General features: G+C 43.2%; 2 protein-coding genes across 2 annotated transcripts; both read left to right on the top strand.

The window, feature by feature from the left end:
- The first annotated feature begins 23,606 nt into the window (after positions 1 to 23,606).
- Positions 23,607 to 79,678, top strand: LOC311149158 (phosphatidylinositol transfer protein beta isoform-like). Its single transcript, XM_084186244.1, has 11 exons — positions 23,607 to 23,649; positions 24,358 to 24,388; positions 30,017 to 30,162; positions 32,146 to 32,237; positions 35,181 to 35,188; positions 35,280 to 35,354; positions 35,669 to 35,752; positions 43,229 to 43,306; positions 43,529 to 43,636; positions 62,555 to 62,677; positions 78,039 to 79,678. The coding sequence occupies exons 1-11, from the start codon at positions 23,630 to 23,632 to the stop codon at positions 78,084 to 78,086; spliced, it is 813 nt and encodes a 270-aa protein (XP_084042370.1). The 5' UTR covers positions 23,607 to 23,629; the 3' UTR covers positions 78,087 to 79,678.
- A 33,608-nt stretch (positions 79,679 to 113,286) lies between these two features.
- LOC311137910 (BMP and activin membrane-bound inhibitor homolog) lies at positions 113,287 to 117,455 on the top strand. Its single transcript, XM_084172519.1, has 3 exons — positions 113,287 to 113,822; positions 115,473 to 115,751; positions 116,457 to 117,455. The coding sequence occupies exons 1-3, from the start codon at positions 113,747 to 113,749 to the stop codon at positions 116,873 to 116,875; spliced, it is 774 nt and encodes a 257-aa protein (XP_084028645.1). The 5' UTR covers positions 113,287 to 113,746; the 3' UTR covers positions 116,876 to 117,455.
- The last annotated feature ends 6,001 nt before the right edge of the window (positions 117,456 to 123,456 follow it).

The following is a 123,456-nucleotide window of genomic DNA, read 5'->3' as shown; positions in this document are numbered from 1 at the left end:
TGCGGAGAGGAGAGAACAGGGATAGACAGAGGCATAGTTGACAGGCTACAGAAAATGGCTACAATAATGCAAAGGAGATTGGAATGAATTGAACTAAACATCTGGGAAAGGAGAGAGCGGGGCCTCCCTCACCACAACACCCAAATATAACTCTCCCAACTTCCACCTCAGAAACTATAATTGTTGTAAACTACAGCGGTTCAGTGTTTTCTAGGAATAGACTAACTTAGTTTATTCAGCTAGCTAACTTGGTACAGTATTCTTCCGTGAAAATCGTCCAGGGCACCTAGTCATAAGACGCCACAGCCAGCTAGCATGCCGGACTCCAACAACACGGTTTAGCACCAATTCTCGGCCACAACAAACCACCAGTGTGTCAACACGCCAAGCAGATCATTCGTGTCCGTGTCTAACGTTGTGGGTTAGTCCCGACAGCTTGAGCGAGTCCGTCGTCAACTTATTCAGCCAGTTAGTTAGCTAGAATAGTTAGCATACTAGCTAGCCATTGCTTTCAGACAAAGAAGAAACCCCTCCTTTCATGGCACGAACACACAGAGAGAGCCAAGCTAACGTTAACTAGTCACCCATGTCCCGAATTCCTTGAACGACTCTGGCTACCAATATGTAAAAACAAAATGTAGGTTATAACTTACCCCTAGCAGCTACTGTAAGCTAGCCAAGTGCAAAGCTAGCCACTGAATTGACTCAGCCAGTTCGCGTCTGTTCGCTAGGTCGTTCCAGCTATTGTTTACTAGTAGCTATCCAGGTAGCAACAAGCTAGCTAAATTTCAAGCACAGTAGCCACTTACTACCTAACGTTAATGGTTCAGACAATGAGGTTAGAAAACAGCTGAATGGTAGGCATTATTGTATGTAATTATTGTAGGCAGCCAGCTGGCATAATTACAGGCACTCTCAGGCGTGAAACAACTATACCGTTGCTAATAGTTGCCAGTAGCTACCCGCCAGCTAGTCCAGGTAGTGGGTTAGCTAGCTAGCTTCGTGCTTCACCGGGCTCAGCCGAATACAATACTAACCTACAATAATTACATACAACAACCACGATAACTACCTACAATACCTAACTACAATCTAAATACATAGTTTAAGCTTTACTCGACAAAGCCCAAACTATGTATAAACTATGTATAAAGCCAAGCCTACCCGACGACCTTACCTGACAACCTCCTCCTCTCCTAGCACACAAGAGAAAATCATGTCCAATCAATTGAATTTACCACAAGTGGACTCCAATGAAGTTGTAGAAACATCTCAAGGATGATCAATGGAAACAGGATGCACCTGAGCTCAATATCGAGTGTCATAGCAAAGGGTCTGAATACTTATGTAAATAAGGTATTTATGTTTTTTATTTTTCATAAATTAGCAAACATTTCTAAAAACCTGTTTTCGCTTTGTCATTATGGGGTATTGTGTGTAGATTGATGAGGCAAAAAAATTATTTAATCAATTTTAGAATAAGGCTGTAACATAACAAAATGTGGAAAAAGTCAAGGGGTCTGAATACTTACCGAATGCACCGTATACAGATCTCTGACTAAAGTAACACCGACGTCATCTTTTAGGGAGCGGTAATGAGGTGACCAAAAATGGTTGCAATTGAGATCAGATGTGCGGATGAATTTAGCAAATATTTATGGTTTAACGAGACATCAGCTGGTGATTAATCTAGTGCCATCGATGGTTGCAATAGGCCCCTTGTTATTTGATTATATTCCAATAGGCTACATTTTGGAGGCTACCCTTTAGCCTATCCATTGTCACATAATGAAAGGTGTGAAACCGATACTAGGCTACTGTTTGTGTTTCCCTGGCTGAGTTGATGAGCTGATTTGGGCATTCAGTTGATTGACAGAAAATTTCCTCCAGTGTGGATGCTCTCCTACATTTTGAGCAGTATCATTTGCAGAGTTGGCTAGAGTACTGAAAGTCTGTACTCAAGTAAAAGTAGCCCTCTTAAGAAACTACTCAAGTAATAACAAAAAAGTGTCCAGTCAGAAAACTACTTAAGTATTAGTTACACATTTTCTTTGGTAATTTTTTACACCTTGTCGTTGAAATTCCAAATGTCGTGGAAATTATTTTACACAGGGACACTCGAAGTCAATCTTAAATGAATCATAGTTTATTTGTCAACGCGCTGGAGAGGTTCCAACCAACTCAATGCACCATAGTACACATGTCTGTCAGAAGCTCTGCTGGGGCTGTCCCAGCAGTTGTCTTATATACGGCTATACACAGACAAGTTATATTTGCATGATTTAGGATAATTAATTAATCATTACCGTTTTGTTTCATCCATGTGACAGACCAATACCTCACGAGGCTTCTTCTCTCTAAGCGGAGACCTTGAAACTGAAATATCTGTCACGATCGTTTACGGATGAGACGGACCAAGGCGCAGCGTGATAAGCGTACATATTTATTTAGTACTGAACACACGACAAAAACAACAAACAAACGATACGTGAAGTCCAAGGTAGACTAATAACATACCTATACGGAACAAGATCCCACACAGACTGGTGCCAAACAGGCTGCCTAAGTATGGTCCCCAATCAGAGACAACGAGCTACAGTTGCCTCTGATTGGGAACCACCCTGGCCAACATAGATCTACACGATCTAGAACCTAAACACAGAAAACTTAACATAGAAACTACACACCTTGGCTCAACATTTAAGAGTCCGCAGAGCCAGGACGTGACAGTACCCCCCCCAAAGGTGCGGACTCCGACCACGCCACATAAACATAACAGGGTAGGGGCCGGGTGGGCATTCCGCCTCGGAGGCGGATCCGGCTCGGGGCTTGACCACCACTCTCTCTCCACCTCCCTGTTGCGCCCCTGGTCTGGTCTGGCACCGCTGACTGGAGCTGGACCCGACGACGGTGGATCGAACTGTACAGGCTCCGGACTGGAGCCGCTCGCCGGAGCTGGACTGGGCACCGGTGGAGCGGATTGCTCTGGCTCCGGAGTGGATCCGCTGACTGGAGTTGGACCGGACCCCGATGGAGCGGATTGCTCTGGCTCCGGAGTGGAGCAGCTGACCGGTGCCGGACCAGGAACCGGTGGAACAGGCATGGGCCGTGCCGGACTGGACAATCGCGAACCTCGAGCGGCACGTACTTCCGACCCTCTGGACACTGTGGAGGAGTAGGATCGGAACGTAGCGCCCGCTCGATTTCCGCATCAACCTCCCACACCACCGGTGCCACCAGACAAGACTCCGGGAGTATGGGAGTGGGCTCAATGGACCTCTCCTCTGTGTCATATAGTCGGGACAGGGCGTCTGCCTTAGCGTTTTGGGACCCTGGTCTATAGGTGAGCTTAAATACAAAGCGGGAGAAAAACATAGCCCACCTTGCCTGGCGAGGATTCAGCCTCCTCGCTGCCCGAATGTACTCCAGGTTACGATGGTCAGTCAGAATGAGAAAAGGGTGTTTAGCCCCCTCAAGCCAATGTCTCCACACCTTCAGGGCTTGAACCACAGCCAACAGCTCCCTGTCCCCCACGTCATAATTGCGCTCCGCCGGACTGAGCTTCTTAGAATAGAAAGCACAGGGGCAGAGTTTAGGTGGTGTACCAGAGTGCTGAGACAGCACAGCGCCGATCCCAGCCTCGGAAGCGTCCACCTCCACCTGGAATGCCAAAGAGGGATCCGAATGCGCCAGCACCGGAGCCGAGGTAAACAGGTCCTTCAGACGTTTAAACGTCCTGTCCGCCTCAGCCGACCACTGCAGGCGCACCGGACCCCCCTTTAGCAGAGAGGTAATGGGAGCTGCTACCTGTCCAAAGCCCCGGATAAACCTCCGGTAGTAATTGGCAAAACCCAAAAAGCGCTGAACCTTCTTTACCGTGGTGGGAGTCTGCCAATTACACACGGCAGAAACGCGGTCAATCTCCATCTCTACACCTGACGCGGACAACCGATGTCCCAGGAAGGAGATGGACTCCTGGAAGAACAGACATTTCTCCGCCTTCGCATACCAGTCATGCTCCAACAGTCTACCAAGCACTCAACGCACCAGGGACACATGCTCGGCTCGTGTAGCGGAGTATATTAGAATGTCATCAATATATATCACGACGCCCTGTCCATGCAAGTCCCGGAAAATCTCATCCACAAATGATTGGAAGACTGAAGGAGCATTCATTAAACCGTATGGCATGACGAGGTACTCATAGTGACCCGAGGTGGTACTGAATGCTGTCTTCCACTCATCTCCCTCCCTAATGCGCACCAGGTTGTACGCGCTCCTGAGATCCAATTTTGAGATTCGGTGATGTAGGTCTCCATAGCGGCCGTCTCCTCCTGAGACAGAGGATACACGTGACTATGTGGAAGCGCAGCACCTACTTGGAGGTCTATCGCACAATCCCCCTGTCGATGAGGTGGTAATTGAGTCGCCTTCTTCTTACTGAAGGCGAGTGCCAAATCGGCATACTCAGGTGGAATGTGCAAGGTGGGAACTTGGTTCGGGCTTTCCACCGTCGTTGCCCCTATGGAAACGCCTACACACCGCCCAGTACACTGACTTGACCATCCCTTGAGAGCTCTCTGCTGCCATGAAATGTTGGGGTCATGAGATGTTAACCAGGAAAGCCCCAACACCACGGGAAACGCAGGAGAATCAATCAAATACAAACATAATATCTCCTCATGGCCCTCCTGCGTTTTCATCCAGAGAGGCGCTGTGACCTCCCTAATCAATCCTGACCCCAAAGGGCGGCTATCTAGGGCATGAATAGGGAAGGGCACATCAACAGGTACGATAGGAATCCCTAACTTATAGGTGAACTGGCGATCGATAAAATTCCCAGCTGCCCCTGAATCTACTAGCGCCTTATGCTGGGAGTGAGGAGAAACCTCGGGAAACACCACTTGAATACACATATGATCAACAGAGAGCTCTGGGTGAGTTGGGTGCCTACTCACCTGGAATGACTCATCAGTGCGTCGCCCACTGCCTCGATTCCTAGGAGACCCTCCCCAGCACTGACCAGCAGTGTGTCCTCTGCGGCCACAGTTGGTGCAGGGGACGGCCTCCCTCCTGGTCTCCCTCCTGGTCTCCCTCCTGGTCTCCCTAGCACCAGCACCCCCGAGCTCCATAGGGGTCGGCTCGGAAGTGCTGGGGGATGGAATGGACGGCCCCGAATCCGGACATCCGCGGGTAACCAACAGGGTATCCAGGCGAATCGACATGTCCACCAGTTGATCAAAGCTGAGGTTGGTGTCCCTGCAGGCCAATTCCCGACGTACGTCCTCCCTCAGGCTACATCTCTAGTGGTCGATGAGGGCCCTCTCATTCCATCCCGCGTTGGCAGCCAGCGTCCGGAATTCCAGCGCGAACTCCTGCGTGCTCCTCCTCCCCTGTCTAAGGTGGAATAGACGCTCAACCGCCGCTTTACCCTCTGGTGGATGATCGAATACTGCCCGGAAGCGGCGGGTGAACTCTGCATAGCTGACCGTAGCGGCGTCTATCCCACCCCACTCGGCGTTGGCCCACTCCAGCGCCTTGCCGGACAGACAGGAGATGAGGGCAGACACGAGGGTATCCCGAGGGCGCCGGGTAAATGGTTACTAGGTAGAGTTCAACCTGGAGTAGGAAACCCTGGCACCCGGCCGCTGTGCCATCATAAGCCCTCGGGAGCGAGAGCCGAATCCCACTGGACCCCGTAGGTGAAACGATGGGCATCGCCGATGGTGGTGGTATCGTTGGAGGGGGTATAGGTAGACCCCCTCTTTCCTACCGCTCAATGGTGTTCACCACCCGTTCCATGGCGGTGCCGAGAGCCTGGATCATGGCCGCTTGGTGTTCGACACGTGCCTCCATACATCCAGCTGGCACCGCCTCTCCTGCTGACTCCATGAGTGGTGTGTGATTCTGTCAAAGTGCGACGTGAATGCGGTAGGCGAAGTCAAACGCAGGACACCGAGCTACTGGAAACGATACTTTACTAACCAAGTAACCAGAAATACAAAAACAACCTCCAAACAGGGAGGGGAATATCCGCACACTAGCAACTGCCGAAAATGACAAGAACAATCACACACAACACACAATGAACGACAGAGGGTTAAATAGGGAATACAATACAACATAATAGGAAACAGGTGTACACAATCAAGACAAAACAAGTCAAACACAGAAACATAGATCGGTGGCAGCTAGTACTCCGGGGACGACGAACGCCGAAGCCTGCCCGAGCAAGGAGGAGGAGCAGCCTCGGCTGATTCCGTGACAGGGGGAGCCAAAGTGAAGGCTGGTGTGACAAATCCCGCCCATCCAGCAGACCTAATCTGGTGAGATTTGTTATTGAAGAAAGACAAAAACAAACAAACAACACAACAACAGCAATAGACTTCGTTAGATAAAACTAGAGGTGGGGAAAACTTCAATCCATTTGTTGTATCTGTCAAACATTACCAACATATCTTTCTTCTTTTATAGGCAGGCATTTGAACAAAAAAACTATTTGCATATTTTCCTCATGCGTAGAAAAACACACAAAAAAAACACTGCCTGTTAAATAAAAAATAAACAAATTAGAATAACAAATCAAATTACAATTACAACTCTTGATAACTCCATAAGGAAATAATTGTATCCCATAAGGTAATGGTAAAATAGACTAGAGGCAAGGGCAGCGCTCTGTCTCTGTCCTTCTCGTGGTCCGAATCACACATGGGACTATTGATAAATGATCAACTTCTTCTATTAATTAGTGTTTACATAGCCCATTTAAATCTCAGCCAATGTCTCCAGTCTTCCTAGTAAGGGTGATCAGGCCTCATGAAGTCAGAACAGAGGTCAGAGGTCAGTCAGCTCTATTAAGTGAATCTTTGTTTTCCTGTACCTCAGACATTATAAAAATATATTTCAAACATTTCAAACATTTTATGTATCAGGTTTACATTGGGTTTTTCAGTACATTTCTTCTAATCAAGAGAACGTACATACAGTATGTGCACCCAATATTCTGACAAAAGAAACTTCTAAACGTTTCATTTGTGTACAGCATCCTTTCTAACCCGTGAAAAACCCACTAAAACAAAAATAAATAAAAAGACCCCACACTTCTAAATCAAACAGTGGCAAATATTTGCTTAATTTGGGAGGCCCCTTAACAGCTCAATCCGGGTACTTTTGACTGCTCTCCTAAGGCACCTGCCTCAGGAAGCCTTTCAGAGGGACAGATACAGAATCATTGATAAACGTTTTTAAAAACTTGGTAGCGGACATTCATCAGTCCTGGAAGAAAGAAAATAAACATAATAGAGTTTACTGCATCTTGGGCAGGGAGTCTTAATAACCCCATGTGTATACAGAATTATACTTCAGACATTTATACTTCAGACACATCAGATGATACGGTGTCCCTTAAAGCTGAATTAGGCACCTTCCAAAGTAAACAATCACAGAGCCCCTCTTAAATCCCTGGTGCTACCCAAACTATAGAATTGAGAAATAGATTATCAAAATCGTGTCTTATTCAATTCTTCACCTCTGTCCCAAATTTCCCACTGTCTCTCTTACAGCCTGTTTAATTTCAGTGTGTACTGGAGGCTATCTATTGTTCCACAGGAATCTCTTATCTCTTAACCCAAACACCAGATGGCTTAAACACGAGAGCAGTGGACCAGGCCTGGAAGAGTGAGCGTCCTCTAATTTAAGTCGCAATGCCAAATCCCTCTGTCTTACTTCAAATTACTAATATATTGCATTATTGAATTGCTATCTAAAAGCCAATTACCATTCGTTGTTACTTTCAGTAGTCTCCATATCAATTTCCTTCAACTAGGACTCCCTTTCCAATAGGAAGAACTCAATCACTACTGCGAATACACATGGGCCACTGTCAAACAATGTTCTGCTTTTCCCCCTATTGCAAGGTTTAAAACAAAACAAAACAAACATGATACCTTTCTCTGTATTGGAAGGCATTGTTTTCATCTTAGTAAACCTTCAAAAAGTTACCTTATATTTTTATTACCAATCTCTGTTGGATATTCACTTTCTGCTTCAATATTTATTAAATGTATATTTTTTTCAGATTCATATGTAATGCTTTGGAGGGATCAATATGTATTAACGGGGTTGCACTGTCTATCTGTCCCCAGTAGATGTTGCGCTCCGTCCATAATAAGTCTGGCACCTGAGACAGCCTAGACAGGAAAAAATATGCAGTCTCCATTTTGCCTACTCACAAATTGGTTTAGAATGTAATCATTTGGGATATCAATGAAAACTCCATCGGGAGTGCAATAAATTCCAGCCTTTTAAGTTTAGTTAACAGAAAATCATGTTCAACCTTCATTGGTTAATTTTATAGGTTTATTGGTTAGGGGAAAGTCAAGTCCCGTACAATGCTTTAACCTTATTATACCTCAAATGATCCATAAAGGGACCACTGAACATTCCTCAGAATGCTTTTTACACCACTTACGTACGTCTACGTGTGGGTGTGCAAGTTGTATATTATTATAATTTTGCTATTGTTACTTCATCAGATTATCATAATAACCCACTATACTCAATATTATGTTACTTTATCTCTAGTAACCCATTATACATTTGTGTTACATCACAAATTCCTCCTGTAGACTAGTTTTCTATTCATACAGGGGTTTAGATATTAACAGCATATTCGGAAATACTACTTTCTCCTTTCATATCTCCATACAGAATCCCTTTATAACGTTATACTGTAAATCTTTAGGTTTTCACCTCCACACCGCAGCAACAATCACAGCACAGCAGCTCGAGAGGTACACATATCTAATCAAATCAAATCAAATGTTATTTGTCATATACACGTGTTTAGCAGATGTTATAGCGGGTGTAGCAAAATGCTTGTGCTTCTAGCTCCAACAGTACAGTAATATCTAACAAGCATTATCTAACAATTTCACAACATATACCCCATACACACAAAACTAGTAAGGAATGGAATTTCAGAATATATACATATATGGACAAGCAATGACAGAGCGGCATGGACTAAGATACAGTACAATATTATAGAATAGAATGCAGTATATACATATGAGATGAGTAGTGTATTGGAAGGCATTGTCGTAGCCGGCCACGACCGGGAGACCCATGGGGAGGCGCACAATTGGCCCAGCGTCGTCCAGGGTAAGGGAGGGAATGGCCGGCAGGGATGTAGCTCAGTTGGTAGAGCATGGCGTTTGCAACGCCAGGGTTGTGGTTTCGATTCCCACGGGGGGCCAGTATGAAAAAAATTATGTATGCACTCACTAACTGTAAGTCGCTCTGGATAAGAGCGTCTGCTAAAATGTAATGTAAATGTAGTGCAAGATATGTAAACATTATTAAAGTGACTAGTGTTCCATTTCTTAAAGTGGCCAGTAATTTTCAATAGACAGCAGCAGCATCTAATGTGCTAGTGATGGCTATTTAACAGTCTGATGGCCTTGAGGTAGAAGCTGTTTTTCATTCTCTCTGTCCCAGCTTTGATGCACCTGTACAAACCTCGCCTTCTGGATGATAGCGGGGTGAACAGGCAGTGGCTCGGGTGGTTGATGTCCTTGATGATCTTTTTGGCCTTCCTGTGACATTGGGTGCTGTATGTGTCTTGGAGGGCAGGTAGTTTGCCCCCGGTAATGTGTTCGGAAGACTGCACCACCCTCTGGAGAGCCCTGCGGTTGCGGGCGGTGCAGTTGCCGTACCAGGCAGTGATACAGCCCGACGGGATGCTCTCAATTGTGCATCTGTAAAAGTTTGTGAGGGTTTTAGGTGCCAAGCCAAATTTCTTCAGCCTCCTGAGTTTGAAGAGTCTCTGTTGCGCCTTCTTCACAACATTGTCTGCGTCGGTGGACCATTTCAGTTTGTCGGTGATGTGTACGCCAAGGAACTTGAAGCTTTCCACCTTCTCCACTGTGGTCCCGACGATGTGGATAGGGGGGTGCACCCTCTGCTGTTTCCTGAAGTCCACTATCATCTCCTTTGTTTTGTTGACGTTGAGTGAGAGGTTATTTTCCTGGCACCACACTCCCAGAGCCCTCACCTCCTACCTGAAGGCGGTCTCGTCATTGTTGGTAATCAAGCCTACTATTGTTGTGTCGTCTGCAAACTTGATTGTGTGCTTGGCCACGCAGTCATGGGTGAACAGGGAGTACAGGAGGGGGCTGAGCACGCACCCTTGTGGGGCCCCAGTGTTGAGGATCAGCGAAGTGGAGATGTTGTTTCCTACCTTCACCACCTGGGGGCGGCCCGTCAGGAAGTCCAGGACCCAGTTGCACAGGGCGGGGTTCAGACCCAGGGCCTCAAGCTTAATGATGAGCTTGGAGGGTACTATGGTGTTGAGTGCTGAACTATATTCAATGAACAGCATTCTTACATAGGTATTCCTCTTGTCCAGATGGGATAGGGCAGTGTGCAGTGTGATGGCGATTGCATCGTCTGTGGATCTATTGGTGCGGTAAGCAAATTGAAGTGGGTCTAGGGTGACAGGTAAGGTAGCGGTGATATGATCCTTGACTAGTCTCTCAAAGCACTTCATGATGACAGAGGTGAGTGCTACAGGGCGATAGTCATTTAGTTCACTTACCTTTGCTTTCTTGGGTACAGGAACAATGGTGGCCGTCTTGAAGCTTGTGGGAACAGCAGACTGGGAAAGGGAGAGATTGAATATGTCCATAAACACACCAGCCAGCTGGTCTGCGCATGCTCTGAGGACGCGGCTAGGGATGCCGTCTGGGCCGGCAGCCTTGCGGAGGTTAACATGCTTAAATGTCTTAATCACGTCGGCCACGGAGAAGGAGAGGCCACAGTCCTTGGTAGTGGGCCTCGTCAGTGGCACTGTGTTAACCTCAAAGCGGGCGAAGAAGGTGTTTAGCTTGTCTGGAAGCGAGACGTGGCTGGTTTTCCTTTTGTAGTCCGTGATTGTCTGTAGACCCTGCCACATACATCTCGTGTCTGAGTCGTTGAATTGTGACTCCACTTTCTCTCTATAATGATGTTTAATTGCCTTGTGGAGTGAGCAACTACACTGTTTGTATTCTGCCATATTCCCAGTCACCTTGCCATGGTTGAATGCGGTGGTTCGCGCTTTCAGATTTGCGCGAATGCTGCCATCTATCCACGGTTTCTGGATAGGGTAGGTTTTAATAGTCAAAGTGGGCCCAACATCACCTATACACTTCCTGATAAACTCAGTCACCGTTTCAGTGTATTCGTCTACATTATTTTCGGAAGCTAACCGGAGCATATCCCAGTCTGTGGATTCTGATTGGTCAGACCAGCGTTGAATAGTCCTTAGCACTGGTATTTCCTGTTTGAGTTTCTGCCAATAGGAAGGGAGGAGCAAAATTGAGTTATGGTCAGATTTGCCGAAAGGAGGGTGGGGGAGGGCCTTATAACCATCCCGGAAGTTCGAATAGCAATGGTAGAGGTTCGAATAGCAAACAGTCGATATGTTGATAGAACCTCGGCAGCCTAGTCCTCAAATTTGCTTTGTTAAAATCCCCGGCTACAATAAATGCAGCCTCAGGATATGTGGTTTCCAGTTTGCATAAAGTCCAGTGAAGTTCTTTGAGGGCCGTCGTGGTATCGGCTTGAGGGGGGGAAAAAAGTATTTGATCCCCTGCTGATTTTGTACGTTTTCCCACTGACAAAGAAATGATCAGTCTATAATTTTAATGGTAGGTTTATTTGAACAGTGAGAGACAGAATAACAACAAAACAATCCAGAAAAACGCATTTAAAAAATGTTATAAATTGATTTGCATTTTAATGAGAGAAATAATTATTTGAACCCTCTGCCAACAAGGGTTTTGCCACCAAGTACTAAGTCATGTTTTGCAATCACAGTGGTCAGACGTTTATTGTAGTTGGCCACCAGGTTTGCACACATCTCAAGAGGGATTTTGTTCCACTCCTCTTTGCAGATCTTCTCCAAGTCATTAAGGTTTCGAGGCTGACGTTTGGCAGCTCCCTCCACAGATTTTCTATGGGATTAAGGTCTGGAGACTGGCTAGGCCACTCCAGGACCTTAATGTGGTTCTTCTTGAGCCACTCCTTTGTTGCCTTGGACGTGTGTTTTGGGTCATTGTCATGCTGGAATACCCATCCACGACCAATTTTCAATGCCCTGGCTGAGGGAAGGAGGTTCTCACCCAAGATTTGACGGTACATGGCCCCGTCCATCGTCCCATTGATGCGGTGAAGTTGTCCTGTCCCCTTAGCAGAAAAACACCCCCAAAGCATAATGTTTCCACCTCCATGTTTGACGGTGGGGATGGTGTTCTTGGGGTCATAGGCAGCATTCCTCCTCCTCCAAACACGGCAAGTTGAGTTGATGCCAAAGAGCTCGATTTTGGTCTCATCTGACCACAACACTTTCACCCAGTTCTCCTCTGAATCATTCAGATGTTCATTGGCAAACTTCAGACGGGCCTGTATATGTGCTTTCTTGAGCAGGGCGACCTTGCGGGTGCTGCAGGATTTCAGTCCTTCACGGCGTAGTGTGTTACCAATTGTTTTCTTGTTGTCTATGGTCCCAGCTGCCTTGAGATCATTGACAAGATCCTCCCGTGTAGTTCTGGGCTGATTCCTCACCGTTCTCATGATCATTGCAACTCCATGAGGTGAGATCTTGCATGGAGCCCCAGGCCGAGGGAGATTTACAGTTATTTTGTGTTTCTTCCATTTGCGAATAATCGCACCAACTGTTGTCACCTTCTCACCAAGCTGCTTGGCGATGGTCTTGTAGCCCATTCCAGCCTTGTGTAGGTCTACAATCTTGTCCCTGACATCCTTTGAGAGCTCTTTGGTCTTGGCCTTGGTGGAGAGTTTGGAATCTGATTGATTGATTGCTTCTGTGGACAGGTGTCTTTTATACAGGTAACAAGCTGAGATTAGGAGCACTCCCTTTAAGAGTGTGCTCCTAATCTCAGCTCGTTACCTGCATAAAAGACACCTTGGAGCCAGAAATCTTTCTGATTGAGAGGGGGTCAAATACTTATTTCTCTCATTAAAATGCAAATCAATTTATGACATTTTTGACATGCGTTTTTCTGGATTCTTTTGTTGTTATTCTGTCTCTCACTGTTCAAATAAACCTACCATTAAAATTATAGACTGATCATTTCTTTGTCAGTGGGAAAACGTACAAAATCAGCAGGGGATCAAATACTTTTTTCCCTCACTGTACATGTCGGTGACTATAAACAAAGAAAATTCTCTTGGGAGATAATACGGTTGGCATTTGATTGTGAGATATTCTAGGTCGGGTGAACAAAAGGACTCGAGTTCCTTTATGTTACTACAATTACACAATGAGTCGTTAATCATGAAACAAACACCTCCGCCCTTCTGCTTCCCGGAGAGATATTTATTCCTGTCTGCGCGATGAACTGAGAACCCATCTGGCTCGACCGATTTCGACAGAATATCCCAAGAGAGCCATGTTTCCGTGAAACAAAGTATGTTACAGGCCTTGATGTCTCTCTGGAAAGAAATCCTTGCCCGGAGTTCGTCGACCTTGTTAACCAGAGACTGAACATTAGCGAGTAGTATACTTGGAAGGGGTGAGTGGTGTGCGCTAAGTCGAACCAGCAGGCCGCTCCAAGTGCCTCTCCTCCGCTGGCGATGTTTTGGGTCAGCCGCTGGAATCAGTTCAGTTGCCCTGGGGAGAGCAAACAAAGGATCTGCTTCGGGAAAGTCGTATTCCTGGTCGTAATGCTGGTGAGTTACCGTCGCTCTGATATCCAATAGTTTTCCCCGGCTGTATGTAATGATACAAAACACTTTCTGAGCTAATAATGTACAAAATAATACATTTTAAAAAAAATACTGCAAAGTTTCCTAAGAGCTAGTTGTGAGGCCGCCTTCTTCGTTGGCGCCAGTACTTGTTCTCAAGGAAATCTCAGTGTCTGGGGGCATCAATGAACTTAATTGTTCAGCCCTTACCCATCTCAGCTGTTATCCTCTGAAACTTTTCAATGGCTTCTCCTGTCAGTGCTCACTACCCGTAGATCGATGGGCGGTGGTGGACAGAACCCATAGATAATGTTATAGATCTAAAAACTCAGCTCACACAGAGCTGGCTGGGGTATCCATTCTTTCACGCACTCAGTAATCTTCTTTCACACCAGAGCTAGTCCCCTGACAGCTCTCATTCATTCATTTATAGTTAAATTTCTCAATAAATCTTATTATCCAAATTCCAATCTTAATAATAATCATTTCAATTCATTTATTATCCAAATTTAAATCAGCCAAATATCAATCTTAATAGTAATAATTTCCACATTTCAATCAATATTTTTATCCAATCAGCTTAATATCCAAATTTCAATCAATCAGCTCTTGTTATCCAAATTTCAATCAGCTTAATATGTCATATCTCACACTCACACAACTTTCACATCCACATTCACTTAGTACTATTTCCAAACACACTCGGTAATCTCCCTCATTACCCCATGTGCATTGTCAACGATTCTCTTGTCATCACTTGCTATGCACCATATGTATCTTCACTATACAGTGGGGAAAAAAAGTATTTAGTCAGCCACCAATTGTGCAAGTTCTCCCACTTAAAAAGATGAGAGTCATGTAATTTTCATCATAGGTACACGTCAACTATGACAGACAAATTGAGAGAAAAAAAATCCAGAAAATCACATTGTAGGATTTTTTATGAATTTATTTGCAAATTATGGTGGAAAATAAGTATTTGGTCACCTACAAACAAGCAAGATTTCTGGCTCTCACAGACCTGTAACTTCTTCTTTAAGAGGCTCCTCTGTCCTCCACTTGTTACCTGTATTAATGGCACCTGTTTGAACTTGTTATCAGTATAAAAGACACCTGTCCACAACCTCAAACAGTCACACTCCAAACTCCACTATGGCCAAGACCAAAGAGCTGTCAAAGGACACCAGAAACAAAATTGTAGACCTGCACCAGGCTGGGAAGACTGAATCTGCAATAGGTAAGCAGCTTGGTTTGAAGAAATCAACTGTGGGAGCAATTTTTAGGAAATGGAAGACATACAAGACCACTGATAATCTCCCTCGATCTGGGGCTCCACGCAAGATCTCACCCCGTGGGGTCAAAATGATCACAAGAACGGTGAGCAAAAATCCCAGAACCACACAGGGGGACCTAGTGAATGACCTGCAGAGAGCTGGGACCAAAGTAAAAAAGCCTACCATCAGTAACACACTACGCCGCCAGGGACTCAAATCCTGCAGTGCCAGACGTGTCCCCCTGCTTAAGCCAGTACATGTCCAGGCCCGTCTGAAGTTTGCTAGAGTGCATTTGGATTATCCAGAAGAGGATTGGGAGAATGTCATATGGTCAGATGAAACCAAAATAGAACTTTTTGGTAAAAACTCAACTCGTCGTGTTTGGAGGACAAAGAATGCAGAGTTGCATCCAAAGAACACCATACCTACTGTGAAGCATGGGGGTGGAAACATCATACTTTGGGGCTGTTTTTCTGCAAAGGGACCAGGACGACTGATCCGTGTAAAGGAAAGAATGAATGGGGCCATGTATCGTGAGATTTTGAGTGAAAACCTCCTTCCATCAGCAAGGGCATTGAAGAGGAAATGTGGCTGGGTCTTTCAGCATGACAATGATCCCAAACACACCGCCCGGGCAACGAAGGAGTGGCTTTGTAAGAAGCATTTCAAGGTCCTGGAGGTGCCTAGCCAGTCTCCAGATCTCAACCCCATAGAAAATCTTTGGAGGGAGTTGAAAGTCCGTGTTGCCCAGCGACAGCCCCAAAACATCACTGCTCTAGAGGAGATCTGCATGGAGGAATGGGCCAAAATACCAGCAACAGTGTGTGAAAACCTTGTGAAGACTTACAGAAAACGTTTGACCTGTGTCATTGCCAACAAAGGGTATATAACAAAGTATTGAGAAACTTTTGTTATTGACCAAATACTTATTTTCCACCATAATTTGCAAATAAATTCATAAAAATCCTACAATGTGATTTTCTGGATTTTTTTTCCTCATTTTGTCTGTCATAGTTGACGTGTACCTATGATGAAAATTACAGGCCTCTCTCATCTTTTTAAGTGGGAGAGCTTGCACAATTGGTGGCTGACTAAATACTTTTTTTCCCCACTGTATTTCTATGGTGTATTCTTTAAAATAAGATCAGAGTTGACATTGAAGGATGTTTAGGGTTGGGTCGTGTAGGCTAAGTCACCAGCTGGCTAAGGTTTAGATCATTACATATATTTTAGATTGTCTGAAGCCTGCATTTCCCTATCATAATTTTGTTGAGGAGGATCAAGATTTGAATTGAAGATTCCCAGTGTCTATGACGCCCGCCGTCTGGTGTGACGCAGACCTGGTGGAGAGCGTGGTGAAACAGAGAAGACACTGTCTGTCTGAGTTTTGATGCTCAGTCTTTACTCAACAAAGTCAAGTTAGGATGTCAGTTATCCGGTGAGAGCTTTTGTCCCAAACCCTTTACGGTGTTTTAGGTACCAAGCTTATTGTCATGTTGCAGCAGTGTGTAGGAGGGAGACTCCTAAATGTGAGAAGTGTGCAGGAGGGCATGATACAACAGAATGTGTAGTATCGGTGGAAAAAGTTAACTGTAAGGGTACCCATGTTGCTGGAGATCAGAAGTGTCCGGTGAGAGAAAGGCAGGTTGAGGTTGCCAGGATCAGAGCAGTACAGAAAGTGTCGTATGCTGAGGCAGTGAAGAGAGTAGTAGAGGAAGATGGGTCAAGTGCGAGGGATCCTAAGAGGCTTCCTGTGAGTAGGCCGAGGCAAGTAGAGAGTGATAGGAACAGGGACGGCTTGTTCAATAGGGCGATATGGGCGACGCACTGCCAAACGGGAAAAGGAAGGGATTTTTTTTCTAATCAATTATATCACGGCAACAGCAGTTATCAGTGTTCACGTCTGATCTGCCAGCCACTAAATGTCAAATCAGGCTAAAGTCGTGCTTCAAATGGCCCCGCCCGTTTTTTGGGCGATTTCAGTCAGGTTGAAAATCGCCCAGAAGTCTCTCATAGCCTGTCATGTAAAATCTATTTTTTTCACATTTCAAAGCTTTCAATACATTCTCTATGGGTGTCTGTGGGCATGCACTTACGCGCTTTCGTCATACGTGACGTAACGTTGAACGTAACTAAGACAATGGCGGCTAGCAGCGTCTATGTTGCGACCTGCAGTGTGGCGTTATTTTATGTTTTTAATTTGTAGACTTAGTTTACAAACATTCTGCAAACATTCTGCTTTGGACTGATCTTCGGTTTTGGACTGATCTTGTTGATCGTGTACATACCCGCTACGAACGGACTAAATAATGAAAACGCTGCTGGCAGCGGAATCCCAATACAGCTGGGAGACTTGGCTGGATGACAGAGTCCCGGACAGAGAGGTGGAGCCGGCCGGCTTCACCCTGGTCAGAGCGGACCGCGATCCTGGTAAGAGAGCGACTCTGTACCCCGACATTGAACTGCTTTCTGTGTCATTGAACCTTACTATTGTTGATAAAACAAGTTTACTGGAGAACGGAGACCAAGTAGAGACTTTTGGACAAGGTGGATAATTGTATAATATAAGGCAGTTTATTCAGAGGTAAAGATATCTGGAATCGCGTGCACGGACCCGTTCGTCAAACTCGTAGGGAGTTTATCAGAAGAGCCCCTAAACATTGTGTGCTGACATTTTATACAATAAAATGAAGTAGGTTGAATCTAGTAGTTCTGATCTTCTGATTGGTCCTGATGAGTTGGGCGAGGTCACCTCCAGGCTAGTGTCACTGTTGCATTGGCTCTGAGTCGGGTTCTCTGTCTTCAGATGTTCAGCCTAAGAGAAGAGGATTTGTGTGTGTGTGTGTGTGTGTTTGTTATCAGTGTGTGTGTGTGTGTGTGTGTGTGTTTGTTATCAGTGATGATGTGTGTGTGTGTGTGTGTGTGTGTTTATCAGTGATGATGTGTGTGTGTGTGTGTGTGTGTGTGTGTGTGTGTGTGTGTGTGTGTGTGTGTGTGTCCTCAGGGCAAGAACTCGTGAGTTGGAAGAACTGAGAGACCTATGGCGTGGGTGTTATCCTTAGCCACCTGCTGACAAGGCTGACAAGATAGGACTCTTGTTCATTGTATTGAATCCAAAGGCCCAACACAAAATGGGTCATGCACAAGATTTTAGTCAGACCAAGCTATAACATTATATATTTACTACGACAGTACATTCAACCAAAAGCTAATATAACAAAGGCATCAGAGATTATTTATAATCTGTCACAGAAACTGGAATCCATCTCCCCAGATCAGTCAATAAATGCTTCTGGTATTGACTTATATGCTGCCCCTGTCTTCATGTTGTTGCTGGACATATCTTTTTTAAAATGTGTGTAGGTCACCTAAATCATCAGAAAAATCGCCCCTCCTGAGAATTTTTTCAGGAGCCGCCACTGGATAGGAATAACATGTGCTGCAGTAAGGTTGGTTTGTTAGCGTCCATAGCCATAGTTATCAACTGTATTGCAGAAATGGAACGTACTGTATATCACAGAAAATAGATGTTGTGGTGGCAGCTGCGGAGAAGTAGTTGGGTGTATGAGATTTTACTGCAGAAGAGTTATAAGGTGTGTTGAACGATAGTGTCCCGTTGTCCCAAGCTGCCGGCCTGGTGTAGAATAAGATAGGGCCAAGTAGTGGAGATAATTTTTAGTTTGTTTACTTTTACCCCTTTTTCTCGATATCCAATTGGTAGTTACAGTCTAGTCACATCGATGCTACTCCACTACGGACTTGGGAGAGGTGAAGGTCAAGAGCCATGCGTCCTCTGAAACACGACCATGCCAAGCCACACTGCTCACTTCACCCGGAAGCCAGCAGCACCAATGTGTCGGAAGAAAAACCATCCAGCTGGCGACCAAAGTCAATTTGCAGGCACCCGGCCCACCACAAGGAGTCCCTAGAGCACAATGGGACAAGGAAATCCCGGCCAGCCAAACTCTCCCTTAACCCGTACGACACTGGGCCAATTGTGCGCTGCCTCATGGGTCTCCCAGTCACAGCCAGCTGTGATACTGCCTGGGTTCGAACCAGGGTCTGTAGTGACACCTTGAACACTGCGGTGCAGTGTCTTAGAACCCTGCGCCACTTGGGAAGCGTATGATGGCTACTTTGATGCTAATTAGTATTTTTTCAATCTGAGAGTAAATACAGACTAATATAATGATAAAAGTCACCTTAATCCGAGAGAGATTTACATGGTTATCAAAACGTCACACCAGGGTAAGCCTACCCCGAAACACAGCCCTTTTTTAAAGTGTTTCTACATAAAATTCCCTATGGGAAAAATGAATGGTGGAAAAATGATTGGAACCATTTCCTTGTTTGATGGTAGGTTTTATAGGTATAATGACACCTCCACAGTGGGGCTCTATTTAAGGTACTAAAGATAGATTTAGCCTTGAGATGCTTTTGGGAAACTGGGACCAGAACAGTATGCGGAAACACAGGGCTAGATAAGAAAAAATTATGAGTAGGGAGGCTGTTCCCTCCAGTGGGTGGAGGACGTATAACCTGTTAGAATGATAGTATGCTGGGCCTCCCGAGTGGCGCAGAGGTCTAAGTCACTGCATAGCAGTGCTTGAGGCGTAACTACAGACCCGGGATAGATCCCAGGCTGTGTCATGACCGGAGTCCCATTGGGCGGCGCACAATTGGCCCAGCATCGTCCAGGTTAGGGGAGGGTTTGGGGGCTTTACTTGGCTCATCGCGCTCTTGTGCCTCCTTGTGGTGGGCTGGTTGCCTGCAGGGTGACTTTGGTCGTCAGTTGAATGATGTTTCCTCCGAGACATTAGTGCAGCGCGGTTTGCCGGGTCATGTTTTGGAGGATGCATGACTTGACCTTTGCCTCACCCGAGTCCTTTGGGGAGTTGCAATTGAGACAAGATTGCAATTGGATATCATGAAAAAGGGGGTAAAAATAATGAATTATAGTATGCTCAGATTCTCTGTCTGTATTGAATAGTTTATCATCTGGTAAATCTAATAGGAGTGACCTACTATTGGAGGTATTAATGTTATTATGGAGAATTGAGAGAATGGGTGTAGTAGTGAGATTCTGCTGGGTCCCAGCACATTCGGGTGTGGAAGGGAATGAAATTGTAGACCAGTTAGCCAAAAGAGCTTTGAAACAATATATAATTGATATTAATGTTCAACTGGGTAGAGGTGAGGCCAATTGTAAGATCAGAGCCATTTTCATAGATGTGTGGCAGAAGGGATGGGACTCTGAGCACAAGAGCCGGCATTTATATGCCCTCCAAAGAAAGGTCAGTGGACCAAGATTCAAAGGTCAGATAAGGAAGGAAGAGGTGGTGTTTGCTTGATTGCGCTTAGGACATTGCACATTGAACTCGTCATTACATCTGGTTGGCAAACATGTGAATGGTTTGTGTCTGGAGGGTATGGTCGATGAAACGGTGAAGTATGTGTTGTTATATTGTTGTATGGAAAGATTGAAGTGTATGGTCAAATCAAATCAAATTGTATTTGTCACATGCACTGAATACAACAGGTGTAGACTTTACAGTGAAATGCTTACTTAGAAGCCCTTAACCAACAATGCAGTTTTAAGAAAGAATACCGAAATAATTCAAGAGCAGCAGTAAAAATAACAAGGCTACATATAGGGGGTACCGAGTCAATGTGCGGGGGCACCGGTTAGTCGAGGCAATTGGGGTAATATGTACATGTAGGTAGAGTTATTAAAGTGACTATGCGTAGATAATAAACAGAAAGTAGCAGCAGCGTAAAAGAGGGGTGGGGGGGCAATGCAAATAGTCTGGGTAGCCATTTGATTAGATGTTCAGGAGTCTTATGGCTTGGGGGTAGAAGCTGTTTAGAAGCCTCTTGGACCTAGACTTGGCGCTCCGGTACCGCTTGCCATGCGGTAACAGAGAGAACAGTTTATGACTAGGTGTTACGCACGCCTCTCGGAAGAGGGAACGCAACACCCTGCTACAACTCAACGTGGTGTGAAAGAGGTATGGGACTGTAGGTGTGAGTAAGGATGACAAAAGGCAGAGAATACCGTTAACAGGGAATTGTATTCCTTCGCACAGTAATTTTGGGGAAAAGGGGCTGGACGGAACCAAAGCAAAGAAAGTAAATATCAAAGCCCCCTCTCCTACCTTACCTGCCTACCCACTACTTACTGAACTAGCACCACCTGGTGCACTAACCAAAATAGAAGGGATGGTCTGCCCAGGTCTTTCCTAGTGTGCATAGACAGTCAACTTCTACGGGTAATGTATGCCCGCGGGCCTCTTGCCTAAGCACTCCCTAGGTGCCTTCCCCTTCCCCCCTTGGGAACAAATGAAACAAAAATAGCACAAACTGGTTCAACAACAAAAACCTGAGAAAAAAACTAACTCAGGACATTAAAGAAACTCTGAGCCACAAACTAACACAAAACATTACAATTGGTTATCAGAGCAACAACAACACAGTACATACCAAACTCTTAGCATACAACCAACATGCTGTAACTCTCAGCAATTCTGGTTCCCCTTTCCCCTTCTGAGCAACAGAACTGGGGCTTATATAGCTTCAGAAGGAGTTGGTAATTGGAGACAGCTGCGTCCTGACGAGGGCGCAGGGTCAGCTCTCCAATCATCAATGTTCATTGACCAATCAGCTGCTTGTTGGGGAATTTCAGGAACCCATTTCCTGAAATACATACATGAAAATACACAACCTACAACACAGAAACTGGGGAACGTAACACTAGGGTGGCTGAAGTCTTTGACCATTTTTAGGGCCTTCTTCTGACACCGCCTGGTATTGAGGTCCTGGATGGCAGGAAGCTTGGCCCCAGTGATGTACTGGGCCGTACGCACTACCCTCTGTAGTGCCTTGCGGTCAGAGGCCGAGCAGTTGCCATACCAGGCAGTGATGCAACCAGTCAGGATGCTCTCGATGGTGCAGCTGTAGAACCTTTTGAGGATCTGAGGACCCATGCCAAATCTTTTCAGTCTCCTTAGGGGGAATAGGTTTTGTCGTGCCCTCTTCACAACTGTCTTGGTGTGCTTGGACCATGTTAGTTTGTTGGTGATGTGGACACCAAGGAACTTGAAGCTCTCAACCTGCTCCACTACAGCCCCGTCGATGAGAATGGGGGCATGCTTGGTCCTCTTCTTTTTCCTGTAGTCCAAAATCATCTCCTTTGTCTTGATCACATTGAGGGAGAGGTTGTTGTCATGGCACCACACGGCCAGGTCTCTGACCTCCTCCCTATAGGCTGTCTCGTCGTTGTCGTTGATCAGGCCTACCACTGTTGTGTCAACTTAAAACTTAATGATGGTGTTGGAGTCGTGCCTGGCCATGCAGTCATGAGTGAACAGGGAGTACAGGAGAGGACTGAGCACGCACCCCTGAGGGGCCCCCGTGTTGAGGATCAGCGTGGCGGATGTGTTGTTACCTACCCTTACCACCTGGGGGCGGCCCGTCAGGAAGTCCAGGATCCAGTTGCAGAGGGAGGTGTTTAGTCCCAGGGTCCTTAGCTTAGTGATGAGCTTTGAGGGTACTATGGTGTTGAACGCTGAGCTGTAGTCAATGAATAGCATTCTCACATAGGTGTTCCTTTTGTCCAGGTGGGAAAGGGCAGCGTGGAGCGCAATAGAGATTGCATCATCTGTGGATCTGTTGGGGCGATATGTGTGGGTCTAGGGTTTCTGGGATAATGGTGTTGATGTGAGCCATGACCAGCCTTTCAAAGCACTTCATGGCTACAGACGTGAGTGCTACGGGTCGGTAGTCATTTAGGCAGGTTACCTTAGTGTTCTTGGGCACAGGGACTATGGTGGTCTGCTTGAAACATGTTGGTATTACAGACTCAGACAGGGAGAGGTTGAAAATGTCAGTGAAGACACTTGCCAGTTGGTCAGCGCATACTCGGAGTACACGTCATGGTAATCCGTCTGGCCCTGCGGCCTTATGAATGTTGACCTGTTTAAAGGTCTTACTCACATCGGCTATGGAGAGCGTGATCACACAGTCATCTGGAACAGCTGATGCTCTCATGCATGTTTCAGTGTTACTTGCCTCGAAGCAAGCATAGAAGTAATTTAGCTCATTTGGTAGGCTCGTGTCACTGGGCAGCTCGCGGCTGTGCTTCCATTTGTAGTCTGTAATAGTTTGCAAGCCCTGCCACATCCAGTGTCGGAGCCATTGAGGTTGGACTGTGTTGTGGGGGTTTGGAAGGGATTTTGGGGATGGGGGAGGGTCTATTAGAAGTTAGTAGGGCTCTTTTTAATTTTCTCAGAAGTACTGAGTTAGGTAGGAGGATTTAGAGATGTTGTAAACCGTGATTGACCACACACTTCAGCACAGTAGGTGGCGGCATGCACCTTTAACGTTAGTTTGCGGACCGCCATTATATCACAGAAGAAGAAGCACAAGAAGAAGCAGATGCAGAAGAAGAAAAAGAAAAAGAAAAAGAAGAAGAAAGAGGAGGAGGAGGAGGAGAAGGAGAGTGGCCGTGACCGGTCTAACGCTCCAGTACAGTAGGGGATAGTGTATGCGCCTCGCCAATACAAATGTGAAGAAGAAGAAGAAGCAGTTCAGTCCAGTCCAGGTTCGGGATGGTACTCATAAAGGAATAGTGAGTATATTATGCACGCGAATTCTATTTATAGCATTGCTTCCATCCCGACTCTTAATCATTACCACAATATATACAAATATGTGTTATTTAATGCATAGAATACATTACATTGCTAATGCAAGGAGGAATGTGAAGCAGTGATTTGGTTAGAGGTAACGTTAGCGGCTGGCTAGCTACTACCGTTAGTAGCTAACGTTAGCCACCCAGCTTCAGCTATAGCTAAGCAATGTCAATTTTTGTGTTCGATAATACTGGCTGTCTATTAGACTAACTAATGTAACTCGCAATTTTGGGACATAAATAGCTAGTTATATCACTACAATATAGCACTCCTTGAGCCGATGACAGGTTTCAGAAATGTTGAATGGTATGTGATAGCTAGCTAACGTTACTTAGTGTAGAGATATAGCAAACGTTAGCTAGCCACTGTCTCTAGCTAGCTAACGATAGCGGCTCTGCCGATTGCCAATTTCGAACCTCTCCTTGGTTGAGTTAGCTGGCTTGTTCGTAGCTAGCGGCATGCTAACGTGTGGGGTGTTTAATCTACCATAGCACGAGCTGATGTTACCATACTGCGGTCCATAGCCGAGTTTACTCAACATATCGTGGAGTTGAGTAAACTCTGCTAATGTTACCACAATAACTGCTTAGCCAATTGTATTGACATGTATGTCCCCTTTTTCTTTATCCTCCATCTTTTGGTAGCCAAGTGCTGTTGCCCTGTTCCGTTGAAGAGGTAAGAGCATGGTTTCAATATTTCGTTTAGCCATACACTGAACAAAAATATAAACGCAACTTGTGAAGTGTTGGGCCCATGTTTCATGAGCTGAAATAAAATATCCCAAAATGTTTCCATAGGCACAAAAAGTTTTTTCTCTCGCACATTTTGTGCACACATTTGTTTACATCCCTGTTAGTGAGCATTTCCACTTTGCCAAGATAATCCACCCACCTGACAGGTGTGGCATATCAATATAATATAATATAATAATAATATGCCATTTAGCAGACGCTTTTATCCAAAGCGACTTACAGTCATGCGTGCATACATTTTTTTTTTTTGTGTATGGGTGGTCCCGGGGATCGAACCCACTACCTTGGCGTTACAAGCGCCGTGCTCTACCAGCTGAGCTACAGAGGACCACATCAAGAAGCTGATTAAACAGTGTGATCATTACACAGGTGCACCTTGTGCTGGGGACAATAAAAAGCCACTAAAATATGCAGTTTTGTCATACAACACAATGCCACAGATGTCTCAAGTTTTGATGGAGCATGCATTTGGCATGCTCTACCATAAGCCGCCTCCTATGTCATTTTAGAGAATTTGGCAGTGCATCCAACCGGCCTTACAACCACAGACCACGTGTAACCACGCCAGCCCAGGTCATTTTACATTTTAGTCATTTAGCAGACACTCTTATCCAGAGCGAGTTACAGTTAAGTGAGTGCATACATTTTCATATTGGCCCCTTGTGGGAATCGAACCCACAACCCTGGCGTTGCAAACGCCATGCTCTACCAACTGAGCTACACAGGACCTCCACATCCGGCTTCTTCACCTGCGGGATTGTCTGAGACCAGCCACCCGGATAGCTGATGAAACTGTGGGTTTGCACAACCAAAGAATGTATGCACAAACTGTCAGAAACTGTCTCAGTTTGCAAGCTCATTTGCATGCTCGTCGTCCTAGCCAGGGTCTTGACCTGACTGCAGTTTGGGTTTGTAACAGACTTCAGTGGGCAAATGCTCACATTCGATGGCCACTGGTACGCTGGAGAAGTGTGCTCTTCATGGATGAATCCTGGTTTCAACTGTACCGGGCAGATGGCATTGTGTGGACGAGTGGTTTACTAATGTCAACGTTGTGAACAGAGTGCCCCGTGGTGGTGGGGTTATGGTTACACAATTGCATTTTATTGATGGCAATTTGAATGCACAGATACCGTGAGGAGATCCTGAGGCCCATTGTCATGCCATTCATCCACCGCCATCACCTAATGTTTCAGCATGATAATGCACGGCCCAATGTCGCAAGGATCTATACACAATTCCTGGAAGCTGAAAATGTTCCAGTTCTTCAATGGCCTGCATACTCACCAGACATGTCACCCTTTGAGCATGTTTGGGATGCTCTGGATCGACGTGTACGACAGCGTGTTCCAGTTCCCGCCAATATCCAGTAACTTCGCACAGCCATTGAAGAGGAGTGGGACAACATTCCACAGGCCACAAACAGCCTGAAACTCTATGGGCTTTATTTTAACAAACCTAATGCAATGGTAAATCTAAGCGCTGGCGGTAGAGCTATAGGTTTGGGGGGGTGTGTCAGAAATATTTTTGCTATTTTCACCACCACAGTTATAGGCACAGTTGCTGGCAGTGGCGCGAAATGGCTGGGTTTTGATGACTAAACCAGTTTTGGGTGTGTTGAGGCTTGCCCCTCACTCGCCAATCAGAACGTGCTTCATTGCTAAATATGTGGTTGTTTCAAGTTGTATGTTTACGGTCTTTTATGTATTGCGTTGTCATCAACTCCAATTCGAATGTTAGTTTGTTGTAGCCTAGTTTGTTAAATAGCCTGCCCCATATTTGCAAAATATGTTGAACATGTTTGCAGTCCACATTGTTCTAATTGCATTGCTTTAATATGGACATACATTGTTAAGGCTATAGCATTTGCACTGATATAGGGGCTAGGCCTACTGTGAATTGCAGTCTGGACATGGACATGCCAAATGTAGTCAATAAGCAAGATTAAATTCACTAGGCTATTGATAAGGCCTAAAAATACTGTGTAATTCGAATCAAATTCGAATAAACTAAACGACAACGTGTTTTAAATAGGATATGTCTAAATAAATTTACAGGCACCGTAATTGCTCCCTGTGGGGGTATAATTCAGACAAGGCATCTTAGACTATGGAGGATTTTATGCACATCCAAACTTTTCACAGTAGCAGGATAAAGATCCAATATAAAGAGAAAGGGGAAATGTCCACTCACCGTTGTACTACTCGCAAATGTAATGTTTTATAAACATAATGGAATCATCTTACAGATCATATTTGCACTTTTCCACAAATAGCAGACGAAATTGCATCGCATTCAAGCCATGTAGCAGCCTACTTTATCAACAGAAACCCATGAATGGTGAATATTCGTAATACGTTTGATTGGTTTTTGTTTAATTTGATAAAAAAACAATCTGCTTTTTAAACGCAACAACAATATCAGAAGCATGATATCATAAATCACTTATCTTATTCCATGGCATGTGTGCACACGTTGGCCTAAATGTCTTTATGCATTACATTCTCACGTCTATATACAAACTAGGCTCCTTTCAATTGTATCATTGCCTATGGGCGAGGCAGATTCTCAAAAAATCAGCTGTTGATATGGCCTTATAGGAGGTTTGAATAGTTCGGAGGAGCGCGCATGTCTTTGGTAATCGGACGAGGGGCCCTCTTTGAAAATGGGGATGGGATAGCCTACTCAAACAAGCGAAATGAAGTATGCATGTATGTGAATTTTCAATAATGAAAAAGCATGAGGGCAAAAAACTCATATTTTAAAGCACGCTCAGTAAAACTAATTTATTCATAGGCTAGTTGGCTAATGGCCAGGATAAAAAGACATCTATATGATGCTGCTAAACCAGCCTTGATTAAGGGGAGGTTAGGCTATGCTTGGTTCTTAATCAAATTAAACGAAATGGGGGGGGAAACCAATAGTTTGTTTCTAAATACGACATTCACAAGCATAAAATCCACTTTAATAATGGAACACTAGTCACTTTAATAATGTTTACATACTTCTTTACTCATCTCATATGTGTATATAATGTATTCTATTGTATTTAGTCAATGCCACTCCGACATTGCTCGTCCTAATATTTATATATTTCTTAATTCCATTCTTTTATTCTTGTGTATTGTTGTGAATTGTTAGATACTACTGCACTGTTGGAGCTAGGAACACAAGCATTTCGCTACACCCGCAATAACATCTGCTAAATATGTGTATGTGACCAATACATTTGATTTGATTCTGATCTCTCTTCAATGGGCACTCACTGTGCGTCATGGCTGGATAGGCTGAGCTTCTGCTCTCAAAATCCATGCCATCATCAACTGCATTACTGCTAAGACCGGCTTTCTGTGAGTCTTAAAACTTCCCATTAGCGCTGCATGAAATTGTCACTTGCTTGTGTTTAAGGACACACCTCAAATATTGCCACCCCTCGCATGACAGCGCAAGTGAGTTGATGTTAGACAGGTAAATGCCAGTGGTGCATTTAGGGCTGAAAAATGCTTGTGTGCCAGTTTTTTTACATGACGAAATTGCTAACTAATGTGCATTTGGCAGCCAAAAATAGAGCCCTAAGCGAAGGAGATGTGTCATGTGCGCTGCATGAGGCAAATGGTGGATATCAACAGATGCATATCTGGATTCCCAGTCATGTGAAATCCATAGATTAGGGCCTAATTAATTTATTTCAGTTAACTGATCTCCTTATATGAACTGTAACTCAGTAAAATCTTTGAAATTGTTGCATTTTATATTTTTGTTCAGTGTATTTCAGCATCTTCCATTGCTTTTTATAATGGAATTGTAAAGGCAACATCTACCACATCGAATACCAACTTCCATGCCGGGTCTTTTATTTCTTATGCTGTGAACTGATTAAGCTGGTGGGAGGCTGGCTACATTAGCTACACATACATACAGTGGGGAAAAAAAGTATTTAGTCAGTCACCAATTGTGCAAGTTCTCCCACTTAAAAAGATGAGAGAGGCCTGTAATTTTCATCATAGGTACACGTCAACTATGACAGACAAAATGAGGTAAAAAAATCCAGAAAATCACATTGTAGGATTTTTAATGAATTTATTTGCAAATTATGGTGGAAAATAAGTATTTGGTCAATAATAGAAGTTTCTCAATACTTTGTTATATACCCTTTGTTGGCAATGACACAGGTCAAACGTTTTCTGTAAGTCTTCACAAGGTTTTCACACACTGTTGCTGGTATTTTGGCCCATTCCTCCATGCAGATCTCCTCTAGAGCAGTGATGTTTTAGGGCTGTCGCTGGGCAACACGGACTTTCAACTCCCTCCAAAGATTTTCTATGGGGTTGAGATCTGGAGACTGGCTAGGCCACTCCAGGACCTTGAAATGCTTCTTACGAAGCCACTCCTTCGTTGCCCGGGTGGTGTGTTTGGGATCATTGTCATGCTGAAAGACCCAGCCACGTTTCATCTTCAATGCCCTTGCTGATGGAAGGAGGTTTTCACTCAAAATCTCACGATACATGGCCCCATTCATTCTTTCCTTTACACAAATCAGTTGTCCTGGTCCCTTTGCAGAAAAACAGCCCCAAAGCATGATGTTTCCACCCCCATGCTTCACAGTAGGTATGGTGTTCTTTGGATGCAACTCAGCATTCTTTGTCCTCCAAACACGACGAGTTGAGTTTTTACCAAAAAGTTATATTTTGGTTTCATCTGACCATATGACATTCTCCCAATCCTCTTCTGGATCATCCAAATGCACTCTAGCAAACTTCAGACGGGCCTGGACATGTACTGGCTTAAGCAGGGGGACACGTCTTGCACTGCAGGATTTGAGTCCCTGGCGGCGTAGTGTGTTACTGATGGTAGGCTTTGTAACTTTGGTCCCAGCTCTCTGCAGATCATTCACTAGGTCCCCCCGTGTGGTTCTGGGATTTTTGCTCACCGTTCTTGTGATCATTTTGACCCCACGGGGTGAGATCTTGCGTGGAGCCCCAGATCAAGGGAGATTATCAGTGGTCTTGTATGTCTTCCATTTCCTAATAATTGCTCCCACAGTTGATTTCTTCAAACCAAGCTGCTTACCTATTGCAGATTCAGTCTTCCCAGCCTGGTGCAGGTCTACAATTTTGTTTCTGGTGTCCTTTGACAGCTCTTTGGTCTTGGCCATAGTGGAGTTTGGAGTGTGACTGTTTGAGGTTGTGGACAGGTGTCTTTTATACTGATAACAAGTTCAAACAGGTGCCATTAATACAGGTAACGAGTGGAGGACAGAGGAGCCTCTTAAAGAAGAAGTTACAGGTCTGTGAGAGACAGAAATCTTGCTTGTTTGTAGGTGACCAAATACTTATTTTCCACCATAATTTGCAAATAAATTCATTAAAAATCCTACAATGTGATTTTCTGGGAAAAAAATTCTCAATTTGTCTGTCATAGTTGACGTGTACCTATGATGAAAATGACAGGCCTCTCTCATCTTTTTAAGTGGGAGAACTTGCACAATTGGTGGCTGACTAAATACTTTTTTTCCCCACTGTACATATGTTATATCTTCACTCATTTATAGTACCAGGTCGGCCAGCTGTTCTCTGTTGCTGAGGCTAGCAAGAATAACACTGGAGGAGGAGAGGGTATTGAAGTGCTTCGAAATGAACCATATGAAAAGGATGGAGAGAAAGGCCAGTACACGCACAAGATCTACCACATACACAGGTGAGTACATCTGGAAAAATACATCTGGTGGATCTGGCCTACACATTTGTCGTCCTTTTTTTATTTTACATGCTATGAGCCTACTTCACTATTAGCCTACATCAAAGTGTAAATAATGCTGCGAGATGCGTTCTGCTAGGGAGGTAAATACTACTCAACAGGTAGGGATTTAACACTTTTTTTTGGAAGTGTAGCAATCTGTATTAACATTTTCCTATTAGGTAAGCAAGAAAACATTAGGCTAACCTATGCATTTTTACAATCAGAGCAACAAAAATGGAGTGAAACAGTTCAGTTTTGGCATTGTACAACGATCATTTTGGATAATCTAAGCTAGCAGCGTCATTTACAAAATACATTTGTTTAGAAGTAGTTGACGTTATAGACTAGTGAATAGGGTTATTAGATACGTCTTGGAATTGGAAATGTAACATTTCAAGATGAATTAGGTTTCAATACACTTGTTGAATGGTTGTAAAGCGTACATGTGAACGTTTTCGAATAAATGGTTAAACTTGCCCACTCCCATCTCTAGCCAACATTTCACATATTGGAAGTGGAAAGTGCACATGATGAGAGTATAGTTAAGGGATATATCATTTTAAAGTGGTAACCACCTCAAACAAACTCTTAGACAGAGCCCCACCGACACTATTTATTGGAAATGACCAAGCTCTGCGATCATGGGGCACCTTCACCACTACGTGAATTCACTGTAATTTATTCAGCTTTTCTTCGCTATCGTGGTAGGCCAACACAACAAAGCACCACATGACTCTAAATGTACTTTGCCAATTCCATTTAAAATATATAGATCACAATTTCCACTGCATCATGCACATTATATACAGGTAACTGCCCAAATAAGGGAAACGCCAACATAGAGTCTTTATAGGGCATTTTGCCACCACCAGCCACCAAAGCAGATTCAATGCCCCTTGGCATAGATTCTACAAGTGTCTGGAACTCGATTGGAGGGATGCAACACCATTCCTCCAGGAGAAATTCCATCATTTTGTGTTTTGTTGGTGGTGGAAAACTGTCGCAGGCTAAGTGTTCAATTGGGTTAGGATCTGGTGACTGAGACACACACACAGCCTTTAAACCCCCTATGCTCCTTTGAGACCCCTCTTTCAAAGTCACGGAGATCTCTTCTAGCCATGGTTGCCAAAATAATGGGCAACTGGGCATTTTTATACGTGACCCTAATCATGATGGGATGTTAATTGCTTAATTGACTCAGGAACCACACTGTGTGGAAGCACCTGCTTTCAATATACTTTTGTATCCCTCATTTACTCAAGTGTTTCCTTTATTTTGGCAGTTACCTTTATATCAATTGGCTTAACAATTCTATCCAACCACGTCAAGTGCCGGGCATTTGTTTACATTTTATTTAAAAAACGGTGGTCTCTACCAAGCGCCGGGTTAAAAAAGTGTAATTACACATTCACACATTTTGCCTGTCTGCCGATGGAATTTTACAGCACCTCTACCTCACACTGAATGATTGATCTCTGAATGTCAAAATGCAAATCTGTAATCAGAGAGAACTGATCAGTTCCCCCCTTTTGTAACATTTGCAGTGTATTGGACACAACCTATTATGAGTAGCTGTTTTTGTCAACTTGTAGACCTAGAAAACCACATCATAAAAGTGTGAGCTGGACTTTCCACACCTCAAACGGTGATAAACGCTGGTCCCCAATACATGCTTCGCAGTTCAAGTAAATGTTTATCCCAATACAGAACAAACAATCGTCACTGGAAAATGGCTTCAGTCAGATCAGAGGGTAGTTGAGTATGTAGAACTTTACTTTTACTATTAGCTACCATTCTTTTTTTTTTGATTTCCTGATTGTTGATTCCTTCCACCTGTGTTGAAAGTATAAGAACCCTACTGGGAGGAAATGTTATGTTGAAACAATAACTCATAACTTTATGTTGTATGAATGAATCCATTCCATCCTCTCTCCCTTACAGCAAGGTACCCAGTTTCATCCAGATGTTTGCTCCAGAGGGAGCCCTGGTCTTCCACGAGAAAGCTTGGAATGCCTACCCCTATTGTCGCACCAGTGAGTGTTCAGGACTGTGTGTCTGTGAGGGGTTTGATTGAGTTTCCAGCTCAAGTTATCGCTTGAATAATATTTATAGCATCTAGTTTTCCGTGATTCTGTGGTCACCATTTTTTCTTGAAAAATTGCAGTCATCTGTAGGGTTGGGCAATGTCAACCTTTGTCCTGTCGTGATTATGTACCCATAAAACATTGTGACATAGGATGGTATCGTAACCCAAAGAATTTGTGAAAAACTATTAAAAACTGCTGTAAAAAAGTTGGGCTATAGCGTGAAATCGTATGCTACAACTGGACGAATCATGACTAAACATAATGTTTTTGAAAGCCTGGGCAGAGGCTAAGTGCAGGCAGATATGTTCTAATATTCCTTATGGTGGAGGAGCTTCAGCATGGAACATGTGTTGGAGTCCTGCACTGGTCAGTGTTTTGGAGCCGCACCTGTTCCATGCCTGCCGGCCATATCAATTCCGAGCTCCGCCCGATACCAGACATCAGGACAGATGTTTCTTCGCAACCTGACCCATAGAATTGTTCCGAGAGCTGATCTGTTACCCACCATATAACATAAATTTGTTTAATTGTTTTTATGACTCCAGAGTAATAGGCATTATTATAATAATAATTATTAGGCTATTACTATTCTTCTTTCTTGCATTAATTAACTTCTCTGCCTGTCTATTCAACATTTGGATAAAAGGAAACCATGCCATGAATTTAAGAACGATATCTTTTCACAGTGTGATGCATCACTCAAATTGCTTTGAGAAAAATTGCCTTCTAATTAGCCGCCTTACCTAATGAAAGCCTATAACCGACATAACAAAACAAAATGCCTACCCTTACATTCAATATTGTTTAGATAATCAAATAGTTTAGGCTTAATTAAAACTTGAATAAACTATTCCCTGACTCAAATATAGTCTGCGAAAATAGGCTACATTTATTTAGTAGGCTACTCAAACTTTTAACAACTGAACTGGTTTACACGTTATATGGTCTGCATATGGTCTATTGAACGAAAGCCTGAATTAATGTAATAATTTAACTTAATTATCGAAAGCAAACCTACCTGCTTGCACTTTGTGCAGGCGGTGTCCATCTACCGCGTTGTTGTGCTTCCAAACTGGGGATTTCACTCGCGCAGCACCTGTTTCCACAATGGTGTTGTAGCCTATATTCCCTTATCATAACCTTTCTTTTTATTTCTCTGATTAGGCCTATGTTAGGAATTTTCACATGAGCTAGTCTATCCAGGGAAAGTTAACTTGGCAGCGTGTCGTATTCTCACGTGGGGAGAGGGACCATTAGCTCTCCACGTGGACAAAATAGAAAGTTTTGGCACCACATAAATAAGGGACAGTTCCCAGCTCCATACACACTCAATGCGTGCGTGGCTGGTAGCCTAATGTCTGCCTTGCCGCTCACAGAAAGGAATTCGAAACACAACAAGCTCCTGGGTTTTTAAAAAGTGCATTAGAATAAGGCTGTAACGTAACATAGTGAAGGGTTCTGAATACTTTCCAAATGCACTTGTTTTTCAATCAATGAATAGGCTAAAATGCATTATTTCGCAATTGAATTTCTTTAATTTTGGGGGAGAATTGGCTGGTGCCAATTTTATTTATCGCCTTTGAAAATGTACCGGCTTACGGAAACCCTTGTAGCTATAGATGGTTGGCTACATAATTAAACAATCCATAGTAAGCTAGTGTTTTGAGGGTGGACTGACTGTATTATTTGGCCTTAAAATACTGGTTTCATGCGCAACTTTTTATCCAAGCTGGGAGAGAGCGCTAGTACGGCTCATGTCATGCAGGTTCAGGTAGGCTAGAAAGGACAGTTGTATATTAAAAACAATATATATTGGTTAGTATGCTGTTGTATCGCAAATGTAGTTTACAATCTGCAATGTTTGAATTTCCAACTTTAATTATTGATCAATTAATGACATTATTGCCAGCAGTCTAAATGGCAGCCTTGCGACACTGTATAGCTTTGTGAAATGTTAGGCTAAATAAACATGAGAAAGTGACGACCAAATAGGGTCTAGCAATAAACATTTGTCCACTTGCTAAAGCAAAACTATAGGCTACATGCCCTGGCACCACAAAAACCCTATCATCGATTCGATAGGCAGCCGCATAGACATGTTGCAATTTCAGCACCATGCCCGGAGATCGGTAGCCTATACTTTGTGAGTGGCTGTCTAGTTGACACATTCAATTTTTTATATTTATGGGGGAGGGGAGAACTCCGACCTTGCGGGGGCTCCAGAGAAACTGGGTTCCGCCACTGCATTTTAGGACAAAATGTTAAGGGATTGGGGACTTGCAGAAAACTGCGGAATTTGGAAAGTGCATCACAGTTTTTTACTCTGTGGAAAACCAAACATTCTAAATATTATAGGAAATACATTATTGAGTCAGAAAAGCACCCCAAAATGTGTCAAATCCACAAGATGGTGAGGCACATAATGAAGGGGTAGATGTTTTTAACAACATGATGATACTTCAAGTAAGCTACATGTTAATGTTTATTTACAATTATCTTGTCCTGCATTTTCACATCTTGTCAGACATTGTCTGACAAAGTTGTATTATGTCTTGGACATGTTTCAGGACATCTGTTATGTAGATCCCGTTATATACCTCAATCCCAAATAAATGGGAGAGATGGGCACCATCCAATCTAACTTAATTTGTTAGAAGTACAGCAATATAGTCAGAATATGTGCACCAACTTTGGTGTATCTAGCTTTAAAAAATAACTTGTAATTGATTTATAGCTTGGACGTTTAAGTGTGGCTAATTATACTGTAGTGGTAAAGTTTTATGAGTAACTTCCTTAATGTTCTATTATCACGTACCTTCCTATTTATTTTCTCTCTTTTTTCCCCCGTATCTACCTTGTTCATCTTGCTCTAAATCTGGGATCATGCAGTTGTGACCGTAAGTGTTATTCATTTATAATACCTTATTTCTGTTTACAGTGTGCATGTACACATTATGCAGACATTTTTACTTACTTTTCTTTTCGCAGAATGAATACATGAAGGATGACTTTTTCATTAAGATTGAGACCTGGCACAAACCAGACATGGGGACCACAGAAAATGTGAGAATTTCTCAACATATTTTTTTCAAGTAATTATTACCTTAATGCAGACTTAACACAGTATTGGGATTGGGCAATACCAAAACTAAAGATAATTCTGCCATTCAGAATTTTCTCTATATACAATGCCTTCACCAAGATATTCTACATGAATTTATGCAGAGATAATAAGACAAACTCTCTGGCATTGGCCATCTATAGCTGTGGCATTTATCAAGGTATATGTAATGTATTTCTGTCACTTTCGTTCTAATCTGTATTACACCAGTGGAATCGTATTAACAGTATAAATCCCCCTCACTTTCTCTTTGAAGCCCCATGGTCTTTCCCCAGAGGAATGGGAGGAGACTGAGGTTGTGCCAATTGACATTGCTGACCGATCACAAGTTGATGATGTGGTAAGTACCTATTAGAGACCCCCTCTTGAGAAAATGAAATATTTATATTGAAAATGTATTTTTAAATCCATAAAATGTCCTGTTGCTGATTTGTGACTTAAAACAAATTGAATCATTCCTTAATTGTTGAAAAATGACATAGTGAGGCTAGGACCACAGTCTTACCTCATCTTACCCCAAAAACGTCAAACCTATTGTTCTGTTTGTTTTTGTTGTCATGATTTTGTAAATTAACAATGTATAGCTGCAGGGATCTTCAACCTGGGATCTGCTGTCAAATTTATAAAATATTTATATTTAATATAAGTCGATCTTGTTATGAAAACCTGTCAACCCATCCACATTCAAAGCCCTTGTTCTTGTACCTGTAAATCAATCAACAGTAAAGATGAGACAAACTTAAAAGATTAGGTATCATTTAAAAATGTATGTAATTTCATTCAGGCTAAAGTGAGATGAAGAAAATCACCCAACATTCAAGAGGTGATTCCGAACTTAACAGTAAACTGTTGTTTTACATGCCTAGTTGATGGAAATGGAAACAGTGTGAGTTTGGGCAGCAAAATTAAACTGAAAAATGTCTAAATTGAACTCCAGCAGACCTGAAAAGGTGCAATATTCATGTGTCAAGGGCAATTTTTTCTTACCATTCGAGTGCATAGTGGCCAACTTGGCTGTAACCGTTGCTGTTTTTCAGTGTTATCACGACTAACCTAGAGGGCCGTCTGCTCCTCTGAAATTCCTGTCCTGGAGCTTTGTTTCAGACCTTGCTGTTGAAAGTCAAGATAGTTACACCATGGCAGCCATTGTGGTCAGGGAGAAATCCAAACCAGTCTAATTGGAATGAATGGCAGTAGAGGCATAGGTGATGCATTTCCTGATTTTAATTGTGGAGGAAAATAAAAGGAAGGCATGTGATGTATCAGAAATGGTGTAATAGAATTATAGTCAACCTAAAATATTGTCATATAATCATAAATACAGGTTTTAAACAAATGTTCTGTATAAATAGCCTCTAAAATATATGTAAACAGACCATACAGGTCAAAAAAAAAAATATTATTGGAAAGCTGTGAGTTCTATTATATGATACAATAGACCAAATCAGAATGTTTGTAAACAAAGCCGTTCCGGGTTGCGAACGTAGGAAAGCTGAACTCAAGAACGCATAGGAAACCATACGGCATATTGAATTGTTTTAAGATGTTCATACCTAGGGCTATGGCGGTCATGAAATTCTGTCAGACAGTGATTGTCAAGCAAATAACTCACGGTAATTGACTTAGTTAACATAAACACATTTAGCATCTACTGGCTTCCACGCATAGCCTACAAGCCACTGATGCAGACCTTTTGGAACATCTACGTTTTAAAAAGTCTAATAAATCCATGTAATGTAGCCTACACCATCACAATAAATCCATTATATTAGACAGGTCTAAAGAAACATGATATGAAGAAAATGTAGTCTATTTCAGAAAAGTCTATACAATTGAACATAGCTGAATAAAATGGAAAGGATGTTTTTAAGCAATGAGGCTGACGCAACAGATCAGAACGTTTTGCTTAAACTGTTGAAAAACTATTAGGCTATTTCTTCAAATTATAAGCGCAGCAATGCGTGCACGGCAATAGGCTATAAGCGCGAATGTTCCAAAAAGCGGTCAATTAGTGTAAAAACACCATTCTCAAAAGTGACTGCAAATGCGATTTTGCATGTAATGCTTTTATTATGAAGGTGCATTTTTATGGTGAAAAGTATCTTCCCCAAACTTGAAACTCACGTGCTGCGTATGTATGCAACTTAGGCTGTACACCCGTTGTAAAGCGGATTAATGTGCTAAATTTTAAGAAGTTATTTGGCCACTTTAGTTGTGACGCAAACCTTATCAAAACATACAGTGCCTTCGGAAGGTATTCAGACCCCTTGACCTTTTCCATGTTTTGTTACGTTACAGCCTTTACTCAGTACTTTGTTGAAGCACCTTTGGCAGCGATTACAGCCTTGAGTCTTGGGTATGACGCTACAAGATTGGCACACCTGTATTTGGGGAGTTTTTTCCATTCTTCTCTGCAGATCCCGAGTGGCGCAGCGGTCTAAGGCACTGCATCTCAGTGCTTGAGGCGTCACTACAGACCCCCTGGATTCCAGGCTGTATCACAACCAGCCGTGATTGGGAGTCCCATAGGGTGGCGCACAATTGGCCCAGCGTCGTCCGGGTTTGGCCGGTGTAGGCCGTCATTGTAAATAAGAATTTGTTCTTAACTGACTTGCCTATTTAAATAAAGGTAAAATAAAAAAATTAAAATAAAGATCCTCTCAAGATCTGTCAGGTTGGATGGGGAGCGTCACTGCACAGCTATTTTCAGGTCTCTCCAGAGATGTTCGATCAGGTTCAATTCCTGGCTCTGGCTGAGCCACTCAAGGACATTCAGAGACTTGTCCCAAAGCCACTCCTGCGTTGTCTTGGCTGTGCTTAGGGTCGTTGTCCTGTTGGAAGGTGAACCTTCGCCCCAGTCTGAGGTCCTGAGCACTCTGGAGCAGGTTTTCATCAAGGATCTCTCTGTACTTTGCTCCGTTCATTTTTCCCTCGATCCTGACTAGTCTCCCAGTCGCTGAAAAACATTGCCACAGCATGATGTTGCCACCACCATGGTTCACCGTAGGGATGGTACCAGATTTCCTCCAGACGTGACACTTGGCATTCAGGCCAAAGAGTTAAATCTTGGTTTCACCAGACCAGGGAATCTTCTTTCTCATGGTCGGAGAGTCCTTAAGGTACCTTTTGGCAAACTCCAAGCGGTCTGTCATGCCTTTTTACTGAGGAGTGGCTTCCATCTGGCCACTCTACCATAAAGGCCTGGAGTGCTGCAGAGATGGTTGTCCTTCTGGAAGGTTCTCCCATCTCCACAGAGGAACTCTAGAGCTCTGTCAGTGACCATCGGGTTCTTGGTCACCTCCCTGACCAAGGCCCGTCTCCCCCGATTGCTCAGTTTAGCCGGGCGGCCAGCTCTAGGAAGAGTCTTGGTGGTTCCAAACTTCTTCCATTTAAGAATGATGGAGGCCACTGTGTTCTTGGGAACCTTTAATGCTGCAGAACTTTTTTGGTACCCTTCCCCAGATCTGTGCCTCGACACAATCATGTTTTGGAGCTCTACGGACAATTCCTTCGACCTCATGGCTTGGTTTTTGCTCTGACATGCACTGTCAACTGTGGGACCTTATATAGACAGCTGTGTGCCTTTCCAAATCATGTCCAAGTAATTGAATTTACCACAGGTGGACTCCAATCAAGTTGTAGAAAGATCTCAAGGATGATCAATGGAAACCGGATGCACCTGAGCTCAATTTCGAGTCTCATAGCAAAGGGTCTGAATACTAACGTATTTCTGTTTTTTATTTTTAATACATTTGCAAACACCTGTTTTCGCTTGTTTATTTTGGGGTATTGTGTGTAGATTGATGAGAAACATTTTTAATTAAATCAATTTTACAATAAGGCTTTAACGTAACAAAATGTGGAAAAAGGGAAAGAGTGAATACTTTCCGAATGCACTCTTTAGGCCTATGGCAGGGTTCTTCAATTCCGGTCCTGGAGGGCCGAAACACTTCTGTTTTTTATTTCTACCTGGTAGTTAATTGCACTCACCTCATGTCCCAGGTCTGAATTAGCCCCTGATTAGAAGGAGAGGATGAAAAACAGAGGTGTTTCGGCCCTCCAGGACCGGAATTGAAGAACCCTGGCCTATGGGCTAGGCTACATGAGGTGTGTGACTATGATTTGATAAAGTTGCAAAAAATAGGCATGCACTTTTTCTTCCCTTACTGTACACAAGCTGGGAATCATTCACAAGTGATAATATATCATTCACAAGTGATAGGGTAATATTGTCACCCATCAGACTGTTCTTGATTTAATCTTGTCTTTACATATACTATATAATATGTGAAATTTGTTTTGATTTAGAATGGACCGTTATCATGCACCTGTCTCAACAGGGGCAGGGTGAAAAAATACTTGTCATCTATGCACTTAAATAGCGAATGGAGGACGCTTTTCCCGTGGTTCATTTTCATGCCAGTCAGGTAGGCTATACTCCTGTTGTAAAGAGAAGCAATGTGCGTAATATTAGGAAAGTTGAGAAATAAATATAGTAGGCCTAGCCTATAGAAAGGTGATGGCATTCTCACGCAATTGCATAGCCTATAAAAATGTTTTGCAACATGAGCTCATGGGCTCTCATTAAGTGTTTGATTAGATTTTCGAACAAATGTTCTATTGATTTCATAGTGATTAGAGGGACAATAGTGCTGAGTACCAGGCAGTTAGCAAGTTTGGTAGGCTACTAATGACTATCAGCAGCATCAGAGCTTGGAAAAGCCTAATTTCCATGACTAAATGGTCATGTGGAATTTGACTGCCATCATGACTCGTGAACGCCAGTGTGGCGGTAATACTGTCACCGTAACAGCCCTATTCATACCATGAATCATTTAGCTATTTGGTCTTAAATTTTAGGACGCTTTTAGGTGTCAAAAAATATGAACAAATTATTTGGGGAAAAATGAATTTGGCTCTATAGTCCATAGAAACTTTGAATAACACATTCATAAATGGCAAAAAATACAGTGAAAAAAATAATCATAAGGTTTTGAAGAGTCTGTCCTATATCTAGGATATATATAAGAAAGCTCAGGAAATATTATATATTGTTTCGACACATATTTAACTCCTTATTGTTGTTTGCACTAAACTACCTCCATACTTCCATTTATTTGTATGGGTCACCTTCAGACGAGTTCCATGGGGCTTGTGGGGGCCATAGAGCAAAACGGAGAACACACGCTTCTGTCTATTTGAGCTGGTCAGTATGTGTAGGTAATCCTGTCTAACGCGGCTTTAAAAAAAATCTATTGCGTAGTAGAACTGCATAAGTGTTGCTCTCCACTTTCTGGAGGACCGAGTTTTGAAATCAGTGGAATTAGAGTATGATAGCTCAGGAGATGGAGAACACCTGTCTCCGGATTACATCTTCAAACTACAGTGGGGGAAAAAAAGTATTTAGTCAGCCACCAATTGTGCAAGCTCTCCCACTTAAAAAGATGAGAGAGGCCTGTAATTTTCATCATAGGTACACGTCAACTATGACAGACAAAATGAGAATTTTTTTTCAAGAAAATGACATTGTAGGATTTTTAATGAATTTATTTGCAAATTATGGTGGAAAATAAGTATTTGGTCAATAACAAAAGTTTCTCAATACTTTGTTATATACCCTTTCTTGGCAATGACACAGGTCAAATGTTTTCTGTAAGGCTTCACAAGGTTTTCACACACTGTTGCTGGTATTTTGGCCCATTCCTCCATGCAGATCTCCTCTAGAGTAGTGATGTTTTGGGGCTGTCGCTGGGCAACAGACTTTCAACTCCCTCCAAAGATTTTCTATGGGGTTGAGATCTGGAGACTGGCTAGGCCACTCCAGGACCTTGAAATGCTTCTTACGAAGCCACTCCTTCGTTGCCCAGGCGGTGTGTTTGGGATCATTGTCATGCTGAAAGACCCAGCCACGTTTCATCTTCAATGCCCTTGCTGATGGAAGGAGGTTTTCACTCAAAATCTCACGATACATGGCCCCATTCATTCTTTCCTTTACACGGATCAGTCGTCCTGGTCCCTTTGCAGAAAAACAGCCCCAAAGCATGATGTTTCCACCCCCATGCTTCACAGTAGGTATGGTGTTCTTTGGATGCAACTCAGCATTCTTTGTCCTCCAAACACGACGAGTTGAGTTTTTACCAAAAAGTTATATATATATATTTTTTTGCAGATTCAGTCTTCCCAGCCTGGTGCAGGTCTACAATTTTGTTTCTGGTGTCCTTTGACAGCTCTTTGGTCTTGGCCATAGTGGAGTTTGGAGTGTGACTGTTTGAGGTTGTGGACAGGTGTCTTTTATACTGATAACAAGTTCAAACAGGTGCCATTAATACAGGTAATGAGTGGAGGACAGAGGAGCATCTTAAAGAAGAAGTTACAGGTCTGTGAGAGCCAGAAATCTTGCTTGTTTGTAGGTGACCAAATACTTATTTTCCACCATAATTTGCAAATACATTCATTAAAACTCCTACAATGTGATTTTCTGGATTTTTTTCCTTCAATTTGTCTGTCATAGTTGACGTGTACCTATGATGAAAATTACAGGCCTCTCTCATCTTTTTAAGTGGGAGAACTTGCACAATTGGTGGCTGACTAAATACTTTTTTCCCCACTGTAAGTGCAACCATGGCATCCGTGACAGAGAGGGAGAAGCGTCCAGCCATGTATACGGGTAAGATAGTCTAGCTAGCTACATTTTCAGATATTACACATTTCTAATTTAGTCAAAGTCGTTTTCATTTCAAGTTAAAGTGTACTGTTAGCTAGCTAGCTAACATTACGCGTATGATCTGTGGAGTAATAATATTTGTATCTCAGAGCCATTTGCTTTGCTAGTTATAGCCTAATGTTAGCTAGCTAACATTGAACCTGCTTGGTTAGCTACCTGCAGATTCATGCAGGGTAGTAGCGTCATGAGTTGGGATTATGGTTCAGTGTTTAGCTAGCTAGCTAGCTACATATCTTAACAAAAGACTCCACTATGCAAGTATCCATTTCAATAGAATGTTCATGATGTCACTGCGACACGACAGCTGTTGATAGCCAGAGCGAATTTACCAGCTTTGTCTATCTACTCCTATTTAGAGCACTCTCGTCTGAGTGTGCCAGAGCGCAGAATAACCGACAAATTTACAAACGCTCAACACCCATTGAATATGGCCGGTGTCAGTAAACGTTGGCAAAAAAGTGTAATTAAATTGTTGCCAGCAGCACAGTTGCAGTCACCAACGCTCTGGATAACATAAAAACAGCCTAACCAGCTCTGCTAGGGCGAGTAAAATGGTCAGAGTTCTCTCATTTGTGTCTGGAAGTAGCTAGCCAACGTTAGCCAGTTAGCTTGGGTGCTTGACTGCTGCTGTTAGGACAGAACGCTCAGATCAACCCTTAAAGAGATGGGTGGGGCTAAAGCTTAAGAGGGTGTGAACGATGCTGAATGGGTGTAGACAAAGAGGAGCTCTCCGGTAGGTACCAAAACATTCAAAGTTTATAAACTTTCAAAGCAGAATTACTTTCCCATTGTTCCTCAACTGTAGTGTATGATATACCATTTTCTAGCTCTGAGTCTGTACTTTTATCCCAAAATAATAATAGTTAAATTTTTGCTACATAAGACCGAATCAAGACGGTCGGTCACAAATATCTTATCACAGCACTGGCAAACCATGGTTGACTAACTCCCTGACCAAAATTGTTGACTTTTTATAACATTTAAGAAGGTTCATGTCCATTCTAGTAGTCTTAATTCCTAATTCAATGAATACTGTAGTCTGTATGTAAAATGTATACATATTAAATACATTTTCTCTGTTCTCATATGTAGGACTATAAGCCAGAGGAAGACCCAGCCATCTTCCAGTCCGAGAAAACTGGAAGAGGACCCCTGGGACCAGGATGGAAGGCATGTCTGAAATCACACTTGTTCTGTTAAAATCTATGGTCCAATATGGTAAATTATATGTATCATAAAGGCAGCGTGACATTTTCAAAGGAAAATAAGCATATTTGTTTCCCCAATCTAGCTTTGAATAGAAAAGTGATTCACATGTTAAACCTGGGTATCCTTTGCCCCTCTCATTCCTCCCCATGTTTGTGTCTATTCACTCTCTCTTTTACTGTGTAGAAGGAGCTCCACAACAGTAACTGTCCCTATATGACTGCCTATAAGCTTGTAACGGTGCATTTCCGCTGGTGGGGGCTGCAGGGACGAGTGGAGAACTTTATTCACAAGGTAAGAGCTCAGAAGAGCTAAGATCATCATTACATTCACTAGACTTGTTGCTGCGCCGTCTTCACAGGTCCCCAGATTTTTAACTTTTCTATTGACATTACAACCTTTTCTTACCTTTGGATGTGGCTTGGCAACGCGAGATTCTTGCTGCACAGCTCAAATTTAGCATGCATTAAACAAACTATTCAACTTTGCCAACAACTGTTAATGTAGAACATTTTACACTGTTGAATAATGCAACTAAGCCATATTTCACTCGTCAATAATGCAACAATTCACAAGTAGGTGCAGACAACTAAAGGGTTTATTTTCTCATCCGTAAACTCAATTACAAAACAATAGCACATATCAGCTACTGCTAGCTAGCTAACAATATGTCGTGACAATACTTACTTTAATGTATGACTGTTATTTATCGAATCACCTAACTGTTTAATTGTCACTCGATTAAATTAATCATGTAACAATTAACTCATTAGGAATTTGGGGCACCGGAAGTTGTTTAACGAGTTACCATCTCCCAAATTAAACTCTTAGAAGATATGTTATATATCGATAACAGTCACTTAGCAAATAATTACCTCTTATCAGTCTCATTCTGAACGTTGCATAATCCTTGAACCTGCAAGAACCCTAACCTTATTGATGAATAAGCAATACACAAATTGGCTTAATTATTTATTTACTAACTAACTAAATAATAACACAATACAAACACACAGGTTATTGATTACTAACGTAATACAATGAAAACAGGTCCCTAGTCGACTGGACTAACAATTGCATGACTGCTTTGGTAGAAGGAGGGTCAGAGTGGAAGGGAGAGACAGAGATTCAAACTATCGTGGTTCCTTTGGAGACTATGCTCACAGTAATCATAATACTTATGCACCCTAATAACGCTAATTCAGATTAGAAATGCAACATATATTTACGTGTAGCTGTCCTCGATAGTTGAGTTGATGATGTAGGACTCTGGTTTGCCCACCAGAGATCCCAATGTCCTTGGTAGAGTTTCTGGTCGTAGTGCTGGTTAGATGGATACTTCAGATGTACCAGCGATTTTCTGAGAGGGATTGTCCTGAATGTTCTCTAGAGGACTATACATGCCAGCTGCAGACTGAAATGATAAGGTCTAGTGCATTGTCTTCTTCACTTCGTGTAGAGGTTGAGAGTTTCAGAGTTTCTCCATTTCAACCGTGTGGACTAACGTCTCACGTTTTCTGGTCTTTCTGGTCTTGTAGATATTCAACCATTTGCAACGTTTGGCTCACACTTCACGTCTGTTGGTCTTCCTTTGGTAATGGAGTTGTAGTTTTAAACCATTTTGTAACGTGTAGTTCATGCGTCTTGGTCTGTAGAGTTTCAACCATTTACAACGTTTAGCTCACGCTTCACGTCTGCTGGTCTAACGGTTGATTTGTTTTTCAAGGCTTTTTATGCACTCTGGGTAGAAGGGGCATTCCATCATGTTTACACAATCTCTAATGTCACTCGGGGCGTGGCTAGTCACTGTGCATAGTTTATATGAAAAACTATTATCTAATTAGAAGACTAAAATGACATTCCTATCTTCACCAAAATACTATAATACTTAATCATATATTTTATACAACATTTAGATGTAAACTTGATAGAATATGTACACTTTCCGAGTTACAGTTATTACTTGATACCATCCTTAATGACATCACAAAATAATAAACAATATGACATGATTATTCTTCATTATCCACTTTTGGATGTTGGAGTCTTGGCGGGAAGATTTCCTTTGTCTCACAGGGAAATTATTTCTTCCCATACTAGAGACCAAAAAGAGTCATTTTCTGCAAACTATTTATGACCGGCTGAAGTCATAAAACTGGCCCCCAGGAAAGGGGGTGTTCAAACCTTTGCATAGCAGGAATGTTTGATCCTCAACCCATGAGGGCAAGTCATGACAAACATATGCTTCATTAAGTAGGATTAGCCTAGTACAGTAACGTTATCATAGTTTTAGTTTTATTACACATTACTAGGTAGCAAGCTAAAGAAAATAATTTCTGCATCCTCCTCACATCATAGATTATTAGCTAACCACAGTCTCTTTTGAAGATGAGGGGGGGGGGGGGGGGGGGTGAAATATACTTCTCCCATGGGCAAAGAAACTCAAAAGGGTTGATGATATTTATTACCAGTAATTTTGATCCGAATGTGCAAATTGTCCAAACATCCGCAAGGTAGATGGATAATTTTAAACATGTTATTGGACCATAAACAGATATGGCTCATTAACCTTTACGGACCAAATAATGATGATCCACGCTTCTTTGAAAATATATGATATTGATAATAAATTATCAACCCTGCAAGCAATACAATACTATTTTATTTGGTGGGAGATTATAATACTGTTTTAAATAGCTCAGTGACCGTAAAGGAAATCACACTACAAACTATCACCCTCATGCGCTTAAGGAAATAATGAATGTCATGGATACATTAGAACTAGTGGATATATAGGGGCTTAAATATCCTGATCAAGTGAGATATACAGTTGAAGTCGGAAGTTTACATATGCCTTAGCCAAATACATTTAAACTCAGTTTTTCACAATTCCTGACATTTTAATACTAAAAAAAATTATCTGTCTTAGGTCAGTTAGCATCACCACTTTATTTTAAGAATGTGAAATGTCAAAATAATAGTAGAGTGATTTTATTTCAGCTTTTATTTATTTAATCACATTACCAGTGGGTCAGACGTTTACATATTCAATTAGTATTTGCTAGCATTGCCTTTAAATTGTTTAACTTGGGTCAAACATTTCGGGTAGCCTTCCACAAGCTTCCAACAATAAAGTTGGGTGAATTGTGGCCCATTCCTCCTGACAGAGCTGGTGTAACTGAGTCAGATTTGTAGACCTTCTTGCTCTCACACGCTTTTTCAGTTCTGCCTACACATTTTCAATAGGATTGAGGTCAGGGCTTTGTGATGGCCACTCCAATACCTTGACATTGTTGGCTTTAAGCCATTTTGCCACAACTTTGGAAGTATGCTTGGGGTCATTGTCCATATGGAAGACGCATTTGCGACCAAGCTTTAACTTCCTGACTGATGTCTTGAGATGATGCTTCAATATATCCACATCATTTTCCTTCCTCATGATGCCATCTATTTTGTGAAGTGCACCAGTCCCTCCTGCAGCAAAGCACCCCCACAGCATGATGCTGCCACCCCCGTGCTTCACGGTCGGTATGGTGTTCTTTGACTTGCAAGACTCCACTTTTTCCTCCAAACATAACGATGGTCATTATGGCCAAACAGTTCTATTTTTGTTTCATCAGACCAGAGGACAGTTCTCCAAAAAGTACGATCTTTGTCCCCATGTGCAGTTGCAAAAATGTAGTCTGGCTTTTTTATGGCGGTTTTGGAGCAGTGGCTTCTTCCTTGCTGAGCGGCCTTTCAGGTTATGTCGATATAGGACTCGTTTTACTGTGGATATACAGTGGGGAGAACAAGTATTTGATACACTGCCGATTTTGCAGGTTTTCCTACTTACAAAGCATGTAGAGGTCTGTAATTTTTATCATAGGTACACTTCTACTGTGAGAGACGGAATCTAAAACAAAAATCCAGAAAATCACATTGTATGATTTTTAAGTAATTAATTTGCATTTTATTGCATGACATAAGTATTTGATCACCTACCAACCAGTAAGAATTCCGGCTCTCACAGACCTGTTAGTTTTTCTTTAAGAAGCCCTCCTGTTCTCCACTCATTACCTGTATTAACTGCACCTGTTTGAACTCATTACCTGCATAAAAGACACATTGTCTCCACACACTCAATCAAACAGACTCCAACCTCTCCACAATGGCCAAGACCAGAGAGCTGTGTAAGGACATCAGGGATAAAACTGTAGACCTGCACAAGGCTGGGATGGGCTACAGGACAATAGGCAAGCAGCTTGGTGAGAAGGCAAAAACTGTTGGCGCAATTATTAGAATATGGAAGAAGTTCAAGATGACGGTCAATCACCCTCGGTCTGGGGCTCCATGCAAGATCTCACCTCGTGGGGCATCAATGATCATGAGGAAGGTGAGGGATCAGCCCAGAACTACACGGCAGGACCTGGTCAATGACCTGAAGAGAGCTGGGACCACAGTCTCAAAGAAAACCATTAGTAACACACTACGCCATCATGGATTAAAATCCTGCAGCGCACGCAATGTCCCCCTGCTCAAGCCAGCGCATGTCCAGGCCTGTCTGAAGTTTGCCAATGACCATCTGGATGATCCAGAGGAGGAATGGGAGAAGTTCATGTGGTCTGATGAGACAAAAATATAGCTTTTTGGTCTAAACTCCACTCGCCGTGTTAGGAAGAAAAAGAAGGATGAGTACAACCCCAAGAACACCATCCCAACCATGAAGCATAGAGGTGGAAACATAATTCTTTGGGGATGCTTTTCTGCAAAGGGGACAGGACAACTGCACCGTATTGAGGGGAGGATGGATGGGGCCATGTATCGTGAGATCTTGGCCAACAACCTCCTTCCCTCAGTAAGAGCATTGAAGATGGGTCGTGGCTGGGTCTTCCAGCATGACAACGACCCGAAACACACAGCCAGGGCAACTAAGGAGTGGCTCCGTAAGAAGCATCTCAAGGTACTGGAGTGGCCTAGCCAGTCTCCAGACCTGAACCCAATAGAACATCTTTGGAGGGAGCTGAAAGTCTGTCTTGCCCAGCGACAGCCCCCAAACCTGAAGGATCTGGAGAAGGTCTGTATGGAGGAGTGGGCCAAAATCCCTGCTGCAGTGTGTGCAAACCTGGTCAAGACCTACAGGAAACGTATGATCTCTGTAATTGCAAACAAAGGTTTCTGTACCAAATATTAAGTTCTGCTTTTCTGATGTATCAAATACTTATGTCATGCAATAAAATGCAAATTAATTACTTAAAAATCATACAATGTGATTTTCTGGATTTTTGTTTTAGATTCCGTCTCTCACAGTTGAAGTGTACCTATGATAAAAATTACAGACCTCTACATGCTTTGTAAGTAGGAAAACCTGCAAAATCGGCATTGTATCAAATACTTGTTCTCCTCCATACAGACCTTGCACACACTCCTCCATACAGACCTTCTCCAGATCCTTCAGGTTTCTGGGCTGTCGCTGGGCAATATGGACTTTCAGCTCCCTCCAAAGATTTTCTATTGGGTTCAGGTCTGGAGACTGGCTAGGCCACTCCAGGATCTTGAGATGCTTCTTACGGAGCCACTCCTTAGTTGCCCTGGCTGTGTGTTTCGGGTCGTTGTCATGCTGGAAGACCCAGCCACGACCCATCTTCAATGCTCTTACTGAGGGAAGGAGGTTGTTGGCCAAGATCTCACGATACATGGCCCCATCCATCCTCCCCTCAATACGGTGCAGTTGTCCTGTCCCCTTTGCAGAAAAGCATCCCCAAAGAATTATGTTTCCACCTCTATGCTTCATGGTTGGGATGGTGTTCTTGGGGTTGTACTCATCCTTCTTTTTCTTCCTAACACGACGAGTGGAGTTTAGACCAAAAAGCTCTATTTTTGTCTCATCAGATCACATGACCTTCTCCCATTCCTCCTCTGGATCATCCAGATGGTCATTGGCAAACTTCAGACGGGCCTGGACATGCGCTGGCTTGAGCCGGAGGACCTTGAGTGCGCTGCAGGATTTTAATCCATAACGGCGTAGTGTGTTACTAATGGTTTCATTTGAGACTGTGGTCCCAGCTCTCTTCAGGTCATTGACCAGGTCCTGCCGTGTAGTTCTGGGCTGATCCCTCACCTTCCTCATGATCATTGATGCCCCATGAGGTGAGATCTTGCATGGAGCCCCAGACCGAGGGTGATTGACCGTCATCTTGAACTTCTTCCATTTTCTAATAATTGCGCCAACAGTTGTTGCCTTCTCACCAAGCTGCTTGCCTATTGTCCGGTAGCCCATCCCAGCCTTGTGGAGGTCTACAATTTTATCCCTGATGTCCTTACACAGCTCTCTGGTCTTGGCCATTGTGGAGAGGTTGGAGTCTGTTTGATTGAGTGTGTGGACAGGTGTCTTTTATACAGGTAACAAGTTCAAACAGATGCAGTTAATACAGGTAAGGAGTGGAGAACAGGAGGGCTTCTTAAAGAAAAACTAACAGGTCTGTGAGAGCCGGAATTCTTACTGGTTGGTAGGTGATCAAATACTTACAGTGGGGGGAAAAAGTATTTAGTCAGCCTCCAATTGTGCAAGTTCTCCCTCTTAAAAAGATGAGAGAGGCCTGTAATTTTCATCATAGGTACACATCAACTATGACAGACAAATTGAGGAAAAACAATCCAGAAAATCACATTGTAGGATTTTTTTATGAAATTATTTGCCAATTATGGTGGAAAATAAGTATTTGGTCACCTACAAACAAGCAAGATTTCTTGCTCTCACAGACCTGTAACTTCTTCTTTAAGAGGCTCCTCTGTCCTCCACTCGTTACCTGTATTAATGGCACCTGTTTGAACTTGTTATCAGTATAAAAGACACCTGTCCACAACCTCAAACAGTCACACTCCAAACTCCACTATGGCCAAGACCAAAGAGCTGTCAAAGGACACTAGAAACAAAATTGTAGACCTGCACCAGGCTGGGAAGACTGAATCTGCAATAGGTAAGCAGCCTGGTTTGAAGAAATCAACTGTGGGAGCAATTATTAGGAAATGGAAGACATACAAGACCACTGATAATCTCCCTCGATCTGGGGCTCCACGCAAGAACACCATACCTACTGTGAAGCATGGGGGTGGAAACATCATGCTTTGGGGCTGTTTTTCTGCAAAGGGACCAGGACGACTGATCCGTGTAAAGGAAAGAATGAATGGGGCCATGTATCGTGAGATTTTGAGTGAAAACCTCCTTCCATCAGCAAGGGCATTGAAGATGAAACGTGGCTGGGTCTTCAGCATGACAATGATCCCAAACACACCGCCCGGGCAACGAAGGAGTGGCTTCGTAAGAAGCATTTCAAGGTCCTGGAGTGGCCTAGCCAGTCTCCAGATCTCAACCCCATAGAAAATCTTTGGAGGGAGTTGAAAGTCCGTGTTGCCCAGCGACAGCCCAGAAACCTGAAGGATCTGGAGAAGGTCTGTATGGAGGAGTGTGTTCAAACCTGGTCAAGACCTACAGGAAACGTATGATCTCTGTAATTGCAAACAAAGGTTTCTGTACCAAATATTAAGTTCTGCTTTTCTGATGTATCAAATACTTATGTCATGCAATAAAATGAAAATGAATTACTTAAAAATCATACAATGTGATTTTCTGGATTTTTGTTTTAGATTCCGTCTCTCACAGTTGAAGTGTACCTATGATAAAAATGACAGACCTCTACATGCTTTGTAAGTAGGAAAACCTGCAAAATCGGCAGTGTATCAAATACTTGTTCTCCCCACTGTATGTATATATGTATGTATGTATGTATGTATGTTTGTATTTATATACTTGCGGGGAAAAAAGCACATTTACCTTACTTGATGGAGGTAAGGTTTCCAGGTTTAGCCATCCCTGAATCCTGGTCTGGTAACTTATACGTCTGAAGGTTAAGAATGAGTTAAGGTATGGCGGAGGTTTATGGAAGAGGGCTTTATAGACAAAAAGAGTGCAATACATAGATCTATGAGACTTTAAAGAGAGCCAGCCTACTTTCTGATACAAAATGCAATGATGGGTACTGAACCTATCGACCGTAATAATGCGCTATGATAAACTGCGTCCAATGGCTTCAATACAGTGTCAGCTGCATTTATATATAGACGATATCGCCATAGCCAATAACCGGAATGAGTGTTGACTGAATGATTTGTTTTCTGCTATTTAACGAAGGACCGGACCTGTTCTTATAGGACAGTGATCACTGAGATAATTAGCAAAGACACCACTGGACAATTCTGTTAGAATTAGGTCAATCAGTGAGGCGTTTGCTGGATTTTTTTACATTAATCTGTGTGGGTTTTGCAATCAGTTGAGTCAGGTTAAAATCAAGACAAATATTCTTAATGGTCTGAGGCCGGGGTAAGCCAATCTAAGTTAAAATGACTAATTCAGATAACAGAAAAGGTTTTAAATACTCAAAAGTACCAACACCATCCGCCAGTATATTTTGGCTTATGGACACATCTATAACCAAGAGCTTTACGGCAGTCGTCTGAACTCTCTGTCGTGGACGTCCTAATTTCTAAGAGGTCTTCTCACAAAACCATCTGTCACCAATATCATAAAGGTAACCCAGTACCAGGCTGTAAAAATGGCACAATGTGGGGTAAAAAGTGTCACGAATAACGTGACCAAACATGGGTCTGAAAAACAAAAAATGTCCCCCTGAGTTTTCTTATATATACACACAGGACAGACACTTCAAAATCGGATTCCTTCTGATTTATTTTTGGACTGTCTGTTTTGCAATGTACAAATGTGTTATTCAATGTGTTTCTATGTGCTATAGCAGTAAAGACCAAATTCAATGTTTCATCTAATATACCTCAAATATACATCCTAAAATTCTAAATCAAATGGCTAAATTATACATTTTATCACCATCTTAAAACAGTTCCATATGTTAGCTTAGTAGATATTGCGATCTAAGGGCTTAGCCATGCAATCTCCATAGACAAACATTGGCAGTAGAATGTCCCTACTGAAGAGCTCAGTGACTTTCAACGTGGCACCGTCATAGGATGCCACCTTTCCAACAAGTCAGTTCGTCAAATTTCTGCCCTGTTAGAGCTGCCCCAGTCAACTGTAAGTGCTGTTATTGTGAAATGTTAAACATCTAGGAGCAACAACGGCTCAGCTGCGAAGTGGTAGGCCACACAAGCTCACAGAATGGGACCGGCGAGTGCTGAAGCGCGTAAAAATCGTCTGTCTTCGGTTGCCAAACTCACTACCGAGTTCCAAACTGCCTCTGGAAGCAACGTCAGCACAAGAACTGTTCGAACTGAAATGGGTTTCCATGGCCGAGCAGCCAAACGTCGGCTGGAGTGTAAAGCTTGCCGCCATTGGACTCTGGAGCAGTGGAAATGCTTTCTCTGGGGTGATTAATCACGCTTCACCATCTGGCAGTCCAATGGACAAACTGGGTTTGGCTGATGCCAGGAGAACCCTACCTGCCACCCCTTCCTTCAGAGTACTCATCCCTATCAGGACCTGGACCAGTCAGGGTCTTAATCAGCAGACTATTCTGTAACCCAGCCAGTTGGAGCGGGCCAAAGGGGGTGAGTAGTGTAACTGTAAAGTTTGGAGGAGGAATAATGGTCTGGGCCATTTTTCATGGTTCGGGCAAGGCCCCTTAGTTCCAGTTAAGGGAACTTTTAATGTTACAGCATACAATGACATTCTAGACGATTTTGCGCATCCAACTTTGCGGCAACAGTTTGGGGAAGGCCCTTTCCTGTTTCAGCATTACAATGCCCCCGTGCACAAAGGGAGGTCCATACAGAAAAGGTTTGTTGAGATCGGTGTGGAAGAACTTGACTGGCCTGCACAGACCCCTTTACTCAACCCCATCGAACACCTCTGGGATGAATTGGAATGCCAACTGCGAGTGGAGGCTGTTATAGCAGTAAAGGGCGGACCAACTCCATATTAATGCCCATGATTTTGGAATGAGATGTTTGACGAGTAGGTGTCCACAAACTTTTGGTCATGTAGTACAGTGTTTCCCAACCCTGGTCATCGAGTATCCCCAACAGTACACAGTTTCGTTGAAGCCCTTGACAAACACACCTCATTCAACTCATTGAGGGCTTAATGATTAGTTGACAAGTTGAATCGGGTGTGCTTGTCCATAGTTACAATAAAAATGAGTACTGTTGGGGGTACTCGAGGACCAGGGTTGGGAAACACTGATGTAATGTATGTGTATACGCATGTACAGTGAGGGGGAAAAAAGTATTTGATCCCCTGCTGATTTTGTACGTTTGCCCACTGACAAAGACATGATCAGTCTATAATTTTAATGGTAGGTTTATTTGAACAGTGAGAGACAAAATAACAACAAAATAATCCAGAAAGACGCATGTCAAAAATGTTTAAAATGTATTTGCATTGTAATGAGGGAAATAAGTATTTGACCCCTCTGCAAAACATGATTTAGTACCTGGTGGCAAAACCCTTGTTGGCAATCACAGAGGTCAGACGTTTCTTGTAGTTGGCCACCAGGTTTACACACATCTCAGGAGGGATTTTGTTCCACTCCTCTTTGCAGATCTTCTCCAAGTCATTAAGGTTTTGAGGCTGATGTTTGGCAACTCTAACCTTCAGCTCCCTCCACAGAATTTCTATGGGATTAAGGTCTGGAGACTGGCTAGGCCACTCCAGGACCTGAATGTGCTTCTTCTTGAGCCACTCCTTTGTTGCCTCGGCTGTGTGTTTTGGGTCATTGTCATGCTGGAATAACCAACCACAACCCATTTTCAGTTCCCTGGCTGAGGGAATGAGGTTCTCACCCAAGATTTGACGGTACATTGCCCCGTCCATCGTCCCTTTGATGCGGTGAAGTTGTCCTGTCCCCTTAGCAGAAAATCACCCCCAAAGCATAATGTTTCCACCTCCATGTTTGACGGTGGGGATGGTGTTCTTGGGGTCATAGGCAGCATTCCTCCTCCTCCAAACACGGCGAGTTGAGTTGATGCCAAAGAGCTCGATTTTGGTCTCAACTCACCAGAACACTTTCACCCAGTTCTCCTCTGAATCATTTAGATGTTCATTGGCAAACTTCAGACGGCCCTGTATATGTGCTTTCTTGAGCAGGGGGACCTTGCGGGAGCTGCAGGATTTCAGTCATTCACGGCGTAGTGTGTTACCAATTGTTTTCTTGGTGACTATGGTCCCAGCTGCCTTGAGATCATTGACAAGATCCTCCCGTGTAGTTCTGGGCTGATTTCTCACCGTTCTCATGATCATTGCAACTCCACAAGGTGAGATCTTGCATGGAGCCCCAGGCCGAGGGAGTTTGACAGTTATTTTGTGTTTCTTCCATTTGCGAATAATCGCACCAACTGTTGTCACCTTCTCACCAAGCTGCTTGGCGATGGCCCATTACAGCCTTGTGTAGGTCTATAATCTTGTCCCTGACATCCTTGGAGAGCGCTTTGGTCTTTGCCATGGTGGAGAGTTTGTAATCTGATTGATTGCTTCTGTGGACAGGTGTCTTTTATACAGGTAACAAGCTGAGATTAGGAGCACTCCCTTTAAGAGTGTGCTCCTAATCTCAGCTCGTTATCTGTATAAAAGACACCTGAGAGCCAGAAATCTTTCTGATTGAGATGGGGTCAAATACTTATTTCCCTCATTAAAATGCAAATCAATTTATAACATTTTTGACATGCGTTTTTCTGGATTTTTTTGTTGTTATTCTGTCTCACTGTTCAAATAAACCTACCATTAAAATGATAGACTGATCATGTCTTTGTCAGTGGGCAAACGTACAAAATCAGCAGTGGATCAAATACTTTCTTCCCTTACTGTATTTATTGTTAAATGTATTGTTTAATTCTGATGATCCTGTGTATTGTAGTCTACCTGATAGCAGTAACCCAAACCTCCTTTCTGTGATTTTTATTTGACCATGTCACTGCCTAAATACCACAAATAAGTCACAGGTTTAAGAAAAGAGTCAATATCACTATGAGGTGCCTTTGGTGTCCTCATCAGACTCACTCAGTCATCATGAAAATGTAGCAGAATAATGAAAGTCTGAGGTCTTATTATAAGTGGCCAAACATTTGCACACATATCAGTAGAATGATAAGTCTCTAAAAAAGTGTTTCCTTCATTTTATTAAAAAAAAATTCATTGGATGTACGTGATTTTTGGCATGTCCCACACACTGCTCTGCTAACTACAGTGTGTGTAATAAGTGGTTAAATGATACTAAATCCAATTTTTTTTTTTACATGGTTTTACTGTCCACAATAAGTTATTTGATAAAACAAGTAATTTTGATCATGTATATTATATTTTCATAATCATATTGAACATTTTGCATGTGTCCCTGAAATTGCTGTCCACCCTGTCATTATGGGGTAACTGCCCCTTTAAGAAACCCACTGATGTTTTCAGTGACATCACTACGAGCATTTTGTCTTTCTTCAATGAAGGCTGAAGCAGTGTCTAGTTGCAGAGTAAGTATTTACACTTATGTTTCATAATTTTCATCATATTATGTGTGTAGTTGGATGTTGTCAAGCTTAACATGTCCACTCTGTCATAGGTTTTTCTATCAATTGATATTTCACTATCAGAACTTTGAAATATATTTGTAAAACAGTACACAGTCAGCTTGCTAACTGTAGTATGTTGCTAAGTGAAGGTCCACCATGTGCTCATTAAATGCTAACATTAGCCAAAAATGTCCACCCTGTCATTGTCCACCCTGTCAGCAAGCCTTCCATGACAGGGTGGACATGGTTCATGACAGGAAGGACATGTGCATAGTTTAGGCCACATACTGATAATGTTACACATATTACAACAGCTATTACACACATTTTATAACAGTACATGCTATACATAGTAAGAATGGACAATATGGATATTTTTTTTGCCGATATCGGTATCAGCAAACCTAGTTTACCGGGACTGCCAATTAAAGTGTGTAAGGGAACATTTTGAATCGTCTTTTTCAAGGAATGAGATCAAAAGGAGCTGAGATAGCAAGGAGATATCGGGAACGTCGTGATGCTGACCCAGACAGAAGAAGAAAGTACCTTGAGAAAGAAAGGGTCAAATGGAAAAAAGACAGAGAGACTGGAAAGAAGAAGGGTGTCAATGAGCTCAGTGAGAGAGAGAAGAGGGCAAAAAGAAAGAAATGGAGAGAGGCAAAAAGTCAAGCCAGAGCCAGAAACAGAGCCAGTGCTTTGCTACAGTCAGAGACACCACCCAACTCCCCTGCTGAAACTCCTGAAAATCAGCATGAGCCAGGGCCCTCCAGGTTAGATCATTGGAAGTTTAGCTGATGAGACTTATTAGAAAGTTTAGATTTATTTGAAGGACAATTATCAACTGTTTATGTCCCCATAAAATGACATATTGATAACTAACTTGCAAAAAAAAATCCTTACGAATATTTTGTGTTTCAGGCAACGGCGTCAAGGGGAAAGCATTCGAAGGAGTTCGAAGAGAAAACTGAAAAAACAGATCGAAATATTAGAGGCACAGCTCACAAAAGAGAAAAGTAAAACTGAGAAATATAAGAAGAGGTACTATCGGGCCAAGAAAGAAAGTGCGTCCAAATCACCACGTACAGTGAGGGAAAAAAGTATTTGATCCCCTGCTGATTTTGTACGTTTGCCCACTGACAAAGAAATGATCTGTCTTTAATTTTAATGGTAGGTTTATTTGAACAGTGAGAGACAGAAGAACAACAAAAAAATCCAGAAAAACGCATGTCAAAAATGTTATAAATTGATTTGCATTTTAATGAGGGAAATAAGTATTTGACCCCTCTGCAAAACATGACTTAGTATTTGGTGGCAAAACCCTTGTTGGCAATCACAGAGGTCAGACATTTCTTGTAGATGGCCACCAGGTTTGCACACATCTCAGGAGGGCTTTTGTCCCACTCCTCTTTGCAGATCTTCTCCAAGACATTAAGGTTTTCGAGGCTGACGTTTGGCAACTCGAACCTTCAGCTCCCTCCACAGATTTTCTATGGGATTAAGGTCTGGAGACTGGCTAGGCCACTCCAGGACCTTAATGTGCTTCTTCTTGAGCCACTCCCTTGTTGCCTTGGCCATGTGTTTTGGGTCATTGTCATTCTGGAATACCCATTCATGACCCATTTTCAATGCCCTGGCTGAGGGAAGGAGGTTCTCACCCAAGATTTGACGGTACATGGCCCCATCCATCGTCCCTTTGATGCAGTGAAGTTGTCCTGTCCCCTTAGCAGAAAAACACACCCAAACCATAATGTTTCCACCTCCATGTTTGACGGTGGGGATGGTGTTCTTGAGGTCATAGGCAGCATTCCTCCTCCTCCAAACACGGCGAGTTGAGTTGATGCCAAATAACTCGATTTTGGTCTCATCTGACCACAACACTTTCACCCAGTTCCCCTCTGAATCATTCAGATGTTCATTGGCAAACTTCAGATGGCCCTGTATATGTGCTTTCTTGAGCAGGGGGACCTTGCGAGCGCTGCAGAATTCCAGTCCTTCACGGCATAGTGTGTTACCAATTGTTTTCTTGGTGACTATGGTCCAGCTGCCTTGAGATCATTGACAAGATCCTCCCGTGTAGTTCTGGGCTGATTCCTCACCGTTCTCATGATCATTGCAACTCCACAAGGTGAGATCTTGGATGGAGCCCCAGGCTGAGGGAGATTGACAGGTCTTTTGTGTTTCTTCCATTTGCGAATAATCGCACCAACTGTTGTCACCTTCTCACCAAGCTCCTTGGCGATGGTCTTGTAGCCCATTCCAGCCTTGTCTAGGTCTACAATCTTGTCCCTGACATCCTTGGAGAGCTCTTTGGTCTTGGCCATGGTGGAGAGTTTGGAATCTGATTGATTGATTGCTTCTGTGGACAGGTGTCTTTTATACAGGTAACAAGCTGAGATTAGGAGCACTCCCTTTAAGAGTGTGCTCCTAATCTCAGCTCATTACCTGTATAAAAGACGCCTGGGAGCCAGAAATCTTTCTGATTGAGAGGGGGTCAAATAATTATTTCCCTCATTAAAATGCAAATGAATTCATAACATATTTGACATGCACTTTTCTGGATTTTTTTGTTGTTATTCTGTCTCTCACTGTTCAAATAAACCTACCATTAAAATTATAGACCGATCATTTCTTTGTCAGTGGGCAAATGTACAAAATCAGCAGGGGATCAAATACTTTTTTCCCTCACTGTACAAAAGTCAATGCTTTGTTGGCACATCAAAAAGTGAATTCACCCATCAAAAGAGCTCTTCTTTTCCATACATCCCTGATTGAAGATATTAGAAGAAAATATGAACATGCAAAAACAAACCGAGAGAAGCAGCTGATAGCAAAAGTGGTCAGTGGAAACATTCTTAAGAAGTATAAGCTCCAAAAGCATGCCCAGACTGCTTTTGGCTACTCTAAGAAGAGAGCAAAGTATCCTGTGGATCTGACCTACCGTGGGAGGAGATGCTTCAGTCGAAATGAGATTAGGAAGAACGTTACATCATTTTTTCTTCGAGATGATGTTAGTCGAATGACAACTGGCCGCAAACAAACAGTCACACGGCTGAAGAAAAAAATGCAAAAGAGGTTGCTTACTGATACAATGAAGAACTTGCATAGGAGGTTTCTCTCTGAGCACATTGGCCAAATGTCATACACCTCCTTTTGCCGTCTCAGACCCTTTTGGGTGGTAACCCCTTCTTCCTCTGACCGTGACACATGTCTCTGCAAAAAACATGAGAACTTGCAATTCATTGCCAATGCCTTGCAGAGCCAAGAATGCCTTGCTGTCCTCAAGAAATATTGAGGAAATGTCTGAAGCAACCATGTGTGACCCGAAAGCCAAGGTCTGTGCTTATGGTGAGTGCAGTGAATGCCTCCTAACTTGTCACCCGATGCTGAAAACCCCTGGGGAAGAGAACATTCGTTTATCTCAGTGGATGACAGAGAAGATCAAGAAGGATGAGAAGGTGTCAACAATAACAGTGAAAAGGGAGATAACAACAACAACAGAGCATGAGCTTAACACAGATTTCCAGGAGAGGCTTCTCCATTTTAGGAGCCATGTCTTCAACATTAAATGGCAGTTTGATGCCTACAGGGAGCTCAGGAGGAGTCTGAAGCACAATGAGTCCCTCTTGCATATAGATTTTAGCGAAAATTACTCATGTAAGTACAGCGAAGAAATACAATCTGTGCATTTTGGAGGCTCACACACGCAGGCCAGTCTGCACACTGGAGTGCTCTACACTACTGGTGAACAAGCGCCACACACCTTCTGCTCCATATCACCCTCCAGAAGACACGACCCTGTGGCCATCTGGGCCCACCTTGATCCAGTTCTGAAGGTAGTGAGAGAACGACACCCTCAAGTCAGCACACTTCATTTTTTCAGCGATGGGCCTGCAACGCAGTATCGACAAAAGGGAAATTTCTTCTACCTCTCAACGGAACCCTACAAGTATGGCTTCAAAGAAATAACGTGGAATTTCTTTGAGGCTAATCATGGGAAGGGGGCTCCAGACGGTGTGGGTGGGGCCCTCAAGAGGTCAGCAGACCGGATTGTAGCCCATGGAGGAGACATTCCTGATGCCCAGAGCTTGTATAACAAGCTGAAAAGCCTGGACACATCTGTCGAGCTGTTCTTCATCCCAGAGAGGGATATTGAATCAAAGCCTGAGGTACCTGCAATAGCTGCCATAAAAGGCACTATGAGAATCCACCAAGCTATCAGTCTGACACCCGGCCAAATGAAATACAGAGACATTTCATGTCTGTGTAAAAGGGAGGAAGGTGTTTTGGACTGCCCCTGCGTTAACCTTCAAGAGGTCACTCTAGCTAATGTTCCTGTTTCATCTGACAAGTCCCCAGCATGTGGAAAGACACCAGATAATCCTAGGAGACCAGAAATGATTGAGGTAAAGCACATTGGAGAGTGGTGCGTCATTAATTATGACAATGAAGCATACCCAGGTATCATCATGGATGCAGAAGGGCACAGTGTGAAAGTTAAGTGTATGCAACGCCATGGCATAAACAAGTTCAAATGGCCAAGTCTTCGGGACGACATCTGTTGGTACCATGACTGGCAGGTACTTTGCCTAATACCAGAACCACAGGCTCTGAACAAGCGCTCTGTACAGATTGAAGTGACTGCATGGAAGTATGTGGAACAGCAACTGCAGAACTGAGCCATGTCTCTGCAGAAAGGGAGAGACTGTTTGGAGATGCGTCCAAGTGATCTTTCTGTAATATTCTGTTTTTTCAAATCAACTGTTCTCCACTTAAAAAACATTGTTCTTCTTGTTCTACAGTTGAATGTTTGACTTTCACAGTGCAGAATGATGTACAGAGTTTAACGCTAGAAGGCCACATTAATGTCTCATTTTGGGCATCTTTATTCAGTGGCTGCATGCAGGTAGAGTGGATCAAAAACAGTCTGTTCAACTTGTAATTTCCCCCTACATGGGAAAAGGCATTTTTTACATCATTTTCTTGAATTGATTATTATTATTATTATTATTATTATTATTATTATAATTGTTCCTTGCATTTATGAGGCCATTCAATGACATTTCACAACGTGTCCACCCTGTCATGCCCAGGGTCCACCCTGTCATGTCACTGTCCACCCTGTTATTTTCATGTTCTATAAAAATAAACAAATTATTTTCACAAGTTAGCAAAATCTTTTGTGTGATTCCTTTATAAACAAATGAGGGCCAAATAGTATTGTTTGAAAGTTTGACCAGATATCATTTTTGTTAGATTTTATTTAGAAAAGAAAGTGCAACTCTCGCAGATTTTATAGAGAAACAAATAGTTTGCCATAATTTCATTATTATCCAAATACTTTTCCCATAAACTAAAATATATTGTTGAGAAAGTGACTAAATAGTTTTCTGAAAATGTACGTTTTATAATCACTATGTAATTACAATGTATTTATTCTGCTTTGAAATTGTCCATGACAGGGTGGACATATTTAGCTGTTTGCATGTAAATTGTCTGCTTGCAGTTAATTTATAAAAAGTGTGGGAGCTTGACCAATATGCATTTCTAACAGCATAACATATACTTAATACAATGAATATGAAGTTCAATGGAAAATCTCAGCTTTTGGGGGGGGAAATGGGGAAGTCTCAAAGGCACCTTATGGTGATATTGACCCAAAAAGTATCCACATTTACACCTCTCTGCGCTACTCTCTGCAGTAGTCGTGTTTGATTGATTTTCAACAGTGGGAGGAGGGTTGTAATTGTATACTGCTGTACAATACAAACATTTCCCAAATTTGTTAATTGGTTAAATTGTTCAAATTGACACAATTTATGTGATATAACTGAATTTCAACAGTATTTCACTCAACATTCCAAACGGCACATACATCGGTGCTGGTATAACATGGAGCAAGATAAATGCAGGTGAATGTCTGAGAATTGGAACAAGAGCAAACGTCTGGCTGGGTTTGGGCATAACACCCCAATGATAATAAAGATACAGTATTAGAACTGTTGAGGTGAACACAGAGCCGTTTCACATTTGTAGTAACTGTCAAAAAGTAATGAAAAACACATGTTCACAATAGAAAGACATTTTCAGAATAACTGCTCCAGTCTATTTACCCACCATTTAGTCAGGGAGCGAGATTTTTACTTGAATAATTCAGTTTTCCTTCAAGAACAACATATATTTAAATGTGTGATTCTATATTAGGTATAAGAACTGTTTCAATTTCACTAACTTTTTCTGAGCTGCTGTAAAATGCAGTTCCCTCCCACAGAGAGAATGCCCTCAAAGATCCCCTCTAAAAATATATTGTCCTGCATGATCTCTTTGTGGGACTGCATTCCCATTATTGGAAAATATATATATATTTGTAACATGCACTACTAGATTTAGGATTGGTCAATAAGAAAATTCAAATGTGGGGCCTTACTTGTGTAAGCAAGGTCGAGAACCCCTGCTCTATGCTCTCTCGATTGCTTAAAAACACATCCTCTCATTGTCTCCTCCCTTTCATCTGCAGTGATTGGAAAGAACTTGATAGGTGAAGACAATAGGGTGAAGGCATTTAGGCTGGATTTTACCTAGTCACTTCTTTCATATCAGTGCAATGACAATTAGAAAAAGAGCTCCATAAGAATATATCCCTCTCGCTCTCTCACCACACTCTCATATCCCCTCTTCTGCTGTCCATCCCTCCCCCTCCTGGAGCAGCAAGAGAAGCGCCTCTTCACGAACTTCCATCGGCAGCTCTTCTGCTGGCTAGACCGTTGGGTGAACCTGACCATGGATGACATCCGCCGGATGGAGGAGGAGACATGGAGAGAGCTGGACCAGGTACGCATTCACAAACCCTGATATTCAATGAATATTGGGCAACTTTTTATGCCTGCTAAACGGTCCTCACTATTACCTGTACAGTCTCCACACAATACCCCATAATGACAAAGCAAAAACAGGTTTTTAGACATTTTTGCAAGTTTATAAAAAATAAAAAAAATGATATAACATTTACATACGTATTCAGACCCTTTACTCAGTACTTTTGTTGAATCACCTTTTGACAGTGATTACAGCCTTGAGTCTTCTTGGGTATGACGCTACAAGCTTGGCACACCTGTATTTAGGGAGTTTCTCCCATTCTTCTCTGCAGATCCTCTCAAGGTCTGTCAGGTTGGATGGGGAGCGTCGGTGCACAGCTATTTTCAGGGCTCTCCAGAGATGTTCGATCTGATTAAAGTCTGGGCTCTGGCTGGGCCACTCAAGGACATTCAGAGACTTGTGCCGAAGCCACTCCTGCGTTGTCTTGGCTGTGTGCTTAAGGTCGTTGTCCTGTTGGAAGGTGAACTTTCGCCCCAGTCTGAGGTCCTAAGCAGGTTTTCATCAAGGATCTCTCTGTACTTTGCTCCTTTCGTCTTTGCCTCAATCCCAGTCCCTGCCGCTGAAAAACATCCCCACAGCATTATGCTGCCACTATCATGCTTCACCGTAGGGATGGATGGGGCCAGGTTTCCTCCAGACGTGACGGTTGGCATTCAGTCCAAAGAGTTCAATCTTGGTTTCATCACACAAGAGAATCTAGTTTCTCATGGTCTGAGAGTCTTTAGGTGCCTTTTGGCAAACTCCAAGCGGGCTGTCATGTGTCTTTTACTGAAGAGTGGCTTCCGTCTGGCCACTCTACCATAAAGGCCTGAGTGGTGGAGTGCTGCAGAGATGGTTGTCCTTCTGGAAGGTTCTCCCATTTCCACAGATGAACTCTAGAGCTCTGTCAGAGTGACCATCGGGTTCTTAGTCACCTCCCTGACCAAGGCCCTTCTCCCTCGATTGCTCAGTTTGGCCGGGTGGCCAGCTCTAGGAAGAGTCTTGGTGGTTCCAAACTTCTTCAATTTAAGGAAGATGGAGGCCACTGTGTTCTTGGGGACCTTCAATACTGCAGACATTTTTTGGTACCCTTCCCCTGATCTGTGCGTCGACACAATCCTGTCTCGGAGCTCTAAGGACAATTCCTTCGACCTCATGGCTTGGTTTTTGCTCTGACATGCACTGTCAACGTTGGGACCTTATATAGACAGGTGTGTGCCTTTCCAAATAATGTCCAATCAATTGAATTTACCACAGGTGGACTCCAATGAAGTTGTAGAAAGATCTCAAGGATGATCAATGAAAACATGATGCACCTGAGCTCAATTTCGAGACTCATAGCAAAGGGTCTGAATACTTATGTAAATAAGGTATTTCTGGTTTTTATTTTTTATACATTTGCTAAAATGTCTAAAAACCTGTTTTTACTTTGTAATAATGGGGTGTTGTGTGTAGATTGCTTAAGATTTTTATTTATTTAATACTTTTTAGAATAAGGCTGTAACGTAACAAAATGTGGAAAAAGTCAATGGGTCTGAATACTTTCTGAAAGCACTGTATATGACTGCGCTTTCGACTTGTTTATTTAGAAGACATCACTTGCTGCTTATATTTAGTCAATACATAAACTCAGCAAAAAAAGAATGTCCCTTTTTCAGGACCCTGTCTTTCAAAGATAATTTGTAAAAATCCAAATAACTTCACAGATCTTCATAAAGGGTTTAAACACTGTTTCCCATGCTTGTTCAATGAACCATAAACAATTAATGAACATGCACCTGTGGAACGGTCACTAAGACACTAACACCTTACAGACGGTAGGCAATTAAGGTCACAGCTATGAAAACTTAGGACACTAAAGAGGCCTATCTACTGACTCTGAAAAACACCAAAAGAAAGATGCCCAGGGTCCCTGCTCATCTGCGTGAACATGCCTTAGGCATGCTGCAAGGAGGCATGAGGACTGCAGATGTGGCCAGGACAATAAATTGCAATGTCCGTACTGTGAGACGCCTAAGACAGCGCTACAGGGAGACAGGACGGATAGCTGATCATCCTCGCAGTGGTAGACCACGTGTAACAACACCTGCACAGGATCGGTACGTCCGAACATCACACCTGCGGGACAGGTACAGGATGGCAACAACAACTGCCCGAGTTACACGAGGAACGCACAATCCCTCCATCAGTGCTCAGACTGTCCGCAATAGGCTGAGAGAGGCTGGACTGAGGGCTTGTAGGCCTGTTGTAAGGCAGGTCCTCACCAGACATCACCGGCAACAACGTCGCCTATGGGCACAAACCCACCGTCACTGGACCAGACAGGACTGGCAAAAAGTGCTCTTCACTGACGAGTCGCGGTTTTGTCTCACCAGGGGTGATGGTCGGATTCGCGTTTATCGTCGAAGGAATGAGCGTTACACCGAGGCCTGTACTCTGGAGCGGGATCGATTTGGAGGTGGAGGGTCCGTCATGGTCTGGAGCGGTGTGTCACAGCATCATAGGACTGAGCTTGTTGTCATTGCAGGCAATCTCAACGCTGTGCGTTACAGGGAAGACATCCTCCTCCCTCATGTGGTACCCTTCCTGCAGGCTCATCCTAACATGACCCTCCAGCATGACAATGCCACCAGCCATACTGCTTGTTCTGTGCGTGATTTCCTGCAAGACAGGAATGTCAGTGTTCTGCCATGGCCAGCGAAGTGCCCGGATCTCAATCCCATTGAGCACATCTGAGAGCTTTTGGATCGGAAGATGAGGGCTAGGGCCATTCCCCCCCAGAAACATCCAGGATGTTTGCAGGTGCCTTGGTGGAAGAGTGGGGTAACATCTCACAGCAAGAACTGGCAAATTTGGTGCAGTCCATGAGGAGGAGATGTACTGCAGTACTTAATGCAGCTGGTGGCCACACCAGATACTGACTGTTACTTTTGATTTTGACCCCCCCCTTTGTTCAGGGACACATTTCAATTTCTGTTAGTCACTTGTCTGTGGAACTTGTTCAGTTTATGTCTCAATTGTTGTTATGTTCATACAAATATTTACACATGTTAAGTTTGCTGAAAATAAACGTAGTTGACATTGAGGACGTTTCTTTTTTTGCTGAGTTTATATTTTAAGAATATCATGGAATATAACTGAACATTTTAGTTTCACTTAGAATAAAAACCTTAGTGTAACATCCATTTTAGTAAGTAATATGCTACAGTCCGGTTACAGCTTCTGACGAAGTAGAAACAAATAAGTGTATTTTTTCGGGTGTCCATACAGGACAGAGGTTTAGCCATTCTTACACTATTGTTCTAAATTCAATCACCCTATAATTCATCCTCATCATTCATTCAATTCAAATTCAATTTTGAAGTCGTGCACAATTATCAGTTTCTATTTGGTTTATATCGCCCATTCATTGACAGCATTCATTCAGGTAGAGACGCATTAGCGCCTTGGGACCCAAAAGCATTATCAGCGCTCTAACTCCCCCTTGCGGTGTTCTGGAGCAATATTTTATTTTTTTACCTTGATTTAACTAGGCAAGTTAGTTAAGAACAAATTCTTATTTACATTGACGGCCTACCCCGGCCAAACCCGGACGACGCTGGGCCAATTGTGCGCAGCCCTATGGGACTCCCAATCACGTCCGGATTGTGATACAGCCTGGAATCTAATCAGGGTCTGTAGTGACGCCTCTAACACTGAGATGCAGTGCCTTAGACCGCTGCACCACTGCAATGAAGCACTGACGCAGGGTACCGTACTAACCCACAAATTACTTCTAAATCCTGCGACATAATCTCAAAACTTTTAATTGAGGAACCACTGTAGTTGGAAAAACAACATGAATTTCACGCGAACACGTTATCACGTAATTGTATGTGATGTTAATGTGATAACGTGAAGCAACGTGAAAACATGAAACTTCACATGAAAACGTGTTTTTGGAACACTTCACATGGGAAATAATTTGCAAACACTTCACATGAGATCATGTTGTCACGTGTAGTTTCATATTTGCATCCCCATGTGACGCATTAATTTCACATAAGATCATGTTTTCACATGTGCTCACATGTGCGTATGGAACATTTATTTTATATCAGCTCATGAAACATGGGGCCAACACTTTACATGTTGCGTTTATATGTTTATTCATTTATATCAGCTAAACATCACATTTACAAAGTACTGAAAAATAACTACCTGAAACCACAACTCCCATAATGTAACAACTGACCGTAGCACATGTGAGCTGCCAGCTGTTACAGCGACAGTGATGAGAGAAATGGAACTAACTCAATGAAGTAGGTTCTGTAGTCTACTTACTTGAAGTTAATTACTTCATTTGTCACTTGATGATCGTTATACAATCAACATTTTAAGTGGTTTACAGAGTAATTAAATCTGCAGTTCAAACAATAAAGCGGTCACTCGCCACTGTTTTGGCTAGAGAAATGTAACCACTCTCAAATTAGCTATGGATGCAAGGACTGACCATCCATGATATAAAAATTATAGTTTCAACCATGTTTTGAGGCTGTACCAGGGGTGGGCAAGCTCTCTGGCTCGATGGCCACATTGGGATTTCGAAATACAACGGAGGACCGCACAGATTTTTTGGGGTTGCAGGCCAGAAAAGGGGCAGTTATTTTGAAATATATATAGGCCCATTACCACTTCTACATACACTACCAGTCAAAAGTTTTGTACACACCTACTCATTCAATGGTTTTTCTTTAAATGAAATGCCAAGAGTGTGCAAAGCTGTCATCAAGGCAAAGATGACTATTTGAAGAATCTGAAATATAAAATATAATTTGATTTAACACTTTTTTGGTTACTACATGATTCCATATGTGTTATTTCATAGTTTTGATATCTGCACTATTATTCTACAATGTAGAAATAAAGAAAAACCCTTGAATGAGTAGGTGTGTCCAAACTTTTGACTGGTACTGTATGTGGTTTTAGAAGTTCAAGTTCGGGATGCACCTACAGTATTTGATACACTGCCGATTTTGCAGGTTTTCCTACTTACAAAGCATGTAGAGGTCTGTAATTTTTATCATGGGTACACTTCAATTGTGAGAGACGGAATCTAAAACAAAAATCCAGAAAATCACATTGTATGATTTTTAAGTAATTAATTTGCATTTAATTGCTTGACATAAGTATTTGATACATCAGAAAAGCAGAACTTAATATTTGGTACAGAAACCTTTGTTTGCAATTACAGAGATCATACGTTTCCTGTAGGTCTTGACCAGGTTTGCATACACTGCAGCAGGGATTTTGGCCCACTCCTCCATACAGACCTTCTCCAGATCCTTCAGGTTTCGGGGCTGTGGCTGGGCAATACGGACTTTCAGCTCCCTCCAAAGATTTTCTATTGGGTTCAGGTCTGGAGACTGGCTAGGCCACTCCAGGACCTTGAGATGCTTCTTACGGAGCCACTCCTTAGTTGCCCTGGCTGTGTGTTTCGGGTCATTGTCATGCTGGAAGACCCAGCCACGACCCATCTTCAATGCTCTTACTGAGGGAAGGAGGTTGTTGGCCAAGATCTCGCAATACATCCATCCTCCTCTCAATACGGTGCAGTCGTCCTGTCCCCTTTGCAGAAAAGCATCCCCAAAGAATGATGTTTCCACCTCCATGCTTCACGGTTGGGATGGTGTTCTTGGGGTTGTACTCATCCTTCTTCTTCCTCCAAACACGGCGAGTGGAGTTTAGATCAAAAAGCTCTATTTTTGTCTCATCAGACCACATGACCTTCTCCCATTCCTACTCTGGATCATCCAGATGGTTATTGGCACACTTCAGACGGGCCTGGACATGCGCTGGCTTGAGCAGGGGGACCTTGCGTGCGCTGCAGGATTTTAATCCATGACGGCGTAGTGTGTTACTAATGGTTTTCTTTGAGACTGTGGTCCCAGCTCTCTTCAGGTCATTGACCAGGTCCTGCCGTGTAGTTCTGGGCTGATCCCTCACCTTCCTCATGATCATTGATGCCCCACGAGGTGAGATCTTGCATGGAGCCCCAGACTGAGGGTGATTGACCGTCATCTTGAACTTCTTCCATTTTCTAATAATTGCGCCAACAGTTGTTGCCTTCTCACCAAGCTGCTTGCCTATTGTCCTGTAGCCCATCCCAGCCTTGTGCAGGTCTACAATTGTATCCCTGATGTCCTTACACAGCTCTCTGGTCTTGGCCATTGTGGTGAGGTTGGAGTCTGTTTGGTTGAGTGTGTGGACAGGTGTCTTTTATACAGGTAACGAGTTCAAACAGGTGCAGTTAATACAGGTAATGAGTGGAGAACAGGAGGGCTTCTTAAAGAAAAACTAACAGGTCTGTGAGAGCCGGAATTCTTACTAGTTGGTAGGTGATCAAATACTTATGTCATGCAATAAAATGCAAATTAATTACTTAAAATCATACAATGTGATTTTCTGGATTTTTGTTTTAGATTCCGTCTCTCACAGTTGAAGTGTACATATGGAAAAAAATTACAGACCTCTACATGCTTTGTAAGTAGGAAAACCTGCAAAATCGGCAGTATGTGGAAATTCTGGGCCATACCGCTATCTAATACTTTTTCCCCACGTTTATGTCCTTTTTTAAACCATTCTAGCACAGATAGAAACTGTAACCAAGTTTCTGTTTATAAAGGCTAATACGAAAATATCTCGAAGGACTGGGAAATGTAAAAGGTAACCATTTTTATTTGATTCACAGAGTGACTGAAATGCATTGGAAAGTTCAGGGAAGATAATTGGGTAATAATTGTGTGTGTAGAAAAGATCTGCATTGCTTTCTATTGTGGTTTTGTCACATTCCCTTCTATCGTATCCTGTACGTGTTCCTGAGAGTCTTAGCTTTCAGGAATAGTGTCATAATAGCTGATGCCACCAACCGTTCAAAAGCTAGCCAAATTTGTAGGAAGAAAACAGAAATCGCTCCAATTCTCCCAAACGCTTATAGTAGTTATTGGAGGTTACACACGTAACCGTGGTTCTATTACACACGTAACCGTGGACTACTTTTAATTGTCTGGTCCGCAGGCCTTAGTTTGCCCGTCTGCGCTACACAGTGTATGTTTACTATTATATCGTTTACAAACAATGGAACAAAGCAGACTTATATTTTGGGCTCTGATGGAGTGCAACCTATGTATTTAGAAACCCTGGGTTGTTGATGCATGTATTGGCCAATTAGATGCTTTGAAGCCACTTTCCGCCATATTGCCACTCCTCAGAAGGAGCCATAGGAATGAATTAAATACTACAGTATTTCAATAACATGTTTCAATGACAAAATTACTTATATTTTAGTATTTATTTGTAACATTAGTACAAAAAAAGTATATATACTTTAAAGAATGTTTTTATATTTGTATTTTCAGTAAAAGTATGCATTAAGGTTTCTGTAATAGAATATACTTGTCACGGGCCTCCCGAGTGGCGCAGGGGTCTAAGGCACTGCATCGCAGTGCTAGCTGTGCTGCTAAAGATCCTGGTTTGAGTCCAGGCTCTGTCGCAGCCGGCCGCGCTAGCTAATTAGCATAGAGAATATACATTTCGTGACATTTTTTGACATGGTCTGTTTTGGGATTCAAACAGGATTCCCTAGAACATGTTTTCTAGCCAACCCAATTCATTTGAATGTCAATCATAGTGTAAGTTCACTTTTAAAGCCTCAGATAAGAAGATCCAACTTTCAGAATGAGTCATTGGCTAGCTAACTTCGTCCCCAGGCTATTGCGCACACAGCGCATATAAGCCTGGGATATCAACCATTAAAAGTTAGCTTTAGTAGGAGTGACCATAAAATTCTACATTTACATTTTAGTCATTTAGCAGACACTCTTATCCAGGACCAGTTAGGGTTAAGTGCCTTGCTCAAGGGCACATCGACAGATTTTTCACCTAGTCGGCTCAGGGATTAGAACCAGCGACCTTTCGGTTACTGTCACAACACTCTTAACCACTAAGCTACCTGCCACCCCATTCTATTGGCCTTAGTGGGAGTGACCTTACTGAGTAAAATATTTTAATCATCATTTAATTTTAGCGAATCACACGACTGTGAAGGATTTGACTCCAAATGGAGGCAGGACCCGGGCAGGAACTTGTGGTGTGCTAGCAAAAACATTCCCCCAGGCCTCAAAGGGAGAAAAAAACACTGATGTTGGGCGATTAGGCTTGGCTCGCAGTGGGCATTCCAATTCATCCCAAAGGTGTTCGATGGGGTTGCGATCAGGGCTCTGTGCAGGCCAGTCAATTTCTTCCACACTGATCTCAACAAACTATTTCTGTATGGACCTCGCTTTGTGTATGGGGGCATTGTCATGCTGAAACAGGAAAGGGCCTTCCCCAAACTGTTTCCACCAAGTTGGAAGCACAGAATCGTCTAGAATGTCATTGTATGCTGTAGCGTTAAGATTTCCCTTCACTGGAACTAAGGGGTCTAGCCCGAACCATGAAAAACAGCCCAAGGCCATTATTCCTCCTCCACCAAACTTTACAGTTGGCACTATGCAAGTAGTGTTCTTCTGGCATCTGCCAAACCCAGATTCGTCCGTCGGACTGCCAGGTGGGGAAGCGTGATTCATCACTCCAGAGAACGCGTTTCCGCTGCTCCAGAGTCCAATGGTGGCACGCTTTACACCACTCCAGCCAACACTTGGCATTGCGCATGGTGATTTTAGGCTTGTTTGCTTCTGCTCGGCAATGGAAACCCATTTTAATGGAAACAGTTCTGGTGCTGATGTTGCTTCCAGAGGCAGCTTGGAACTTGGTAGTGAGTGTTGCAAGCGAGGACAGACGATTTTTACGCGCTTCAGCACTCAGCGGTCCTGTTCTGTGAGCTTTTGTGGCCTACCACTTTGCGGCTGAGCCGTTGTTGTTCCTAGTTGCGGCTGAGCCTTTGTTGCTCCTAGACGTTTCCACTTCAGGATAACAGCACTTGCAGTTGACTGGGGCAGCTTTAGCAGGGCAGAAATTTTACGAACTGACTTGTTGGAAAGGTGGCATCCTAGGACGGTGCCACGTTGAATGTCACTGAGCTCTTCAGTGAGAACATTCTACTGCCAATGTTTGTCTATGGCGACTTGCATGGCTGTGTGCACGATTTTATTCACTAGTCAGCAACTGGTGTGGCTGAAATAGCCGAATCCACTAATTTGAAGGGGTGTCCACATACTTTTGTATATATATATATATATATAGTTGTTATGACGAGTTTCTCTGGTATGTCGTACTTCAGGATGTAAGAGAATAGTTAAACACTTAAATGGAGAGTTGATTCATAGTTATTTAATAGTTACAGTACTGGATTCGTATGACAAGCGGTACGGGCGTAGCCTATTGTCATCCGAATGACTTAGATAGAAAACCTCTCAGTTTATATAATGCTTTCCGAGCTACTTCCATCCAACAGTTGCCAACCATTATTGAGTGTCACTCATCTCCTACAATAGGATCCCCCTAAATGGTATCGTGTGGCACCCTAGCCAGGCTATTCCATCACATACTCCTTCTAAGATTAGCACCAGTGGCCCCCAATCTATCTTGGCACGCCGACCTTCTGTCACCCCCCAATGACATAAATAACACATGGCGTGGCCTTACCCTCTCTCCCACATACAGCTCATGAGTTTAAAGATATTAACAAATACTGTATAATAATACATTATATCAATAGTGTAGCTAACTAGCAGTTTAGCTAGCCAGCTCACCCAGAAACACATTAACCAGCTCGCTAGTATGTTATCTTGTCAACCTTTTTAAATGAGTAGCAAGCAAGCTACAAGTTATGCCAAATAACAGACATAATGTCTTCTACAGTAGCACATGCGTTGCGACATGCAGAATGCAAATGGCGCCGCACTGAAAACAAACAAACTGATTTGCTCTAAACAGCTGATCAGGGATATCTCTGTTGTAACTATCTATACTGCGCTCAAATTTGTTGATACACAAGTTATAGCTTAGAATCTCCTCTTTTCAACCAGATATAAAGCTCAATGTTTGTTGGGGTCAATCCAAGTGATAATGAATTTAAAAGTTTCAAAAAATGGATGTACCAATCACAGTGCCCCATTTTTTTACTTGTTAGAATGGCTACAGTTAACTTAAAATGGGAAATGTTCCTAACTAGGCAAACTACTGAGCTGATTTAATTAAGCAGTTCTTAGACACGACACGAAACGGATTGCCTGGATAGAGCCCTTAGCCGTGGTACTATTGATCATATACCACAAACCCAGAGGTACCTTATTGCTTTTATAAACCGGTTACCAACATATTAAACCAATGAGTGACATTTTCATTAAAAAATATATATTTTGATAAGTAAAGTCATAGTAATTTAATCTTTCCACCAGAGGAAATAGACTGACAAAAATCTGGTTGCTAATTATTTATTGTTGCTATGCAATCAAAGAATGGTTGCAATGAAGGTTGGCTAACATTCTTGTCGCTAGCTAGCTGTCGACAGCAAACAATCATGTAAAACTCTGCAGCTGAAATGACGACAAACTATCTGCATTTGTTTGTTTTACCTTTTTTACATAAGTACTCATCCTTTGCAATGAGACTCGAAATTGAGCTCAGGTGCATCCTGTTTCCATTGATCATCTTTGAGATGTTTCTACAACTTGATTAGAGTCCGCCTGTGGTGAATTCAATTGATTGGACATGATTTGGAAAGGCACACACCTGTGCCTTCAGAAAGTATTCAGACCCCTTGACTTTTTCCACATTTTGTTACGTTACAGCCTTATTCTAAAATGGATTAAAAAATTTAAAAAATCAGCAATCTACACACAATACCCTATAATGACAGTGAAAACAGGTTTTTAGAAATGTTTCACATTTATTAAAAATAAAAAACAGATACCTTATTTATTGTTTTGGAAAGGCACACACCTGTCTATATAAGATCCCACAGTTGACAGTGCATGTCAGAGCAAAAACCTAGCCATGAGGTTGAAGGATTTGTCCTTAGAGCCAGGATTGTGTCAAGGCACAGATCTGGGGAAGGGTAGGAAAACATTTCTGTACCATTGAAGGTCCCCAAGAACACAGTGGCCTCATCATGGAAATGTCAAAACACCAAGACTCTTCCTAGAGCTGGCCGCCTGGCCAAACTGAGCAATCGGGGAAGAAGGGCATTGGTCAGGGAGCTGTCACTCTGACAGAGCTCCAGAGTTCCTCTGTGGAGATGGGAGAACCTTCCAGAAGGATAACCATCTCTGCAGCACTCCTCCAATCAGGCCTTTATGGTAGAGTGGCCAGACACAAGCCACTCCTCAGTAAAAGGCACATAACAGCCCGCTTGGAGTTTGCCAAAGGGCACCTACAGTGAGGGGAAAAAAGTATTTGATCCCCTGCTGATTTTGTACGTTTGCCCACTGACAAAGAAATGATCAGTCTATAATTTTAATGGTAGGTTTATTTGAACAGTGAGAGACAGAATAACAACAAACAAATCCTGAAAAACGCATTTCAAAAATGTTATAAATTGATTTGCATTTTAATGAGGGAAATAAGTATTTGACCCCCTAGTATTTGACCCCCTCTCAATCAGAAAGATTTCTGGCTCCCAGGTGTCTTTTATACAGGTAACAAGCTAAGATTAGGAGCACACTCTTAAAGGGAGTGCTCCTAATCTCAGCTTGTTACCTGTATAAAAGACACCTATCCACAGAAGCAATCAATCAATCAGATTCCAAACTCTCCACCAAAGAGCTCTCCAAGGATGTCAGGGACAAGATTGTAGACCTACACAAGGCTGGAATGGGCTACAAGACCATCGCCAAGCAGCTTGGTGAGAAGGTGACAACAGTTGGTGTGATTATTTGCAAATGGAAGAAACACAAAATAACTGTCAATCTCCCTCGGCCTGGGGCTCCATGCAAGATCTCACCTCGTGGAGTTGCAATGATCATGAGAACGGTGAGGAATCAGCCCAGAACTACACGGGAGGATCTTGTCAATGATCTCAAGGCAGCTGGGACCATAGTCACCAAGAAAACAATTGGTAACACACTATGCCGTGAAGGACTGAAATCCTGCAGCGCCCGCAAGGTCCCCCTGCTCAAGAAAGCACATATACAGGGCCGTCTGAAGTTTGCCAATGAACATCTGAATGATTCAGAGGAGAACTGGGTGAAAGTGTTGTGGTCAGATGAGACCAAAATCGAGCTCTTTGGCATCAACTCAACTCGCCGTGTTTGGAGGAGGAGGAATGCTGCCTATGACCCCAAGAACACCATCCCCACCGTCAAACATGGAGGTGGAAACATTATGCTTTGGGGGTGTTTTTCTGCTAATGCACAGGACAACTTCACCGCATCAAAGGGACGATGGACGGGGGGGCCATGTACCGTCAAATCTTGGGTGAGAACCTCCTTCCCTCAGCCAGGGGTCGTGGATGGGTATTCCAGCATGACAATGACCCAAAACACACGGCCAAGGCAACAAAGGAGTGGCTCAAGAAGAAGCACATTAAGGTCCTGGAGTGGCCTAGCCAGTCTCCAGACCTTAATCCCATAGAAAATCTGTGGTGGGAGCTGAAGGTTCGAGTTGCCAAACGTCAGCCTCAAAACCTTAATGACTTGGAGAAGATCTGCAAAGAGGAGTGGGACAAAATCCCTGCTGAGATGTGTACAAACCTGGTGGCCAACTACAAGAAACGTCTGACCTCTGTGATTGCCAACAAGGGTTTTGCCACCAAGTACTAAGTCATGTTTTGCAGAGGGGTCAAATACTTATTTCCCTCATTAAAATGCAAATCAATTTATAACATTTTTGACATGCGTTTTTCTGGATTTTTTTGTTGTTATTCTGTCTCTCACTGTTCAAATAAACCTACCATTAAAATTATAGACTGATCATGTCTTTGTCAGTAGGCAAACGTACAAAATCAGCAGGGGATCAAATACCTTTTTCCCTCACTGTATATGTCTACCACAGTGGCGGTCAGTGCCGTTTAAGATGAGGGAGGTCGATTTTTTTGACCATGGCCTTATTTCTATTACAGCATATTGGATGACTCTCATTCAAATTCCATTCACCCAGTTCAATGTAACAGTGATAGGTTTAGGCTACTACATGATACTCAAATGTTCCCTATACCCATCATGAGGTTGCTACAACCTAGCCTATGAATGATAGTTTACAATGTAGGTGCACACAGGTCGAGAGACAAATTTGAGGTGACAGACAGTGACATTCAATACGGCCTTGCACACTCTTGCCTGCGTCTAGCTGATATAGGGTGTAATTATTAGTCCAACAGTTGCAAACGAGAGTTTCTATTGGACAAATTCAGGTATGTTTATCCCCGTTTTGTTCCATTTTTAAGAAACGTTTTTCAACAAAATCGGCGGAAATGAATACACCCCTGATCACCTGTAAACCGAGTTCACACTCATAACGGCCACGTTGTATTCCTTCTCTTCCCTTCACTTGTGGACTTCAATGCACAACACATCAGCTGTATGTGACCAGGCGAAAAAACCTTTCCAAGGCTACCATACGTGCATGTTGACCCTAGCCCCTCGGCACATACTGTATAAGCTATTGCAGCAGTTGTCATATAAGAATATACACTAAATGTGTTTTGCTATGGCTTAAAATCATATACAGTGGGTTGAAAAAAGTATTTAGTCAGCCACCAATTGTGCAAGTTCTCCCACTTAAAAAGATGAGAGAGGCCTGTAATTTTCATCATAGGTACACGTCAACTATGACAGACAAATTGAGGAAAAAAATATCCAGAAAATCACATTGTAGGATTTTTTATGAATTTATTTGCAAATTATGGTGGAAAATAAGTATTTGGTCACCTACAAACAAGCATGATTTCTGGCTCTCACAGACCTGTAACTTCTTCTTCTTTAAGAGGCTCCTCTGTCCTCCACTCGTTACCTGTATTAATGGCACCTGTTTGAACGTGTTATCAGTATAAAAGACACCTGTCCACAACCTCAAACAGTCACACTCCAAACTCCACTATGGCCAAGACCAAAGAGCTGTCAAAGGACACCAGAAACAAAATTGTAGACCTGCACCAGGCTGGGAAGACTGAATCTGCAATAGGTAAGCAGCTTGGTTTGAAGAAATCAACTGTGGGAGCAATTAGTAGGAAATGGAAGACATACAAGACCACTGATAATCTCCCTCGATCTGGGGCTCCACGCAAGATCTCACCCCGTGGGGTCAAAATGATCACAAGAACGCTGAGCAAAAATCCCAGAACCACACGGGGGGACCTAGTGAATGACCTGCAGAGAGCTGGGACCAAAGTAACAAAGCCTACCATCAGTAACACACTACGCCGCCAGGGACTCAAATCCTGCCAGTACATGTCCAGGCCCATCTGAAGTTTGCTAGAGTGCATTTGGATGATCCAGAAGACGATTGGGAGAATGTCATATGGTCAGATGAAACCAAAATATAACTTTTTGGTAAAAACTCAACTCGTCGTGTTTGGAGGACAAAGAATGCTGAGTTGCATCCAAAGAACACCATACCTACTGTGAAGCATGGGGGTGGAAACATAATGCTTTGGGGCTGTTTTTCTGCAAAGGGACCAGGACGACTGATCCGTGTAAAGGAAAGAATGAATGGGGCCATGTATCGTGAGATTTTGAGTGAAAACCTCCTTCCATCAGCAAGGGCATTGAAGATGAAACGTGGCTGGGTCTTTCAGCATGACAATGATCCCAAACACACCGCCCGGGCAACGAAGGAGTGGCTTCGTAAGAAGCATTTCAAGGTCCTGGAGTGGGCTAGCCAGTCTCCAGATCTCAACCCCATAGAAAATCTTTGGAGGGAGTTGAAAGTCTGTGTTGCCCAGCGACAGCCCCAAAACATCACTGTTCTAGAGGAGATCTGCATGGAGGAATGGGCCAAAATACCAGCAACAGTGTGTGAAAACCTTGTGAAGACTTACAGAAAACGTTTGACCTGTGTCATTGCCAAGAAAGGGTATATATCAAAGTATTGAGAAACTTTTGTTATTGACCAAATACTTATTTTCCACCATAATTTGCAAATAAATTCATAAAAAATCCTACAATATGATTTTCTGGATTAATATTTCTCATTTTGTCTGTCATAGTTGACGTGTACCTATGATGAAAATTAAAGGCCTCTCATATTTTTAAGTGGGAGAACTTGCACAATTGGTGGCTGACTAAATACTTTTTTTTCCCCACTGTATATATTTTTTAATATATGTTGCTCTCGTGGAATGTCTGGAAAATGTGTGATTTGGATGCATTTTTACATGTTGCAGGGATATAATGTATGGTTTTTCCTCTGTTTTTTTCAGATGCGGAATGAGGGATCTGTCAGAGGAATGAAAGCAGGAGAAGACTAGACAGAGGGAGGGAGAAGGAGATGGATGGACGAGAGGGATATGGGGCTATGTTCAATCAACCATTATTTTACCTTCATTCCCCCCACGGCCAATCACAGCGTGCCACATCACAGAGTCCTTCCACACAGGAAACTGTCATCCTTCATCCAGGAAGTGTCTATATGTGTACGTGAGTGTATGGTTTCTATGTGAGAATGTGTATGAGTGTGTATCTTTGTCATAGTTTTTGTCCTTGCTTTTCCGTTGGCTCTTAACCTCAATATTTGCTGCCAAATTCGTTGGTTTTTACTGAAAAATACTATGCGATATCAACATTTCTTTTTATATTAAGTATTATTACTTTTTTTATTCATTTTGCAACCATTAGCTCATTACTATGTCAGTGAATCCCATAAAACCACTCCCACTATTAAAGTCTGTGGTGCATTTCTCCCATTTACACATGTATCTCAATTTTGATGATAACCAATTAATCACTTATTTTAATCAATTTATGCTACTTCAACTCTCAGCGGTAGCTTCACCTTGAAGAGAACCTGTGAGATGGTCACCATTTTTAATGTAGACCTAGGAAAGTTCTCTTTGAGATGATTGAGTGGATGACTGTGTCTTTTTAACTTGAGTGTAACAAGTGGAACCCCTCCCGCCTCTGCCCAGGCCACGCTTCCAAAGAGTTGGGTTGGCCAGAGAACTTTTGGAGAGTAAAGTCTGATTTACAATAATAATAAAGACCAATATTAACTATCATGAAGCATGGGGGTACTGTAGATATGTTGGTAATCCCATATTTTTCAGAGTCTGTTTTTCACCATTCTTGGGTGTCAGCTTGACATTTTGGTTTCACTTCTGGTCTCCTTCAATTGAAGTTTGTTTTTCTTGCCAAAATATTGCCTGGCTCCTGGGATTAAGCAATTGATGCTTTGCAGCTAATGATACGGACATTGACAAGATTTTATGCCTTCTAGTTCTATTTCATCGATTGGATACAGCAAACTTATATTCAATCGTACTGATGTGTTGTTATTCTAGATAAAGAATGTGATACCACTGTATTTGTGTAGAACTGATAGCTAAGAAAAAAGTGTTTGAGGAATTAATACAGTATGTCAGGTGTCAACATAGGTCAAATGGGACAACGTTCATGTTTTACAGACACTGTACTTCTGTAGAGCATGACACTGATATCTAATCACAGCTAAGAAAGCTGCCTTAACTTGAACAAAGCGCTGTGTGTTAAATTACAATTGTTTCCATTAATAATACATTCAATGCATTTAAATGCCAAGCATGCCCCAGCAATCTGTGGAAAACTTTGCTGTGTTGGCCCTTTCATAGGCACAATAGGGGCAATGCCACACTTAGGGCTAGATTAAATTCAGACGACAGAAGATCCACGTTATAGTGCGATAATTATATAATATATAATTATAATTTATGATTGAGCCGACATATGCAACGTTTGCCGTGAATGCAGTCTCTGCAAACGTGGCCTTTAAATTTAAATTATGCCGTCTGAATTGAATCTAGGCCTCGATTAATCTATAAAATGGACTGACAAATGTAAAGCCTTTTAATAAAGGATTTCGACTGTGGATTTAACATATTATTGTATTGTAACTACATTGTGAAAAGGTAGGTCATCTCTTGGTACAGGTTTCCCTACCAAATTGTGAGAAATTGGTGTTTTTGGGTTCTTCATTTTATTTTTTATTTTTTTTGTTATTTAGCAGACGCTCTTATCCAGAGCGACTTACAGGAGCAATTAGGGTTAAGTGCCTTGCTCAAGGGCACATCGACAGATTTTTCACCTAGTCGGCTCGGGGATTAGAACCAGCGACCTTTCGGTTACTGGCACAACGCTCTTAATCACTAAGCTACCTGCCGCCCCATCTTGATTCGAAAAAAAAGTATACACTACAGATTACATGGGGGAGTGCGTCAACATTTTAAACATTGTTCAGGTTGTAACCCAGCTGAAGTGGTCTAAGGCAGGGTTTCACAAACTCTGTCCTGGGGCCTCCCTCCTGGGTGCACATTTTGGTTTTTGCCCAAGCACTACATAGCTGATTCAAATAACTAACTCATCATCAAGCTTTGGTTATTTGAATAAACTGTGTAGTACTAGGACAAAAACCAAAACATGCACCCATGGGGGGCCCCAGGACCGAGTTTGGAAAACCCTTGTTTAAGGGACCAGTCAACATTTTACAGAGATTGTTACCTGGAGGGAAATGGGGGAGGGTCATGCTTTTTCAATTTCAGTCAGAGGGAGGGCTTAGTATTTTTTTATTTAGTACAGGGAAGGGCCATTCAATTTGTAGTTGATTAAATGTCAGCATTTGTCAGCATTTTGGAATTTACTTATTGAATTAGACTGTGTAACTTTGGTGTACAACCTTGCTCTTTTTCTCCTTGCTGCCTGGCTGGGTGGGCATTTCGCTTTTACCTTTCCATTGGCTGTGTGCTTGGCGTATCCAGAATGTGGGTGTGTAGAGTATCTGGCGAATCAAATAGCGCTTGTAGTGACATATGGAGCGCAACAAGAACAGTGGTAGAAATGCAGCAATTCAAAACAACTGGGAACTCGGAAATCTCCGACTTCCGTGAATTCAAAACAAGTGGGAACTCGTGGAAAAGATTTGCGCCTACTGGGAAAATCACTTTGAACGGTCATCCAACTCGGAATTCAAAGTCGGAAACTGGCATCTTTCTTGAGCTCCGACTTTCCGACCTGAAGTTCACTAACATCATGATGCTGACCTGAAAGCACACAAAAACGGTGGTTTATCACAACAAGCATTGCATTAAACAATTACACAAGGACCACAGCTCCTGAAAAAAGTTCAATGGAATTTTGTAGTCGAAAGCAGATGGTTCCTCAATGTGGAAAAAAGTGAATGTATTAAATTGGGTGTTGGAGGAGTTGTTACCGAATGAGGAGGACAACAGTCCATGTGGATGGCTGGACTATCTGTAGGCTATGCCTACGAGTTGTTCTCCTCTGTTTTTGAGCGATATGTTTATCCTAGGCTGCATTTCATATCAATCAGATTAAAAAATATATATATTTCACTGTGTAAATTCATTGGGTAGGCTTATAAGCTATTTACTGCAGTATTATTCCTCTTTAGCTCTTGGAGATAGAATAGGCCTACGATAGCTTGTTGTAAACTTTTCGAGCATTGTATTTACTACTACAGCCTGCTCTATACTCTAGACTGGAGTATAAAATACGGAAACCTAAATAAATGGGGCGTAGCCTATTCATTATGCCGATTCTGTTTCAAAATGTTTCTTAAACGGAAGCAAATAAAACTGGAGGTGACCTAACTGAATTTGTCTTCTTCGATGAGGATTAACGGCGGTTGACATCCAAAAAATGTTGCATTACCGCCACCAACTAGACTGGAGTATAACTCCCTTATACTTTACTTGAAAAAAGGAAAATAAATAAACAAATAGCCTACCATCTAACCCTATCTAGTCCTACCTCAGGCCAGCAGCCTGAAAGGATGGGACACCACCACTCAACACACCCTGTAACAATTCTGACGTCAAATCTCGTACACCCAAATACTTCTCTGCAGCTGCCACCACAACCTCTATTTTGTGCAACTTAATTTTTTCCATCCCTGCAGTACAGTTGATAACCATTACTATGAACGTTAAAAAGCCAATCTTACTGAATCATGTCTCTCGTTGGCCTATCCCTCTGTACTGATACAGAACTACTACTCACATGAATCCTCTCAGGATCCCTCCCCCTTGACCCATCTTCCTCAACGTTCTTCACTGCCTTAGCATATGACACCCTCTGTTCTACTCTAACCCTGGTAACCTCAACCTGCCTCTCTTGCACAGGACATTTCTGATCCCCAGCCCCATGGGCACCCCTAGAATTAACACATTTAATTCTGAATGCTACACATTCCTTTGTCTCATGCCCTTCTGCACACTTCTCACACCTAGGAACCTCCCTTCTACACACTGCTGCCACATGCCCATAAGATTGACACCTGTAACAACGTAATGTTTTCGGCACATAAGTTCGTACAGGATAACTGAAATATCCTAACATCACTTTGTCGGGCAGACTCAACATCAAAACTCAAAAGAACAGACAACGACTCTTCTGTTTCAACACTCACGCCAGACTGTCTGTGTCGCACCAAATGACGAGCATCACAAACTCTGGGAATCTTTCCCTTCAGTTGGTCCACTTTCACATTTACCGCTACCCCAGTAATCACTCCTTTCAATTCCAACCTTTTCTTGAGAGCAAAACAAGTCACATCTCTTGTCCCAATTCACCTGAATTTGTCCAATAGAAACTCTTGTTTTGCTCTGTTTGCTTCAGTTTGGTTATACACGGTAAACGGTTACTGTAATGAGTAGGCCTATGCCCGCGTGAGAAAGAGATCAAAATACACCATATGAGTAGCCTGCTAATGTAGGTCTACTTTTCTGGACCTTGTAAACTGTCGAGAATAGACCCATAACTGATCCAAATCATTGCATAATCAGGCCTAGGCTGTATGGTACTCACTGTAAATAACTCCATTCTTGTGTAGGCTATTTCATCTTATTCCTCGTTACTTTTTTATTATTATTTGTAAACTGCATCGTTGGGAAGGGCTCATAAGCAAGTCTACACCAGTTGTATTCGGTGCATGTGACAAATACAATTTGATTTGATTTTATGCAGTTATTTCGGCATGAAGTATTCAAAACAGGACGCTTAGCGTTCTTGCTCTCTACTGTAATCGGAGGGCTAATATCAATACTATGCATTCCAGTCTCTCTTGGCTAAAAGTAAAGGAGAGACTGACTGCATCACTTTTAGTTTAAATTCCAAATTGTTTGCATAGTCAACTTACACACAGCACTGACGCACACACTCGGCTATGTGTGACGTTTAAAATGTACTGTACAGTGGGGGGAAAAAGTATTTAGTCAGCCACCAATTGTGCATGTTCTCCCACTTAAAAAGATGAGAGAGGCCTGTCATTTTCATCATAGGTACACGTCAACTATGACAGACAAATTGAGGAAAAAAATCCAGAAAATCACATTGTAGGATTTTTAATGAATTTATTTGCAAATTATGGTGGAAAATAAGTATTTGGTCACCTACAAACAAGCAAGATTTCTGGCTCTCACAGACCTGTAACAACTTCTTTAAGAGGCTCCTCTGTCCTCCACTCATTACCTGTAATAATGGCACCTGTTTGACCTTGTTATCAGTATAAAAGACACCTGTCCACAACCTCAAACAGTCACACTCCAAACTCCACTATGGCCAAGACCAAAGAGCTGTCAAAGGACACCAGAAACAAAATTGTAGACCTGCACCAGGCTGGGAAGACTGAATCTGCAATAGGTAAGCAGCTTGGTTTGAAGAAATCAACTGTGGAAGCAATTAGTAGGAAATGGAAGACATACAAGACCACTGATAATCTCCCTCGATCTGGGGCTCCACGCAAGATCTCACCCCGTGGGGTCAAAATGATCACAAGAACGGTGAGAAAAAATCCCAGAACCACACGGGGGGACCTAGTGAATGACCTGCAGAGAGCTGGGACCAAAGTAACAAAGCCTACCATCAGTAACACACTACGCCGCCAGGGACTCAAATCCTGCAGTGCCAGATGTGTCCCCCTGCTTAAGCCAGTACATGTCCAGGCCCGTCTGAAGTTTGCTAGAGTGCATTTGGATGATCCAGAAGAGGATTGGGAGAATGTCATATGGTCAGATGAAACCAAAATAGAACTTTTTGGTAAAAACTCAACTCGTCGTGTTTGGAGGACAAAGAATGCTGAGTTGCATCCAAAGAACACCATACCTACTGTGAAGCATGGGGGTGGAAACATCATGCTTTGGGGCTGTTTTTCTGCAAAGGGACCAGGACGACTGATCCGTGTAAAGGAAAGAATGAATGGGGCCATGTATCGTGAGATTTTGAGTGAAAACCTCCTTCCATCAGCAAGGGCATTGAAGATGAAACGTGGCTGGGTCTTTCAGCATGACAATGATCCCAAACACACCGCCCGGGCAACGAAGGAGTGTCTTCGTAAGAAGCATTTCAAGGTCCTGGAGTGGCCTAGCCAGTCTCCAGATCTCAACCCCATAGAAAATCTTTGGAGGGAGTTGAAAGTCCGTGTTGCCCAGCGACAGCCCCAAAACATCACTGCTCTAGAGGAGATCTGCATGGAGGAATGGGCCAAAATACCAGCAACAGTGTGTGAAAACCTTGTGAAGACTTACAGAAAACGTTTGACCTGTGTCATTGCCAACAAAGGGTATATAACAAAGTATTGAGAAACTTTTGTTACTGACCAAATACTTATTTTCCACCATAATTTGCAAATAAATTCATTAAAAATCCTACAATATGATTTTCTGGATTTTCTTTTCTCATTTTGTCTGTCATAGTTGACATGTACCTATGATGAAAATTACAGGCCTCTCTCATCTTTTTAAGTGGGAGAACTTGCACAATTGGTGGCTGACTAAATACTTTTTTCCCCCACTGTATGTAGTTGGAGGAGATTGTCGGGTGAGGTCGTCGGGTAAGCTTGGCTTTATACATAGTTTGGGCTTTGTCGAGTAAGGCTTAAACTATGTATTTAGATTGTAGTTAGGTATTGTAGGTAGTTATCGTGGGTTGTTGTATGTAATTATTGTAGGTTAGTATTGTATTCAGCTGAGCCCGGTGAAGCACGAAGCTAGCTAGCTAACCCACTACCTAGACTAGCTGGCGGGTAGCTACTGGCAACTATTAGCAACGGTATAGTTGTTTCACGCCTGAGAGTGCCTTTAATTACACCAGCTGGCTGCCTACAATAATTACATACAATAATTGCCTACCATTCAGCTGTTTTCTAACCTCATTGTCTGAACCGTTAACGTTAGGTAGTAAGTGGCTACTGTGCTTGAAATTTAGCTAGCTTGTTGCTACCTGGATAGCAACTAGTACACAATAGCTGGAACGACCTAGCGAACAGACGCGAACTGGCTGAGTCAATTCAGTGGCTAGCTTTGCACTTGGCTAGCTAACAGTAGCTGCTAGGGGTAAGTCATAACCTACATTTGTGTTTTGTTATTACATATTGGTAGCCAGAGTCATTCAAGGAATTCGGGACATGGGTGACTAGTTAACGTTAGCTTGGCTCTCTCTGTGTGTTCGTGCCGTGAAAGGAGGGGTTTCTTCTTTGTCTGAAAGCAATGGCTAGCTAGTATGCTAACTATTCTAGCTAACTAACTGGCTGAATAAGTTGACGACGGACTCGCTCAAGCTGTCGGGACTAACCCACAACGTTAGACACGGACAAGAACGATCTGCTTGGCGTGTTGACACACTGGTGGTTTGTTGTGGCCGAGTATTGGTGCTAAACGTGTTGTTGGAGTCCGGCATGCTAGCTGGCTGTGGCGTCTTATGACTAGGTGCCCTGGACGATTTTCACGGAAGAATACTGTACCTAGTTAGCTAGCTGAATAAACTAAGTTAGTCTATTCCTAGAAAACATTGAACCGCTGTAGTTTACAACAATTATAGTTTCTGAGGTGGAAGTTGGGAGAGTTATATTTGGGTGTTGTGGTGAGGGAGGCCCCGCTCTCTCCTTTCCCAGATGTTTAGTTCATTTCATTCCGATCTCCTTTGCATTATTGTAGCCATTTTCTGCAGCCTGTCAACTATGCCTCTGTCTATCCCTGTTCTCTCCTCTCTGCACAGGCTATACAAACGCCTTACACCGCGTGGCTGCTGCCTCTCTAACCTGGTGGTCCCTGCACGCACCACCCACGTGGAGTTCCAGGTCTCAGGCAGCCTCTGAAACTGCCATTCTGCTGCCAACAAGGCAGAGTTCATCTCAGCCTATGCTACCCTCCAGTCCCTCGACTTCTTGGCGCTGACGGAAACATGGATTACCACTGAAAACACTGCTACTCCTACTGCTCTCTCCTCGTCTGACCATGTGTTCTCGCATACCCCGAGAGCATCTGGTCAGCGGGGTGGTGGCACAGGAATCCTCATCTCTCCCAAGTGGACATTCTCTATTTTCCCCCTGACCCATCTGTCTATCTCCTCATTTGAATTCCATGCTGTCACAGTCACTAGCCCATTTAAGCTTAATATCCTTGTCATCTATCGCCCTCCAGGTTCCCTCGGAGAGTTCATCAATGAGCTTGACGCCTTGATAAGTTCCTTTCCTGAGGATGGCTCACCCCTCACAGTTCTGGGGGACTTCAACCTCCCTACGTCTACCTTTGACTCATTTCTCTCTGCCTCCTTCTTTCCACTCCTCTCCTCTTTTGACCTCACCCTCTCACCGTCCCCCCCTACTCACAAGACAGGCAGTACGCTTGACCTCATCTTTACTAGATGCTGTTCTTCTACTAATCTCACTGCAACCCCTCCATGTCTCCGACCACTACTTTGTATTTCTCTCTCTCTCGCTCTCCTCCAACACTACTCACTCTGCCCCTACTCAGATGGTAATGCGCCGTCGCAACCTTCGCTCTCTCTCCCGCTACTCTCTCCTCTTCTATCCTATCTCTTCCCTCTGCTCAATCCTTCTCCCTCCAATCTCCTGATTCTGCCTCCTCAACCCTCCTCTCTTCCCTTTCTGCATCCTTTGACTCTCTATGTCCCCTATCCTCCCGGCCGGCTCGGTCCTCCCCTCCAGCTCCGTGGCTTGATGACTCATTGCGAGCTCACAGAACAGGGCTCCGGGCAGCCGAGCGGAAATGGAGGAAAACTAGACTCCCTGCGGACCTGGCATCTTTTCACTCCCTCCTCTCTACATTTTCTTCATCTGCTGCTAAGGCCACCTTCTACCACTCTAAATTCCAAGCATCTGCCTCTAACCCTAGGAAGCTCTTTGTCACCTTCTCCTCCCTGCTGAATCCTCCTCCCTCTCTGTGGATGACTTCGTCAAACATTTTGAAAAGAAGGTTGACGACATCCGATCCTCGTTTGTTAAGTCAAATGACACTGCTGGTCCTGCTCACACTGCCCTACCCTATGCTTTGACTTCTTTCTCCCCTCTCTCTCCAGATAAAATCTTGAGACTTGTGACGGCCGGCCGCCCAACAACCTGCCCGCTTGACCCTATCCCCTCCTCTCTTCTCCAGACCATCTCCGGTGACCTTCTCCCTTACCTCACCTCGCTGATCAACTCATCCTTGACCGCTGGCTATGTCCCTTCCATCTTCAAGAGAGCGACAGTTGCACCCCTTCTCAAAAAACCAACACTCGATCCCTCTGATGTCAACAACTACAAACCAGTATCCCTTCTTTCTTTTCTCTCCAAAACTATTGAGCGTGCCGTCTTTAGCCAACTCTCTTGCTATCTCTCTCAGAATGACCTTCTTGATCCAAACCAGTCAGGTTTCAAGACTGGTCATTCAACTGAGACTGCTCTTCTCTGTGTCACGGAGGCTCTCCGCACTGCTAAAGCTAGCTAACTCTCCTCTGCTCTTGTCCTTCTAGACCTGTCTGCTGCCTTTGATACTGTGAACCATCAGATCCTCCTCTCCACCCTCTCCGAGCTGGGCATCTCCGGCACGGCTCACTCTTGGATTGCGTCCTACCTGACCGGTCGCTCCTACCAAGTGGCGTGGCGAGAAGCTGTCACCGCACCACGTGCTCTCACCACTGGTGTCCCCCAGGGCTCAGTTCTAGGCCCTCTCCTATTCTCGCTATACACCAAGTCACTTGGCTCTGTTATATCCTCACATGGCCTCTCCTATCATTGCTACGCAGACGACACACAACTAATCTTCTCCTTTCCCCCTTCTGATAACCAGGTGGCGAATCGCATCTCTGCATGTCTGGCAGACATATCAGTATGGATGACGGATCACCACCTCAAGCTGAACCTTGGCAAAACGGAGCTGCTCTTCCTCCCGGGGAAGGACTGCCCGTTCCATGATCTCGCCATCACGGTTGACAACTCCGTTGTGTCCTCCTCCCAGAGTGCGAAGAGCCTTGGCGTGACCCTGGACAACACCCTGTCGTTCTCCGCTAACATCAAGGCGGTGACCCGATCCTGTAGGTTCATGCTCTACAACATTCGGAGAGTACGACCCTGCCTTACACAGGAAGCGGCACAGGTCCTAATCCAGGCACTCGTCATCTACCGTCTGGATTACTGCAACTCGCTGTTGGCTGGGCTCCCTGCCTGTGCCATTAAACCCCTACAACTCATCCAGAATGCCGCAGCCCGTCTGGTGTTCAACCTTCCCAAGTTCTCTCACGTCACCCCGCTCCTCCGCACACTCCACTGGCTTCCAGTTGAAGCTCGCATCTGCTACAAGACCATGGTGCTTGCCTACGGAGCTGTGAGGGGAACGGCACCTCCGTACCTTCAGGCTCTGATCAGTCCCTACACCCAAACGAGAGCATTGCGTTCATTCACCTCTGGCCTGCTGGCTCCCCTACCTCTGCGGAAGCACAGTTCCCGCTCAGCCCAGTCAAAACTGTTCGCTGCTCTGGCACCCCAATGGTGGAACAAGCTCCCTCACGACGCCAGGACAGCGGAGTCACTCACCACCTTCCGGAGACATTTGAAACCCCACCTCTTTAAGGAATACCTGGGATAGGATAAAGTAATCCTTCTACCCCCCCCCCAAAAAAAAAAAAACTTGTAAAGTGGTTATCCCACTGGCTATAAGGTGAATGCACCAATTTGTAAGTCACTCTGGATAAGAGCGTCTGCTAAATGACATAAATGTAAATGTAAATGTAGTTCTGTCCATAAGCTGTTGTCTATTAATGTTCTGTATTATGTCAGGTTTCATGATGTGTGGACCCCAGGAAGAGTAGCAGTGGTAATTGCAACAGCTAATGGGGATCCTAATATAATACAACAACAAAAAATACAAAAATTCAAATTAGCCTTCTCCCTTGCAGTTTACAGCCCTGGCCAATAATTGTGTACTCACTTGATAACAATAATACATTCCTCATTGCACTGTGTTGTAGGCTAGGTAGAATAATGTTATTGTGTAAAGACGTAGGTCTAATCAACAGTGAAGCTTTGCGTGCCCAACTGCTGCAGAGCTCAGCCTGGATGAAAGCACATCTGCCATTTCATGATTTGTAACGTTTAGTTTTTTTATGCACTTTGACAGGTAAATATTTATAGCCCTAATATTTAGTTAATGAGTGGCCTAATATCTAGCTTCTTGGGCTACACAATTCTAGCCTTTCTCTTCCAGCTATTCCTGTGCCCAATAGGCTAGCCTAGGCTACGGAAGCAAGCCTCCCGCTATTCCTCTTCTCGTGAAATCCCAGGAAAAGCTGTAAAGCTGTATTTTTTAGTGTTTTTTTATACTAGGCCTAATAGGCTTTTCATGGAGAGAAGCAGGCTTGTTCTTGCTAATTGCTGAAAGTAAAATAGGCCTAGGTCACTGAACTGTCTGGGAAAGTTGCAGAGAGAGATGCATCACTGCCCAGTGATGATAACATTGTTGCACTGAGGTAGCCTATTAAATGGTTGCACAGGACAGACAGTGATGAGCACAGTGAAAATGAAGATCCAAACGAATTGACATTCATTCGAAAAATGGAAATCACTTGCAAACCACTTGAGCAACAATGCAAGCAATGGACATGATGTAAAAGATGCACAGGCTAAACAGCATTTGTTGTTGACTTTCTACATTTACAGTGCATTCGGAAAGTATTCAGACCCCTTGACTTTTTCCACCATTTTGTTACGTTACAGACATTCTAAAATGGATTAAAAAAACGTTTTCCTTCATCAATCTACACACAATACCCCATAATGACAAAGCAAAAACAGGTTTTAAAAATCTTAGCAAATGTATAATTTTTTAAAAACTTAAATATCACATTACCTAAGTATTCAGACCCTTTACTCAGTACTTTGTTGAAGCACCTTTGGCAGCGATTACAGCCTCGAGTCTTCTTGGGTATGACGCTACAAGCTTGGCACACCTGTATTTGGGGAGTTTCTCCCATTCTTCTCTGCAGATCCTCTCAAGATCTGTCATGTTGGATGGGGAGCATCGCTGCACAGCTACTTTCAGCTGGGCCACTCAAGGACATTCAGAGACTTGTCCCGAAGCCACTCCTGCGTTGTCTTGGCTGTCATTGTCCTGTTGGAAGGTGAACCTTCACCCAAGTCTGAGGTCCTGAGCGCTCTGGAGCAGGTTTTCATCAAGGGTCTCTCTGTACTTCGCTCCATTCATCTATCCCTCGATCCTGACTAGTCTCCCTGCCGCTACGAAAAACATCCGCACAGCATGATGCTGCCACCACCATGCTTCACCGTAGGGATGGTGCCAGGTTTCCTCCAGACGTGACGCTTGGAATTCAGGCAAAATAGTTCAATCTTGGTTTCATCAGACCAGAGAATCTTGTTTCTCATGGTCTGAGTGTGGCTGAAATAGTAGAATCCACAAATTTTAAGGGGTGTCCACATACTTTTGTATATACAGTCCATTCGGAAAGTATTCAGACCTCTTGACTTTTCCACATTTTATTACGTTACAGCCTTATTCTAAAATTGATTTAATTGTTTTTTTCCCTCATCAATCTACACACTGTGATGTACATTTTTATGTTCATGCTTTTCTAATAACCAATTTCTGTGTTCATGCAAGTGACGGATTGAACGAATCCTCACTATGAGTATCTGCAATTTGGCAGTACGCCCAGAACATTGCTTTGAGAAAGGGATAACTCTGTTTCAAGGTCTCCGCTTAGAGAGAAGAAGCCTTGTGAGGTGTCGGTCACATGAAGGAAGCAAAACGTTAATGATTAATTCATTATGAATAATGAATAAGGTAAATCATGCAAATATAACTTGTCTGTATATAAGAGAACTAACGGGACTGCCCCGTTTAGAGCTCCTGATTGCCATGTGTACTTGGTGCATTGAGTTGGTTGGAACCTCTCCAGCGCGCTGATAATAAACAATGATTCATTTAAGATTGACTTCGAGTGTGTCTGTGTAAGAATTTCCATGACAACACAATACCCCATAATGACAAAGCAAAAATAGGTTTTTAGAAAACAAATTGTTCAGTATACATGTACAGTTGTGGTCAAAAGTTTTGAGAATGACACAAGTATTGGTCTTCACAAAGTTTGCTGCTTCAGTGGTTTTAGATATTTTTGTCAGATGTTGCTATGGTATACTGAAGTATAATTACAAGCATTCCGTAAGTGTCAAAGGCTTTTATTGACAATTACATTAAGTTTATGCAAAGAGTCAATATTTCCTGACTGATGGCAGCCCATTCTTGCATAATCAATGCTTGGAGTTTGTCAGAATTTGTGGGTTTTTGTTTGTCCAACCGCCTCTTCAGGATTGACCACAAGTTCTCAATGGGACTAAGGTCTGGGGAGTTTCCTGGCCATGGACCCAAAATGTCTATGTTTTGTTCCCCGATCCACTAAGTTATCACTTTTGCCTTATGGCAAGGTGCTCCATCATGCTGGAACAGGCATTGTTCGTCACCAAACTGTTCTTGGATGGTTGGAAGAAGTTGCTCTCGGAGGATGTGTTGGTACCATTCTTTATTCATGGCTGTGTTCTTATGCAAAATTGTGGGTGAGACCACTCCCTTGGCTGAGAAGCAACCCCACACATGAATGGTCTCAGGATGCTTTACTGTTGGCATGACACAGGACTGATGGTAGCGCTCACCTTGTTTTCTCCGGACAAGCTTTTTTCCGGATGCCCCAAACAATTAGAAAGGGGATTCATCAGAGAAAATGACTTTACCCCAGTCCTCAGCAGTCCAATCCCTGTACCTTTTTGCAGAATATCAGTCTTTCCCTGATGTTTTTCCTGGAGAGAAGTGGCTTCCTCGCTGCCCTTCTTGACACCAGGCCATCCTCCAAAAGTCTTCGCCTCACTGTGCGTGCAGATGCACTCACACCTGCCTGCTGCCATTCCTGAGCAAGCTCTGCACTGGTGGTGCCCCGATCCCGCAGCTGAATCAACTTTAGGAAACGGTCCTGGCGCTTGCTGGACTTTCTTGGGCGCCCTGAAGCCATCTTCACAACAATTGAACCTCTCTCCTTGATGTTCTTGATGATCCGATAAATGGTTGATTTAGGCGCAATCTTACTAGCAGCAATATCCTTGCCTGTGAAGCCTTTTTTGTGCAAAGCAATGATGACGGCACGCGTTTCCTTCCATGGTTAACAGAGGAAGAACAATGATTTCAAGCACCACCCTCCTTTTAAAGCTTCCAGTATGTTATTCTAACTCAATCAGCATGACCAAGTGATCTCCAGCCTTGTCCTCGTCAACACTCTCACCTTAACGAGAGAATCACTGACATGATGTCAGCTGGTCCTTTTGTGGCAGGGCTGAAATGCACTGGAAATGTTTTTTGGAGATTAAGTCAATTTTCATGGCAAAGAGGGACTTTGCAATTAATTGCAATTCATCTGATCACTCTTCATAACATTCTGGAGTATATGCAAATTGCCATCATAAAAACTGAGGCAGCAGACTTTGTGAAAATGTAATATTTGTGTCATTCTCAACTTTTGACCACGACTGTAGGTAGGGGTAAAGTGACTAGGCAACAGGACAGATAATACAATGAGCAGTAGCAGCAGCATATGTGGTGCGTGTTAAAGTGTGTGTGGCGTCAGTTTGCATGTGTGTATGTGTGGGTTGGCCAGTCAAATCAAATCGAATCAAATTTTATTTGCCACATGCGCCGAATACAACAGGTGTAGACATTACCGTGAAATGCTTACTTACAGCCCTTAACCAACAATGCATTTATTTCTTAATAAAAAAGTAAAATAAAACGACAACAAAAAAGTGTTGAGAAAAAAAGACCAGAAGTAAAATAAAATAACAGTAGGGGGGCTATCTACAGGGGGGTACCGGTGCAGATTCAATGTGCAGGGGCACCGGCTAGTTGAGGTAGTTCAGGTAATATGTACATATGGGTAGAGTTAAAGTGACTATGCATAAATAATTAACAGAGTAGCAGCAGCATAAAAAGATGGGGTGGGGGTGCAAATAGTCCGGGTAGCCATGATTAGCTGTTCAGGAGTCTTATGGCTTGGGGGTAGAAGCTGTTGAGAAGCCTTTTGGACCTAGACTTGGCGCTCCCGTACCGCTTGCCGTGCGGTAGCAGAGAGAACTGTCTATGACTAGGGTGGCTGGAGTCTTTGACAATTTTGAAGGCCTTCCTCTGACACCGTCTGGTATAGAGGTCCTGGATGGCAGGAAGCTTTGCCCCAGTGATGTACTGGGCCGTACGCACTACCCTCTATAGTGCCTTGCGGTCGGACGCCAGGCGGTGATGCAACCAGTCAGGATGCTCTCGATGGTGCAGCTGTATAACTTTTTGAGGATCTGAGGACCCATGCCAAATCTTTTCAGTCTCCTGAGGGGGAATAGGCTTTGTCGTGCCCTCTTCACAACTGTCTTGGTGTGTTTGGACCATGATAGTTCATTGGTGATGTGGACACCAAGGAACTTGAAGCTCTCAACCTGTTCCACTACAGCCCCGTCGATGAGAATGGGGGCGTTCTCAGTCCTCTTTTTTTCCCCCTGTAGTCCACAATTATCTCCTTTGTCTTGGTCACGTTGAGGGAGAGGTTGTTATCCTGGCACCACACGGCCAGGTCTCTGACCTCCTCCCTATAGGTTGTCTCATCGTTGTCGGTGATCAGGACTACCACTGTTGTGTCGTCGGCAAACTTAATAATGGTGTTGGAGTCGTGCCTGGCCATGCAGTCATGGATGAACAGGGAGTACAGGAGGGGACTGAGCACGCCCCCGTGTTGAGGATCAGTGTGGCAGATGTGTTGTTACCTACCCTTACCACCTGGGGGCGGCCCGTCAGGAAGTCCAGTATCCAGTTGCAGAGGGAGTTGTTTAGTCCCAGGATCCTTAGCTTAGTGATGAGCTTTGAGGGCACTATGGTGTTGAACGCTGAGCTGTAGTCAATGAATAGCATTCTCACGTACAGTGGGGAGAACAAGTATTTGATACACTGCCAATTTTGCAGGTTTTCCTACTTACAAAGCATGTAGAGGTCTGTAATTTGTATCATGGGTACACTTCAACTGTGAGAGACGGAATCTAAAACAAAAATCCAGAAAATCACATTGTATGATTTTTAAGTAATTAATTTGCATTTTATTGCATGACATAAGTATTTGATCACCAACCAACCAGTAAGAATTCCGGCTCTCACAGACCTGATGGTTTTTCTTTAAAAAGCCCTCCTGTTCTCCACTCATTACCTGTATTAACTGCACCTGTTTAAACTCGTTAACTGTATAAAAGACACCTGTACACACACTCAATCAAACAGACTCCAACCTCTCCACAATGGTCAAGACCAGAGAGCTGTGTAAGGACATCAGGGATACAATTGTAGACCTGCACAAGGCTGGGATGGGCTACAGGACAATAGGCAAGCAGCTTGGTGAGAAGGCAACAACTGTTGGCGCAATTATTAGAAAATGGAAGAAGTTCAAGATGACGGTCAATCACCCTCGGTCTGGGGCTCCATGCAAGATTTCACCTCGTGGGGCATCAATGATCATGAGGAAGGTGAGGGATCAGCCCAGAACTACACGGCAGGACCTGGTCAATGACCTGAAGAGAGCTGGGACCACAGTCTCAAAGAAAACCATTAGTAACACACTACGCTGTCATGGATTAAAATCCTGCAGCGCACGCAAGGTCCCCCTGCTCAAGCCAGCGCATGTCCAGGCCTGTCTGAAGTTTGCCAATGACCATCTGGATGATCCAGAGGAGGAATGGGAGAAGGTCATATGGTCTGATGAGACAAAAATAGAGCTTTTTGGTCTAAACTCCACTCGCCGTGTTTGGAGGAAGAAGAAGGATGAGTACAACCCCAAGAACACCATCCCAACTGTGAAGCATGGAGGTGGAAACATCATTCTTTGGGGATGCTTTTCTGCAAAGGGGACAGGACGACTGCACCGTATTGAGGGGAGGATGGATGGGGCCATATATCACGAGATCTTGGCCAACAACCTCCTTCCCTCAGTAAGAGCATTGAAGATGGGTCGTGGCTGGGTCTTCCAGCATGACAACGACCCGAAACACACAGCCAGGGCAACGAAGGAGTGGCTCCGTAAGAAGCATCTTAAGGTCCTGGAGTGGCCTAGCCAGTCTCCAGACCTGAACCCAATAGAAAATCTTTGGAGAGAGCTGAAAGTCCGTATTGCCCAGCGACAGCTCCGAAACCTGAAGGATCTGGAGAAGGCCAAAATCCCTGCTGCAGTGTGTGCAAACCTGGTCAAGACCTACAGGAAACGTATGATCTCTGTAATTGCAAAGGTTTCTGTACCAAATATTAAGTTCTGCTTTTCTGATGTATCAAATACTTATGTCATGCAATAAAATTCAAATTAATTACTTAAAAATCATACAATGTGATTTTCTGGATTTTTGTTTTAGATTCCGTCTCTCACAGTTGAAGTGTACCTATGATAAAAATTACAGACCTCTACATGCTTTGTAAGTAGGAAAACCTGCAAAATCGGCAGTGTATCAAATACTTGTGCAGGTCTACAATTGTATCCCTGATGTCCTTTCACAGCTCTCTGGTCTTGGCCATTGTGGAGAGGTTGGAGTCTGTTTGATTGAGTGTGTGGACAGGTGTCTTTTATACAGTTAATGAGTTCAAACAGGTGCAGTTAATACAGGTAATGAGTGGAGAACAGGAGGGCTTCTTAAAGAAAAACGAACAGGTCTGTGAGAGCCGGAATTCTTACTGGTTGGTTGGTGATCAAATACTTATGTCATGCAATAAAATGCAAATTAATTACTTAAAATTCATACAATGTGATTTTCTGGATTTTTGTTTTAGATTCCGTCTCTCACAGTTGAAGTGTAACTATGATACAAATTACAGACCTCTACATGCTTTGTAAGTAGGAAAACCTGCAAAATTGGCAGTGTATCAAATACTTGTTCTCCCCACTGTAGGTGTTCCTCTTGTAGGTTCATGCTCTACAACATTCAGAAAGTACGACCCTGCCTTGCACAGGTTCTAATCCAGGCACTTGTCATCTCCCGTCTGGATTACTGCAACTCGCTGTTGGCTGGGCTCCCTGCTTGCCATTAAACCCCTACAACTCATCCAGAATGCCGCAGCCCGTCTGGTGTTCAACCTTCCCAAGTTCTCTCATGTTACCCCGCTCCTCCGCACACTCCACTGGCTTCCAGTTGAAGCTCGCATCTGCTACAAGACCATAATGCTTGCCTACGGAGCTGTGAGGGGAACGGCACCTCCGGACCTTCAGGCTCTGATCAGTCCCTACACCCAAACAAGGGCATTGCGTTCATCCACCTCTGGCCTGCTGGCCCCCCTACCTCTGCGGAAGCACAGTTCCCGCTCAGCCCAGTCAAAACTGTTCGCTGCTCTGGCACCCCAATGGTGGAACAAGCTCCCTCACGACGCCAGGACAGCGGAGTCACTCACCACCTTCTGGAGACACTTGAAACCCCACCTATTTAAGGAATACCTGGGATAGGATAAAGTAATCCTTCTACCCCCCCCCCCCCACTGGCTATAAGGTGAATGCACCAATTTGTAAGTCGCGCTGGATAAGAGCATCTGCTAAATGACGTAAATGTAAAATGTGTGGAGTGCAATAGAGTGCATCATCTGTGGATCTGTTGGGGCTGTATGCAAATTGGAGTGGTTCTAGGGTTTCTGGGATAATGGTGTTGATGTGAGCAATGACCAGCCTTTCAAAGCACTTCATGGCTACAGACGTCAGTGCTACGGGTCGGTAGTCATTTAGGCAGGTTAGCTTAATGTCCTTGGGCACGGGGACTATGGTGGTTTGCTTGAAACATGTTGGTATTACAGACTCAGTCAGGGACATGTTGAAAATGTCAGTGAAGACACTTGCCAGTTGGTCAGCACATGCTCAGAGTACACGTCCTGGTAATCCGTCTGGCCCTGCGGCCTTTTGAATGTTGACCTGCTTAAAAGTCTTGCTCTCCGTAGCCGATGTGAGTGTGATCACATAGTCATACGGAACAGCTGGTGCTCTCATGCATGCTTCAGTGTTGCTTGCCTCGAAGCGAGCATTGAAGTGGTTTAGCTCGTCTGGTAGGCTTGTGTCATTGGGCAGCTCGCGGCTGAGCTTCCCTTTGTAGTCTGTAATAGTTTTCAAGCCCTGCCACATCCGACGAGCATCAGAGCCGGTGTAGTATGATTCAATCTTAGTCCTGTATTGACTCTTTGCCTGTTTGATGGTTCGTCGGAGGGCATAGCGGGATTTCTTATAAGCGTCCGGGTTAGAGTCCCGCTCCTTGAAAGCGGCAGCTCTACCCTTTAGCTCAGTGCGGATGTTGGCTGTAATCCATGGCTTCTGGTTGGGGTATGTACGTACGGTCACTGTGGGGACGACGTCATCGATGCACTTATTGATGAAGCCAGTGACTTATGTAGTGTACTCCTCAATGCTGTCTGCAGAATCCCGGAACATGTTCCAGTCTGTGCTAGCAAAACAGTCCTGTAGCTTAGCATCTGCGTCATCTGACCACTTTTTTATTAACCGAGTCACTGGTGTGCTTCCTGCTTTAGTTTTTGCTTATAAGCAGTAATCAGGAGGATAGAGTTATGTTCAGATTTGCCAAATGGAGGGCGAGGGAGAGCTTTGTATGCGTCTCTGTGTGTGGAGTAAAGGTGGTCTAGAGTTTGTTTTTCCTTTGGTTGCACATTTAACATACTGGTAGAAATGAGGTAGAACGGATTTAAGTTTCCCTGCATTAAAGTCCCCGGCCACTAGGAGCGCTGCCTCTGGATGAGCGTTTTCCTGTTTAGTTATGGCCTTATACAGCTAATTGAGCAATCTTAATGCCAGCATTGGTTTGTGGTGGTAAATAGACAGCTATGAAAAATATAGATGAAAACTCTCTTGGCAAATAGTGTGGTCTACAGCTTATCATAAGATACTCGAGACTTCCTTAGTATTTGATTTTGTGCACCAGCTGTTGTTTACAAATATACACAGGCTGCCACCCCTTCTTTTACCGGAGTCAGCCGATCTATTCTGCCGATGTAGCGTATAGCCCGCTAGCTGTATGTTGTCCATGTCGTCGTTCAGCCACGACTCGGTGAGACATAAGATATTACAGTTTTTAATGTCCCATTGGTAGGATAAGCGTAATCGTAGGTCATCTAATTTATTTTCCAATGATTGAAGATTGGCTAATAGGATTGATGGAAGAGGCAGTTTACTCGCTCACTGTCGGATCCTTACGAGGCACCCCGACCTATGTCCACGATATCTCCGTCTCTTTCTCCTGCGAATGACAGGGATTTGGGCCTTGTCTGGTGTCTGTAGGATATCCTTCACGTCCGACTCGTTGAAGAAAAAATCTTCGTCCAATACGAGGTGAGTAATCGCTGTCCTGATATCCAGAAGCTCTTTTGGGTTTTAAGAGACGATGGCAGAGACATTATGTACAGAATAAATTACAAATAACGCGAAAAACACACATAATAGTACAATTGGTTAGAGGGCTGTAAAACGGCAGCCATCTTCTCCGGCGCCACTCATAGTCAGTGTAAGTATGTGCGACTGTGAGGGTAGGGTCCATGCAAGAGAGTTAGTAAAAAAAAAAGGGTCAGTGTAGGTAGACCGGGTAGCCATTTGATTAGCTATTTGGCAGCCTTGTTTTGCTGTCTTATGGCTTGGGGGTAGTAGCTATTCAGGGTCCTGTTGGTTTCAGACTTGGTGCACTGGTACCGCTTGCTGTGCGGTAGCAAAGAGAACATTCTATGGCTTGGGCCCTCTGACACTGCCTTTTATAGACACAATCCTGTCTCTGAGCTTTACGGACAATTCCTTCGACCTCATGGCTTGGTTTTTGCTCTGACATGCACTGTCAAATGTGGGACCTTATATACAGTGGGGGAAAAAAGTATTTAGTCAGCAACCAATTGTGCAAGTTCTCCCACTTAAAAAGATCAGACAGGCCTGTAATTTTCATCATAGGTACACGTCAACTATGACAGACAAAATGAGGAAAAAAATTCCAGAAAATAACATTGTAGGATTTTTTAATGAATTTATTTGCAAATTATGGTGGAAAATAAGTATTTGGTCACCTACAAACAAGCAAGATTTCTTGCTCTCACAGACCTGTAACTTCTTCTTTAAGAGGCTCCTCTGTCCTCCACTCGTTACCTGCATTAATGGCACCTGTTTGAACTTGTTATCAGTATAAAAGACACCTGTCCACAACCTCAAACAGTCACACTCCAAACTCCACTATGGCCAAGACCAAAGAGCTGTCAAAGGACACCAGAAACAAAATTGTAGACCTGCACCAGGCTGGGAAGACTGAATCTGCAATAGGTAAGCAGCCTGGTTTGAAGAAATCAACTATGGGAGCAATTATTAGGAAATGGAAGACATACAAGACCACTGATAATCTCCCTCGATCTGGGGCTCCACGCAAGATCTCACCCCGTGGGGTCAAAATGATCACAAGAACGGTGAGCAAAAATCCCAGAACCACACGGGGGGACCTAGTGAATGGCCTGCAGAGAGCTGGGACCAAAGTAACACACTACGCCGCCAGGGACTCAAATCCTGCAGTGCCAGACGTGTCCCCCTGCTTAAGCCAGTACATGTCCAGGCCCGTCTGAAGTTTGCTAGAGTGCATTTGGATGATCCAGAAGAGGATTGGGAGAATGTCATATGGTCAGATGAAACCAAAATTAAACTTTTTGGTAAAAACTCAACTTGTCATGTTTAGAGGACAAAGAATGCTGAGTTGCATCCAAAGAACACCATACCTACTGTGAAGCATGGGGGTGAAAACATCATGCTTTGGGGCTGTTATTCTGCAAAGGGACCAGGACGACTGATCCGTGTAAAGGAAAGAATGAATGGGGCCATGTATCGTGAGATTTTGAGTGAAAACCTCCTTCCATCAGCAAGGGCATTGAAGATGAAACGTGGCTGGGTCTTTCAGCTTGACAATGATCCCATTCACACCGCCCGGGCAACGAAGGAGTGGCTTCATAAGAAGCATTTCAAGGTCCTGGAGTGGCCTAGCCAGTCTCCAGATCTCAACCCCATAGAACATCTTTGGAGGGAGTTGAAAGTCTGTGTTGCCCAGCGACAGCCCCAAAACATCACTGCTCTAGAGGAGATCTGCATGGAGGAATGGGCCAAAATACCAGCAACAGTGTGTGAAAACCTTGTGAAGACTTACAGAAAACGTTTGACCTGTGTCATTGCCAACAAAGGGTATATAATAAAGTATTGAGAAACTTTTGTTATTGACCAAATACTTATTTTCCACCATAATTTGCAAATAAATTCATTAAAAATCCTACAATGTGATTTTCTGGATTTTTTTTCCTCATTTTGTCTGTCATAGTTGACGTGTACCTATGATGAAAATTACAGGCCTCTCTGATCTTTTTAAGTGGGAGAACTTGCACAATTGGTGGCTGACTAAATACTTTTTTTCCCAGCCACGTTTCATCTTCAATGCCCTTGCTGATGGAAGGAGGTTTTCACTCAAAATCTCACGATACATGGCCCCATTCATTCTTTCCTTTACACGGATCAGTCGTCCTGGTCCCTTTGCAGAAAGACAGCCCCAAAGCAATGTTTCCACCCCCATGCTTCACAGTAGATATGGTGTTCTTTGGATTCAACTCAGCATTTTTTGTCCTCCAAACACGACGAGTTGAGTTTTTACCAAAAAGTTCTATTTTGGTTTCATCTGACCATATGACATTCTCCCAATCCTCTTCTGGATCTCCCAAATGCACTCTAGCAAACTTCAGACGGGCCTGGACATGTACTGGCTTAAGCAGGGGGACACATCTGCACTGCAGGATTTGAGTCCCTGGCGGCGTAGTGTGTTACTGATGGTAGGCTTTGTTACTTTGGTCCCAGCTCTCTGCAGGTCATTCACTAGGTCCCCCCGTGTGGTTCTGGGATTTTTGCTCACCGTTCTTGTGATCATTTTGACCCCACGGGGTGAGATCTTGCGTGGAGCCCCAGATCGAGGGAGATTATCAGTGGTCTTGTATGTCTTCCATTTCCTAATAATTGCTCCCACAGTTGATTTCTTCAAACCAAGCTGCTTACCTATTGCAGATTCAGTCTTCCCAGCCTGGTGCAGGTCTACAATTTTGTTTCTGGTGTCCTTTGACAGCTCTTTGGTCTTGGCCATAGTGGAGTTTGGAGTGTGACTGTTTGAGGTTGTGGACAGGTGTCTTTTATACTGATAACAAGTTCAAACAGGTGCCATTAATACAGGGAACGAGTGGAGGACAGAGGAGCCTCTTAAAGAAGAAGTTACAGGTCTGTGAGAGCCAGAAATCTTGCTTGTTTGTAGGTGACCAAATACTTATTGTCCACCATCATTTGCAAATAAATTCATTAAAAATCCTACAATGTGATTTTCTGGATTAATATTTCTCAATTTGTCTGTCATAGTTGACGTGTACCTATGATGAAAATTACAGGCCTCTCATCTTTTTAAGTGGGAGAACTTGCACAATTGGTGGCTGACTAAATACTTTTTTCCCCACTGTATGTCAGTCTGTGGAGTCAATGTCATCGGCGATAGAGAATAGAGTGCCTTCAGAAAGTATTCACACCCCTTGACTTTTTCCACATTTTAGAGACGGAATTTAAAATGGATTAAATTGTGGGATTTTTACAGATTAATAAAAAATTAAAAGCTGAAATGTCTTGAATCAATAAGTATTCAACCCCTTTGTTATGGCAAGCCTAAATCAGTTCAGGAGTAACTATTTGCTTAACAAGTCAGATAATAATTTTCATGGACTCACTCTGTGTGCAATAATAATTGTAACATTATTTTTTAACGACTACCTCATCTCTGTACACTACACATACAATTATCTGTAAGGTACCTCAGTCAAGCACTGAATTTCAAACAGAGATTCAACCATAATGCCCCGCAAAGAAGGGCACCTACTGATAGATGGGTAAAAATAAAAAAGCAGACATTGAATATCCCTTTGAGCATGGTGAAGTTTTTAATTATACCTTGGATAGTGTATCTCTACACCCAGTCACTACTTAGATACAGGCGTAATTCCTAACTCAGTTGCCGGAGAGGAATGAAACCGCTCAGGGATTTCACCACGAGACCAATGGGGACTTTAAAACAGTTGCAGAGTTTAATGGCTGTGATAGGAGAAAACTGAGGATGGGTCAACAACATAGTAGTTACTCCACAATACTAACCTAATTGACAGAGTAAAAGGAAGGAAGAAATATACATCCTTAGTTGTATGAGTTTTGTCATAATTAAGCAGCCAGGTTATGTATATGTGGGTATAGTTGTGGAGCCAGATGCTGTATTATTTGAGTAACTGCATCCCCGTGCGCATGATCACGCAGTATCCGGTCAAAGGGTTGTTAAACCTTGATGGAGGTTTGTATTGTGATTCATGCAGCACCCAGTGTTTTTACTTTTAAAATTATATCTAATGCATGTTATTCTGAAAACCATATTGTTTTATAATCATTATCGATGTTGACATGTTATGTGATAGTGTTACAGAGTTGTGTCATGTATTTATAATTTTATGGACATTTACTGAGTTTGCATGTTGCGTTATGCTAAAGGATGGCTAATGTTCGCCTTGTACTTTCTTTGCTAATGAGGCTAGTCACCTCGAAGTGTAAAGGTATTTTTATTTTATGTTATTTCATGTCACTCAGATTGCATGGTGGGTTTGCAGTTGTTCTGAAGTTTACACCGTGTTGTGTATGTATTTGCAGGTACATGCTCCCAAATTATATTGAATAATGTTATGTAGTCGTGGTCAAAAGTTTTGAGAATGACACAAGTATTGGTCTTCACAAAGTTCACTGCTTCAGTGTTATGAGATATGTTTGTCAGATGTTACTATGGTATACTGAAGTATAATTACAAGCATTCCATAAGTGTCAAAGGCTTTTATTGACAATTACAACAAGTTTATGCAAAGAGTCAATATTTGACCCTTCTTTTTCAAGACCTCTGCAATCCGCCCTGGCATGCTGTCAATTAACTTCTGGGCCACATCCTGACTGATGGCAGCCCATTCTTGCATAATCAATGCTTGGAGTTTGTCAGAATTTGTGGGTTTTTGTTTGTCCACCCGCCTCTTGAGGATCGACCACAAGTTCTCAATGGGATTAAGGTCTGGGGAGTTTCCTGGCGATGGACCCAACATTTCGATGTTTTGTTACCCGATCCACTAAGTTATCACTTTTGTCTTATGGCAAGGTGCTCCATCATGCTGGAAAAGGCATTGGTCGTCACCAAACTGTTCTTGGATGGTTGGGAGAAGTTGCTCTCGGAGGATGTGTTGGTACCATTCTTTATTCATGGCTGTGTTCTTAGGCAAAATTGTGAGTGAGCCCACTCCCTTGGCTGAGAAGCAACCCCACACATGAATGGTCTCAGGATGCTTTACTGTTGGCATGACACAGGACTGATGGTAGCGCTCACCTTGTCTTCTCCGGACAAGGTGTTTTCCGGATGCCCCAAACAATCAGACTTTACCCCAGTCCTCAGCAGTCCAATCCCTGTACCTTTTGCATGATATCAGTCTTTCCCTGATGTTTTTCCTGGAGAGAAGTGGCTTCTTTGCTGCCCTTCTTGACACCAGGCCATCCTCCAAAAGTCTTCGCCTCACTGTGTGTGCAGATGCACTCACACCTGCCTGCTGCCATTCCTGAGCAAGCTCTGCACTGGTGGTGCCCCGATCCCGCAGCTGAATCAACTTTAGGAGACGGACCTGGCGCTTGCTGGACTTTCTTGGGCGCCCTGAAGCCATCTTCACAACAATTGAACCTCTCTCCTTGAAGTTCTTGATGATCCGATAAATGGTTGATTTAGGTGCAATCTTACTAGCAGCAACATCCTTGCCTGTGAAGCCCTTTTTTGCAAAGCAATGATGACTGCACGTGTTTCCTTGCAGGTAACCATGGTTTTCATGGCAAAGAGGGACTTTGCAATTAATCTGATCACTCTTCATGACATTTCTGGAGTATATGCAAATTGCCATCATCAAAAGCAGCAGACTGTGAAAATTAGTATTTGTGTCATTTTCAAAACTTTTGACCATGACTGTACACGTGTAGCCCATGTGCTGTGGTGATTTTTACATTTTAGTCATTTAGCAGACGCTCTTATCCAGAGCGACTTACTGTTAGTGTTATGGCCGTCAGACTGAGTTATTATAAGTTAATAGTTGAGTGCTCCTCAGTAGCCATGTTGTTATAAATCTAATAATGTATAACATGTGTATTATAAATATACATTTAACTTTTCTAAAATTATTACAGATCCGGTCAAAGGGTTGTTAAACTTTGATGGAGATTGCATAGTGGGTTTGCAGTTGTTCTGAAGTGTACACAGTGTTGTTTATGTATTTGCAGAATAAACCGTGAACGAGAACAGCACTGTGTCCTTTGTCGATGAGCCATATGAGAGCCGTTACACTGGTGACGTGACCCGTCGGATCCTCAAGATCAGCCTGAAGCAGATCACCGGGGGAGGTGAAGATCAAGTGTGCTCTTTTGGTCAGATTTTTGGTTTCATGGCCATAGGACTGCTGTTTTGTAATTTCAGTGTTGAGGGTTTTTCCAGTTTTTTTTTTTTCTCTGTCGATTTTTCTCTACATTTTTATTCTAAAATTAATTTGTTTCATCTAAAGGTGGTGTCATGGCTCACAAATGTACAATTGATAGTGAAATAGTTGACGATTCTACTACTCCTACTATTGCCAAGGGGTGTTTGGTTTGGCGACCATACAGGTAGCAATGCGATGTCCAGTGGGTTTCATGGTCGGGGAGTGGGGATATATCAGTCATTAGCTGATAGTCTTAGAAGAGCGGGGCAAGGTCAGAGCCCAGGTTGTTCTCCTATGGGTCTGTTTTCGAGGGGAGGTTCACACACATCCACACCCAGTAGCGATACAGATGCCATACTATACCTTACTGACATGGTAGGCCAGTTAGGAGTGCAGATAGGTGACTCCATAGTAGCCAGATTGATGTCAGCAGGAGCCATAGATGCGTGTAGTGAGCTCCACAGTACACCACGAAGAGAAACGTCAGCTACTGATTCAGTAAGACATGAAGTTCCACATGACCGTCCACGTCAAGTCCGAGAGAGAACGCAGTGTTCAGAGGTGACCGCTCTGACAAGTACACAGTTCAAGAGTGGGTTGATATTACAAGACTATTTGAATACTATATGGGTATTGATCATATTCCGGCCTCTATTAGAAAAGGGGACCGTCTGAAACAGTTAAACCAGGGGTGTCAAACGTCCGGCCCGCGGGCCGGATCAGGCCCGCAAACGGGTTTAATCCGGCCCGCGAGATGATTTTGTAAAGTATACAAATATAATTTTAACATTATGTGCTTTGGCACCCTCATTGCCCCAATATGTCTCTGTCAAAAAAGAGAAAAGTGGACGCAGAGGGTTCCAAGAAAAATTGTCATCCTTCTATGTATTCACGGAATTGAATGGGAAAGCTGTATGTTTGGTGTGTTCACAGCATGTTGCAGTGCTGAAAGAATATAACCTTCGTCGCTACTATGTGAGTCTTCATGCCGACAAATATGACAACTTTCAAGGACAGCGGAGAAGAGAGAAGGTGAATGAACTGTTGGCGGGTCTGAAGAAACAGCAGTCTGTGTTTACTCACAGCCGAGACATCAGTGGCGCTGCAGGGAAAGCTAGCTACCTCATTGCTAATGAAATCGCAGTGGCTTCAAAACCATTTAGTGAGGGTGAATTTGTAAAAACATGCATGATGAAGGCAGCGGAGATTGTGTGCCCTGAAAAGCACCAGGCTTTTGCAAATATCAGCCTGACAAGAAACACAGTTGCAGACAGGATTTCCGATCTTTCAGTGGATTTGGACAGCCAGTTGAAGCAAAAAGTAAAGTCATTTATTGCGTTTTCGGTTGCAATTGATGAAAGCACGGACATTACAGATGTTGCACAACTGGCCATTTTCATCCGCAGAGTTGATGACACATTGACCGTCACCGAGGAGTTCGTGGAGTTGGTGCCGATGACAGATACAACGACAGCAGCTGATATTTTCACTGCACTCGTCAGCGCGCTGGACAGGTTCGGAGTGGACTGGTCCCGCGCTGTCAGCCTGGCTACAGATGGTGCGCCCTCAATGATCGGGAAAAAAGCAGGCGTTGTGACAAAGTTCAGAGAGAAAGTGCAATCTGCAAATGGAGGACGTGATTTTTGGACTTTTCACTGTATTTTGCACCAGGAGGCTTTGTGTTGCAAGTCATTAAAGATGGATAACGTCATGAAGGTGGTCATCCAAACTGTTAATTTCATACGATCCAGAAGCCTGAATCAACGTCAGTTTGACAGCCTTCTCAGAGAGAAAGACCACATCTATGGCCTGCCATACCACACTGAGGTAAGATGGTTAAGCCGAGGTGCTGTGCTGAGGCGTTTCTTTGATTTATGAGAAGAAATTTAACAGTTCATGGAAGAAAAGGGCAAACCAGTGTTAGAATTTCATTCCGCAGAATGGATGCAGGACCTTGCATTTATGGTGGATGTTACAGAGCACCTGAATAACTTGTACAAACAGCTGAATCACTTAAAGGTCCAGTGATTCAGCAGAAAAACTGATATGTTCTGGGTCGATAACGCGCTTTGCAGACTGGCCGAATAATAGTCCAGACTAGAGCTGGCTGGTGAGTGGTGCAGGCCACGGACAATGGTGAAAAACCGCTAACGGTAGCTGATAGCAAGTAGCTAGTTAGCTGGCTACTCCCGTCCGGTAGACCTAGAGGTAGATATGAGCCTGGATCTAGGCTAGCTCGAGGCTAACTGGTGCTTGCATCGGGGGCAGTGGTGATTAGCCAGACAGCAACATCCATTCGGTTGCGGCTAGCTAGTTGCGATCCGGTGATTAATGTCCAGTGATTAAATTAATCCCGCAGAAAAAAAGATCCAATGTTCTGGGTGAAATACCGCTAACTGTGGCTAATAGCAAGTAGCTAGTTAGCTGGCTAGCTAGTTTCAACTGGAGATTCTAGATAAAAGGTAAGTCAATAATAGAATCCGTTCCACATTGAGTGAGGCGGGTTGCAGGAAAGTATATTTTGTAGAAGGATGAAAAGTCTGATAGGGAAATATGTACGAAAAAAACAAACAAAAAACAGGGTATTTACAGACACACGACAAAAACAGAACTGCACTACTACGCCATCTTGGATGTTATCATTGAACTACTGTATTTGTGGAGTTTCTCCCATTCTTCTCTGCAGATCCTTTCAAGCTCTGTCAGGTTGGATAGTGAGCATCGCTGCACAGCTATTTTCAGGTCTCTTCAGAGATGTTCGATCTGGTTCAAGTCCAGGCTCTGGCTGGGCCACTCAAGGACATTCAGAGACTTGTCCCGAAGCCACTCCTGCATTGTCTTGGCTGTGTGCTTAGGGTCGTTGTCCTGTTTGAATGTGAACCTTCGCCCCAGTCTGAGGTCCTGAGCGCTCTGAAGCAGGTTTTCATCAAGGATCTCTCTGTACTTTGCTAATTTCATCTTTCCCTCGATCCTGACAAGTCTCCCTGCTGCTGAAAAACATCCCCACAGCATGATGCTGCCCCCACCACGCTTCACCCTAGGGATGGTGCCAGGTTTCCTCCAGACGTGACGCTTGGCATTCAGGCCGAAGAGTTCAATCTTGGTTTCTTCAGACCAGAGAATCTTGTTTCTCATGTTCTGAAAGTCCTTTAGGTGCCTTTTGGCAAACTCCAAGCGAGCTGTCATGTGCATTTTACTGAGGAGTGGCTTCCGTCTGCCCATTCTACTATAAAGGCCTGATTGGTGGAGTGCTGTAGAGATGGTTGTCTTTTTGGAACTCTGGAGCTCTGTCAGAGTGACCATCGTGTTCTTGGTCACCTCCCTGACCAAGGCCCTTCTCCCCCGATTGCTCAGTTTGGCCGGGTGGCCAGCTCTAGGAAGAGTGTTGGTGGTTCCAAACTTCTTCCATTTAAGAATGATGGAGGCGACTGTGTTCTTGGGGTCCTTCAATGCTGCAGAAATGTTTTGTTACCCTTCCCCAGATCTGTGCCTCGACACAATTGTGTCTCGGAGCTCTACAGACAAATCTGTCTATCTCATGGCTTGATGTTTGCTCTGACATGCACTGTCAACTGTGGGACCTTATATAGACTGGTGTGTGCCTTTCTAAATCATGTCCAATCAATTGAATTGACCACAGGTGGACTCCAATCAAGTTGTAGAAAGATCTCAAGGATGATCAATGGAAACAGGTGTACCTGAACTCAATTTCAAGTCTCATAGCAAACAGTCTGAATACTTAGGTAAATAAGGTATTTCTGTTTTAAATTTGCAGACATTTCTAAAAACCTGTTTTCGCTTTGTCATTATGGGGTAATGTGTGTAGATTTATTAAGATAATAAATCATTTAATCAGTTTTAGAATAAGGCTGTAACGTAACAAAATGTGGAAAAAGGGAAGTGGTCTGAATACTTTCCGAATGCACTCTATGCACATAGAGCAGCCGTCTCTAAGGTGCATGGTAGAGTACCGGGTGGTAGCTGGCTAGTAACAGTGACTAAGGTTCAGGGCAGGGTACTGGGCAGAGGCCGGGTTGAGGGGACTGTTTAACAGTCTGATGGCCTGGAGATAGTACAGTGGCTTGTGAAAGTATTCACCCTCCTTGGCATTTTTCCTATTTTGTTGCCTTACAACCTGGAATTAAAATGTATTTTGGGGGGGTTTGTATCATTTGATTTACTCAACATGCCTACAATTTTGAAGATGCAAAATATTTTTTCTTGTGAAACAAACAAGAAAAAAGACAAAAAAACAGAGCTTGAGCGTGCATAACTATTCACCCCTCCAAAATCAATACTTTGTAGAGCCACTTTTTGCAGCAATTACAGCTGCAAGTCTCTTGGGGTATGTATCTATAAGCTTGGCACATCTAGCCACTGGGATTTTTGCCCATTCTTCAAGGCAAAACTGCTCCAGCTCCTTCAAGTTGGATGGGTTCCGCTGGTGTACAGCAATCTTTCAGTCATACCACAGATTCTCAATTGGAATGAGGTCTGGGCTTTGACTAGGCCATTCCAAGACATTGAAATGTTTCCCCTTAAACCACTCAAGTGTTGCTTTAGCAGTATGCTTAGGGTCATTGTCCTGCTGGAAGGTGAACCTCCGTCCCAGTCTCAAATCTCTGGAAGACTGAAACAGGTTTCCCTCAATAATTTCCCTGTATTTAGCGCCATCCATCATTCCTTCAATTCTGACCAGTTTCCCAGTCCCTGCCGATGAAAAACATCCCCACAGCATGATGCTGCCACCACCATGCTTCACTGTGGGGATGGTGTTCTTGGGGTGATGAGAGGTGTTGGGTTTGCACCAGACATAGCGTTTTCCTTGATGGCCAAAAAGCTCAATTTTAGTCTCATCTGACCAGAGTACCTTCTTCCATATGTTTGGGGAGTCTCCCACATGGCTTTTGGTGAACACCAAACGTGTTTGCTTATTTTTTTCTTAAAGCGATGGCTTTTTTCTGGCCACTCTTCTGTAAGTCCCAGCTCTGTGGAGTGTACGGCTTAAAGTGGTCCTATGGACAGATACTCCAATCTCCGCTGTGGAGCTTTGCAGCTCCTTCAGGGGTATCTTTGGTATCTTTGTTGCCTCTCTGATTAATGCCCTCCTTGCCTGGTCCGTGAGTTTTTGTGGATGGCCCTCTCTTGGCAGGTTTGTTGTAGTGCCGTATTCTTTCTATTTTTTAATAATGGATTTAATGGTGCTCCGTGGGATGTTCAAAGTTTCGGATATTTTTTTATAACCCAACCCTGATCTGTACTTCTCCACAACATTGTCCCTGACCTGTTTGGAGAGCTCCTTGGTCTTCATGGTGCCGCTTGCTTGGTGGTGCCCCTTGCTTAGTGGTGTTGCAGACTCTGGGGCCTTTCAGAACAGATGTGTATATATACTGAGATCATGTGACAGATTATGTGACACTTAGATTGCACACAGGTGGACTTTATTTAACCAATTATCTGACTTCTGAAGGTAATTGGTTGCACCAGATCTTATTTAGGGGCTTCATAGCAAAGGGGGTGAATACATATGCAAACACCACTTTTCTGTTATTTATTTTTTATAATTTTCTGAAACAAGTTATTTTTTTCATTTCACTTCACCAATTTGGACTATTTTGTATATGTCCATTACATGAAATCCAAATAAAAATCCATTTAAATTACAGGTTGTAATGCAACAAAATAGGACAAACGCCAAGGGGGATGAATACTTTTGCAAGGCACTGTAGCTGCTTATCAGTCTGCTCCTGTACTGTCTCCGCCTTCTAGATGGTAGCGGGGTGAACAGGCTCGCACACAAAAAACACACATTGTTTTGTTTTCTTACCCATTTGACTTTTGCATAATCTATCTACTAGTTTCAACCCCATTATGTGGAAATGACTGACCATCATAGGCCAGATATATAGTTTGTCTTGTCCATCCTCAATGTCCTACCTTGCACCAACTGCTTGAAACTAAACAGCCTCTCATATTATTCAGGCATATTAAAATTACTGAACAGTGATTTGAGTTAATTTGGGTTAATTGATTGGTTTGAGATCATTTGAGTTAATCTGATTGCTTGATTAATTGATTCATTCGTTCAACAAGCAATGTTTCATGCAAGAGAGAACAAAAAAGTATGTAAACCAATGTCTATCCGTGTCTACAATCCACAGTTTGTTGGGGACATTTCACTCTGAGCCAGTAGATGGCATTATTCAACCATACACCTGAGGTCAACCCAGTATCACAGATGATTGTGAAATAGACACGCATTGCTTATTGGAAATTTGTGGTAGGCACATGAAAAAGTATATTTTTTCGTGTGCAGTCCACGATTTTGTATACAGTGCATTTCAATCACAGATAAAGACAGTAGGTTACATAAGACAGAAATGATAGGAGGGAGGTTGGTCGGGCATATAACAGGAACATCTAGCAACCCAACGATTGTGTTCGAATCGCATCATGGCTAACTTTAGCATTTTCTCTAATTGGCTACTTTGCAACTACTTACTACTTTTGAGCTACTTTACAACTACTTAGCATGTTAGCTAACCCTTCCCATAACCCTAACCTTAACCCTTTAACCTAACTCCTAAACCTAACCCTTTAACTACTTAGCTAGCATGTTAACTAGCCCTAACCCTAACCCCTAAACTTAACCCTGACCTTAACCCCTAACCCTAACCCATAGCCTAGCTAACGTTAGCCACAACAAATTGGAATTCGTGTAATGTACACGAATGCGTTAAGAAAGAAAATCATGTAATACACACAAAATGCGTTGTGATGAAAATCAACCTTTAAAAACATTTGTATTTAATTATTTTTTCTTTTTTTCACCAAACTTCAAACGGTCTTGGGCTACAGCCTACAAAGTAATCAGCATCAACGGATAGGCTAGTGGCGCTTTGAGTTGGGCTGGTTGGTTTTGATATCGATCTGAGACTAGTGTTGCTATGTGTTTTGCATGGGATTGTTTCGAGGGTAATTGAGTGTCAGTGTCTGTCTGTGTTGTCTCAGTGGCGCCAAGTGTCTTTTTGGATTGCTAATTTCTCTAACTGCCTATTAACCGGCAATAACATCTATTCTCACAGGCAGCAGCAATATCACAAATATAAACGCATCATGCAACAATTTCAATGATTTGACTGAGTTACAGTTCATACAGTTCGAGTGGCGCAGCGGTCTAAGGCACTGCATCTCAGTGCTTGAGGCGTCACTACAGACCCCCTGGTTCGATTCCAGGCTGTATCACAACCGGCCGTGATTGGGAGTCCCATAGGGCGGCGCACAATTGGCCCAACGTTGTCCGGGTTTGGCCAGTGTAGGCTGTCATTGTAAATAAGAATTTGTTCTTAACTGACTTGCCTAGTTAAATAAAGGTAAAATAAGGAAATCAGCCAATTGAAATAAATAAATGAGGCTCTAATCTATGGATTTCACATGACTGGGCAGGGGCGCAGCCATGGGTGGTCCTGGGAGGGCATTGGCCCAGCCAATCAAAATGAGTTTTTCCCCACAAAAGGGCTTTATTACAGACAGAAATACTCCTCAGTTTCATCAGCTGTCCGTGTGGCTGATCCTGCAGGTGAAGAAGTCGGATGTGGAGGTCCTGGGCTGGCGTGGTTTGCGGTTGTGAAGCCGGTTGGACGTACTGCCAAATTCTCTAAAATGACGGTACAGAAATTAACATTAAATTATCTGGCAACAGCTCTGGTGGACATTCCTGCAGTCAGCATGCCAATTGCAAGCTCCCTCAAAACTTGATACATCTGTGGCATTGTGTTGTGTGACAAAACTGCACATTTTAGAGTGTCCTTTTATTGTCCCCAGCACAAGGTGCACCTGTGTAATGATCATGCTGTTTAATCAGCTGCTTGATATGCCACATCTGTCAGGTGGATGGATTATCTTGGCAAATGAGAAATGCTCACTAACAGGGATGTAAACTTATTTGTGCACACAATTTGAGAGAAATAAGCTTCTTGTGCGTATGGAACATTTCTGGGATCTTTTATTTCAGCTCATGAAACATGGGACCAACACTTTACATGTTGCGCTTATATTTTTGTTCAGTAATAGATCTCTCTGGCTGTCATAGGCTGGGGAACCTGCTCACGGTGGCGTGGGCCTAACGAGGCAATTTGGATAGGCTACATACAGACAGGCAGGTAAAGATGAGCTCATAGTCTAGTCTATTTAGAAGTTAGGCTATGTTTTCATTATTAGGCTATTCAGGTAGAATATAAACTATGGTTATGGTTTATACATGGTTTATAAGGCATGTATAGGCCTATTTTATGCTGCTTTTTATTAAAACAATGTAGCCAACACTCACAGCTACATTGAGTGACCCAAACTGTAACAATGTTACACTGCATTGACTAGTCAGTATAAGAGAGTGTATGGCACTTTCTGTAGGAGGAATGATAAATTGTGTGATTGCAATGGAAATGAAAAGTTAATGAGGTATGCAAATTGAGCGAGGGATGACCCAATGAGTACTCAGGGGGCGTATTTATGTTACGTATCGAAGTCTGGCTCAGATATTTCTTCAACTCAAGAGCCTCTACCCGAAGTCGACTAGTGAAGTGTTCATGCGATAGTAAGCAACCTGTTATTCACGTTTCGTTGGTTTCGGATTATAAATGTTATGCTCAACCATTATCGCGGATGTTTGTGAAGTCGGAGTGGACAAGTAGTCACAAGATTTATCCGTTTTTCTACTCAAGGAATGTATTTTCTTTTCTTATTTTTAGCAACTATAAGCTTTCCGTTTTTTCCTGCAGCGCTATCCAAGTAGGCTAAACAAGCCGGCTTTTAGGCTATTTCTCATGTAACCTAGTTTTCTCGATGCAGGAACAAGCCAATCTTTTTTTTTGTTATTTTCTTACGTCTTCCAGAGGATTGTGATTGTGGCAACATTGTTCGCAATGCAACGCTTTCTTCTGTAGCGTTCATGTAACCGTGTCTTCGAGCTCAGCCCTACGGGTTTTGCTACTAGGATAAGGGGACTAAAAAGTTACTTGTCATAAATGGATCGCCATTCCAGTTTCATTTCCATTTGGCTACAACTGGAACTGTGTGCCATGGCTGTTCTTCTTACTAAAGGTAAACCTTGATCCCTAAAAAAAACTTGCCTTTATGTTTCCTTTTCTGACCAATGGAAAAAGTTATAGAAGTGGTGAATGCGAGAAAACGGGGTCAGACCCCCCCGAAGGCCTTATCACTGCTTTCTTATCCGTTTCCAATTGTTCAACGTAAAAGAAGACACGTTATTGAACAACGCAGTTTTCTCAACAAAAGTATGATATATTCTATTTTTCCTTTACTTTCCGAACTTTTATCTTTCTTATAATAAAGAATAAAGGAAAGCATATAGTAAATGATCCGCGCATCACAGTGCCATAATGTTTTGGATAGCTGTTTTTAAATGTCTCTCAATCAACAATACGTTTTATAATTCTACTAGATATTCCAACACAAGAGAGGTGTCATAACATTGTTATAACTAAGATAAACCAACTTTCTATACAGTAGGTGTTCTGTGTGTGTCCCATGAGTTCATATAGCAAGACCTTTCCATTATGGTAAAATTGGCAGTAAACAGACTGAATGACTCAAATGGTTCTCATAGTTCTCGCGTTAGTGCACACACAATATCTGATACGTGTAATTTTATGTAGCCTATAGGCTATAGCTATAGGCTGTAGCGTTAATGTAAAGAAATAAACATGAGTCTCCAAATAACTTAAAATCAAAGCTCAGTAGCTAGGGCTAGGCTACTATAGTCTACTGGTGATTGTCTGGTATATACAGCATTTGGCAATTATGCGACAGTAATATGTTAGTTTGTTCAGTGCCATAATGCTTTTATAAGGTGTTGTTTAGGGCCCAATGTAGTGCAGGTCACTGTCAATTGTCAGCTCATGAAGTTTTAATAACATTTACATTTTACATTTTAGTCATTTAGCAGACGCTCTTATCCAGAGCGACTTACAGTTAGTGAGTGCATATATTTTCAAAATGACAGCATGTAACTGAGACTCTGAAAGTAGCTACACACAAACAGCTTGTAACAATATACAAAGGCCCCTATTTACTTGTGTGCATCTCTGTGATTTTCTGTTTGTTGCTGTCTCGTAACACAATGCTAATAAAGCTAAGGATTTCTATTGAAAAGTATAACAAGTCGATACAAATAGCCTGTGCCATATTTAACTTTTTAAACAGTTTTAAAACCATAGCCTAAGAGTATCCTAAAACATATGACTATAAGTGAAACGCTACTCATAACATTTGCAATGCATTTTTATCACTCTTTTTTTATTAATACAATTTTTCTATAAAGAAAAGGTGCAAAAAGGAATAATGATAAGGTTGTTTGGTAGAAGCTTTTGAGATGAGAAGCCGGGGGAACTCAGTGCACCCAGCCCATCCTAACCACACTAAAGCTTGCGTGCAAGCTGAAAAAGGAGTCTCCTGCACCACTCTCACCCCCCTTTACAAGTTTCCATTTGGGTTGAAAAAAATGGACTTTGGCAAACAACCCACTAATTATAAGCTACACGGTTCCTGTTTTATAATACGGACTAAAAGGACCATTTTGCACGGAAAGCTCTTAAACTCGGTTTATTTGCTGTATTTCATTTAAACACAAATAAATACTTTTTAAAGTCTTTCAGGGTTTACCTTGTCATTTACATTTACATAATCAAATAGACCTAAGACTAACATGCATTTCCTTATTTTTTCTTTTAGGAGAAATACGGTGTTACTGTGATGCCCCCCACTGCGTGGCCACAGGCTACATGTGCAAATCGGAACTAAACGCCTGTTTCACCAAGGTGTTGGACCCTATGATCACGAACTCACCTCTCACGCACGGGTGTCTAGATCCCATAGCAAACGCTGCCGATGTGTGCAGCACTAAGAACACAGATGCCCTGAGTGGGGGCTTGTCCACGCTAGAGTGTTGTCATGATGACATGTGTAACTACCGAGGACTGAACGACCTAGCGCACAGCAGAGAATCTACAGGTAAGGAAGGAGAGAGAATGGAAACTTTCAATTGCTCTACTGTAGCTCTGTAAACCATATGGATACTGAAGTTATTATATTATTTTATATTCTACTCTTTCGATAAGGTTGATAATGTGCGACAGACAGAGCAACCAAACAGACGATTTGTAGTGTAGCCTACTGTTTACATGTGCCATAGCCCTATGCTGTAACTCTGTCGACAACAGCAGTTCTTAAATGGTATACTGGAAGGACCTGCTATCCATACACTTTAAAAAGAACAATTTCCTCCTTTACACAACTTCAGTTTGACTTTTAATGGGTAGCAGCACATTAAGCACTTGGATGCAGATCAGATATGTTTTATTGCATGTGCACCATGTAATTTTCCCACTGAGTCCTACTACTGAGTTCCTAGAATGTGCCTTGTAGAATATCCCTTCACAGGCTGCATGTAGCGGTGCCTAAATACTAGCCTCATTGAGCTATGAAAAGGTGCATACAGCCTTACAGAGAGGAAGGGAGAGCTCTCAAGTAGGGATTTCTGTTATGACTCAGTCCAAGGGAGTTTAGCTAGTTTATTAGCTGAAATAACTTTCTGTTGGCTCTTATTTGAGAAAAGGCAACTCATTGCATTCCTCTTCTGAAAGCAGAAGACAAGTTTCCATTGGACATCAGTGTACATTGCACAATAAAATAATCATATTTTCCCTCCACCTCCAGACCACGGCAGGTACCAGCCTGAGCGCAACAACCATAACCTGGTCACACGGGTACAGGAGCTGGCCTCAGCCAAAGAGGTGTGGTTCAGGGCGGCGGTGATCGCGGTGCCCATTGCGGGAGGCCTCATCCTGGTCCTTCTCATCATGCTGGCGTTACGGATGCTCCGCAGCGAGAACAAGCGGCTGCAGGACCAGAGGCAGCAGATGCTGTCACGGCTCCACTACAGCTTCCATGGCCACCACACTAAGAAGGGCCAAGTGGCAAAGCTAGACCTGGAGTGTATGGTGCCTGTGACGGGCCACGAGAACTGCTGCCTCACCTGTGACAAGATGAGACAGGCAGACCTGGGGAATGACAAGATACTGTCTCTGGTACACTGGGGGATGTACAGTGGGCACGGGAAGCTGGAGTTCGTATGACTTACTTTTCTAAAATCGTTTGACTTGACTTTATGTCCCACCACACCCTACCCCACCCGCCCCAGAAAACAGCCAAGACTGCCTCCCCTACTCGTTGGGGTTTCTCTTTTAACTTAAAAAATGAATCCACATTTTTGTCCATTGTACTTATCTGTTTTTTTCAATGGAAGAAAAAAAGAGGACTGAATTGAACGCAAGCCTTGTGGTTTTTGCTAAAGGAGCACTTTACTTGAAAATGAAAGGCAAACCAACGAGGAGCTGTATTTAAACTTGAGAGGGCAGGACTGACCTGACGGACTGAGAGAGCTCTGTCAAGACCCTGTCTGCCTGTGCATCCTGGACTTTACACTGACCGCTGAAGGATTCCAAATCTGTCTTATTTGCACATTTGTAAAAAAAAAATAAAAAAAAAATGGTTTTGCTTAAAAAGAAACTAAATAGAAGAAGAATTTTACACTGACACCAGGGTACAAAAAAAATCTTTTTGAGGAGTATAGGTGACTGTAGGTGTGCACACTCCTCTGTATGTTTCTTGATCCAAGCTTATTGTAAAGATTTAAAATATATATATTTTTGTCTGAAAGAAAGACCCTGTCCTGTGTGTTCTTCCTTGCTGTGTGTGTGTGTGTGTGTGTGTGTGAGAGAGTGAGAGAGAGAGGAGAGCTGTGGCTCATGTCAGAGAGGGCTTTTTTCTAGCTGTTTCTTTCTGGGTGTGTGTGTACAGTAGTGTGTGTGTGAGGATGTGTGGCGAGTGAGAGGCACGGCCTACACACGCTGCCTCGGTGGTGTGTATTGGACCAGGCAGAGTGTGTAGGCCATGCCGTGTGTCTGTGTGTGTGTATAGGACTGACTTCATAGTGAGGCCTTGTTTCACAGTAGTGCTCCACATCTGACTCAGTCATTCTTGAACTTCCTCCAAAGGTTAAGATCTCAGCTTCAAACACATTTTGTTTCTTTCATTGCACATGCTGGATTTCTCCTGGAAGTAGTGAGGATATTTATTTTATACTCAGTCTAAGGCCAGTATACGCCCTCCCCATTCAGCTTCTCTGGATGTGTTTCAGCCAACACACTAACCCTCCTGTATCCCACCTGGTGTTGATGAAGAGGGCTCTTTTCCCTGCCAAGCGACTAGGCTAGCGATTATGCCACATTTACCACTCTTATTACACCCCTTAGAAATAGATCTCAAGTCTGACGGTGGGGTTTGCTTTATTAAGAGAGTTATTGATGAGCTATTAAGATAGTTAATATGGAACCTACATAGTTATGGGTTTAATCATGTGAAGCCTATATTTCTTATTGTTGTTGTGTTGAAAACCCCATCACTTATTTTCCCAGTATGTGTTCCTCTCCCGTCTATTTGGTCAGCCTTCTACTTTATTACATAGGAATACTTCTCTGATGACACTTCACATTCCATGTGTCTAATTGTATTGCATAGCCTGGTCACAGTGATACACATAAAAAGATATTGCACGATGAACTTTAACAAGCTACTTTTCATTTTTGAGGTAAAAAAAAAACATTTTGAAATGGTCAAAGATTTCTGTGAGAATTGTGAGAATTCATGTAACAGCTGGTGGACTGACCGCGATAAATAATGTGGAAGAATCAATAATGGCAGTGCAGCATTCTGTGTCCTTATACTGACATTTATTTTTGTCGACACTTGGCCATGATAGTTAACATAGCAGCCTAAAAGTTAGGCTTACAAAGGAACATAAGTTTTGGGAACCAAGGTTCAAAAGTTCAAATGGAACTGTTTCCCCCTCTCCTTGGTAACCATGACAGAGAGAGAGGGACAGTAAGTAGTTACTTTTAGGTCCACCTGCCTGAATGTGTGTGTGTGGGTCAGTTCCAGACTGACCTCTTGTTTTTCTCCATTAGGCCTTAAGGAAAACACTATTACCAGGCTATCCACTAAACAGCAGTCTGCATTAGCCTGGCCTCAGCCCACGCAGGCATTTAGCCTCCCCCAGGACTATTACCCTGGAATAATAACAAGAACCTCTGCTTTGGAGAGCTAATGTAACCCATGTTTTCTTTACATGTGCTGTCGTTCTGCTCGCTCCCATCACCTGCTGATACCAGACGGACAGGGATGTCTGAGGGCGGAGGGAGGGATGAACACGTAGGAGCATATGAACACACACTCACGCAAGCTCACACACACACTCAGGGAGACTAGTAGGGCCTCTTCATGCCACATACAGACCGGATGCACTGACACAGTGGCTCTACAATAAAAGTATTCTCAGCCCCATAAGGATAGGCTGCCATTTTGCTGTGCGGCAAGTGGTCAGGCTGTTTGTATTGACATGCAAATGTGATGAGGTGGTCGACGGGCTTCCTTCAAAAGCCCAGTTTGTTTTGAAGTGACTTCAAACTGCCCCCTTTCTAACTTGCCAGTTAATTGTTATTGATGTATGTTCTGGTTGCGTCGGGCCCTGGTCAAAAGTAGTGCACTATGTAGGGAATAGGGTGACATTTGGGGGACACACTCTCTCTCGCGTAGACTTGTCAAGAATCATAGGCTCATCTACTCTATGTTTTAGCACTAGCAGCTATGAGGGTCAGATATACAGCTTTTATTGGTATGTGACATTTTTCAAACCTCATAGCGGGGAAGGTTAACTACCGTGATTTAAATCAGAGGTGGTTTTTATTTTTTTCTCCCCACCTGACTGACAATAAAACATTCATGCAGTCGGTGCTGTGTCTGTGTGTATGTAAAGGGCTCTCATGGACTATGCTAGGCCGAGTTAAACAATATACTGTATGAAGTGTAAACACACATGGAACCTGTTAACACCTGCACATAGTAATGGATGCACACACAACCTGGGCTGCTACACAGCTTTTTATAACCTTCTATGTTATTCTTGTTTTCTCCTCCTCTTCACCAGGCTCTATAGCAGGGATCATCAACTAGATTCAGCTGTGGGACGATTTTTTTCTTGAGCGGATGGTCAGGGGGCCAGAACATAATTTCAAATAATTAATAGACTACAAATTGACCGCAACAAGCCCAAACAGATATACAATTTGACTAAAACATAATAATTTCAATCCTTGCTTACATTTGTATACGATCACATACACTACATGGCCAAAGGTATGTGGACACCTGCTCGTCGAACGTCTCCAAAATCATGGCCATTAATACGAAGTTGGTCCCCCTTTTGCTGCTATTACAGCCTCCACTCTTCTGGGAAGGCTTTCCACTAGATGTTGGAACATTGCTGCAGGGACTTGCTTCTATTCAGCCACAAGCATTAGTGAGGACGGACACTGATCTTGGGTGATTAGGCCTGGCTCGCAGTCGGCGTTCCAATTCATCCCAAAGGTGTTCGATGGGGTTGAGGTCAGGGCTCTGTGCAGGCCAGTCAAGTTCTTCCACACCGATCTTGACAAACCATTTCTGTATGGACCTCGCTTTGTGCACGGTGGCATTGTCATGCTGAAACAGGAAAGGGCCTTTCCCAAACTGTTGCCACAAAGTTGGAAGCACAGAATCGTCTAGGATGTCATTGTATGCTGCAGCGTTGAGATTTCCCTTCACTGGAACTAAGAGGCCTAGCCTTAACTATGAAAAAACAGCCCCAGACCATTATTCCTCCATCAAATTTTACAGTTGGCATTATGCATTGGGGCAGGTAGCATTTTCCTGGCATCCGCCAAACCCAGATTTGTCAGTCGGACTGCCAGAGGGTGAAGCGTGAGTCATCACTCCAGAGAACGCCTTTCCACTGCTCCAGAGTCCAATGGCGTCAAGTATTACACCACTCCAGCCGACGCTTGGCATTGCGCATGGTGATCTTAGGCTTGTGTGCGGCTGCTCGGCCATGGAAACCCATTTCATGAAGCTCCCGACGAACAGTTCTTGTGCTGACGTTGCTTCCAGAGGCAGTTTGGAACTCGGTAGTGAGTGTTGCAACCGAGGACAGACGATTTTTACGTGCTTCGGCGGTCCCGTTCTGTGAGCTTGTGAGGCCTACCACTTTGCGGCACAGCCGTTGTTGCTCCTAGACATTTCCACTTCACAATAACAGCACTTAGAGTTGACCGGGGCAGCTCTAGCAGGGCCAGAAATTTGACGAACTGACTTGTTGGAAAGGTGGCATCCTATGACGGTGCCACGTTGAAAGTCACTGAGCTCTTCAGTAAGGCCATTCTACTGCCAATGTTTGTCTATGGAGATTGCATGGCTGTTTGTTCAATTTTCTACACCTGTCAGCAAAGGGTGTGGTTGAAATAGCCGAATCCACTACTTGTAAGGGGTGTCCACATACTTTTGTATATATATTGTATACCTCTCTATTATGCGTGGGAATACTTTGCAACAGATTTCCTAAATTAAAATCACTTGATTTGTCTTTTATTTATTTACAACAACAAAAAATGTGCTCAGGAAACTGGTCTGCCAGTTGGGGAACCCTGCTCTATAGAGATGTAAGGTTATTGTGATGAGTGTGATGGAAAGGTGTCAGGCGCAGGAGGGTAATCACCGAATACAGAGTTTATTCCTCGTAGAAACACAAATAGGCTCAAATAGCGATCAACGAAACAGGCACAGGGGAAACTATCATCCCTGGCAAATACACTTTAACGGATATCCAAATATACATAGGCACAGGGGGAAAATCTACCCTGGCAACAATATGTTACGAGTAGCTCCACCGAGCTCCACTACTCTCACAAATAACAATCACTCACAAGGACAAGGGGGCAGAGGGAACACTTATACACAGACTAATTAGGGGATAGGAACCAGGTGTGTGTGATTGACAAGACAAGACAAATGTGATGATAATTGGGGCGGCAGTGGTTAGTAAGCCGTTGACGACGAACGCCGAAGCCTGCCTGAACAAGGAGGGGAGGCAGCCTCGGCCGAAGTCGTGACAGTTATCCATGGTAACTATTGATCATGAGTAGTTTATTACTCAGGATTTATCCTTAGTGAAGGTTACAGGTTATTATTTATTTTCTCACAGTATTGACTACATAGGTACATTACTCCTAATGCACATAAATGAATACCTACACAAACATATTCGAACACTATAAAAGGTTTCACAAATGAACTCTTGAACCTTTTACTGTCTCTGAGAGAGTTCTTGTCACTCCCCAGGCCTTTATTGAAAACATACCGTATAAATGACCCACTGAAGATTATTTACTTGTTATCCATTAAAATAAAACAAAAATAAAAACATACATTCCAAAAAAACTAACAATTCATCATTTTAGAAAACAATTTACAAGTCAAGGAAAGGAGGATGTACTTATATATTAGTGTCATTCTGCCCTATGACAAATGGACATTCATTAAAATAAGACATGGAATAAATATTTACCTTCAGCCTATCTAAACATTTATCCCTGCATGTTGTTAACATTTAGATATAAATCTGCCTCAAGAGAAAAATAATTAGGTTGGGAATGTTTACGAGATCCGACTGGAGCTCTTGAAGCTTAATGTCACCGTCAGTAAATAGATGTTTTGTTATGTTTTAAAAAGAGTGCTTTTCAGTTGCATTTCAACCACGGTTAAATCAACACAATATGTCTCCAAATGAAAGATAATTAATTAAAAGAAGGAGAAAGAGATAATGATGATTAAATTACATTTCAGGATTACAAAAACTCCCTGAAGTCCCAAATAGATGTTCCAATGTCTGACTTTGTATATCGGTGTAGCTAACAACCCGTGCTGCTAGTCAAGAGTCCTGCCGGTTTGGTTTGCGTCACTGAGGCGCGGCTGAGAGAAGTCGAGCTGCAGAGTGAGGTGGAGGAGGAAGTGGAGGAGGAGAGGAGGAGGAAGAAGACAAGGGGAAGGAAGAGGGATCTGGAAGCGGCCAGGCCATTCCTCATTAGATGTGATGAGACTCTGGGTATTAGCATACTGACATCCAGAGAGCCGCCCTAAGGATCCAGACTATGCCCAGTAATGACCTGTCCTCACCAGGCCTTAACTGAACTGAGATGAGCCCAGCCCTGGGTCTCTGGGTCTGGGCCCCTCAGACCCTTTTCTCCATTCAGCACTCTGTGGACGTGACACCCTCATCATCCGTGCTGCTATAAGGGCACTTATGGGCCCCTCTCTGTCAGCTGGATATCAGGTCCTAAAGACATACGGTAGAACAATGTGTAACTCTCCTGAGAGACTGACATTTCTTACCCTCTGAGTTCCACCTCCTACAACCACTCATCTCTCCAGTCATGGATGACAGAGATAGGCTCATATAGCATAGCAAGGACGGGACTTTTTTGTGGTTAAAAAGCCTCTTTTGTAGTTACGATGTTATTCAAGTCAGATGGGCCTAGTCATAGATGTAGGCATATGGAAGGGACATGTTTATAGTAAGACTGCACACTGTGCACCAGTTTGGTTGCTTTTCATCTTGCTAGAGGACCACCTCCCACCTTTATGCCACATCCTGCTGTTAACGTAATCCCCATACATCCAAACAGACTTCTGTAGTAGAGGAGAGATTAAGTACATTATCAGGTGCCAACCGTGAGCACATTTAATGAACACAGAGAGCGACAATGGAGGCAGAACCTGAACAGAACTG

This window comes from Coregonus lavaretus (genome assembly GCF_964263955.1).
Source record: "Coregonus lavaretus genome assembly, chromosome: 2".
NCBI classification, from domain to species: Eukaryota; Metazoa; Chordata; class Actinopteri; order Salmoniformes; family Salmonidae; genus Coregonus; species Coregonus lavaretus.
The sequence above is the reverse complement of the archived record's forward strand: the minus strand, read 5'-3'. Positions and strand labels throughout refer to the sequence as shown.

Coding starts and splice junctions, on each gene's coding strand:
- LOC311137910 (XM_084172519.1), top strand. CDS start 113,747: ATGGATCGCCATTCCAGTTTCATTTCCATTTGGCTACAACTGGAACTG. Junction 113,823..115,472: donor GGCTGTTCTTCTTACTAAAG/GTAAACCTTGAT, acceptor TTTTTCTTTTAG/GAGAAATACGGTGTTACTGT. Junction 115,752..116,456: donor GCACAGCAGAGAATCTACAG/GTAAGGAAGGAG, acceptor CTCCACCTCCAG/ACCACGGCAGGTACCAGCCT.
- LOC311149158 (XM_084186244.1), top strand. CDS start 23,630: ATGGTACTCATAAAGGAATA. Junction 24,389..30,016: donor TGCCCTGTTCCGTTGAAGAG/GTAAGAGCATGG, acceptor ACTCATTTATAG/TACCAGGTCGGCCAGCTGTT. Junction 35,753..43,228: donor GATCACAAGTTGATGATGTG/GTAAGTACCTAT, acceptor TCTCATATGTAG/GACTATAAGCCAGAGGAAGA.